This window comes from Scatophagus argus, chromosome 1, assembly GCF_020382885.2.
Source record: "Scatophagus argus isolate fScaArg1 chromosome 1, fScaArg1.pri, whole genome shotgun sequence".
In the NCBI taxonomy this organism is placed as follows: domain Eukaryota; kingdom Metazoa; phylum Chordata; class Actinopteri; family Scatophagidae; genus Scatophagus; species Scatophagus argus.
This window is the reverse complement of record NC_058493.1, coordinates 6,909,390-7,036,840: the sequence shown is the minus strand read 5'-3', so window position 1 is coordinate 7,036,840 and position 127,451 is coordinate 6,909,390. Positions and strand designations below refer to the sequence as shown.

The following is a 127,451-nucleotide window of genomic DNA, read 5'->3' as shown; positions in this document are numbered from 1 at the left end:
TCTCTCTCTCACACACACACACAGAGACGCGTGCCTGCGTGCACACACACACACACAGAAACAGACTGAGAAACAGATGCATACAATAGCAATGGCAGCTATGATGTGGGTGTTAGTGTTCAGAGGACACTCATGTCTTTAATCTACTGTTATAACACACACACACACACACAGATTTCCCCATCTCCCCACATGTGCAGCCATGCCAGCATCATGCATCCTTTTCTCCTTGTTACATAACTCCCCTCCCCCAAACGCACAGTGAGAAGTTATGATGGAAGTTATGACCCCCAAGTCTGTAACACGCTCCTCACTCCTGTTTCTCCTGCAGACACACGCACATATACTCATACATGCAGGTTTTGAAGCAATGACGTCTGCCAGCACAGAGTCACATGCAGTTGAGTCATGGCAGAGCTTGGCTTGTTTTTACATTCAAATAAACACATTCTTGGTGTGTTTACACAACTCCCACAATTTGACCTCAGTGATTTTCAAAATTTTTTAGGCCCTTATGGTAAAGATGTGCTGCATGCAGCCTCTGCTGCCCTCACTGTCTGCCACACTGACCCAGCTCCTGCTAAAATATCCTCACTGACCATGTATGTATCTTTGTTTGCCTTTGCGTGTAGCCTCTCTGTCTGTCCATTCACTGGGAGCGTGTTAGCTCGGATATTTACTTGGTCCCAATGGACACAACCAGTCTGACAACAGCTGAACCACTGCAAACATGAGGCCTTGTGGAGTCAGGACAGATCAGAACAGGGGCGCTCTCTTTTACTATAAATAGCTGTCCGACATTGGTTTCCACTCATGCAAATGATGTTTTATGGGCTTATTAACAGTAGAGCATGCAAATTGTGCATCATAATTCTCATCATAATTCATAACTTGTTATGATCTGAAGCATGTACACTTGCGGTCTCATGTTGATGACTTCCTCAGAAAGAACTAATTTAATGCCCATCACCCCCCTATGAAACAGATTTTTTTTTGATTATTCTAGATCTGATTTATGACATCAATTTTTGCTTTTTGTATGCTTAATTTTTGACAGACCTTGTTGTCCCTCCTGTCAGCAGACAACATCCTGACATATGCTTTAATTAAGAGAGTATCCCTCCCTCCCTCCCTCTCTCGGTGTGCCTCTCTCAAAAACACACACAGCTGACTTCCTCACAGAGCTGTGGCTCAGGACAAACTCCTCTAAACTCACCATGCCTGATGACCTCGTCTGATCTCAACCCTCACACATCACTGCCTCTGAATCCCAGTTATCCTTAGAGGCCTCATATCTGTAAACACTAAATATATACACACAGTGATTTAGTGAGAGGCTGTGTTGTTGCCCATGTGAGGAGTGAGTATGAGTCAGTGTGTGTGTCTGTGTGCACGTGCAGTGGGGTGAGTGGAGGTGGGGCTAAATCGTCCTCATCCTGTCACTTCTTCTGTTCCTCTGTTTGCTCAGGGTCTGGGACGACTTTCGGAGCTGCAACTAACGACTATTTATATTAGAGTTTATTTTCATGATTGGGTGATTAATCATTTAGTCTATAAATGTAAATAAAATGCGAAAAAATTCTTTTTACAAATTGAGTCCAAAATATCTTCAAATAACCTCTTTTGTCCAACAAACAGTGAAAAACCGAAAGACGCATCATTTACTACCATAAATGACCAAAAAGCTGTGAATCGTTACATTTAAGAAGCTGGAACTAACAAATGTTTGACATTTGTGCATGAAAAATAGATTTAACAATTAGATGTTTAACAAAATAGTTGATGACTAATTTTGTTTTGATCAACTGTAGCTGTAACAGATAAACAACAGACTACAGACACAGAACAAGTTATAAACCAGCTAACACATGGATCAGCTTCTTCTTCACCTCATGTTATTAGAATTTAGTAAAGAAAAAAACAGTTACCTCTAGTGATATTTAGCCATGCAGACACTGTAGTCTTGCTTTTATTCACACTTAATTTGTTGTGCTCAAAACGTCAAACAAAATTACAGTTAAAAAAATGTCAAGTAAGTCATAGAGAGAGTCAAGGAGTAAATATTTCCCGAAACAGTGTCAGTGTTACTCTGGATGATCCACACACCTCAAGGTCAACAGTTGTTGTAGGGATTATTTTTCAGTAGGTTCAGTAGTTTTGGGCAGGTATTGATTTTAAAGTGCATATTGAATGACACACAGCAAACCTTGGGTTGCAGAAATGTGACCGTGAAGAGCTTTGTATGGTTTAAATAAGATGTTGCTTTTGAATTTCTAAAGATTGTTTCGGTGCTGTGAACGCCACAAAGTAAAATCAGTTCACCTCAATTGTACTGGGATGGATGCAGAAATCTTGGCAACAATATCCCAAAATCAGAACAAATGAAACCTTAAGTATAAAGACTGCAAGCACAATAATGGTTACCTCTTGGAGGTACCTAAAAAGTATGCTTTTTTGTTATTTGAATGACACAACCCTTTAAAATGTAATTACACTGAGTACTACTCTCCTCTAACATTCGAACAAGGTTTACCTGCAGCCACTCGCCCAGCACAGCACAAGGAGTGGTTACGTAAGATTCTGTGTATTGGTAAATGTCTCTGCCCAACATCACGCGGCCTCTACCCAACCCAAATGACATGAGGCCAGCACTGATGAAACCCACGGAAACTGGCTCATATGCTCTACTGAATCAAGTCCTCACCCCAAAGGCAAACTCATCATCTTCATCTCTGCTGGAGCACTAACATCCTCCTCCCTCTTCTTCAGTGTCAGACCTTTGCACACCAAATTCAATTAACTCTGGCTCAATCAGAGCGTTTCTGCACGCATCACGGCTGAAGGCGAAGGTGAGGTGAGCTCCCAAAGTAGGCCGTTGACGTCTGAGAAGTCAGGGCCGGATGCTGGAGCCATCAAACTTCCGGAGGTTGGACAGGATGTGGGATTTATGTGACAGGCTGCCTGAAGACATTAGCATTCCTGGGTGTCATGGACCTCGCCAAGGCGATGGAATCCTTGTCACATGACATAGGTGGTTGTACATAGGCTGCATAGATGTTTCCCTCCCAGCCAGGAGAGAATGTCTGTCACAGCTTGTCCCCGCTAACCATGCGACCGGTTCAAGACAACACAGATCAAGACACCTGACAAACACATTGCAGGAAACGCAGCTGTTACATAAACATCAGAACAAGGCAAAAAAACAAAACAAAACAAACAGAAAAAACTATGTTTAAAAACTATGCTAAGCTGCATAAATAATCAAAATGAATTTCATATAATCTAGAGCAGTGAATCTCAAAAACCCTCAATCGAAACGAAAGCAGATCATGTACAGCACATTATTAAAATTACATGAGTGGTTCCCAACCACTTGGCTTGTGACTCCTCACAAAAAGAGGTCTGGTTCTTTCAGGTGTCTCCAAGTCTGTTTATACCAGATATTAAAGTCAGTCCTGAGAGATCTGATCACAAGGGGACAAATCTAACTACAGGCCTAAAATGTACTGCCGTCAGACGTCTGTGTCCTCAGTATATTTTAAGTCAGTTATGGTGGCCTGGGCCATTTTTGTCCACATTTGTCCACGAATGTGTTCTGGGTGACACCGAAGGACCCAACCGTCTACTCAGCTGACATCTTTTGTAAGTATACATGAATCACACACACACACAAGTCTGATTTCTGTTTGGCTCACTGCAAAACAAACTACACGTTTGGGCGGTTTTACCTGCCAAGAAAAGCGGTAGACTTTCATGAACGCACTGTTTGTTTCAGCTGATGTCACTTTAACTTGTATCTGCAAAATCTTCAGCAGGAAAGTGGAATTTTGGGTTGTTGAGTTGACAGAAACTTACCAGCCTATCTGCTCCCTTTCTGAAGTACATCTTACCAACCAATCATTTAGTAGCTACTTGAACACAGCATTTATAACAAATTTATTAAGTAAGACAACATTTTATTTATGGTAAATACATCAAAATATACAAAGAGACTAAGCAGTAACCTTCTACTGCCTCTGTGTCACCTGTGGAGAAAGTCCCCAGCTACTACTAAATTGTTCAAATTTGTGAGCTGTGTCAGAGGAAGATTATACAAAACTGTTAGTAATAGTTTGAGTTAAATGTTACAGAAAATGTTACTTTGTTCTTTGCATGAAAAAGATTGTGTCCATTTAATAGTGCCCACTTAATATTTCCATATTAAGTGGGCAAGTGAGATCCAGTCACAAGTGATCATGTGAGACGCATGTGGTAACGCATTATAATACCAAGTGTGAACTAACATACTCAGTGTTATCCACTTGTAATTGGAGCTCCCAGGACACATGTTCCAACACGGTTTGAACAGGCTCTGTGAGTTCTATGAGCAGTTCCATGGTGTCCTATAAAGTCACTTGTCAAGGAACATAAATAATAAACACTGTCCTGCCTTGACTATGAGATGACCAATAAAAGTGACCAAGGTCAAGGTAAATGGTACTGTAGATTTGTGTTGATTGAGATGCTCACTCAGGCTGATTCACTCTGAACATAAGTAAACTGCAACCTTGAAATTTCTCCAGTGGCCACTCCAGAGCCCTTTGTGTGCCATATATATCCTTATATCTTTTCCCAAGTTTTCGTTGTAGCCATGGCTAATCATTTCTTCTAGCCAGTGCAGAGTTAAAATAGCCATGTGAGTCACGCACAACATTTCTGCCCACGTCTGTGTGTGGGGGCTGATGAGTAATCCAGCTTGGACTGAGGCAGGAGGCGAGCCTTTGAAGCCAAGTCTCAGGAGAGTGGGGAAATATTGAAGCACAGACCAAGCTAAACATACTGCTAATGCAAATCTAATGCTAGTGAAGGAACAGACAAATGAGTCAGTCAACTCAGTCAAACTCACCTGCATGACTTGATCTCATTCAGGGTTTCACACCTCAATGAAATTTTGTCTCAATGTCCCTAAGAAATTATATAATAATAGGATAGTTGTTCATTAACGTACTCAGCTGAGCAAGAATAAATTCTTGACTCACTATTGTAGCAAGAATAATCTGCATCAGAGTGGCGGCAAGAACAAGGCAGCAATGATGTATAACTGGCCTCAGGCCACATGAACAACAAAAGTTGAACATGACTGCTACGTAAAGTGTATCGGAGGACTGAGATCACCACCATCAGCTGAACCAGGGGTCAGATGGCAGCCTGGTGTGGACAGACCCACCTGCAGCTCAACACAGGGAAAACTAAAGAGCTGTGGATGGACTTCAGGAAGATGAGTACCCCCTGTCTGCAGGACAATGCTGCAGATGTTTTACCACTCAGTGGTCTCCAGTGTCATCTTCTATGTTGTGGTGTGATGGGGCAGCAGGGTGAAGGCAGCTGATGCCAACAGGCTCGATAAACTCATCAGGAGAGCTGGCTCTGTCCTGGGAGTGGAACTGCAGTCTCTGGCAGAGGTGTCTGAGCAGAGGATGCTGAGGAAACTGCTCAACATCCTCAACAACAAGTCACACCCCCTGCATGCCACACTGGAATCCTACCGCAGCACCTTCAGTCATAGACAGAGACCACTGAGGTGCTCCACAGAATGCTACAGGAAGTCCTCCCTCCCTGTGGCTATCAAACTCTTCAACTCATCCCCTTTCTCCACATAGGACAAAAACAATTTATCCTGCACTACAAATAACGCTTTAAGATCGTATCCGCACCTTATCCGTTGCTATTCTGCACCTTATCTGCCGTTATCTCTCTATACTACAGCTAAAAAAATGACAGAAAATGGCTGTAAACAAACCAGGGCCAATGCTGAGGACTCTGACCAAAATATTAACTAAATAACTGGCAGATTAGTTGAAAATAATCATTGGATGAGGTTCTAAAAAAATGAAGATATTACAAGTGGTTTATGTAAAACATAAAAGCATTGAGTAAAGACTTTTACAAGGCAATATAAAATAGTCCAACACATAGAATAAAAATGACAGTGAAGCAATGTAATGCAAGATATGAATAAATAGTCACTGGCTTAGCTTAATAAAATGCAGAGGTAAACAGAAATGTTTAAATCCTTGATTTAAAAGAACAGAGAGTTGGAGCACATCTCTGATACTGTTCCAGAAATGTGCTGCACTAAAACTGAATGCCAGTTTGCAATTACATTTCTTCTAGCCAGCACATACATCCATTATTATTATGGTAAGATATTTAGTTGTCTTCTATAATCGGAGCTAGTGGGAGCCTGTAGCTGTTGAACACAGAGGCCTATGACAGGGGCTGTGGGGAATTTGTGCCAATTTTGTACATCCAGGTGTTTAATTACCATGTAATAATCACTGTCCTTCAAAGAGGATACAAACCAGTTCCTGTGCAAGAAAGTCCAACCCAGTTTTCCAATCTGTCTAGTAACATGTTGTGGTCGACAGGGTTGAGTGAAGCTGAGATTTAATAATACCAAAACTGACACTTTCTGCTGTTTGTGATTTAGTGGATGTCATTAAAGACTTTTTACTGTGATGCAGTCAGAATCCTGACTGGAAAAAATCTAAACAATTTCTTAAAGCCAAGAGGATGTTATGCTGTTGAAAAAAAAAAAAAAAGAGCAGTTCAGCGAAGTTATCAAAATAGCTATCAAAAGTCACTCATATGACTGCATTGGTCGAGTCAATAAAAACTGGTGCAGTGTTATCTAGTTAACTTCCAGTTTAAAACAAGAATTATCTAGATGAATTCATTCAAATTAACATCTTTTGGCTGCCAAATAATAAATGAAGCTAAGTTTAGTGTGTTGAAAGTATTCTTTGCCATTTCACGGTTTTCTTTGACAGAACTGAGAACAGGGTGAGTGATGAGGAACTGAACATCAAATCTGATGCACTTGCAGAGCTAGTTATGCAGAACATGCAGCCCAGGGAAAGAGCATGCTTGTGAGGGTCACTGCATGAGGCAGTAGATCCATTCCCAAATAGGAAAAAGAATAGCCATGTTTCTTTTAATTTTGTAATTATAGAATTAAAATTAAATTCTATTCTAAATTCTAGTCAGGATATTTTAGCTCCACTTTTGTGCAGTTGGGGGAAATGGAGCGATATTGTCCATCTTTATATATGCCAATGGTTCAAATCCTTTTCTGGCTGTAATGTGAAGGACAGCTGAAGTCTGTGTTTATGCCCACCTCTGGATAAGTTGGCTGAGCTGGGTCCATCAATTTTGTCCTTTGTGGGAGTACTAACTTGCACTTCTATTACTCAAATTATCCCAGCAGGTTGAAATCTCTTTCACAGCACAGGACGTCACTGGTTTCATTTCAGTCAGTCTTCAGTCTTTGAAAAGCTATGGTGAATGTTCTTGCCTCAAGTGCAGTAATCTTTCTGGCAAAAATAACAGCAAGCAAGAAGCGTGTCTGCAATTAGCAAGGACGTAATAGTAATAGCACACTACTTCATGTCTGTTTTTTCTTGAAAATAGTCAGGAAGTGAACAGAAGATTCTCAAAATGCTGTACAATAATTACAGTAGGTAACCATAATCATTGTATTTCACAAAGCAATGAGAACAGCCATAATCATGCAATTATACAACATCCACCACACACACACACACACACACACACAAAAGACAGTGGTGGTAGCATGCTGTGATGATCAACAACAACATGATTTTAAATAGCTGCTTTTTAACTATTGCATTATCACAGTTTCCACACAAAGAACCCTCTAATAAAGATGTATACGGCTCATCATGCAGCACACGAACACATCAACCATTGTAAGTCACTGAAGCAGTGATCCATTAAATTGTCAACACAAAAGGACAATGTGAAAGGGTCACGCATTGCCCTGAGTTTAGTTCACGTAAGGCCTAGAGAACACAACAGCAGCATCCTTGTTACCAGAAGCTTTGGTACACTCTTGTACAAAAAGCTGCTGTATAATGCCTTCTGTTTGGTGAACATGTGTGCTTGCTAACAGCTTGCTTTGCTGCGGCTATGTGATTATACATGTCTGTTCACATGTGAGTTGCCATGATGCATCGACTTAATTAATGTGAATGTTGTGCTTGGAGCAGCCTGGAGTCATTCCTGCCCACGGTAGAGAGGCTGTTACATCACTCACACAGCAGAAAACACAGGAACACACACAAAGCTACGTGGAGACATTTTCCTGCCTGTGTATGTGGAATAATGGTCTCCGTATAATATCAAAGACAAATCCCTGTTCATTTGTTGTAGTTGGTGAGTCATTCGTGCCTCTTTTTCTTTTTCTTTTCTCCTTCAGGACAGCTTCAGTGAGGTAAGCTGTGGCGTGGAGCTGCAGCTGCTGAGCCACACACTGACTTCTGGCTGCATTCATTAGCTCCTGTGTTTCTAAGAGGGTCTGGCTAACAGCTCCGTGCAGGCTTTCAGCTCTCATCTGTGTCTCTCCTCCCCCTGCCCTCTGTGCCAGGCTGCAGGAGTAAAGCTAAGACGGTGTGTGGTCCCCCCGTCCACCCCCACCCTACACCCCCTACACCCCCAGTGGGGGCACAGGGGCACTGGGTGGGGAAAGGGAGGGGGTCTCCGGGTACTCACAGAGCCAGCCTCTGCCCGCTTCTTTAATGTTTGGAACAAATTTATCCTCACACACAAAGATAAATCAGTCTGGGTTCCATATTTCACAAGTTTTATTTGCTGTCTGAATAATTTATAATAATCATAATACAAGACTTTGTTTCAGTCTTTAAAATAATCCAGACCAGGCCAGGGGTGGGGTGGGGGGCAAATGCAGTCTTTCAGCTACAAACATTAGCTACCCACAAATTCCAAGAATGTAGCTGTGAACATACAGTTGTGACAAGCCTGTGACTACATGCTTTTATTTGCAGTCTCCAAGGCATTTCGTGAACCTTAACATTACTCATGGTTGGCTGCATTTCCTCATGTGTCACAACAGTTTATAGTCTGTCGTCCGCGGATGCTCGCCAAGTCGCCGAAACAAAGCCTGGGTCAACTGTGAGGGTGGAAACCCCAAAAGACAGCACAGTAATTTTCATTTCTGAGATGGGAAATGTTCAGACATCCTCTCCTCTTCAGTTTATCATTACATCTCTACAACTGTCATACAATGCATGTCACTATAGGCAGGGTTAGTTTTTGTGGCTACAGTGAATTCTTGCATGTTGGCTTTTATGAGATAAATGTGATTATATTCAGTATGAATTCTTACTTCTGTTTCTGAATGCTAACAAACCTGCAGGTATTCACTTGTTTCTTGTAGTTCCTGTATGTTCATACTGGGGCTGGTATGGCAAGGTAGCATAAACTTTAGCTCTCTGCTTTAAAGTGGTACACAAGGATGTCATTTGCTCAGGCAGCCTGCCACCCAGCCCCTGCTTGTCTATAAAAAGCAATAACAAACTCCTACTGCTGAATGATAGCAAGCATGACGAGTCTTCAGTGTCAGACTGTTGCTCTGACTCATACAGCGAGGATTTATCAAGCCTCACATCATCTGCCAGATCTGTCAGGAGAGAAGATTCTTTCAAGCTGAACCAACAAACTGCACACGAGCATCTCCAAATGGCAGCAAGACATCTCCAAAAACTATTTGAACTTCAAAGCCCAGAAATCCTGTAAGGTGACGACAGTAAACTGTAGTCAGCCTGTCCATGTTTACCAATCAAATCAGTGTGGATCTCTAGCTGAGAACACATTAAAAAAACAGGAAAAAGATGTAATGTTGGTAGGTCTGTGGATGGGGCCCCGTGGATCTGACTTTTGCTTTGTTGCTGGCTTTTACTTTATCACTTCCTGTGGGTAGAGAATATTTTATATATTTTTTTAAATCAGCATTATTACTTCGCATAATAATGGATGGAAGACCTGTGATTATTTCACCATTACTATCCAGCTATAAAAGATCAAGTTATTTTACCACAGAGGTTAGCTAGGTTTTATCCCTTGTGCAATAATATACTACAATAACCACAACATATAAGCTTAGCCATGTAAAATGCATTAAATGCACTTGTTACATTTCTTCATAGCATTTCAGTGCGTCACAACACTAGCATGGTTAAGCAAAGGACAACTGATATGACCTTGCTACTTTTGTGCAGAGAACTGAGTTGCAGCCTACCTCAGGCTAAGCCCCCTTACACTGGCCACCAGTGGTGTTGACCTACTGAGAGAGGTTACCATGTGGGCCACAAATCTATGTATACTAATAGGTTAATTGTTAGTGGGATCAGGCACTATACAAACCCTGTTACACAAGTCCAGTAGTCACTCTCCTGTTAGCTCTGGTTTGGTCTCCACCAACCATCCATCCATCCATCTATCCATTTTCTGTCAGGGTTGAGGGGTGGCTGGAGCCTATCCCAGCCGACTACGGGCGAGAGGTGGAGTACACCCTGGCCTGGTCGCCAGTCAATCGCAGGGCCTCTCCACCAACCTTTGAGCAATATCTGGATGTTTAGCAGCTATGCTCCACTATCACCAGGTAGTAAGTCTGAGTTTATCAATGTTTTTTCACTGAAACTGCTTCCTGTTTCTGTTGCAAATCAATGAGAGATCGGACAGATAAACAAAACATTAAAGTTGTGGCTGATTTTTGCGCTCTTCTCTATTTCAGCTTTATTTGAAATTTTGTGGTTTAGTGATAAGGTCTTTCCAGGTGTAGTTGAAATGTTCCTCTCTTATCTTGCCTTTGCATTGCATTTTTAAGACAGTCAGGAGGATAATAGATAGGAAAGTTACTACGTGGAGTGAAGTGTTATTATAGTTGTGGCTCCCAGGGGCCACCATCAACCCCTCCTTACTGGAATGTTTGTTGGCACAGTGTCCCCCCACCCCCAACCCCAATGGCAACCAGCAGGCTGGGGGCCTGGGGCAGGGGGAGGTGAAATGTCAGACACAAAATGCAAATTCATGCTGACAAGCAGTGCAGAAAACATGTTCTCTACGACTCAGGGAACCTTGATATTTCACAAAGTCAAATGAACATGTCAGCCAACACTGCAGGGCAACTATTGGGTTATTTAAAGAGGAGATTCAGAAAACAGGCCGGTGTTACATCATAGGCAGCAGGGACTGTTTACGTGCAGCTCAGCGGAGAGGGCTAGCCTTTGTTGTGGTTGTTATCCTCCTTCTCCAGTCCCCCTCTGTCTGTGAGCCATCACCGACTCTCAGAGCGAAACACAGTGAGGTTGAGCCAATAGGAGAGACCCATACTGGTTCACATTAGTCCATCATTACATCACTGCTGTGCTCTCATCCGCCAGATCAACTGTCAGAACGAGTCTTCGTGTGTTGTCCATCTCCGGCGTTGAGCGGATCACAGCTTGAGCACGGGACACCTTCAAGACTTGAGAAGCAGATTAAGCCTCAAACATTGTTAATTCAGCTTGCCGTTGTTGCTGAATGCTCATGGAAATGGACGTCAGAGTTCTCAGAGGATGCTCATAATCTACAGGTAACCTTGCTGTAACCTTGCCTTCCCGTGTTTCCTCCATGACCATGAAAATAAGTATGGCTCAGTGAAAACCAATGTCTGTCAGTCACTTCGCCAGATTGGTCTTCAGTGAAATATCTTAATAACTATTGGATGAATTACCACAACATTTTTTACAGACATTCATGGTCCCCAGGGAATAAATATAGGTGAATCTTGTGAGCTGCAGCAGGTTGACACTGTTGTATGAGTGAAATGTGTCAATAACTATAGAATAGATTGCCAAGAAATTTGCTGGCAGTCATATTCAAGGTCAAAAGAGAATAAAATGTATGCCAACTGCAGCATACCCAATACTACAATACAACACCTACAAGCTTAGTTGATTTTATCATGTTGATGTTAGCATTTCGCTTAAAGCACTGCTACATTGAAGTACAACTGTACAGAAGTGAATCATGGCTGTTGAATCCTAGTCTTACATACTCTTCCAACATAAGGTATCATCATGACTACAGGGTCTTGTTTTGCTACATACTAACCACTTTGTCATGTTAAAGAGGAATTCTGTTTTTAAACTTGGGCTCTGTGTTTCCATACTTTGGTGTGTAAATGATTCAGTGTGTGAGTCAGTGAAGTGATCACTTCCTAGTGAGATGGGGCACAAAATCCAGTATAATAATCATTATAACTTTCATCCAAAGCTAATATGAGAGTTTAGCAGTCTGAGATAGACAAATCAAGTGGGCATCCTCTGAAGTCAGCCTTTTTGTTATTATTCCTCCACTGCAGCTCAGCAAGGAAACGTGATCCATGAACGTATGCTTTTTGTTCTAAAAAGATGGTAATTTTGTAAGATCTCCACTTACTCTCTCCCATTTATTACAAAGAATTGGGTACTAAGGATCTCTTCATGGCTTAAACGAAGCAGAGAAATGATTACACAGCCGGTTAAGGCAGATCCTCCTACCTAGAGCCGGGGTCTGCCTTGAGGTTTTTGCCTTCTAAAAGGCAGTTATTCTTGCTTGCTCATGAGGGTTTTGCTGGGTCTCTCTGTACCAGAAATCTAATTAAAGAGTTTGGTCTAGACCTGCTCTAATTGTAAAGTGTCATGACACAACTTTTGTTGTGATTTGGCACTATATAAATAAATTGAATTGAACTGAACTAAGATTGAATTACAACCACCAAAAGTGTTGCATTGTACATAAGGATATGAGGACTGTTTTAAAATAGACTGGAAAAATGTCGAAATTTCCTGTAAGGGGGTTTAAATCAGCATGCTATACTGCTGTACAGGATGTCCTGATGACACACTCTTATTCTGTGACGTCTGAGGTTGTGCTCCCTTTTATCTTTAAGTCTACGGTTCAGTGCTGCTCTGATGAGCAGCTCTGTTTATAAGGTCAAGGCTCCTGCAGTCAGACATGAAAAATACAATGAGCTGTAACTGAGGATCACTCGCAACTTCCAAATGTGATGTTAAGATGTCAACATTTTTGTGGCACATTAGTGTAAATAGAGCATGCAGTATAATAAACTCCATATGTTGTATATGGCCAACAGGATAGTGATTCAGACTGCTAAAACACTGCTTGACTGTCGTGACACAGCACAAGGGTCTGAATTCAATGCCACACACAAGAACAAAAAAAAAAAAAGTGGCACCCATGTCTGAAAGGCTAACATCCCTGTCTGTGCGATCGTCCTGAAATAGAAGCTAATTGCAAGAGGAAACAGTGTATTTTTAAGCTCTTCAGCAAAGCGGCGAGCTCAGACAGAATAAGGCATGTGATGTGACCAAGCAATGTGTCCATGCAAAAAGATCTCTGACACTCAGCCCGTGTGCACATTTGACACAGCCAGCCGCAAGTTGGCCTGATAATGTCAATATCGCTTCCTTCATCTCCTGTCAGCTTGACGCCCGCTCCTTGTCACTGAAACGGGCTGGAAATGGAGAGCTCCCACACTCACTCAATCACAGTATTGGAGCTGCATAAACAAATCCTCAGTGTCAGTAATTCACCAGACTTTTTCTCTGGATCTGCCTCTCTGATCTCCTGCATCACCCACCTGTCTTTAAAGGATTAGTTCAACATTCTGGGCAAAATACTTACTCGCTTCTTGCAGAGTTGAGTGCCTGCAGTGGTGGAATGTAATTAAGTACATATGCTCAAGTATTGTACAGTAATTTCTTTCTATGCAACTTATACTCCACTGCATCTCAGAGGCAAATGAATGTGAACACCATGCATCTCCAAACACTGTGACTTTAAGTTTGAATGTTTCTGATAAATTGAAGAATTAAGTGTTCTTTTATGGGTTAGGAATAATTCATTAAAAAAAAAAACCAAAACCTCTTGAACTCTTACAAGTGGCTGGAAAATGCATCTTCGCAAAGCAGGGCTGTTTTTCTGATCTTAAAGACGTGATACGTGGTTCTCACAGGACAGCCGCACTATAAACATGATTGGACTGGATGCTTGGAGAGATGACATTTGACTGGTTCAGGTTCTAGAAGAAGCATTTGATTGAAAACTACTACATTAAAATGTTTTTATTCAGTAACACACTCGTAATTGGTGAGGAAACATGCAGTGATTTAATGTATTCATATATTGGTGTTAAAAGCTCAAGAAAGTGTCATTACTCTGCATGTCCTGAGGTGTCCTTGATCAATTTTTGCAACCTCCAGCTGCTACAGTAGAACTGACTGTTTGACTGGTTAGTTATGTTATGAAGACAGAAGTGATCCATCTGTCCAATAAAAAGCTGGGTTATGCTGCACAAACTGCACTTCTTGGGATGGTTAATGCTGAGTGATCAGTGCCATGTATATATTCCTGGTGAGTCATGTGGCTTCAAGAAATCTGCCATCATGTAATCCACTGCACACAAAGCCCGAGCTGTCCAGAAGTTAGTTAAAAAAAACAAAAAACAACAACCTCACCCTCATTCTGTCACACATGTGAACCTGTCAGGTCCAGTTTGACATGCAGGAGAACAATGCGCACGCCAACTCCACAAAAACATGTGTGGCTCTTAGCGTCTCTATCAGAGCCGCACAAAAAAAAAAACTGTGCTGGCGTAATCAGATTAATTCAGGAGCTAATTTGTTGCTGTAGAGTGTGCCTGGCTGCAGTCTGCAGCACAGATCCATAACTTATCAAAAGCTGATTAACACATCCCTCCTCCTGCTTGTGCCTGCTAAGAACGTGGAGCTGCGTGGTTGTCAGAATTACTTAAGTGTGAATGAGATACCAAGAAGCCCAGATGGGAGAGCGGAGCGCTGCATTAACTCTCACTCCTGTCATCGTAAGCTCTCATCACAGTGATACCTCATGTTGGGCTTTGCATTTTATATTGTCATCATGTTTCATTAAATTAAAATGGTTTACTGTGCTAGGAATGTAAAAATGAAGGTCAATGTCCTTGAAGAAAGCAATGAATGTCACTAAAAGATGCTGCTCTGACCTTTGACCCCTCCAGTGGAATGAGCATACCCCCAAATCTAATATCTGATATTTTAAGCTCCCTCAGGAACTCGGATGATTTCATACCTCCTGGTGGTGACTTCTGGCAGTCATGGGGCATCCAAAATTGTTCCCTCCCGATCTGCTAATGAGCTGCACTTTTCTGCCAGTGAGCCGAGCAGACAAACCGAGGGGGGGGGGCTTCTGCAGCAGGCCCATCTCGTGCGGCTGTAACAGGACGTAAATTGGAGATGGCATGATAGGTCCTGACAGCAGCACAGTCTTGGCCATGAGCACAAACTGCCTTGCTTACGTAACCAGCCCACTGTTACCGCCCAATCACTGTCATTAAAATTCATAAGGAATCACATGAAATTATGTCCCAAACAACTGTTTTCTGCAGCAGAAGATGATTCAGAGTTTGGTCAAAGTCACAAAGGTGAGATCTGAATTAAGTGCGAAGACTAAGTGCTAGATGATTGCTGCTCTCATCCCGTTAAGTCACTGCACTGGGGGTAAGTGAGCGCTCTCTAAAGAGTAGAGCAGCAGAATGAACCCAGCGTTTTCGTTAACTGATGGAAACTGCTCAGCTGACAGAACAGCAGCACTGCTTCACACCTGGGAGGCTCCGCTGACACATCACCACCTGTTCATAGCACTTCTGCTATTAAAAGAGGATCACAGGAGGATTATTTATAACTGAAGATCTGTGAGGAGACTGGGCTTTGAGACAGACACAAAACACACTTCTTTCATCACTGCAGTCATTTTGTCTTCTGATCCTAGCAGCGGCTGCTAATGCAGAACAAGAACTATTTTCTCTTTTCCAATTATTTGATGTGATGTGAAGAGGCAGGGAGGCTAAAAACCAGTCAGCATTTGACAAACACAACAGCAAAACCTGTTGATAAAATAGCTGTTGACAGTAGAAAAAAAAAAAACAAAAAAACCAATCACCTGTAAGCCACCTCATGCAGTCTGAGAGGTGGTTAAAGACAACAGCAGCTGAAAACCTGATTGTTTTCTCTCCATCTCTGCTGACTAATGACTAGCAAGCGTGTTGTAGTTTGGACTGTTGGCTTATGGTCTGCATTTTGAAACTGGGATGGGACTCACCACTTTTTCCTCTAACTATTACTGGCCAAGTTCCTTCAAGCAAGGCAGTTAAATGATGCCATATTTTTCAAAATGTCTTAAAAGACAGAGAGCCATGCTGCAACTCGTTTCTATTGTGAGGACATTAAGAGACTGGAGACAAAATCTACAGTCTACATGTCATTGTCCTCAAGTTGACTCAGCTGTTCTCTGTCGAACATAAACAGTGTGTGTTCGGGTCTCAACTTCACACATAAGCACACACACGCTTTGAGAGAAAGGTGCTTGTATGACACTCTTTACCCTCTTTAAAACACCCACACGCACACACACACCGACATAATGATGCAGGTGTTCCCACTCTGTTCAGATGGAATGATTTATTCATAATCATGATAGCATAATAAAACAATGAACATTGAAAGCACGGACAGTTTAACCCAAGGCCTCTCACACACAGCATGCACCACCCCGACCCCAGCGTTCACAGACACTGAACATTCCTAAAGCCACGAGACCCCCTGGCTTCTGAAAGTCCTCCTTTTGTTAATTCTCCGCCCCAGTCAGTTTTCTCCTTGTTCTTTTTTTTTTTTTTTTTTTTTAAATCCTTTAAATATATTTTGATATAAAAACAAGCCCACATATGATGAATCAACCATGTTTGTGAACTGCTTCATCCCCCTTCTCCTCCTGTTATTGTCCTGCACCACCTAACACCACTCCTCCGGGCTGTACTGGTTGGAGGACATGATACCGGCCCCCAAATCCTCTCCTCTTCCTGTTCATGCTCTCTTAATGGATACTTGAAAAAATAAAAAATAAAATAAAAAACCCCAGAATGATGGGGTGATGATGGAAGTGGGGGAGACAGCACTAAAAAAAACCCAAAACAAAATGGTTTGATAACCTCCCTGAAAAAAAAGAAAGCAATAAAAAAGATTTCTTAAAAAAGTAATTAAAAAAATCAAACCACAACAGTTCAATTGAAAGACGTGCTGGAGGGAAGTCTGGAGTTCTGTAGACTGGAGGCACTTTGGCACAGAGCGAAGGCCCCACACCCGACACCACGCCAAGGGGAGAGAGGGAGGGATAGAAGGAAGGATGGAATGACAGAGAGCTGGGCTGAATTCATGCAGAGCTACATGGTGAACCAGGAATGATGGAGAGAGAAGAAAGAGCACCTGACAAACGTGGAGGAAAAGGCCAGCCTCCCCTCCAGTTAATGCCATGTTTAGGAGAGGAGGAGGGGAGGAAAATAAACAAGAAAGAAAAGGGATCTTCAAGGTGGAAGAGGAAGAGAAACTTGGACCAAGAGAAAAGAGACAGACAGCGGGTGAGCAGCGGCAGGTTCAGAAGGAGGAAAGAGCAGTGGCCCATCAAGAGAAGAGGAGACTGTCTGGCAAAAGCTATACAACACAAACAGGAAAACAGTCCTTGTATGGAAGCAGAGGGTGGCTGGTGGACGTCTTGAGGTCGGGGGAGGGGGCACAGTGTGGCAGTCCCACAGGACAACAGGCAGGCTGGGTAGGCAGGAGGAAGGTGCCGCGGTTCCTCCTCTTCCTCCTCCTCCCACTTTGCAGCTGTGCTGGGCTGTGTGTCGGCCCTCCCCCTCCCCCTCCCCCGTGAGCCTCCTCTTCACAGGTAGAGCTCCTTGGCTCTGATATGCTGCAGCTTCTCCCTCAGCATGCGGAAGGAGGGCCGCATCGTGGAGTCCAGGGTCCAGCACTGCTTCATCAGGTCGTACACTACAGGCGGGCAGCCGTCTGGGGCATCCATCTTGTATCCCTTCTCTACCCGGGGCACCACCTCTTTCAGCGGCTGAGAGACAAAGACAGCATTGACATAAGCTGTCTACAAGGACATGTCGGTTGATATTCAGCTGATGCAGCTGTCACTCAGTTGCACCACAACATCACAGGCAAAGAATATTCTTCACAATAACAAATAACTAAATATAAAACAAGTGGTGAAGCATGCAGAAATAATTAAATTGAATTTACAGTAGAAATTGGGTCACACTTTCATCACCTGCTCCAGCAGTTTGATGGCATAAATCTAATTACTTTGAGGTTGAGGCATTTAATTCATCCTGTATGAAAAGTAAATAAAAAAATAACAGTCCCAGCAATGAAGCCTGCCATCTGCTGGTACACCTCAGACCTTGGTGAGCCACAGAAATCTGGCATTCAGGTACTTACAATTCTAGGGTAAGGCACACGCCCAAAGGAGTAGATCTCCCAAAGTAGGATTCCGTAACTCCAGACGTCCGACTTGGTGGAAAACCTCTGTAGGCCAAGGAAAAAAAAATTCAGAGAGCAGAGATCAGCAGATCAGGTATTTTGTTTATCCATCAAATGGGTTTTGGTTTGTGTGCGTGCTTTAAGATAAGATAATCCTTTATTGATCCCCAAAGAGGAAATTCAAGTGCATTTAGTGCTACTTGCTACTTACTGCCACTAGTTCACAAGAGGAAACATGATAAGAATGATGATGACAACAACACTGTTGATACTTCATTCTTGCCTGAGAGACCCAAACATAAACAGTTCCTCTCAATCATCATTTATGACCCTTTAGAAGTCAGTGTCTGTGTCTGCAGAGATCATGCTCTCTTACTGCACATTTGACTGGTGTGTTCGCAAAGAGCAGGCCATTAAATACCTCACTGGATGCCGTTACACTGCTGTCATCAATTACAGCACAAAGTCCAGTCCTCCTGTACTAGTTAATAAAAAGCAGCCAGAAGCAAAGCATTAAACAAAAGGCTGTCTCAGTTTTTCTAGGGTCTTATCACATTAAGAGATTTTGTTGATTCTGATATTTTTTTTGTCCTTAGAATTTTCTCTATGGTGTGAATGAAATTCCTGAATAGTCTAGGTCTGTCATAGGAGAACAGAGTCACCCATACGATTTTAAGCACACTGTTCCTCTAGTTAAAGGGGTTGAAGCAGGTGCTACCTGTTCACCTGACATCTTCTCTCACCTTCTCCCTTAGCGCTTCGGGGGAGGTCCATTTGACGGGCAGCTTGGCAGTGTCCTGTATGGAGGAGGCCTCCTTGGTGAGGCCAAAGTCGCTGACCTTGGCGATGTTGTCATCAGACACCAGCACATTGCGAGCTGCCAGGTCTCTGTGGACAAAGTTGTTGGCCTCCAGATACTCCATGGCTTCACACACATCACTGGGTGACACAGCGAGACAGAGATGACGAGTGAGTGACATCTTTATGGCTGCTGTCAGGACTTTTATTGTGCACTCTTGCCGGGACACATCAAATGATGAGTGTAGTGAAAATATAATTAATGCACAAAGATCGTGAAAATGGAAGATAAAAAAACCAAAAAAAAACAACAACAACAGGGTGAATCAGAAAATACTACAGAATGCTCAGCTCTTCCTTTATTTGCTTTGAGTTCCTTGTAGTCAAAATCTAATTTCTTGCCCAACAATATCATTCCATGTAGCATGGTTTACACCGAATGAATCATGAAATACTTCCTTGTGGATGCATGTATATTTATGCGCAGTGATCTGATTGTTCACACTCTGTTGTGCTGGGTTACAGCATCAACTAAATGACTTTTAATTTAAAAACAAATAAAGGCACTTGACTTGCAGATAAAGCAGCCATTAAAATAAAGGCAAACAACCTCTGGGATGGATGCTTGTGTAAATAAACAGTTCCTTTATGTTCACAATCAAATACATGACTCTAGTCTTTTGAAATTCTATTCAAATCCTGACAGCTGAAGAGCAGCAGTTTAGCTTTAGACCCTGAGTTGTGCTGATATAACATTTGTCTTTTCTACAAAATGAATAAGCACTTGAAGAGAGCTGAAGAGGACTCACAGTGAGAACTTGAGTAAGCAGTCTCCGCCGAGCACGGTTCGTCCTCGAGAGCGCAGGTAGTCCACTAAGCTGCCCTGTAACACAGTTCAGATTATTAACACGACATATGGAGGACATGGAGCGTTTAGCACTTATTGAGGGGGCTACAAACAGGACTGAGTAACAATTTTATCATCTAAATCATGTATTTTCTTATTGTATATTGTTATGACATATTGAATCTTATTAAACATTTATAGAAGGTGATTATTCATACTAGCTTCCTTTGCAGTGATTTCTACCCAACGCTCCATATCTTACATGAAAAAGAATAGTTGCACATTTTAGGGAGATTGATTCTGCTCTCATGTGTCTAAAGAAAATATGAAGCTAGTGTGAGCATATGTTATGCTGTCTGATGTGAAGCGCCGGACTATTTCTTCTTTCTAGAGTAGTTCCTGGGCAATCATCTTGGTCCGAGCCAAGAAACAGTCCGGTAAATAATCCCCTTTAACACAGATTTTAGTCTTAAAATGTATTTCCAATAGTGTTTGTACTAGTTTTTAAAACATGTTTAGGCTTGCAGAAAAGGTTCAATAGCGGGACAATAGGAAACATGGGACAGACCTTAGCCATGTATTCTGTGACGATGTAGAGACTGCCCCTCTCTTCAACAATTACCCCTAGCAACTGCACCAAGTTGTTGTGCCTCAGTTGCCTGTACAAAAAAAACCAGAGAAGAAGAGCAAATCAAGCGTGAGTGTGCAGGAAAACATTAAGATGTCTCCATTGTGTCCACAAGAACTTTTTTCTTCGAAGAAAAACTTTTTGATGAAAAGAGAACGATGTGTAGACACAGAGACATCAACATATTTCATAGGTAGTGTGAACGTCAGACGAATAGCTGGAGGATCTCACGTCATGACAGAGGCCTCGGCGATGAAAGCCTGCGCTGTGGCATCATTCTTGATACACTTAACCGCCACCTTGGTCCCTCTGTAGTCTCCTACCATCACATCTAAAAAGGTCACAGACAAGATTTTAGTACAATATCCGTGACGACCTTGGGCTCTGTTATTATGGCTCTGATGTATGAAATTAAATGATGCAGAGATCCCTGTGAATTCACTTCCTCACCTCCAAACTCCCCTTTGCCAATGGTCTGCAGGAGTTTCAGCTCCTTTCTGTTCAAGGCCCAGCCGCCTGCCAAGACAGCACACATAACACTTAGCAGACTTCACAGGCAGCAATAATCATCCTTTAAGTCTAATAACACAACCGTAAATCACCCAGTGAGAGCATGCATCATGAAAAGGTGCCCCTCCCTTGGTATTTATTGTGTTTATCACAGCAACACATTCTGAAACATTTGCAAGGAAAACCTTTACATCACAGAACCAGAACTATCGACTATTCAGAAAATGTGTTATTCATGAGGGATTTTTACATATGTCTTCTGATCCGAATAAGGGGTCTACTTTCTGAACGACGTCTCTCTCATCTGGGAGGAAAGGTGCTGATTTATTTGACCATTTAGCTTTTCACAGTTTTCCGGTGTAAGAATTAGCCGGGTCAGATGGGGACGTGCAGAGAGGCAGAGGTGGAGGAAGACTCCAGATTGACCTTGAGAACTGGTGAGGCTCAGTACCTCCCCAGACACACAAAGATTAATTACTCTTTGTTGATTAATGCTATTAGGACTAGGATGATAGCAGTTTCTTGGAGGAGACGCAGGCCTTGACTGTACACTGCGAATGCACCACAAACTTTGTGCTTGTGAGGTTTACGTGACAGCCACACAAGCACAGTAATGACCCTGTGTGCACTGGTAGCAGTGTCCCTGCAGAGCAGTGTAATGAGCTCGGTGTGTTCTTACTCCTGGAAAACTCGTCTTGTGCTGCCACTGTTCCCTCCATCAACTTGGGTTTAATCAGCCTGGTGCAAAGACCATCCGCATCTTTGGTGTAATGCTGGGAAGAAAGAGAGAGAGGCAGAGAGAGAGAAAATTCAATGTTGAATGTATTTTCAACACTTACAACACAGGAAAAACACAACATGTTTAAGTGTCGGAAATAACATTAAAAATCCAGCCCGTCATGTTCGCAAAGGCTTTAATTTATAAAAACTTTACATTTTGAATCTAATGTTTAGAAGTGTGCATCATATACTGTAAAAGTTCCTTCTCACTCTGCCATCATAGAGTTAGTTGAATCATCAGGGTCTGATGTTCATAAATTAAATGCGAAGGTCAAGTATGTATATGAGCTTTTGATATGCAAAACAAAAGTGAGGCTGAGGCTTCCAGCAATGCTGTACAGATGATCATAAATGATGAAGGTAGCTATGAAAAGAAGATCCAAGCTGGTGTGTGGTGTGTGTGTGTGTGTGTGTGGGGGAAATCTGTCTCACTGATATGAAGGGGATATCAGTGGTGTTTGCCTTCCCCAAAGAGACACAGCATGAGAGAACTTATCAACACACATTAGTGTTAAAGAAGAGAGTGGTTGTCTCTCGGGAGAAGCTCGGGCCTCAATCCCATCCGAGATCTATCTATCTCTATATATAAGATCTATCTCTATATATAGAGAGATAGATAGATAAATATATATTAATTAGACAGTATAAGAAGCAGCTGCTTCACAAAGAGCAAAACCAATGTTACACAACTGCAGGCTGACAAAGTGAGCACACAGTGTAGGATACAGAGACAACCACCAGGGGGCAGCATGGTGAAGGAGGGATGAGCACAACATTGCTCAGCACTGACACTGGCATATGACAAATAACAACTTCACCACCCTCTATACATACAGGTATAATACACAACTGCACATACATACATTCAGCTATATAATTTGTTATTATATGTGTAGTATTTCCTATGTCTTCTGGGAAAGTGTAAACAACTCTGAATGTTGCATTAGTACATTGCAGTTGCTTGTAATGCGTTAAACAATGACTTAAGAAGAAGAATAATCAGCTTTATTGACAGTATATATAGTTTTACATACACACACTGAATTTGTCTTGTGCATTTGACTCATCCTTAGTTGAACACACACATCCAACACCCAGCAAATTACATGCAGTGGGCAGCATCAAGCACCCGGGGAGCATATTGGGGGGTTAAGTGCCTTGCTCAAGGGCACATCAGTCTGCTAACGGAGGGGGGGAGCATTGTTTGCATTAATCACTCCACCACACCCAAATTTTTCCTGCCCGTCCGGTGGGGAAATCGAACCAGTGACCCTCCGATCACAAGCCGCTTCTCCAACCCCTAGGCCACGGCTGCCCCCTTCAATTCTGTCTTTCAATGCATAAAAATGTGTTTGCCGTACACAACAGTACTAGATAAAGCAAGATCTTGCCAATGCATACATATCAAAGAAGGGTGTGGTCCCAGGGTAAAAATACAAAAAAACGATAGCAGAAAATACTTTGAGCGCACTGTTACACCCTTGCAATTACCAGCAGTCGTTTCACTTCACCACTATCACTGGATACAACGTGACCGAGAAACACAAAATCACTGTGGATGGAGTGACTGGCAGAAAGGAGGGCTGTGGTCTGTCAGCAAGTACAGACCATTTGCATAAATATACACTGTGTGTGTGCACATGCAGGTCTATGTGAAGCCTACTGTGACAGGCCAGTAAGAGCAGGACAACAGTGGGAAAGCTGAAAAAAAACACATAAGAATGCAAGTAATCCTCTCATAGGTTACCAGAGAGATAAAGAGAAGACACAGGCATACAGGCAGAGGAGGGGATAAAGATATGGGGGGGGGGGTAAGAGGCTGAGATGGATAACAAAGAGAGGAGGAAAAAAAGCAACATGCAAGGTATACACAATTGGACACAAAGAGAGAACGAGAAGGAGGCAGAGAGGTGGAGAAAGGAAGTGGAGGCAGAACCAAGCCCGGAGGGTGTGTGTGTGTGTGTGTGTGTGTGTGTGTGTGTGTGTGTATGAGTGAGAGAGTGAGAGAGTGAGAGTGAGAGAGAGAGGATGGCTGATAACAAAAATGCACGTCAATGGTCTCTGTGCCAGCTGGCACATTCTTGTCATCCACTTCCAAGGCCCCCCAACGCCCCGAGATGAGGTCCAATTAAAAGTGTGATAGACACCAATCCAGCTCGTCTCTTTATCTGAGAGCATGAGAGGCCTCTCTCCCTCTCTCTCCCCACTGCCATCACGTCTGCTGTCTTCCCCTCTCCACAATGTGTCCTTCCTCTGAACCGGTGTTCAGATAACAGACAGGGAGTGAAAGGATCAGACAGCTTTTTGAAGAATGTGAACATGTACTTAAGTATGTTTTTGAGGCGAACTCCATGGAGACACTGACTGTGTTACATAATCATACTGCTGCATGATTACAGTACAACTACGTTTCACTGTACTAATTGTGAAATACTGGCATAAAAATGGAGGATGGATTCCAAATTTCATGCATGACATCATGAATATATACAGAAAAATGAAACAAGGACACACAGACTTACAGGTCCAGTTTGTAACAGACATGTCATTTTTTTCAGTCAACTAACAACTAATAACAAATAAATGCTTGCCGACTGTTTTCACATGAAGATTGAATTTCCCAGAGTGCAATGTGACGACTTTAAATTGCATGTTTGATCCACTCAACAGTCCATAGTAGGGACAGAACGATTATTGGCCAAGGATGATTATCAGGTCCAATATTTTAAATTTTTTGCAATTATGAGTATTTTAATTTTGTCAGATGGTTTCTACAATAAATTTAAAAATGTGCTACTCCGGCTCTGACGCAGCATGTTCTGTGTTTAGGCACCACTCTGTGGTCTCAGTCAACATCCGGATTGGTGACTGGCACTATCAAGTCATTTACATTTACATGATTGTACAGGTACAACAGTAGAACTAGCTCAAATAATCATAATGAAGAAAAAAGTATAATACTTCACTACAAAATGTAGTGAAGTAGAAGTATACAGGTAAAGTACAAGTACCTCAAAAGTATACTTAGGTACAGTACTGATGAGACTAACTTCTTAATTTTTACCACAAAAAGCATATCCAAGCATGAGTTATTGGTTTGTTTGATTTCTAATAAGTGTTATCTGACCTGAAAAGAAACATATCTGTCGATCCCTAATCCCTGCTTGAGAAACTATCACAATAGCTGCAGATGTTTTCTTGGCAGATTGACTTCGTAATAAATGAACTAACTTTTCCAGCTATACAGTCATGAAACCACAGCAGCAGTTTTTGGACAGGAAGCATTACTAGCAGCATGGAAATGTTACTCTACAACTTACTGACTTTGAGTCGAGAGGAAGTTATCTTCTGAAACAACATAAAAGAGGGTGACTGACAGAGTGTCAGTTCAGAAGGTTTCATTTTCTTACAAACTACTGTCTTTATGGGCCTCATGTGGTTGAACACTTTCAGTTCTCATTATTATTTGACAATCAGTGGCCAATTATCCTTCTCATCTGTCACAATAAAGTTCAAAATCCAAAGGTATAATGCAAAGAAAACATAGGAGCTTAAACAGTCCTGTCCCTCACCTCAACCAGCTGCATGAGGTTCTCAAAGTACTCCTCCTCATCAATGGTGAGCTTGCCATTGTGGTAGATGATGCGGTAGTGCTCCACCTTGCCGTCGCAGCTGACACACAGGGTGTAGTCGCCAGGGTAGTTGGTGCTCTCCCTCACCAGGAACAAGCCTGTCTCTGGAGGGTAGAGAAGCCTCTCGGCCTGCTCCCGAGTTATCTTCCCATGAAACCAGCTACAAGGAGCAAAGACAGGCAGATGTGTAGGATAAGAGAAGGAAGAAGCGAGGAAAAAGGAGGAAAAGAATGGACAGATCGCGTGAAAAAACACACACAGATGAGCGAATACTCTGATACATTTAGTGAAATTTGATACATGCCACTTCTTGCTTTTGTGGGAACTCTTCATCTGCTCTGTGTCAGTAACAGTAACAGCATTAGATAGGTCTACACCCATCCCAACAGATCCCACAGATTTTCATTTTCACTACACTAATTTTGCTCATTTGCAACTTCAACCACACAGAAAGATCCACTTCCAGGTATCACAGCCCACAGCTCTACGGAATGGGAAGTGAAAAAGAGGAGGGTGCCGGTAACTGGAAGCCAACAGCAGCACTTTCAGTCTGCATTCAGCACATGCAGTGCAGGAGTGGGACTGTATCGACTGCAGGAATCACTGAGAATGTACCTGAACTCAAACAACAGGAAACATGGCGTGCGCTTGCTCGCTCGCTCACACACACACACACACACACACACACTGCCTGAGGCAAAGTCGGAAAGTGACACACAGGGGCTGCAATAACAGGAAAGTGCAAAAACTGCTCAGACGGCGTGGTGGGTGGGACAGAACCAAATCACTGAATCCTGACTGAGGTCAGGGAGATGGACTCAGTATGGAGTGAAAAAAAAAAAAGTAAATTTAGGATTCTACAAAGCCATAAAGCTGGTCAGAGAGCTGCTCTGAGAACAAATAAAGCTCTTACTTCTCTCTTCAGAAGCTAGCTGTATGACCTAGCTTCACCCACACCATATGGCCTGGTGGATACATCTATAGGTTACTAATAGATGGATTAGACAACTGCATTACAGTGAGTGCGTTTACATGCACATTAGTATCCTGGTTTTGAGCCCTGTCCTGGTATTAATCATACTGGGAATATGGTGTGTAAATGGAACACAGAGAAACCTGGTTATTCATACCAGTTTACATGAACAGTAGAACAACATCAACAGCTTCAGAATATAATATAACTCCTGGGCTCATACAGACCACCATTTTGTAACCCATTGATTTATGTCACTCCTTGTGTGAAAGGACTTATTAGCTGCATGCAGTAGCGGCCCACAGGGTTGCTCTATCCGCCTTGGTCAGTGAACGAGTGGTAATCAAGGGCCATAATTGATTTAGCCCGTTTTCCTGTGACTGCCTCAGTCACACACTCCTCCTCCTCCTCTTCATACTGGGCCTCCTCAGACAGCAGAGCCCCTTGTGGCAAAGCAGCTTAATACGGGTGGAGTTGATTAGATCAGTGTAGGCAGCTTCTTCGATGGACAGCAGCTCCTTAACTCCCCACTAATCCGAGAGCAGGCGTCAAGCATGGATAGCCATGCGACACACACCAGCTGTTTTGTCTATAGCAGTTAACAGCAGTTTTCATACATTACATCATAATGAAATAAAAAAAAGCACAAATGTGCGGTAAACAACTTGGTAGGAACAACAGGAAAGAAAAAACAGGGCAGCAGGACTGAACGTCCAAGCTTTCTCTCGGGGTGCTGTTGTTATTTGTGCCAGATGTCTGCCACATGGGGGCAGCAGAGAGACAAAGCCGTTAGATGCCAGTGAGGGAGGCGAGGATTTTATCTACTGCTGAGTATCAATGGGACAGGGTGAACAAGGGGACGGAAGACCACAGCTGAACCCTTACGTAAGATTGGAGGGAGAGGTCTTCTCAGAGACATCTGTTAGTGATTCACAAGGAAGGAAAAAAAAAATATTTAAAAAAAAAAAATCAACAAGTCCCTGTGGGTTACAGCTAATGGCTCCGGGAAAAATGATTGATGATTTGAGTGTTTCAAAAAAACAAAAAACAAAAAACAAAAAAAAAAAAACAACCTCTTAACTTTGCAGTGATCTCAGAGGCAGAAGTCCAGTCGTTCCCTTAAGTGTAATCAAAGTATAGTTTCTTTGTCCCTCTTAAAAAATATTTTTTTTATGAGAAAAACATTGTGATGAGAATTTGGTAAGAGGAAAATTCAAGTTAAAGGTAATCAGAGCTTCAGTAAAGTAGGAGCTACCATTGGAGTTTAGTAATTCATGCTGTTGTTGTGCACTGGCAAGGCCAACATAGTTGCACATGGCCATTTTATAGTCACCATTGGGCCTTTGCAGACCACACACACACAACATACCAGAGCTGGATGACCCTATGACCATGTTAAAAATGGTGTGGACAGAGCGTTTGAGTGGTGGCAAAAGGAGAGGTTAGGGTTTCAGCAGCAGGTGATGAAGTGAGACAAGAAGGGTCAGAAGTCCATTTAAATGTTTCCTGCTGATGCCACAGTGACACAACATCAACTCTGTAAGCAATGCTGAACTCCTGTGCGAATGAACGCTTAAAGTGTGGACCTTGGGCTGGTCTCTGTATCTAGAGAGGGTAAACTCCCTCTAGGGTATATGGGCTTCCTCCTGGGATTATAAATTAAGGGTGGATCAGTTTAGCAGCACGAGACAACTCCCAATATTGTCACTCCAAATGTGTCTTTCAGAAAAACGAAAAGAACAACTCAAAACTCAAAACAACAACACATAAAAGCACAAGGGACTGACAACAATGATAAACTTAAATAATCATTTTTAAAAACTGGGTCTGACTTTATGAGAACTGCTTGATTCATTTCGATGCAGTTACAGGGGAACATTTTTCACAACGCATCATTTCCCCCAGCAGAGTGGTGATCCTCTTCTTATAACCCTGCATTTCCTCAGATCATGCTGAAATTAAAAACTTCCTACTAATCTGTAAAGTTAAAATACTTGTTTACTATTACTTGAGAAATACACAGAAAAACTTTGGTTTTCAGGTGACAACATATCATTGCTATGTGATGATACTGTAGCAGCATGTGTGCTCTTGACTTTCCCGTCTCCTTCATTTGCATATCCCTCTCGTTAATGTCTTCCTCATTTTGAAATAGCTACTGTTTCAAAGAGACTGATTTAAATGCAGTGCGCTGCCAGTCCTGGTCTCGGTGGCAGGCAGACACGATACAAAACAAAAGATTGTAGGAGATGAAATTTCCATCTTTTGATGCTTCACCTGACTTTTGAAGTCAACATTACATTTTCCCTTGCTTGTACAGAAGTGAATGGGATTTCAACCACTTGTTCACTTAAAAAACAGTGCATATACAGCAACAAAAACAGAAAAAGACACATAATGAGTTAAAATGTACTACATTTTGACATTATGTTTCATCATTTTTCTGCAATGTAGACAAAAGAATTCGATACTGTTATCATTCTACAATTATTTACACGTTTAAACTCCTCTTTTTTAAGTTACAAATTACTAGACAAATTCTTGAGTTTACGTGTATGTCTGTGCATCTAAATAAATATATGAGACATTCATGTCCCGTATCCTTCATCCATTACCCCTGTGGCACTTACGGCATAAGACTGAGTTTCCCTCCTGACTTGACTCCTTCCCTTTTCTGGACATAGTTAGCTGGGATGGTGCCTTCTCTGCCCACTGTGTTTCTTGCTCTGTACCAGTTTGGATCCTGAAACAGTGACAACACAATGTTAATACTGGTGATAACAACTGAGGTGTGCTACCAAGGCATTCTGTAGCTGAGGAGCTTTCCTGCCCGTCTCTAAACACACTGAGGTAGCTGCAGAGGTGAAGAACTGGGGGGTTAGAAACCTACAGTACTCTACACAGAGTGGAGAGTAGGATGCAGGCAGTGAGGGCTTGTGTATATATGAAGCACCGACAGGAGAGTACGTCTAGTTATAAAGGAAACCCACTGACTGGGCCAAAAAGTGTGTTTGATGGACTTAAGTTCACTGATATCTCAACTAATATGAATTATCATGTAGCACTTTGTGTTGTGTCTTGCTGACATACAGCATGTTTTGGCAAATGCGTGGTTGCCATGACTGTGAGCAACAAGCATACCTATATATCAGTGTAATAAGATATTGGCATTAGGGAATAAAGTCACAAGTGTTCTTGCTTGTTGAAACAGTTCAATTGTATCAAACTGCTGCATTGGCTATTTCAAGCTAGAAGAAGCGGAATCATTAATATAAGTTGGCGTTTGGGATGTACACAGAAATGCTGAACATGAGGAATAGTGGAGACAATTTTAGCTGTGCTGGTGTTGAGGTGGGTTATGGGAGAGCAGTGCAGTATTGAGCCTCCAGAAGATGTCATGGCCTTAATTCCTTTAGATTAAATGAGCTGAGAATGATACTGTTTGCGTGCAGTCCTGTAGATTCAAGCTGACAGTATTGCATCTTGTGTGGTCACCTTTGAGTTTCCAGTGAATGTCTGTGTACTTGGTTCAATACTGCAATTTTAAAATTCCACCATAAAATGCGTGATCAGAACAAAACATATAAAATGCAATCATATATACCTCATGAAGAAGTAAATTAAAAAAAGCTTTTCAACAGTCAATTCCTACCTCATTACCTGAACAATAATCATTTAGCCACACTGGACTTGTATGGTACAATGGGCAACATTTCCAAAATATTTCAAGCCACCTGCCTACTTACCCTGGTGACTCCGATAATGGTCAGCACATCTCCTTTACAGAAAGGCAGGTCCTGTTCATTGGCAGTCTGGAAGTTGTACTTGGCTATACACTCTGTGCCAGTCGACCATGGTGCCTACATAGCAGAGGACAGACAGGAAGCAATTTTAGTTACAGTGATGTAACTCTGCTGTGTATGAGGAGCTGAACTGACAGTATATGCGACAGACAAGCTACAACGGGGAAATTAATTGTACAATAACCTGTATTTCACAATGATGTAACCTGATGTTCCTATGGACTTTTTGTGATTTTCACAGATATGCCACCAGAATTTATAATTAATTATATTGTATATATTCATTATATTAAATTTATTAATTGATAAAGAAGACATAATGACATAATTTAACACGGACCCTGACATGTTACAGTGGTAATGTCCCATTATTATCAATACAAACTTCAGTCAGCATTTCCAAAAAATATGTCATGAATATCTCAATTAAAGTAAGTGCACACAGTGGTGTGCCATTAGATCTTTGGCAATAATCTATTTCTGAGCATGTGCATGTTTAAACTGCACACTTCAATGTCAGTGAATAACATTTGCTACGTCTAGACTGAATTACTGCAATTCCCTATATCATGCTGCCCCAATAAGCACTGCTGCTGCGTGTTCACTGACCAAAAATTAGTATAAGAGATATTACTTCTCCCATACTGGTTTCTTTGCACTGGCTCCCTATATAAAACATATAAAAATTTGTCTCACCTACAAAGCTCTTAATGCCCAGGTACCATCCTATCTTAAAGAGCTCACAGTAGCCTGTTATCCTACGCTCCTGGGATGAAGGGTTACTTGTGGTTTTTACAGTCTCCAAAAGTGGAAAGGGAGCCAGAACCTTGAGTTATCAAGCTCCTCCCCTACTGAACCATCTTCCAGTCTCAGATCGAGAGGCAGACACCCTCTCCACGTTTCAGAGCAGGCTTAAAACTTTCCTTTTTGATAAAGCTTATTGTTAGGGCTGGCCTGGGCTACTACTACTACTAACTTTTGTTGTAATTTGAGGCTATATAAATAAAACTGCAAAACAGTTGTCAAGCTGGACAGCAAACTGCGAAACCACCGAAATACAAATGCTTTCATTTTATGCCCTTTTAGACTGATTATTTTAACCCCCAAAAGTATTGTCAAAGAACCTATGTAATACCTAAAAAATGCAGATATTGCATTCTGCTTTAGCATCATCTTGTCCATTATAACTAGCTTGTTTTAAGGAAATAGATTTGTCCGTCTGTTATCAGTATTTAGACTGAAATCAATATTATAAAGTAATAACAACTAATACATTTAAATATATAATTTAAAGGTTAAGCTTTACCACATTAATTACATGAATTAAACTAGACCCAGAGGATGAGATGGGAGCTACAGAGATCTGCTAAGCTAGTTCTTCCCAGTCGCCACCATGACTGAATTTCACTGCTGCCTTATTTACTTACAGTGAATAACAAAGGGACTTACAGAGTATCACAGTACAACAGCTAACTTAGTTCTAGCTTTTGTTTAGGCTAACCATGGTCATCCCAGCCAGCTAACTAGTGTTCTTGTTACTGCAGTAGGTTAAGTGTTATTTAATGACAAAGTGAAGGCTTACAGAAGTGGTTAACAACCAAGTGAAATGTATTGGGCTGCAGTGTTGGAACTCATCCCCTCTATTGACATGTCCAAGGTAATTGAGTGCCCTCTGTCCAGTGCCTGCTGGGACAGCTTTCAGCCTTTATATGAACCATTAAAAGATATGAATAAATGATATGAATAAATGACACATATTTCACAATGCTATGCACACAGGTGGAACAACAATCTAAACACCTGTGTGGATGTGCATCTTTTAAAAACTAAATAATACTTACTTTCTCTGACACGTTAAATGAAGTCATTATACCACAGTTGCTGCTTCAGAATTTGCTTTACTGAATATTTATTTAAAGGCGAGTTGTACTCTTTCTCAAACACACTGAATATTATAAAAGTGGCAGCTACATGAAATAAAAATGTAAATGTCCACAAGAATAAGGATTCTTAGTGCATTCAGTTTGCATTGTTAGATCAGTACAATTCTGTGATCAAAAATGTTCCACAATAGAGTGAATGAGATGAAATGAGAAAGCCAGAGTACAAAGCAGCAGGTGTGAGTGAGCAGATAAAGTCCTTGTACAAGCTGCTTTATTCCTGACAACACAAAGTACCACTGAATGTGTCTGATGCAGCCTCAGCCAATGCTACATAATGAGTTTGGACTACTAGCAACAACTGTGAAGGAGGGAAATGTTGATACAGAGAAAAACATGCTTCTGCACTGTTATTCATTTCATTAAGCAAGAATCAAACTAGATCCATAAAGCATTTATGTGAGTTATCTAACATGATTATCGATTGAAGCATCAACATGAATTATTAATTGCAACTTAGATTCACTGTCATAAACAAAATCAAACCTTTAGAAAACTAGTAAGAATGAAACCATAAGAAAATTCAGTGCATAACCTCACACGTATGCAGGAAAATATCTCTGTTTAACATGATTAGACTTCCACAAGATTTTAACAGATTCAGTGTATTTTGTAGGGAAAAACCTTGGTCTTTTAATATTCTGAAAAAAGGTGATGTTTTTTAAAAATTTCAGCTGAGTGTTAGTGAAGCACTGAGGTGTGACAGATGGATGCAACATGGATCAATAAAAATTTGTAAAGGCAGAGGATGCAGGAGCGAAAGTAATTCTCCTCTGAAGCTAGCACTTGAAAAGCATTAGTTGAAGCACTGAGACATCCAGGTGATGTGAAAATAAAACTGAGTCAGACACTTGTGTCTGCACCAGCTTTGTGTAATACATTCCTGTAGATATGGGTTTATTTGTGTCTTGAAGGGATTCTCCTTCTTGTTAACGTAGGCTCACATTTGTGTATGTGTGTGAATGTTACTTAAATTTTATTCAGTGAAACCGACACATATTACAGGCTGGACAGTATGACTAAACGGTTGTATCATGGTTTATTTTGAATAAGGATTTCTAACAATATATATCAGGGTGCAACTTTTTGTTTAATTAGTGTCCTCAGTTTCCAAAATCTTATACCAGTGTTGTTAAAAGAAAAGGTGATGTAACACAGCCGTAAACGTGGCCCTGTCACAACGTTTTTGAAACGTGTTGCAGGCATCAAATTCAGAATGAGTCGTAAATTGAAAGCTCCAAATTTGGAAACACACCACAGCACAGTGTGGTGTGTACTGTGAGAGGGTAGTGATTAAAAACTGTTATGAAGTGTGCGTGTATGCATAATGCAGTGTGTGCTCTACTTACGTGCATCCCAGACATGATGAAGGGAATTGGGCAGCAGGTGTCCTCAGGAAGGTAACGGTCACTGTTCAGCTAGTACCATCAGAGCTGTTATAAGACAAAACAAGGCATCATTATCATTAATCTGTTTACTTTAGAGGCTAAATGGATGTATTATGTATATGGAATAGTGTCTGTTTACGTTTTATTCTACTACATTTATTTGAAAACTTCTGTTAGTAGTTAATTTGAAGATTTAGTTTAATAATAAAAAATAGCAAGAGGGTAATCCTCATTGTTGAGCCCTGCATACATTATTTCACTCCTACATACACTTCTTCTACAGTAAGGATGGCTGGTGTAACTGGTAGAAGAAAAATGTGTAGAATCACGTACCATGACACAGATTTGACTAAGCCTGTGGTTTCAATGTTTTTAATAAATGATTAAATCACATAAGTGAACCATGTCCATCAGTGGAACTTACAGCATGTTGACAACCGTGATGTTGTGCCTCCTTTTTATGCTAAGCCAAAGACACATTTGCGAGCTGAAAAAAACTGGCAGCAAATAACTTAATCATGCCTTAGCTGTGCATAAGTGAATACATAGTGCTCACACAGACTGTTGAAGGAGCTGTTCAGTTAATAAGGATAAAAATGGATTCATAGTTTGCATGCCATTTTTATTCCTTCAAAAAAATGATTAGCTGCCGATAAAAGACAGCTGAAAGATACACCACTAGCTGAAAGGAGACTTTCTAACTCTTTGATTATTCATGTTTTTCCACTAATACTGTACTGATTGGATGCAAAACAGCTCTCTGGTATTAGTCAAGTCTGCCTTTTAAAGGCATCCTTGATACAGTGGCAGAGAGAGAGAGAGGAAAGAGGGAGAAAAAACATGAACTGTAAGTGATGAGAGAATGTAAATCTATGCAGTCAGCTTCTAAAAAGAGTTCATGTGTGTGGTTGGGTGTCTTTGCCTAAAAGAGTAAGGGTGTCAAAGTGTGTGGGTGGGTGAGCCCAGCTTTTTTTTTTTTTCCCCCACTGTGATCTTTCATTGCAAATGACAATAGTAAATGAGCAGCAGCATAGTACAGTAAATATGACAACAGTTTGAAGGAGTAACAGTAAATGAATAGGAACTCATACAGTAACCTCCATTCACAGCATCTCACTTCCGACCAGCCCTGAGAACAGGAAGTTGACACGGGGAGGGAGAGGGAGGAAGTAGCTGATGCATATTTTCCAGTGCTTCATATGAGGGAGGGAGTTGCTGTAGCTGGAGTCTAATGTGAGCATGGGTACTCTGGTCACTGCCTCCCTTTAGACTTCTACAGCCACTCTTGACACAGAGTCATGTCAGAGTAGAGATCAACAAAGTCAGTCTGTTCAGTCTGTTTCATGGAAAGTTACATTTTGTCAAGTGAGCATAAGACAGTTCTTTTCCACTTACAAAGTAACTTTGTGCGCCGTGTAATTTTAGAGCCATGAAAATGATGCATCTCCTTCAGAAGGCCTGGCTATTGGCAAGCATGCACCCTGAGAGCATCTATGGCCAAGCTTCACGGCACTGCCATATCCTGTGTTGAAACAGGAAACAGCCTAATTGTAGACCATTGCAGATCTGTATGCAAACTGACAGAGCCAAATATATCCAAGGCCAGGCTGCTCTGCTGCACCCAGAGGGCACCCGCTTCTTTCTCTGCCATTCTTTACGTCCAGAGCAGCGCAGCTCACCAACCCACAGCCACACTAGTAAGCCAAAAGAGGAGAGACAAGTGAGTGCTATTCTTATCTCCCTCCAGTGCTGTGGAATGCCTTGGAGCTATTGAAGAGCTTCAGCATCACACTGCTTACATTGCTCTCTTTAAAACAGTCAAGTGGTGCTCAGTAAAGACCAAGTGAAAAGAGTTCTTCTTGAATTACATATTCTATAGCACACTGTAGAGCAGCGCCACCTTGTGCACTTCTTTGGTGCCAAAAATGTAGTTCACCCATTCCGAAAATGAGTGCACCATATGATGAGAGAGAAGGTGAGAACAATACTCATCCACCAGGTATTATTCCACCATAGAGACAAGGCTGGATATCAGTATACTTGTAAGATATCACCTGAAGTAATACAGTACCTCCAACCCAATGATATCTGCATTTGATTCATTTTGCACCCAAATCTCGAAAAAAAATCATTGTTTGTTTGCTTTTGTTAGTAGTCAATCACTGCAAGCGTTCTTCAAGTTTATGAAACGTGTGGTCAGCAGAAACTACGACCCATATAGTCTACAATGAAGTCAAGGATGATGTCTTCGATGAAGTTGGCATTTCATTGTACCAAGAAATATCAATTTAAGTTGGAATTACTTAATAGTTTCTAGTATTGGTATTGTAATTGTAATTTCTGATTTCCTGTGTAGAGAGCAACATCAACCATCTGTGTAAAAAACTCAAGACGAACAGTCAAAAAACCCCAAAAGGCTACGTGTGTTTGTGTGTGTTGCTACGGTTACTCGTCAGAAGACAAAACACGAGCCATGAAGTCCAGTTTGAAGGCTTCTCAGATTCCAAGATGCTGCAGTTTACAGAACTTTAAATTAACTCTGGAAAGTTGCTACAGTGGTGATTTACTCCTGTCTTTTATGCTTGCCATATTAATAGTAAATTGGGCTTGCATCAGTTGGGCTGGCTTAGACTGGATACAAACCACTTCCAGCTGATGCCCTGAATAGCAGCAATAGTTGTGCTAGAATCAAGTGTTTTGCCAGACTGCCTTGTGTTTATTTGCAGAAACAGAGCGCTGTATTTTTTGATGCAGAGCTGCTGCATGGCCTAATAATGTGCACTCCAACATGTTCAAAGACTAGCTGCATGTTTGACACCGACACACAAATACTTAAAATAAATATTGTAAGTCTATCGCTTTTCATAGGTTAAGGTCACACATCAAAGCATACATTTAGTATTCAAGTTCATTGCTGCTGTCAGACGTGCCAAACACAAGTGAAAATCACTTCCTTCTCCACTCCCCCTCCTCCTAATTTTCTCCTTCTGTGCAACAGGAGTTGATGGTGACAGTGTCATGGCAACACACTGGGAAGTGCTATATCAAAGGCTGCTGTTACATCACTCAGAGAGCAGCATCTGCCTTTCCCTTTGCGGTGCAAGATGACAGTAATGCCACTACCGATTGTGTGTTAGGCGCCATTTTCATTATACTGCTACAGTAGTATTGCGCTCCACTTAAACTGTCTGCACGTGCTGCAACCTACTGCTCCGAACTGCTTTGACAGAGGAACGTGATAAAACGAAGGTGGAATCCTGTTGCTTGTATCTGATTTATGTCCACGTATGACAATTTCGCCACATTATTATTTCACTGCACTGTTCCTCGAAGACATATTCATTCTAGGCATATTAATTATACTTGGAGAATAAAGCAATTACTGTGTTACAGCAACATCCAGAATCCTGAAGCTATGCTGCCATAGTTGCTAAGAGCAGTCAAACATCCTATGGTAAACTCTTATCTCTGCTCCATGGCATGCAGTCTTTGTTTAAAAAGAAAAGCCTTCTAAAATAGGTGTCTGGAAAAAGAAATCCTCTCTGTCAAGACAGTCAGCAGTGTCTGTTCCACCTCACTTATCAGGGGGAAAATGGAGGGGAGAGGAGGATGCTCAATGTTGCTGCTGCTTCATTAAGCTGAATGACATTTTAAAAACTGAGGGTTTAAATTAGAGATGATCAATCAATCACTTTGAAACTGACAATTCTATTTCCTTTGAAAGGTATGCTAGGTTGATTCATTCGGATTTCTGTCATATCCCATTCATTTGCAGCAGTGTTTCATCATACTGTCTTATTATGCAATTTTCTGTTGCAATTTAGACATCACTGTACTTTTTTTTTTCTAAGTAGACTATAGACATTCAAGCTGTTCTGTGACTGTATAAGAGACTGATTTGATCCTGTGACAGTACAGACAATGATGACAGATTAATAGCACATTCCTCCTAATCATAATCGTTATCACTGCCATTAAACTAAGCTCATCTAGATGTAAAAGCTTAATCACCACCTTAAATAGCACAAATCGGTCCCCAGGTTCCTTGTCAATAACGCAGATTCGTGCCTTGATGGAGTTAAGAGCCTCCATATTGTTGTGCTCTACTCTATCACATTGTACCGGTCACTGCTGATTGTTGCTCCGTCAGCTTTAGCTGGATAAGTAAATGCTTGAACAGAAATCAGAGACGGGTGGTGTTTAACTGAGACTGCTGTTGTCATTTTTTTTAAACTACCATGGCAAAGCCTTGGGTTATGTAAACAGAAGTCTGGTCCAAGCAGGTTGAAGACCATTCACAGATTACAGTCCTACCAGACCGTCTACCAGTGGTTACAAAAGTCTGCTTTCACCCAACAATTGAGCTTGGCCCAGATATACAATGCTCTTTAAATCAGGATGCCACCAATTATTCTGAGGGAAATTCAATTTGCTGAGTCAGCATTAAACAACAGCTCCCATCACACTCAACAAGGGACAGAGTTTTATACATAACCAGTAAACAACATTCCCATCAAATTCCAAGTATGGTTAGTCAAGTAACCCCACACAAAAGCTCTGTATGCTGCATAAAAAACATTTGTGATAAGGCCTCTGTGTGCTGGTTTTAACTTCTGCCACTCTAAATTATTAGCTTTTCATACATTCATAACACAGCAGAATGAAATAGATATTTAGGTTTTTGCCAAAAATTTGTTTGCCCTCTTCCACTGGCATGCATGTATACAGAGATCACAGAACAAGCAGTGGATAGTAAAATTGCAAACTGAAACGGCCATTAACTGTCTATCTACACATGACTGGTATATGTTCTTTGTGGTTATTGCATTTCATTTTGTATCATTTTCCATCTACTGTTTATCTTCACAGCTTTAAATGAGATCGAATTAGCTGCAAGTAAACAAAGACAAACATCTGCTTAAGTTCAGAGCTGTCTGTGAGTGATTGCCTTCCTGTATGATCTGACTACTTAGCTACAGCTGTACAAAGGCCAAAACAACCAGTTATACTTCCCTCTGTTCCGCAATTAATAAACAGTACTGTTTTATCTACAGTATTGTATATGTACATTTGGTAGACTGTCTAAACACAACATAATCCTGATAATGTCTCATCTTTTTCAAGGCAGTATCACAATTGTGGAGGAGCTATAGCTACCGAACCCTTGGTACAAAGTTTGCATGGTAGAGCATACTGACAGCAAATGAAATGTGAGAAAAATATGGAAATGTGACCTACTGGGTATGCAAATATACAGCATAAACTCACAAAATACGCTCAGTGCTCAAGGCGCTGCAGAGAGGACAGTATGGAACTGTCAACAACAAATGACTCGTGGCTACATCACATTTCCCTCATATGTAAAAGTACCTGACAGCAGGCCCATTTGCAACAGCAGAAGAAGAGCATGAGGTGTTCTGGTAGTGTCTGTGACACTCGGGGAACAAATGCTGGTTGGGAAATATTCGAATACAGACGTGTGTATAAAAGTGAGGTCACCATGTTTGATATTCAAGAGAATTTGCATTTTACCTCTGTCACATTTACATTACAAAGATTCAGCTGAGGATGACAGGCACTTGCAATTAGTGAACATGTAAGTGAACCGGTGTCTAGTTTTGACAGAAAAGATGCATTGTTACTTTTAAATTACAGGATAAACCCTTCATCTACCTGACTATTGACTCTACTGTTAGCTTTGACTTTCAGTAACAGTATTAAGTTGTGTGTAAAAAACATAGAAATTCAAAAGGTCACTGTAAGTGCAAACCAATGATAAGTTCAAGTCTAACAAAAAGGAACACACAGAAACCACAGACAACCTTTGAAAGCTTTGTGCTAACCAGACTGTCTTCATTAAATCACAGCATACTGCAAGACCAACAGGCTGACAGCTGAATAGAAGAGGCAGATCTGAACTCATATAAGGTTGAGTATCAGAAAAAATAGTGGGAAGTTTTAATAAAAACAACAACCTTTTGATTTCGTAGCCCAGCAACACACTGAGACAGACTTGTCCACCAAATTCATCAGCTCTTTCCAGCTGTAGTCTACAGGGAAAGTAGACTGCATTCCAGACTGAGGATTGTGAGAAGAACCAGTAGGTGGGGTTTCAGTTAGTACAAATGCAGAGATACTGTCGTGCTAAGCTTCATGCCTTTCCATCTTGGTGAGCCATCTCCCACCACAGCAGGCAGTCCCTCCTGGGCCTCCACCTGCTCCTCTCTACATCAAAGGAGATATGGTGGTGAATGCTAATGATTTCAAATTCCTAGGCACATACATCTCCCAGGACCTCACATGGCCTGTTAACACCACCTCTCTTGTGAAAAAGCCACAGCAGCAGCTACATTTGCTGAGGTCAGAGACTGAACTTGTCCCAGCAGCTCTGTTGTCCTTTTGCAGATGTTCTGTTCAAAGTATCCTCTCTCATGGCATCTTTTTGTGGTTTACTTGCTGTATTGTGGCTGACAAAAAAAAGCATTACAGAGAGTTGATTGCAACACAGCAAAACACTTGGCAGACTGCTCTATAGCATTATCTTTAAGTTTTTTCTGTCAATGATCATGATTCAATAAACTGCCTTAGCCAACAAGAGACACAGTATAGGTTTGTTGCTAAGCTTTTAAGAGCAGCTCACAGCTCTGCAACTTAAAAATATGTCCATCAGAACACACTTGCTGGAGCAGTGATCAAAATCACTGTTGACAACAATCCTCGAGCACTTGCTGTGCCATTGATCTAGTTAGCGTGAACAATTTGCCACAAAATCACACCGCTGATCCTTTTCAAACCAACAAATATCATAAATCAGTTACTAAATATGGACTTCAAAATGCTCAAGATACTTTGACTACGGAGTGATTCTTGTTCCTGAAAGAGATGAGAGAGATCATAACAGGGAGGGAGCTAAAGTTGACTAAGTATTCTGGCACAAACAGGTGCATGGAAGGGACAGTGAAATCTCAAGTAGAGCAGAGATTCTGGAGAGAGCTGCAAGGGGTGGTAAATAATAAAGGAGAAGATCGTGCAGCAAAAGGAAGTTAAGAGAGACTGTGTGCCTGCCACTGCCATCTGTCTCATGAAACATTTCTGGCCATCTTCACCTTTTTTTTTAAAATGTGGTGCTGTTCCACTGTGTCAAAGAGACTCGTTTTCTGTTCTTCCACTCTTTGGCTCAGCAGCAACAGAAAGACAGATGCAGATGCAGTGAGAGTTGAGGTGGTTTTGTGGCCAACATTTTACTTGCTGCCCAACACAAACATGGACTCCTAGCATCAGCTAACAGCTGCACTATGAGGATTAGATGTAAGTGCCTTGCTCGAGGGCATCTTACTGTTAATCGTTGAGAGAGGATAGGAATGCAAGATTAATGACATTGCCCAGACACAGATTTACAAGACTGCTTAGAGGTTTGAACTAACAACTAGGGAAAGATAAAATATACAGTACACTGTATAAACAATATGAGTATGCCCTAAGATATGAAAAATGAATATACTGTGATATTCATATACCCTTACCGTCTATGCTCAAATTCAAATTCAAATTATACCACAATAAAAATGTATGATTAAATTATTTATTTTAGGCCATACCGTTGAGCCCCACTAACAATCCTTTCGTAACTAAATCACTTTACTAGTTTTACCGAATAAAACATTCCTTTGTCCTGCTCACATTAACCGTATTTGTTTGCCTGACTTTGTTTCACCATTTGTCATCAACTTCCAGATGTGACCAGGAGCAATATCAAAAAAGAGCAACGAGGCGACCAACTGAACTGAGCAAAAGAGGGGGGGGGGGTCACATCCTTTCTCTGCAGTAGAGCAAAGGAGTCATGTGCATGTCTAATCCACAGCCGTCGTCCCTTAGTTTTATCTGACAGAATGAAAACTAGAGCATGACAGAGAAACCCCTCCTACCAAAGACAGACAGACAGGTGGGGAGACAGGCAGCCCTCCTGCCTGCCTCTCTGACGTAACAAGTGACATGCTCGGGCTCGCCACTGATGGCAGATTACAAAAGCAGGGAGGCAGGAAGTGGAAGAAAGAAAGGAAGCGGGAGAGAGAGCCCCCACCCCCCCTCAAGCTCTGGGAGGCTGCTTGACTGGAGAAAGCAGAGGGGAGGAAGGGTAGTGGTGACGGCTTATTGTTTGAGCTCTGTGCGCTGTGGTTCCAGTCTTAGCGTACAATCCAGGCCTGGCTATTTATATCCTCTCAATATCCATGCAGGCAGAGGGAGGCTGCAGTCGTTTTCATCATTGCATACATTATGGAGGCGCTGCATTAAAGAGCATGCCTGCTGTGAGTGAGCACTGCTTGTACTATTTTTCTTTTGGACAATGTTGGGTGGTGTATCCAGAAGTTTCTGTTGTTTAGTGTAGTGTTTATAGAAGCACGTGCGTATAAGTAGGACAAATCTTCCCAAAAATATAAGGCTCGCAAACAGAATGAACAAAGTCTACATTTTCAGCAGTGTTTGTGCTTCCATATAAATTATGAGGCAGATCAGCAATTTGGGCTTGCATTTCCACTATGGTGGGGGAGTCACGAGTCACAGAAGACACTATTCAACTATTTTCACAGTCTGTAGAGTACTCATGACCAATAAAATGAATTTCATGTGTAACTAGTGTAACATTGCCTTAAAATTCAAATTAATTCAAAGTTGTTTCAGAATAAATTCCACTACCCACCACACAGGTAACAAAAGAATATGTCACAGGACTCATTCTCGGATATACCAGACTGTGGCTACACAGTTAAAACCTGGCTTGATAACTTTTGCTAAATCCATTGTTGGTTCAAGGCTCTTTAGGTGCAATATTGATGATAAGATAGATAGAATATTGCAAGTCTTATCCTTTCACATGTATACATACACAGGCAATCAATGTTAAATTCATTAGCTTATAGCTCTATAAGACATTTTATGTAAAAAATAACTTTAATAAAATGACAGAACTCATCACATACATTGCGAACATATGCATACGAAGGTATGCATATGTTGAAATGCAGAGTGGAACAGGAGAACAGAAGGATAGAACGACTGAGAATTACTCTGGCTTGAGTGCCAAATGATATGTGGAAGCAGGGAGGAAGCTCCCAAAGTGGTGATGAGAGGCTTGGGAGGAGGAGAGGATGCAGTCAGGCTGAGAGCCAGCGGGTTGTGAGATTCTGTGAAGCAAGCAAGCAAGCAAACACGCACACACACACACACACGCACACACACACACACACACACACACACACACACACACACACACACACACACCTGAATTTAATGAACTCTCATTGACATCATACACAAAACCACACAAAATGCCCCTCATCCCCTCACCTAATATATGCACACATATGCACCTGCATTCTTCAACCACGGCCTAATGTATGCTGTCTCACAGACATGTGCACACACATACAGAAGTGGCTTCAAACATCCCAGGGGCTAAGATAGAATGAGTGAGGAGAAAGGGGGGCGAAGCTGCTTGCTGCTGCTTTCACTGCTTCTCGCCTTTCTTTGATGGCAACACATGACAAGTCCTCCATTCAGACCAGAGGAAGAGACGAAGAGGCAAAAAACAGGAATGGAGATACAAAGAATGTCATTAGCAGCAGCCACAGCAGGGTGCTGGTACAATATGGCAGCAGCATTAGTGGTGACTGGAGCTCCAAATCTCTTAAATAAAAGAAGCATTCACTGGCAGCAGCACTGACACCATGGAGAAAAATCACACTCTGTGAACTAAAAAGAAGGGAGGGAGGGAGGAAAGAGGCACATAGGGAGAAAATTGGGAACTGAGAGGCAGACGTTATGGCAAAATCCAAATTGTAAAGGACACTGTTCTATTTGGTTCAAAACAGAGATTATACAGATTACCTGAACGGGGAGTAATCTCAGACTGAGAAAGAAACTGACTGTATTTGACTGTGTGCAAACACATGGGCAGACAGTGGTCCAGATCTGGTGCCCTGCTAAACTGTGCAACCATTAATATAAATGAATTTGACAAGAGCAGGCATTGCATGAATTAACTGACGAATCGGTTCTGGCAGGAAACATGATGAAATAAAATAAAGTTGCCCTAAAATAATCAAAACTCAAGAAGGAGTATTCAAATTTTGAGTTCACAGCTAGGGGTGTCACATTTTTTGATGGTAGCCTAACGTTGTAACATTGAGGGACAGTCAGGAGTATGTGCAAGAATGTTAAACCTCACTGAGGTTTAACATTCTAATGACATAGCTGGTTGAAAATGTAGGAATTAATTTGCTCATAACTTTCATTAACATCCAGCAGATAGCTTGCTCGGACCAAAAAGCTATACTAACATGGCTGGGGAGTGGGGCCACAGCTGACACAACCATTCAGATGCACAGACACACTTAGCATTACTGCTCAAAATTAAGTAAATTTAAATGAAGTAAAATGAAGTAATTAGCAAAAACAAACAAAAAAAGGTACTGATACCGCATACTACACCGAGCCACTCTCAATCACTGCAGGGAAAATTCCTTCACTCTTCACAGTGAGAGCAAATAGGAGACAGCAAGGTTGCAGTTAATGATCATTTTCAATATCAATTAATTGACTTATCATTTAGTCTATAAAATGTTGAGTCATTACAAATTTTCATCAAAATTTCACACAGCCCAAAGTGACATCTTTAATTGTTTTCTTTTGTCCAAACAACAGTACAAAGCTCAATGATTCTTCATTTACTATCATAAATGACAAAGCAAAAAACAAACGGAAAGCAAAGGAAACTAAGATGACACAGGGAAAACAATGCTCAGAGATGGAGCAGACAGAGATCAGCAGGGCAAGGGCATAGCAAAAGAGGAGTTGGAATAATGTAGAGGAGTGGAGAGATACAGGTGATGGAGGATGGAGGATAGAGGCCAACGTGAAAGCCTTGATGACTTTTTTTAGTTTCTAGGCATAACACATAGACCCTAGGCAAAGGACAGTCCTATGCCTAGGGTCCTTAACATTAACAGCAGTCATGTGTCAGTTTCAGTGCCAACCATGAATAATAGAGGCTCCACCCAGCTATGCCAGCAGTATGAATTATTAATTCAGACTTGCATTAGCGCACAGTGTGGTGCACTCTACACTGTGGGGTTCAGGCACATTTGCCTGCACAGACTGAACCACATGCCTGCGCGCGTGCACACACAGGAAGTGAAAATGTGTGCATGTGCATAGACATTTCATACGCACACATTTTTGCATGCATATTCACAAACTGACAGGAAGCGTTGGTACTCTCTGAAGCATCTAGCAGGTTCTTCCTTAGAAAACGCCTCAGGTACAGATAGGCTTTTCTCTTTGGGCAACAACAAATAGGGTTTATTTAAAAGAAACATTGTCTTTACTTCAAAGTCTTATTTGTCACTGATTTGTGGAATTATGGTCATTCAATCATCACTAAAGAGGATCCCTGTGCCCACTACGTCTACAGCCAAAAATGTCAATGCAATGACACAAAAAAGTTTTTGGTGCCCCAAATTTTTGAGAGATAAAATAGATAAGACAACTGCCCTCGCAATATCTCGCAAAATAACCAGTTAATAATCATTACCATTTCAGCCACAATAGTACAACCCTCGAGAAATGTTAACTAGGTCATTAGTTTCTTTTCATAGCCCAAGTTAAAAAATGTAGCCTAATTAGCTGAAGGAGGAACTGCAGACAGACATAAATCAGTGCAATCCCAGTTTCATGGTAAGTTATTGTACATACACTTGTATAAGTGAAGGTCTGAGAGATATGTGTCTGTCTGTTTCTTAAATCATACCAAAATACAACAACTATTCACATGCAAGCACAATCATGTGCACACCGACAACTCTTACTCTTATCATTGGCTTTGCATCTGCAACAAGGAGTATCTCACCTAGAAGACAGCTTCCCCTACACTCCACACTCTCTTGATCAAAGCAGAAAACAACTCTGCTTCCCCACACACAAAACCAGCCAACACAGCCTGCCAACCAGTCTCTAGAGTCAGCCAGGAAAACAAAACACAACATCAGCTGAAACAGGAAAAAAAAACTGAAACACAGTGGAAAGCCCACACTGAACCAAGTAAAACTGAACAAAGACTAAAAGCAAAAACATACAGCTGTGTTAAAGTATTTGAATGTGTGTGTGTCCTACAGAGTGTGTTGTGTAGGATGAAAATTTGTAGAAGAGGACACTGGGTTGTAAGGTGAAGGACACACATAAAGAGGTATCACAGTGGAGAATTTCTCCTAATGCAGAGCCAATGTTTGCAGAGGCAGCAACTGCAAATCTTGCCTGCTGAGACCAGAGCTCAGCCTCAGTAAATTCACAAAAGCCTCACACACACTGCGTGCACACTCTCACAGCCCAGGCACAGGCAACACAGTCTTACAGAGACATCTGTGCAAATATAGCTGAGCAGTATGACCTTCAATCTGCATCACAGAAATACATATATCACAATAATTTTGTGCATCCTAATTTAGATTGATTTTATTTTTCTATTTATTCTCTTCTGCTAATGGCTGTACGGTTACCTGGAGGGTAAACAACATCAAAGACCACCTCAGGGTCCTGGAGTAGCACTGAGACTGACCTCACACCAGTGAGGCTTTTCAATACACATGTGCTGGCTTGTCTTGACTCGGTTTGACTCGGCTCAGCATGGCAGGATTTTGCATTTCCATCACAACCAAAAAGAAAAAAAGCCAATCTTCTCTGGTTCCAGCTTCTCAAATTATAAATCTTTCTATCATCTTTTAACTTCTATGATCATAAACTGAACACTTAAGGTCTCTGAGCTGTTGGTCAGACAAAGCAGGGCTTTTAAGGATATCAGTTTGCTATTTGAGAAAGAGTGATATATATTTGTCAAACTAAATGATTAATACAGAAACTAGCCAACAGGTTAATTGATAATGAAAATAATTATCAGTTATTGTCCTCACTATTTTCATTATTGATCACTGGACTAATTCTTGATCAATTTATTTCTTACCTGATGCTTTTTGCAGTTTCCAGGTGACATCTTCCACTGGCTTGTTTCTCTCATTAAAAGCTTAAAAGCCAAATTAGATTCAATTTACAGTCATACAAACAGTAAAACACACTGGAGAAAATGGACCAAGCAACTGTTATTTTGGCAAAATTAAGGACTTAAACTATTAGTTATCAAAGTTTTTGTTGATTTCCTATTCATCCTCTCATGGACTGTTGTAATATTTTGCATCTAGTGTTTTATAGTTTTATGTTTTATAACAGCAGCAAGGAGCAGCACCAGACACACTATCAAAGCATGAGAAAACACCCTGACTGTGCAGTGCATTTTACAGTTTAACAATACAGCAGACACAGACCATTAAAATATAATAGAATAAGACTTCAGCCATGTGCTGGACTGATCAACAACACACCATTCAAGGCATTTTATGACCACATGGTTATAACTGACTGTCCAGGAACATTGCTTTGCACAAGAAAATAAATAGAATAGTACTTGCTAAGTGCGTCCTATGCCAGTAACAATAGTCAATCTCTAGTTGCCTTTCTGAGCTGAATACAGAAGGCCAATTGGAAACAAACATTAACTTCTGACCAACCTAACATTTATCCAAACCTTGCCCCTTACTTGACACAATCAAATTAACTCTGAAACAAGTCTCAAAATATGCAGGGAGGGGTCCGCCTATCCTAAATGGCTGCTACATTCTTATGCTCCCAGGAGGCTCAAGATGGAGCTTTGCAGAAACTTGAGATGGGTGGCTTTATTTTCCTCTGATGCTGACCCCACCATGGTCTACTCATGGGGCTTGGACATCAGCAAGAACAGCAGATGATGTGAACATGTGCATGTGAGATAGAGTGAGACAGAGACAGATAAGAGTGACATATTATAATATATGTATATATATCTGAATGGGTGTAAGTAATTGAACATGTGTGCACGTTAGTGAGAGTGGTAAGAAAATGTGACTGAGATTTACTGTGTGAATCTAAATGTGACTGAATGAGTGAAGGATAACAAGCTAAAGTCATTGGGTTAACAATGTCAGCATTTCCTCAAATTATTGGACTCCAGGTCAAAAAAACTGAAACACATGTGATGACTGATAATACATAAAAAAACGAGCAGAGCTGAGATTTTACACAGCAAATACCATGTAATTAGTGTTGTTATAATAATAATCATAATAATAATAATCACCACAGAATACCGATATTTCTGTATTATATTAAGGTGTTAATACAGCCTGAGTGAAGATGGGTTAGAGGTGAACACAGGCTATATATTTGGGTTATATTGAGTTATCAATATCAAATTTATTACAGCAAACAAAACCTCGACAGGTTTCATACAATCTCACCAGATACTAACCCATCCAGGTGCTCTGAGCAACGAGTAAGAATTACTATATCCGCGAAGAGGACACAAACCCTCACTGGCTTCCCACAGGTGAGCAATACTGAATGTACTGTATTTATTGCAAATCCAGCTATTTGTATTTCTAATACTGATATGCCACAACATGGAACAATATTGCCCAGTCCCTACAGATGTAGATATAACATTAAGATAGAGTAGGGCTAGCTAGAAGGATTAACCCTTGTGCTGGTAACGGCAAATGAAGAAATAAATAAGCAGTCATTTTAGCTGCAACAACATTTCAGAATGGTAAGTCAACAAGAAGATATGGACTATTTCCACGGTACCAAATGATGACATTCTTGTGCTCCTAGGATTTCTGCATATGATAACATGGTTTAAGATAAGACCTGAAGAGTTATCCATCTGCTCAGCTCTAAATCCATCATTCCGTCTCTATTTATGAAGCCATGTATCAATCTGCCCACCTCTCAGTAAGCCATGGGGCTCATCAGCTGGTGTATCAGAAAAATGCCCAGATATAAGGCCACAGTAAACAATGAACATCTCGACGGTGCACGGATCTTCTGGTTTAATCTCTTAATAAAAAATATCTGGGAAAATCCTTTTAATAAAGAAATAACTTGAAAGGAATTCTACACACAAAAAGATCAAATGAAATCTTCCTTTAATAGAAAACCCTGTATTAAAGTAGACCTAATTCAGTTCACTTTACTTTTCAGCGGTCGGTGACATCATTAAAGTGGCATTTACTGTATCTTTGAAGTGCATCGGATGACTCAATTGCACAAAAACTATTCTGGAGTGCATCGAATGGCAGATAAAAGAGGAAGCACTGGAGACTCCCTGCTGAGACAGGATTCATTGTTGTTATCATCAGTGATTCGTCCTGTATTCTTTTTAAGGCATTCAAAATAATGGCTGCAGATTTTAATATCTTTATAAATGAAGAAAAAACACCATCTGTTTTGTTCTGACTGCACTACTTCCTCTTTAACTTGACGTACTGGCCTAAATATGAAGGACCTCAGTGAACCAGGATGCAGGTGCTGTTGTGTGCAGGCAGGCAGAGTGATCACACAGTGGTGGTAAGCAGAGGAAGCCTCACATGCTACTGATATACTAGCACAGGTGTTTGGTACCGTCAACTTGCTGCTTGGCTTGGGAGGTCATGTCCAGAGTTCAGAGGCCAGTTTGATCATCTTCATCTATGTGCCTGATGTGACAGAGCACCGTTCTATTGCAAGTTTAGGACAAAATGGTCAACATCATGAGACCTATGCAGTCTATTATATAGTCTGACATAGTACTTGCAAAAATTAACATTAGTAGCAGCTTTGCTCACACTGGCCTCAACCGAGAGACACTTAGAAAGTGACAGATTGCTTCAGAATAAACTGCAAGTAAAATGAACATGAACTGACAAATCTCAATTATCTCAAGGTACAGAACATAGTGTCATCATATCTCCCATATGTTTAGTAATTACGTATTTCAATTTAAGCCTTCTGCTATAACTTTTAATTGAACAATGTTTTGCACACTGGTTAGTTGAAGGCCATAAATCTGAAATATGAAAAGAAAATAACTAGTCCAACCTCATGCCAAAGCTGAAGCTGGTTACTAGCATTTTTTTAAACAACATTGATCAACCACTCCACCACACCAAAATTTTTGCTGCCAGTCTGGGGTGAAATTGAACCAGCAACCTTACAGTCACAAGCCACTTCTCAAACCTCTAAGCCACGATTGCCCCCAAACACCATGTTTAAGTGAATCTGACAACTTATTTTTATGTTGATGGCATTAGTTATTTTATCAAGCTGGACACCTGAGCAAACATCCAGACTGTGCATTACATTTTACAGATAGATTTCAGGTTATTAAAAACGTACTAGAATTCACCAACAGCACAACATTCAATGAATATAGTTATTTGATCACAGACTTGTCTACGCAGATTGGTCTTGGAATGCTGCTTTACATGAGAACATAAACAGAATCATACTTTAACGCTGCATTAAAATCATAGTGACAACATAAACTGCAGCAGTTGCTGCGCTATGCTGATAGCGTTAGTCACATTAGCATTAGTCAGTTTTACAGAAGCACAAGTCTGTTCCTCCAGAATTCCATCCTGTGGATCCTGTGGATGGAATTCTGTTTTGGATACCCACAATACTGGAACAAAAGATATAACATTAAAAATTCACATCAATGCCCTGTTGCTTTATTTTTTCTAAATAGATCAATCATATTGTAGTTTTGCAAACTGTGCAGAACCCACACCTAGAAAATTCAACAAGTACCAGGGAGATCGGACAGAGATCTTTTTTTTATTTTATCTTACTAATTAAACCCAATATTATCATTTTAATTCGTAAAGAAATGTATACTGAGAATTTGACAGAGTAAGGCACACAAGTCCCACCAGTTTTATTTATATAGCCAGATCAGAAAGAAAGAAAAATCGGAATATTTACAAATAGTATGGATCTAGGTGGACACTGAGCAGCATTGGATGATGCCACAAACACAGGAAAAGTGTCCCGCAGTGCATATACTTCCCTTTGTTGTGCACATTTATACAGGAGGTGGTTGCTGGGTTCAAAGCAACATCCTATTGTTCCACGATTAGCTGGCTGACCAAGTCTATATCATATCCATTTCCAACCAACAGAGTGACACAGGATGTAACCGCATCTGTCAATCAGAAATGGCCTGCGTTATCATATCTTGTCTGATGACTCCCTTCCCCGTCATCTAGTGAGGGGTGAGGAGGGACCCACAGGCCATATCATAACTGGTGATAATTTTGGTTGATTTATGACTTAGAGCTGAGAAATTCTTCACCATGCCGTTTCTAAATAATCACCTCGGGAACAAAATCATTTTGTGGATAATAAAGCATTGGAGGTGCAGGCTACAGGAAGCAGTGGGGGTTGTCAGGGTTGTCATCTGACTGATGAGGCTCCATATATGATAACATTATCTCTTAAATGTAACAAGTAAGAAGACGGGGGGAACAACAACTTTCATTTCTGGTCATACTGATGGTTACTGACAGTCACATACTGCACACACACATAGCACTGCAACGTTTGCAATGTATTTAGAATGAAAACATTTGCACAAATATAGTACACAAACTTTTAATGTCACCACAATTTCATAGATAATGCAACAATTAGACATGAATTTATCTGAAATGAAATATTCTAGAAATCTTAAAATGTTGGATTATCTTTCCCAGTGGCAAAACCCTCGAGGCCATAGCAGTGCTGAGAGACTAGACATGTCAGGCCAGTGGCTCTACTCAATGCCTGGATTTCATAGCTGGCCAGCAGGCATGACGGCAGGAGCCTCCCAGCCTTCTGACTGATCAGCCGCTGCCCAGATGGTGGGGCCTCGCTGAGTTTGCAAGCAAGATGGCAGCCACAATGCCACTATTCTACTGGGCAGCATGATCAAAAGGAAGGAGAGAATGGAAGGAGGGTTGCTTCTATCACAGCTCAGCAAGTGCACACATCAGTGGGAGACACATTTAAAACCAATGATGATTGCATTTTCTCAGGCACGTTTTAAGCAGCAGGGCCAGGTTTGAATATGACCATCAGTGAATTTTATCATCAATTTATGGTGATAGCTTGAGGTGGTGTTATGGTGCTGGAAATCCTGTTTCATAAACCAAATGTGTTTCTGAAATAACTTACTTAACGCACTTCACAATGCAACACTCACATCAGTGTACGGGACTAAAAGATTACAGAGGCTAAGATTTCTAGAAAGACAATTTAATAGGTTCGAGCTGCCTAACAAACAATTAGTATCTTGATAATGAATTAACAACTTAGCCATTTTTCAGGAAAAAGCAAATTTAAGCAAATTTAAGAGATTGGGATGATGAAAGACAGTCATGTCTGGTAATCACAAAAAGTGTCATAACTGCTATATGACTCATCTACTCTGTCTCATTGGGGAGCTTAGGAACGTTCGCTCAGGGGACAGGCTTTGCTTGACGAACAAGCACAAAGTTTATTTGATTGCTTTGCCAGTCGAATGCTGAATTGTTCTGCTGGTGAAATGCTGGACTGTATGAAGATTTATAGGCAACTGTTATGGATTCTTGAATGTAATACAATAAAGAACATTAACAGTGAACAGTAAGCATTCCATCAAAGGCAAGAAACAGAAGTCAGACTCTATGGTGTCAGTTATCAGCCTGTCTGTGCAGCAAATTACATAACGACATAATTTACACTGACATGTCACGTCTTCCTATTAAAATGTTGCCTTATAAAAAACGAGCACCTGGTACAACACCTGTTAACTGTTATGTCTGAGCCATATAACATATTTTTTGGACAAAGTTTAACCTTATAAATTTAAAATTGTACACAATTTTGAACATTTTCTCAAGTGTTTTCCTGCTTTTAGACTAGTCGACTAGTCTAAATTTACACAAACTGTTTAAACATCAGGAACATTAGTCATTAGGAGCATCTCTAGTCACTACTTGGGTTTAAAAAGAGGAAACACTGCAGGTGTAGTGCAGAGTTCCTGTCAGTTTCACTTTTTTTCACACTTCCCACATAAGTGGACCATAACGCCGCTCGCCTCTTTGTATTTTGCAAGGTCTCCAAAGCACCTGCACAACACAGGCCTACACCGATCAGACACAGTAAATATAGCAGGCTGATGAAATGAAAACAGCCATCAAGTAAATGCTACTGAATGCATTTATGCAAAGTGATACAGCCTACTGTGCGGGGTATATCTTGCAGAATCTGTGTAGTCATGTTGCTCATGAGTGTCAGTATACTGTTAAGCACTGCACCAAAGTCACTATGATAAGTCCCATTTTTTGTTATTGCACTGGCTAATTAAAAAGACAGTGGAAATTGAAGAGAAGAAGCTGGAGGCGAAGAACAAACTAAACAGGGTCATTGTGTTGAGGTCAGCATGGCTTTGGACAGGCTTCAAATGTGCAATGAGATGGTTAGTGTACAGACAGAGGAGCCATTACTTCCCTGCTGAGCACATAAGCCAGGCTTGGAGCTTATCGTAAGACAGTAACACAGCTCAGCTCCTTGCAGCTTTAAGGATCGACCAGATAGCAATTTTTCCCCATTCCTCATAAGTCAACGCTAAAAAGCGCAGAGCCAACAAGTAGCTAGGCCTGAGGACATGTCCCATCACCTCTTATCCTCATCAAGTGAAATCTTGATGAGACTACTCTGATCTAGCCATCAGTCAGTGAGATGGAGAGGAAGCTATTGACAAAGAGGAGCTTAATCTGTGAGTCTTCTGCTGCCTTACTAGATAGATAAAGTCACAGATGGAGAGCTGTACAGTTTCAATACTGAGACAAGGGCTGAGTCACACTGTGCTGTTCTACACTGCGTATCTTATCGATATAACATAACATAACATTTTGTGCTTCAAAATAAAAATACATTAATTACAACTACTCTCAGCACAGACTCTTGAGACACAGTGTTCAACATCCTAGCATACCAGCATCAGGTTAGTCCTGACAGATGCACCATATGGATTCCTAACATGCTACAGTCTGGTTCAGCAGATTCCTCTGGGGATAATGAATGCCAAGCCCTCACACCCCCACTTGTTCCAACCCATCTTGGTAACAGATTTCCCTGACAGAAAACCCAAAGGTGTCATGCTGTTTCATCAGCAGTCCGCACTCACTGTAATCAGCACAACGGTGATGACATGTGGCTCCAAAATGTATTTAATGTAATTATTAGGGACAGATTGCTTATTGGAGCCAATATTCAGCATGTTTCCTCAACTGCCGTAGCAATCAGTTATTAAAATGGGCAACAAGATCTGGGGGAATGATAGTTTAGATTTTGATCATCAACACGCCAGATAACAAGCTGCAGAGATAATGAGATAATATAATAATAAGATTTGGTCCCTGGAAACAACCCAGGAGTAAGATTTAAAGTGATTAGGCATGTTACAAAGCAGAGCAGTCAGGCAGTCTTCACCTAAACTACATGGGAACACTATGTAAAGTAACAATAGGCTACAGACACAACATCATTTTTCAGTCAAGCCACAGCATGCAAAGGTATGTACATTTCAACATTTCAGTCACACAGTTCCCTTGAATGACGGAGAAAGGAACCAACAAATGAGGCAAAAGCTGCAGGGACAGCAGGGCTACATGTTGGTGTGATTCATGAAATACCAATCACATACCAATGTCAACAATACCACAGTTTATTTTTAAAGTGTTTTAATGAGGAACCTGTGGATTTGCAAGTGTCTGCTCAAATGTCCTTGATCAAGCCACTATAGCCATACCAGCTCCAGGATGGTGTTCTGTAGCTTAAACTAACCTCTGACCTCCCAGTGGAGGGGTGCAAGAGAAAAACTATTTCCCTGTGGGATAAACAGTATCATCATAGCAGTGTTTATATTCCCCCAATTATCTGCTGTCGCTGTAGCACTTATCCTTATTCACAATTATTTACAATGACATGTAGCCCCCTAAATCCGAGGCAAATGCTGAACAATGGCATAATGGAAGAGATATTATAATATAATTATATCAGCGGAAAGATACGGATCAGTGTTTCTCTATTGTAGGGGCTGAACCTCATCTCCACCCCGGGAAGATGGCTAATATTACTGGGTCCATTATCGGACAGAATCACGCTTTCTAAAATACACACCAATACCAGAAGGCCAGGCTGCAGTACTAGCACAAGTTTAATGTAGATATGAAAATTGTGTCAACGATAAACTAACTGTCCCTCTGCAGTCAGCCCCCGCGATGTTATATACAAATCCAAAACGATGCATCCGCCTGGAACACAATGCTGCATAGACTGCTTTAAGGGCTCCTAACTTCATCTCTGGGCTTCCTTACAGTACTGGACCACCGCATGTCAACAAATACTGGACGAGAATATAGTATAGAGACAGATGGAAAGGTCAAGACCACAAAGCTTTAGCCGCGACCAAGGAGTCCGACTACGGAGAAACGGGAGAGGAAGGTGTGTGACGCGGAGGGTTTGGGCACAGCCAGAAAATCGCCCCAAACAAGAACATAATTGTGAGCAACACAGACCAATAACCAATAATAGTTGCCTTGATTTATTTGCGTTTTCTGCTCTGATTTCAAACCTAATAAGTACATTTGAGGAAAAGACTGCAATGGCAACATCTGATAAGACAAGACCTAGCACATACCGTGTCCGATAATGGATCTCGTGACGTTACGTTGAACGTTAAATAGCAGCTAAAGCTAACACTCCCAAACAGGTTTAACGTTAGCTGTGGATAGTCAAAACGTCTGTTATAACAACAACGCTTAAAAGGCGTTCATGACTATAAAGTAATCCCAAGACAAAAACGGACTATACAGCCCAACAATGGCATTCTCCTGTGGGCTATCCTGAAGCTTCCCAAGCTAAAACGTTGCAGCAGTAGCAGTAACACAAGGAGACAAAACAGTGACTGCGCTGTGGGCAACTTACCAAAAAGATACCACTGTAGTGTAGACCAGATGTTGCTGCAAATTAGCGATGAAGGCCCATTAGGATGACTCCTGCGAAAGGGGGGCATCCACGTTTAGCGGCGTTACGATTAAACAATCCCAAACGTGGCTTCGCTTTGACGGTTGTCCGTACTCTGTCTGCATATGTGTGTATGTTTGCTTGTGTGTGAGTGTGGCGAAGCTCTGCGAGGCCTGCTGCTGGAGGAAATGGTCTCCGCTCAGTCAACAGAACACGCATGCGCAAAGAAATAGCACCGCAACAAGGCGAGCGGTATGTGAGCACAACCATGTGGCCAACAGGTGGGAGTGTCAACTGATGACAGACTTGTTACTCTGAGCTGTCTGCCTCTCTGCTTTGTTTATGACCAGGTAAAACAATGGTATGCAGCAGTACAGGATGGATAGATGTCGACGTGTAGTGGTGCATCCTCGTGCTGTATCCAGAGCATGTGGTATGCCTAATTCAGTTCGATACCTTTTCAACCTGGCAACACAGGCGTTTTTGATCGACGTGTCCCTGAGAATAGCTGACGTGAAGAAATAGCATAGTAGCAGTAACATTAGCTTCTGTTACAAAACGCAAATTTATGTTAACAACCCAAATTTATAATACACAGACTCGTGCATTTAAAGTAAGCCCCACCAGAAGCCTCACTGTATGTCACTTGATTTGTGGTTTTGATTTGATTAATTGAATATTTGTTTGGGAATATACATTGCATTATTGCCTGTCAAAATTCACATGCTGAATATTCCATCTATATGTTAATATATTTAACCACTTACTATAAACCACAATATCAGTAATTATGAACAAGGTAAAACAGTTTTGGCTCCCTGATTGGTTTTTGTAAACCGTACATACAGTACTTTTTACTGCAGGAATATAACAGGTGTAACTTCTCAGTGAGCTAGTTTGTAAGTAAATATGCATAAACCCATGGCCCTGAACGTGAAACACCTAGATGAACTGCAGTGATAATATAGTTTATTACACCAATGATTATCTGGCTATAGTAGTTAAAGTATCTGTTACACCAAACCAAAATTAAAATTAGAAAAACAAAATCAGTTTACTGTGTAGCTGTGTGTGAATTAGAGTTTACATAGAAGAGCACAGTATCTCCAAAAAGAGAAGAAAAACAAAAGAGTAAATAATGAAATTAATGATGGATAAATTCCATTTAGCTGCTTCAGTCTCAGGCTCCTGCTATTGTGCATGCTGGCTTATTATCACAGCCTGCTGGGACACTTGAAAAGAATCATTAAAATTATTAGCAACATCTGTGCTTTTCCTGCTATGACAGTGTTTTCTGAGAAAGGAAAGCACTATTAAATGTATATGTACAATTAGTACTAATAAAAGTGTCACTACTAGAAAGACTACTACAAGTAGCCTCATAATAATACTATGAAAAACCACAGACAAGTATCACAAGTAAAGTAACTCACTATGCAGACTGTCTCTGTTCAGTGTTATACTATTGGGTAATTGTGTCTGTTGCAGTTGGTCGAGGTGGAGCTAATTCTACCTCAGGGTATTTGAGTCCACAGTAACATTATAGATTATTTATAGTATCTTACAAATGTACTGTATATTTTCATTTTAAATCTTAATAACCAAAGTAGTATCAGTCACATAAATACATAAAAGTGAGAGTAAAAAGTACAATATTCAATCATTCCCTCTTAAATGTAGTGGAGTTAATGTATATAATAGCATTAAATGGAACTAATAAGTGTACTTGTACTTAAATGTAGTAACTGCGGTGTTCGAGGTGTATTTTCTCAAAGACCATGACCCAGATCTTACACTGTTTAGGCAGTGTTTGCACAATTTTATTTTATTTCATTTGCATATAGAGGAACAACCATTGTTACCCCATCATCTGAATTTAATTAGAAAATCCATGCTGATATTTATCAGTGAGATATTTTGCTGTTTCAATTGCTTTTCCTGGAGTTTTACATGTATACTTAAAGAGACATTTCAAAACAAGTTTCCAGAGGCTGTCTAAGAGTTGACTAAACTCCTGAAAATTGAGATACAAATCCATCAGCAATAAATTCACCTTTTTTGGTATTGCGTGTAAACGTACTTAAGTATCAAGTTAATATAAAGGATCAAAAATACAAGTAAATTATACATATATTTACACAGAGGTAAATACTGTATATTAGGGGTTGACTAATTATGATCCTGGCCAATCATTGTATCTGACATTTGTCAGGTTTTTTTTACACAATTGCCAATAAAATCTGAAACTGTAGGGATGCATGATAACAAAAGCTACCGTTTCTTGCATAATGTTTCTATATTGTGGTTAATATCCAGATCTCTTATTTAGCTTTGTAAAAGCAACAGGTTAAGGTTCATACACTTTGCACCCCTCCAACCGCTTTGCACACCTGCATCCACACAGTTTCTGGTTTAGGTGTGCTCTCAGATCAGGTACAATTCTCAGCTGTCACCTGAATAACTTTCTTGTTCACCACAAATTCCTAAATTCTTTCTTATTATTTTTGGCAAAACAGCCACAACCATTGCTGTAACCAGAACTAATCAGCCCTCCTGTTTTGACCCGCAGGTTTTTACAGCAAGTTTGGTATGATTTGCACTCGGATAGAAAGTTCATGACAAGTTCAAGGACTTAAGAGGTCTTATAAAAACCTGCACAATTTCAAAAGTGCATAGCTGCCAGTCTGAAAATAAGGCTGTTTTCTTTGTTCTTGTAAAGTTGACATTTTGCTGATCTGAGGTTTTAACAGAAGATCACTAGAGAAAGCTGACTGGAAAGATTATTTCACTGAAGGTGGCTGAATCTGAAGTGTCAAAATGGAAAAATGTTTTAATGGTCAGGTTTCACTACACCTACAAGAACTAGGTATAATCCCTTGTGATGAACCTGTTCCAAGATGTTTCTGGTCCCTGGAATGTGTGCTGTCAAATTCCTGTCTAATCTGCAAGACTTCAGAAAATTAATCCTCCAGGGTGGTAGCAGACCCACCACTTATTTTCAGTGTCAGTGGCTATAAAGTCAAAACATCCAACAGTGCAGAAAGAGTGCTATCAAATGTCATGTAAATGCAAATATAAAGTTTTCCGTTCAGTATTCCTGAGACATATTTCAAAAATAAATATAAATACATATATAGATTCACCTTTTAGTGTAACATGCTACAACCAACACAAGACAATGCACAACCATTTGATTAAGTAAACAATAAGAAAAGAATATGGACATATAACAGTGGTGCAGATGAATGGCAGATTTCGACTGGCAGCTTTAGACCCAACTGTGCTCCAGGTCACAGGGCCAGGATCAGACTCCACATGTAATTTAAAGGAGGAAACAGGAACTGTGTCTCTGGTGCTCTGAATGGTCACAGGGTCAGAGGTTACAGATACACTCACAGTGGTCAGCATTTTGTAAACATATTCACATCGTCGCAGAGCCCTTATCAAAACACACCAAAGAACAGGAAAGCTTCCCCTCTCAAAAACAAGACGTGCCGCACGCAACACGTACCAAACTCAGGGAGTTTCCAGCGGGTAAGAGGACAAACCTACAACCATATGCAATCATACGTGTCATGAAGATTGTAACAGAACATGAGTGTCATTGTGTTGTTCTTCAGCCGCATAAACAATGGTTCACACTGTGGAAAAACATAGCATTCCCTCCTAGTGCTCATTTTTAACTTGAGTGCAATGTCAGTGGGCACTCGATTATGCTGAGTGCAGAGGAATAACAAATTTACATCCAAAGGGCGAATGGTAGCGGATTCCAACTTCCTGGAAAACCTGCTTTGGGATGCCAATGTCACAGAGGTAGACCCTGCTCTCCGCCTCAGCTAAAGGTAGGGGAAGGCCCAAAGAGAGGGTCCACTTCGCCTCGACAGTCTGATGCGTCTCGCTGACCGTGGGATCTATAGTCAGAACTGGAGCCCGGTTCTGGTTGGCCCAGTCAGCAGCTGATTTGTACCAAGACTGCTCCTTCAGCAGTCGGTTCTCATGGCAGTCCAGGCAGTTGATGACCAAATCAATGGGGCTCTCTGGCAGGTCTGAGAAAAAGCAGAAAGGAGAGACATGAAATTGATGGACGCATGCAGCTTTTCAAAGTTGAGAGAATATATTTCTGGTGCACATGATTTTCCTAAAAACTGAGCCCAGGAAACAATCTAAAAACAACCTTTTACTATCTGTCTATAAGAATCTTAAATGTGTGGAGTCATAAATGTCTTGTAGGTTCAGAGATAGTAAAACTTGAGTCAGGACTGTTTGAGAAGGTGCTGTTCCACTAGAGGGCAATATTTATCCATACAGATCTGTTGTAACAGGAAAACCTTAACTCATTCTTTAACAGATACTGAGCACTGAATCATGTTTACATTCATCACCATCAGTTTGGACACAGTTCAGCCCACACACCTAGTATCCTGAGTGCACAGTGATTTAATCATGTTGAAACTCTCTCACTGTTCTACCTTTGATGCTGGCCACCTGCTTGCCGCTGGTCCTGCTGTAGAGAGTGACTTCACTGGTGACCGGCTCCTGCATTTTTACAAAGTTGGGCAGAAACAGAATGACCTCCACTTCATGGTTGGCCAAGTGTCTACCACAGCTAATGCCCTGGGCTCCCTGGATGTGTGGCCCACACAGAAGGATCACAGTGGGCTTCTGGTGGACATTTTTTGGGGTGAGTCTGGGGACATTAAAGCAATGACAAAAAGATTACTCCACAAACAAAGACAGCTAATGTAGTATTTATTTGTTAAACAAATAGTATCATATCCACCATGCCACAAGACTGGCTGATATTCAATTCTAACCTGGTCTCAGTCAATCTATCCTCATTCTGCACGAAATGTCAACTTATACTTTGATACAATCACTTTGCTACATATATGTAACAATAACAAGAAGTATCTACAGGTAGGTTACATATTTGTTTCAAAAAGATGGAAAAGAGATACAATGATCCTATAAAATCCTTTTTAGAAAACACTGACAAACATTACTGACCAACAAACAGAACACATGACAAAGCTACTCTTGGTAAATCTGCAATGTTCAAGAAGGCCTTGGTATTGTGGTATGCTTAATGGCCTTACCTTGTTGTGACTGGCAATTTAGTTCACTCCTCCTGTTATTTATTCTTATGTATCTGCTACAATACATGCCATCAACAGCCTTCATATAAAAGCTGCAGTTCGCTAGAAGGTTCTTCATTGTGATTATGGGCACACATGGTGAAGATGGGACTTGACTGAAGCTTTTAAATTATGTCCACTGCTTTGTATATCTGTACACCTTTTGAGCATGCCTGTTGGCTGGGAACAGTGGAACGTCATTGTAGTGTCTGAGATCCTGGTATTACAATACAAAATTAAACTCGATCTGAGCTCACAGTAGCTCCAGTGAGTATTACAGTGCTAAACTGGGATCTGAGAGAATAAACCTGTTTGTTATATGAGCCTCTGCACTGAGGTTCTTTGATGTTAAATAAGACTACACTGATCATAAAGGTGCTGGTAAGCAAAACCAAACACGGTTACTTCAAACTGTCCGGATGTTCTTGACCTGCAGTGTGATTGCTTGCTGAGGTGCTTTCCTAAGAAGACAAACCCTGAGGGTGGGGGTCAAGGTTAACACCATCTAGTTCATGTAGAAACATGGTAGTAAAGATGACTACCATGGAAACCGGAAAACATGACATGAAAACAAAAAGTTTAACAGGGTAGCTCTAATGATTGTACAACAGCTCAGACAGGCATTTTGGGCACATTGTTGCACATTCTTCTTATTATCACACAAATGAGAGTGGCTCGGCACTGTACTCAATATCAGGAGAAGTAGTCATGTATGCCAGGAATTTCTTAACCTGATGCTTTAACATGCTTATCAGATACTGGTAGGCTGGATGATTACACTTGAGCCCACAGTGGTCTTCCTTACCTGTTAGGTCCACCAAGCAGAGTGAGAGCCATCTGACTGGAACAGACACCTATTGTCTCCAGTCTGCGCTCAAGAGACAGGCCCCAGCACTCTGCAGCTGCTAGTAGACGCTTATGAAGCTCATAGGGCACGCTGGGAACCACCAGGCCCGAGTCTACAGAAGGAAAACATGAGATAGACAGCATGTTAATGCTCCTCTGTATGTCAGTTCTGATGTAACAGAACGCTAAGTGTGAGAGGGTATTTCAACTGGATATTTGAAATCCTACAATAAAGATGAAAAAGATTCATATACATATTTTTAGTCTTACATTCGTGCATCCACCAGAGTGGTCTGAAATGCATTACACTTAAATTAGACATGAATTGTGATCTGCCTTCACAAGTACTATGTCAACCTATCTTCATCAGTGCACCTTAAAAAAAACACCAGCTGGAATAGAAGTAAAACCCAGAAACCTGACCTCTAAGATAACAACAAATGTCATTCGAGAGATAAACGTGCTCTCAGGTTGTAGAAGATTAGTAGGTACGTGTAAGTAACAACGATCCTCATGCGAGGAACCCATTCCCCAGGGAAAAGCCCTTCCTCCTCCTCATGACCTGATCTTGTTGCCATCACGGAAGATTCTCCATTTCCTCTGCTGTTTGTCACTGCTGTCTGCAGCAACAAAGGGAAGATTGGCAGCCTTTACAAAACATGACAAACATGAGGCAGCCAGAGTTAGACGCCTATTCCCTGCGGGCCCTGAGTTCACACGCACTACTGCGTGGTTTCTGACCAATCCCCGAACCCTTACCTCTGGGATGGGGCTGCACTGAGCGCGACCCCCCACACTGGCTGCTGTTTTAGTCAAAACATGAAGGAGGTTGGCGTGAGAAAAAAGGGGACAAACATCATATGAATATGAACACCTGTACCTGTATCCCAACAGGTTGTGGTGAGAGATTGGGGAGAGCTAAACATCGAAGAGGCATGGTGGCGAGTCTGGCGAGTGGGATGAACAGTGGATTCCTTAAAATAAACTGCTTACTTATCTGTTAATAGATATTGACCTAAAAGTTTTTCTCGATCCAACACAAGTCCTGACTGATTTTATGGTTACACAGCTGTGCAAAAAATCTGAAACTGCAGCACTTCTCCGTTTTCGCTTCTCAGATAATGGTTGTGGGTATAGACAGTCCGTTCGGCTATCACTATGGCAAACATCTTTGTTAGGAAAGCAGCACTATGACACAAACATGCAACATACACACAGCTTTTTACTTATATCCCTCAACATCTGAATGAAATGGGGAGTAATGAACGTGGCTGAGGAGCGATCTTCTCTCCCTGGTGCAGGATACTTCCTGTTTGCGTAGGGCAGCTCCTGGAGTCAGAACAAGGGTTCAGTATCCCACTCAAGGTCACCTTAATAGTTACCATTCAAAGAAGGAAAATATACTATATACTACAGTGCATAAAACATAGCAAACAAAAGATTTTAGACAGTGATGCGACTTTGCTCTCAACATTTCACTGTTGAAAGGTCTGTTCTATTATAAGTGCATCTCTTCTAAATGACCTAAAGTCAGCCTTCTGTACTGCAGTCCCCTGGTACATACCAACCAGTATATATATGTCGATACAATATATCTACAATAAGGTAGTACTGGTTGATATATCTGCCTGAGACACTGATCAGTCTCTGCAAATTGTTAAGAAATTCATCTTCACTTGCAGGGACCACATTTCCTTTTTAGAGAAATGCTTGAATCTCTTTGCTCTAATGGATCTTGTCACCTAACCTTGTCAGAATTGTTCTCTTCTGAGTATTTTTTTTTCTTTTGATTTACTTTATTAGGGAGCTACAATTTAGCCTTTTATGACTTTAAAACTAAAGTGTGTGGAAACCTTTAAAGAGCCTGCGCTAATCCCCCAGAGTCTTATTGCCTGTGGTACATTAGAAGGGTAATGAAAGTCAAGCTGGGGAAACTGCACGACTCAGGATCCCTTTGATAAATAAAGCTGCTGGGTGGCAGTTAAGTCCTTAATGGCCTCCCACAGATCTCTGGCCCAGTAGCTGAGAACTTGGCGGCCTCATTGGCGTACACAAATTCACACGGACACACACACCTCACCCCATAGCGCACTCATGACGCGCTAAAGTACACTCACATATACACCGCCAAGTTTTCACCCTGACATGTTAACATGGATAGAGTGATACACACATTCAATCACGCAACACACACACACACACACCCTCATACACAAGATAATTACACATAAACAGTCATGTCGTGCCATGACTGAAGTCCTTGCTTATCTTGAGGTTGGACCTGCTCCCCTCCCACTATTATTTTATTGATACCGCACAAAAGCCTGCTAACATGTTTTAGTGGGCAACAGAAATCTGGAACATACCAAATCTCACGTGAGTGATAAGCAGAGTAAAGTCAACTGCCTCTTGTCATGCAAACTCCTGCCTTGAGTGCCAAGCTCAGAGGAAGTGGGAGTTGCACTTGTGTGCACTAATTGCGTTTCAGCCATCCAACCAGGTGAACTTCTAAGGACTCTCTTGCTGAAGTTGCTGCTACCAACACCCCCACCCCCGTGCCATCTCCTCCCCCCTTCACACTCTCACACAAATGCAGTGATTTATGCAGACACACACCCATTTAGAGCATGGGGCAAAAACAAACTCAGCAATCAACTAGCTAAACCGGGTTGTCATGAGTATGCAGCAGTGCTAAAATAAACTGAGGTAGAAGAAATCCTTCAAGCATGACAACAGCACTGACGGGACTGAAAGCTATACACGCTGGGTGGATGTGGGCCATGTGCAACTTGTGGTGGGACAGGGGAGGTTAGACAAGGCTGTGCCATTCCTCTCTGCTTCACCGTGAGAGATGAACTACATTGACCCGCACTCTGAGGGGGAAGCTGAGCCACTGGTTCAACAGTGCACAGACGAGGAACTTAAGTAATCTGATTCTTTTTTAAATTATTTTGGGAATATCTTTTTAATAACAGCTCATTGTATCGTTTGTTTTACACAAATCTCTCAGACCATGTAGAATATTATACTTGAAATGATTCTGTTAGCAAAGTTTGTTGGGAGCATGTTTCAGTTTGTCTGCTAAACCACAGTGAGTACCACTGCTCAGTAAATCAATAAGTGGTACATTATCAATATTCCAAACAAGTTATGATTGCTGTTGGTGGGCACTTTTTGCAAAGTTGCAAACCATGAATTCTTACTGACAGGTGTACAAGGTCAAAAATTCCTTCTGCTTCTTCAAGTGAAAGAACTGAAAAATAATGCATATTGTTCTGAACATCTGGACTCACATTTCAGTCTTCAGATCATTTGTGGATAAAACTTAAATGAAAGAAATTTTAATTTTAGTGGATCAACTGTGTTGAGGATTTTTGGATCCTTTCACAGAGTGTATGATCCCACACACTGGTACGTATAAGACATTTTTGAGACTTTGTACTGAACTTTGTAGTAAGCGAGGTATTCATCAAGTAAAACAGATCATAACATCAAAATTGCAGCTTAGAAGTTGAATTGTATCACATCCCCATGTTTATCACATCTGTCACCCAAACCCCCTTACTTGCTTGCTTTGTCCAAGAACATGCAGTTTCAAGAGAAGATCATAACACACACACACACGCACGGTTCACATCATGTCACTGGGTCAGATGAGTTAAAATATTTTCAGATGACACAAGTTTCCAATTGTGCACCCTGCTTTCTGCAAAGTGATACGACATAAATAAACAAATAATTTTGAAAAAAGAAGGAAACCGGTTGACAGTTGACTTGGTTGTAATTTGTGTTGCGGCCTGGCTTGTCTGCACTGAGGTTTCACAGCACAGCTGGAGTCAATCACTCCACAGGAAAGCAAGACAATAGCTGAACTAAACTTACAGACTGCAATCTTTACAATAAACAATAGTCTATAGAAACAGGTCTGTCAATCCACTGTGCCAGTGTGTTATGGCAACCATAACCTGCAACTTGGCACTTTGTTTTTCTTTCTCTGTTCCTGTATTGTTGATTTATCTGTTTACTGGCAAAGATTCCAGGTCAAGAGCACTGCGGTTTGTTCCTGCTTTAGAGGTGCTGTTTATGTAAGGCTGAACGGCGGCATGCTAATTACAGAGTGCAGAGGTTGGGGATTATGATGACAGCCCTGGGAAGCAGATCTGCCTGCACGGTAAGAAAAGGAGGCTCTTCTTGGCAGCTGTCTTCTGAATGCTAGACAGCTGTTCCTGCTGAGCTGCTCTGTCACCCCAATCAGACACAGACTGGAACAGAAAAACCATCACCTCTACAACTGGCTTGTCACCTACACAGCCTGGCTAATAAGCAGCTAAAATTCCAATCTACCATCATTCTCATTTCACTCATCCTACTTCTGTTTTTTCCCAAACAAGATGATACTGCATGTAGCTGGTATCGGGTTAAGATAAGATAAACTTTGAGGGGAATTTACCAAAACAATGGCATTTTTTGCTACAGTCTATTATCACAACCAACAACATTTCATCAAAGAGATAACTTAGCAGACTATCTGGACTAGCCAATAGAAAAGCTTTTATTGCCAATCACCATGGGACTGATTTCTTCAATATATGCTTGCTTCCCCATCTTATTCCACATCAGTGCTGTAAACTACTTTTCTTGTGGTCATCAAAAGATAGAATGTGATCCCACTAGTTCTAGTGTAACATCTACTCATACATCAAACCTCAGCCCATTCTCCATTGCCACCCAGTCTCCACTTTCTCACTGCTCCGACTGAACCGTTTCTCTCCCAGACGACAATGTCTGTGTTAGCATGCCATCTACTTATCTAATGTCTGTACTAACTAGTTACGTAACAGGTTCCTGGTGTCAGCTGAAGTGTGAGAGAGGACTGGTTCATCATCTCTGTGGGACAACTGCAGAGGGGTGGGAGGGTCAAAAGTCATCTCCATGATAAACATTAACCACAAGAATACGATTCCAGTCCAAATGCCCTAAGGTGACCTTTCTTAACAGAAAGAAACACCTGAGCACATTTCATTTCTACTGCAAGCTTTTCAGTATCGGGCTCAGTGCAAAAATTCTAAATATTTAACCTTCTGGCAAGAGGTGTAACTCTGACTGAAAACAGTTTTATTTGATAAATGGATGGTACTCCTAGGGAAAGGGAACAAGGGATGCACTAGTACCACTTCTGAAGTACAAGTACTTCTGTTGGGGTGCTTGCCAAGACTGAGTACCGATATGAGTGCTCACTATCACTTATCAAAGTAAGCTGATGATGTAAAAGTTAATTGTCGATAAATTCCCATTGATGACGTATGTAAGTGCGCAACACACTCGCAGCCCAAAACATGTGGAATATTGACAACAATGGCGGAAGGCGGAGCAGATACGCTGGGCAGCGAGGAGCTCGTTCCTAAACGCGGCTCCAGCTCCGTTATCTGGAACTGGTTTGGTTTTAAAAAGTCTAAAAAGTCTAATGCGCAGCAGCAATTTACCGCGTGCAAGGTTTGCACACAAATAGTGCATACAAAGGACAGTAACACGACAAACACAAGCACAAACCGGAATACAACGATAGCCAGAAAATGCACAAGGATGCAGAAGCAGCGTCAACTTCATCCAAAGAAACCATCAACTCAGACGACACTTGCTCATTCCACACCGTATGATGATGATCAGAGCAAACAGTGGAAAGAATTAACAGAGGTTATTTTTGCTGTTTGCACTGTTTTTGTACTCCCTGTGTGACAAAAAGTTTTAATACATTTTTAATAAATAATAGATTCTGTTCTCACATTTCAGACTCACTACATTTTTGCAGTACAGGTGTACTACTTGATCTTAACTGATGTAGTTTAGTAGCCTTTATTATTATTTTGGTGATAGATTTATAGTCAAAAGATTAGGCTGAATGAATTAATACCAGAAATTATTGGGATAATATTTTCATCCCATCCTTATCTTGTACACACACACCTTGTTCTTACACAACAGTATTATGACTGGTCTGACCTCGTGCCAATCATAACAGGTTGTTTTTTTAAAAGAAATAAACTTTATATAGTTCTACTGATCCAGGAAGAACACATTGTATTTTGATGTACAGTAGCTACTCCACAAGGGCCAAATGATACACTTAGAAAGTTAAATGAGATGTATCCTATAGAAAACAAAAAACAGCAACAACTGTTACTCAATATTACTCAGTGTTTATCTTATCTTTTTAGATGAGGACTATTTAGATTTTGTTTTGGCTACAGAGACAAAACTGGTTAGTTGGGACAAAATATCACCAGTTATCCCTTAAGGAGGTCACCTATGGCTCTGCTAAACTGCAAAACTAACCTGCAAAGTTTGTCAGCCCCAGTTCTCCATCAGTCATGTTGTGCAGAATTGTGGTCTGAACATGGGGATTTAGGCTGAAAGCCAGTTGCTCTGCAAGGCGATTCAACAACTGTCTTTGAAAATTAGCAGTAAAATATTTACAGTATATTGCTGTCATACTGACTGACAATTCATTGCAAAGAATCTATGCCAAAAACAGAGGCCATAAGTATAATAATGATCCTCATGTACATGTGTGAGTGTGTCTTTGTACGAGCATTCACATGCATTTTCTTCTCACCAGTACAGTACTCTTTGCCCCCATGCTGGGGCACTGTTATCTGTCTGTACACAACGGGCTCCCCCTCCAGAATATTCTCATCATGGCGATAAGACAAGGACTTCTGCTCGCCCGCTGTGCTGTGATGCTGTGCCCGGTTGCTGTGGCTGTTGGTCCCATCAATCTGGGAGAAGACGGCAGCTTTGTCGAACAGAGCCAGGTTTCCCTCAAAGTCAAAGTCCGTGTCCAGGTCCTCATCAGTCTCGTCCCCAAAGCACTCATCGTCCTTTGGCCTCAATGGACCTCCAGCACCTCCATTCTTCACACTATTTTTCTTTGTGGCCTGTGACGCCCCTCTGCTGTTAGATGAACCTGCAGGGCCCGGAGAACACAGAGACCAAAATAAACAGCACTGAAAATAACAATTAGCAGACCCCAATGCTAACTGTCCATACTTTATGAATCACTCGCTATCAAATCATTGGTTTTATCTACTACACCAATAAAATATAAAAGGAAAATATATAGATTCACTTGGACCAAACAATAAATCCAAGAGGACAAACTAATGACGTGGAGAAGGCAATTGGGATTCGTGTCAGTGCAGTTATTTTACTGCAAATTTAATTCATGAGGACACAGTATGACAATAATAATCTAATATACACTGCAGGCAGCTATGTATAGCTTTAAAAACTTACAGTTATGGGTTACTAGCCAGAAGACAGCCATAGTGGGAGGCCTTATTCTGTCTTAGCTTTTATCTCAAGCCCAAAATGTGCAGCTTACCCAGAAATCCTCCCATCTCCCAGTCTAATCACCCATGAAAGGAGCTATGACCTGTCCTACTATACATCATCATGTTGTATAAATGCTGTAATCCACACACAATAAGTTCCTGCACACAGCAGTTTCAAATTCTGACTATATCCTTGAAACTCCCTTTATCTTGTGCAACTCTGACTCGCAACTCTTCTTGTCCTCTCACGGTTAGTTACTATGACCCGCTGAGAACAAAACACCGCTGACACACAAAACATACAATGGTCGACTGAGCGCTGCTCAATAAAGTTTACATACGTGTAAGCACACAAAAAAAACCTAAATGAACAGAGAACAAAAAAAAAAAGAAAAACTGGAAAAACCTGGCCTTCAACCCCAACCATGCTGAGCTCTCACGCTAACCAGGAGACAGAGAGGCACAGTCGCACGCTACTGTCACTGTGACAGCTAAGGTACTTTGGACTCTCTCACGCAAGACACTGGGAGGCTCAGTCATAGTACACTGGCACTGATACAAAGCCGCTCACAAACTTTGAGCTAATTTGAGACTTCTCAATATCACAATAGAATCTTACAAACAAAACTACAGCGATAGATGGATATTTTTTTTTGCCTTCATTCAATGGTGAGTTGGTGCGTCAACATGCAAGAAGTGTTTCCACCACCTCGCCAACAAAATATTAAGTAATATTAATTTCACTAATTTTTCTCAGACAGTGCGCTAAGTGATTTATTAGAGTCCATTATAAGTAGCAGGTAAAACATCACTGAGACTGGTCCAACATGTTGAGGAGAAGAGCGGTGGGTCAGTGTCATACATATGTGAGCAGGGGTATAAACTAGTGTCTTTATTAAGCAATAATAGTTAAGCAGACGATGCCTTTCTTTTTTTTTTTTTTTAAAAAGGAAGTGTTTTGTCATGCTATGAATCAAAAATCTGAATGAACTGGGCAGCATGCCAATGCAAACAGGTTAATGAATAACAAATAGTGAGACAGTAGGGTTGGGCAATATGGTAAAAATATAATCATGGTAATTTTTCCCATATTCATAGATATCGATATCTAACACACTATATAATTTGACAATGCTGCCAGTGTAAAGGGCATCCTGATAATGACTGAAATCTGAAGAAATCAGGGGTTTCATTAGTTAAACTTTCAAATATAATTTCAAATAATGTAAACATTTAACTGTGCAAACAGGCTTTATCTGCCTTAACAAAACAAGTTAACCTCCCTTGAAACCCATTCAAATAACAGTGTGGTCACTGGGATGGTGCCTTTTCAGGTGATTTCAGGAAAAGATTCATAGTGTTTCCTGTCTTGGTTGACACTGAGCAATGGCATATTTTCTCTAGATCGGTTTTTCGTTGCATATAAAAATGTCAACAATGTCATCAGCTGACAGGATAACACATATTCATTTTCAGCACTTTGTCATGAATTATGGCTGTGTGAAACAAACCGGACGTGGATTAAGTCGGGCACTTACTGTGGCCAAAGTGGTTGGACACAATACATTTCTGCAAGTGTGTTTTGCTTGTTCAACTAGTGTTTTTTTCTTTTTCTGAACTTATGGATAAATAACACTGTTGTTGTTGACTTCAATAAAATGTATCCTAAAGTTGTGGGCTCTGCACTGAAGTTAAGCCGCTATCCACTGTGTGTGTGGAGGAGTTCAGCCTCTCCCTCGTGCAAACAGGAAGGGACACAAGCCCCTTTTACGCAGCTCGTTCAAGGCGCAAATGTTGCGCCTTTATTCGGCTTCAAAATTCTGCTTAGATAGTGCAAACATGGAATGGGAGGACATTGTTGTTAAGTGGTGGCATGTACAGGTTTAAAAGAAATCTGAAGCGGGGATTTATTGGAAAAACACTAAGCTGCACACAATTTCACTCCATGTATAGAGACAGCCTTTTGACCATGGGAACAGTTTTTATCAGGCCACACTTTGGAGGTCCTCTTCCAAAATGACCCTTTAATGAGATCTGTTTGGATCTAATGGAATTCAACTTTTGGAGGCCTATGCATCATTCACAAAAGCAGTTTCTAAATTCCCATCCTACTCTCCCAGAAAGATCAATGGCAGATATTCAGGAACCATTTCTGGAATCCGTGATCTTATATAAGCAATGGCCCACCCTGCTTTCCCTTCTTTGTGGCCGGGGGCTTCTTGGGAGCATGGCATTGCGTGTGAAAAGACTAGCCCTGCCCAAGCCACTCAGCACTTTGGCCCCATGCAATTTGGGCATTAGCTCCCTGGCCACCAGCCTGAGAGCTGGAGATTAAAATAAAAACTCAAAAGGTAAACATTGCTTCCACAATTGATATCGCTTTTGCTTTCCGAGCACACTGGGACAACACAGCTTCCTGTCAGGGAGGGGGGTTTCCTGTGCAGAGCAGGAGCAAGGGAGGGAGAGAGAGAGAGGACAGGAGGGCACTGAGGCACAGAGTAGGAGGGGGAATGTTTATTGATCTTAGTCACACACATATTGTAAAGAGGAACTTTGGTACAAGCCTTTAGCACGCTATGGGAACCTTAGGTGGGAGTCATAGCAAGACAGCGTTTGGTCTCATGCTCAGGCTTCTCAATAGGAACTAGTGACACACAGGGAGCAACACCGGGTCAACGAATTATGAGTCTTGCTGACATAAAAAACAAGCAGGCTCCAATTTGAACACATTTGAGTTTCACAGGTGATATTTCTGTGAAAAAAATAAGTGTGAATTCCCATTGTGCAAGCTTCATCTTCTATGCAGAGGAAAAGCACCAAGGCAGAGGTCATTTTTACAACCAGGCTAAGGAATACCACACATTGTCCAATAGCCACTGACCTCTGACTTCTCCATTGTTTGGTGATCCCGAGTGTGAAAGTGAACTGACTTTAACTGATTCCAGAAGACAGCCACAGAACTGTCCAAGCACACTTCCTGCTGACTCGATGTTGATGAGAGGAAATACCATTTTTAACCTTTATTTAATCAGGAACGTTGAGTAACACATTCTTATTTTTGCAAATACACGCACAACTTGGGTCAGGAGAATGCAGACATGCTGCTTTTTTTAATCCGTATGTGTCATAGTGACATCCACTGCTAGTTACTGAGACATGTGACAGCAGTTAGTTTATCGTGTTTTGATGGCATTATCTAGTTTATCAAATCCCATTACAGATATATATGTTGGTGCCATAAAAGTAAAACTGCAGCAAAATGGAATGTTTTATAATTAGCCATTTATAAGATTTCAGAAGTTTCAAAAACTACCTAACAGTGTGCACACATAGCCTAAAAGTCAATCTGAGCATGACTAAAGCTTAGTTCGTTAAAAGATACAGCATATTAACATTCAAATAAGCACACCGTGACAACAGCTAGAGATGACAAATAATATATTCACAAACGACTCTCAGCATTTGCCAAAGAGGCAGTCACCAGATGACCACCAACACCAACACTACAAATGATGGCATCACAAATTACTACTACCGAGTGGACTCAACCCTTCTACTACACCGTCTGAGCTCTAATATAAACAGTAATATCAACTCTAAGTGGTAGACTGTTTTGTCTGGGGTCACTGTGTTGAAGTGCATGACATTGTTAACTGTTCCTGTTACTTTGTCAACCTTTTCTATAGTCAGGCAGGCAGTCACATAAGAGAATTTAACAGTGATCAAACCTCATATTATAGCAATTACATTAAACTGAATTTTTATCCATAAGAAATTCTTTTTAACTAAAGCTAAGCAGTGTTCATATTCAATTGTGGTAAAGAGAAAGGTCAGCTAACATACACTGACCTATGCAGACTGACCGCAGACACTGTGCTGCTCTAGTTATTTTGTCTACCCCCTGTATAAAGAGACATACTGATATGTCCATTTATTTTTCAGGATGGTATGCTTTGTCAACTTAAAGTATATGTGTACAGATATTATATGTATTTCTTATAGTCAATAAATCCAGTGGAGAAACCAAAACCATTAATGAATCAGTCCTCCTATCAAGTGATATTTGGATATCCAAAGCCGAATATATCTGCCCTCCAGTGGAGTCACCACGGTGCTGTGATTTTGATCTTTTTAAAACAGCATAATCATCTGACATATGAAAAATTTGTCTATTGTACAATCAAAAACAATGGGCTGAGTGACTTTTCATTTTCAGCCCATCTAAACTTTCCAGGAATTACAATAAAAGAGATGGGTCATCATGTGTCACACTTCCTTCAGTCAATGAACAATATCTATCTTCTGTTCTTTAACAGAAGAGTCCTGTATGGCCACTGCTGTGGTAAATTCCCGCTATGTTGTTCATGATTCGCAATATCCACTTTGCAACATAAGTATGTAATATGAGAACTAGGAAATGCATCTTCACACTTAACACGCAGAAGCTTCAAATAAACTGGACTTTCCTAACTCATGAAAAACAAAGTCAAACTGTCAATATATTATATTATATATAATATTTAGGAACACTTGTAAAATAAGAAATAAGCTGTCAGTCGTATAACAGCTGACTGTGTGGCATGTCTACATCCATCCATCCATTTTCTATACCGCTTATCCGTCAGGGTCGCGGCGGAGCTGGAGCCTATCCCAGCTGACTACGGGCGAGAGGTGGGGTACACCCTGGACTGGTCGCCAGTCAATCGCAGGGCCAACACACAAAGACAAACAACCACACACTCTCACACTCACACCTAGGGGCAATGTAGAGTAGGCAATTAACCTAATGTGCATGTCTTTGGTATTGTGGGAGGAAGCCGGAGAACCCGGAGAAAACCCACGCAGGCACAGGGAGAACATGCAAACTCCACATAGAAGGGCCCAGACCGGGATTCGAAACTGGAACCCTCTTGCTATGAGGCGACAGTGTTAACCACTGCACCACCATGCTGCCCCGGCGTGTCTACATACTCTGTAAAATGCAGAATGTCATTAATTAAATGCCAAAATAATGAGCTCCAGTAAAAAGTCCCTAAGGAGACAATAAAGAATATATCATTTAGTATTCAACGGAACAACCATCCTTGGGCAGTGTTGTAGCTTGTGTAGCACCTGTAGTCTTAAAGGTCACAGGCTTCGGTACAAAACCTGATTCAATCATCTGCTGCTGATGCTGTTAGCAAGCTTAACTCATACTTGGGGAGCAAAGTCAGCAAGCAAGCCAGTGGTGGTAAGTGAAGTTCCTGCACGAAATGATGTCATATTCCTTAACCAAACACCATTTATTCAACAATTAAGTCATGCTAGTTGAAATTAAAGCGACTAAATTTCCAGGACCAACGTAAGCTGAATTATTTTTTTAACTACTGTTTCTACCAGAGACAATTTACTTTAAGGGTGATTATACCATATGTCACCCATGTACCTACCTCTGTGTAAGATGGTGACTGGAGTTGTGCTGGCATGAGAGCTGCTGCTTGCTGCATGTGGATGATTGGTTCTGCCACCCTGACCACGACGTCCTGGAGGTGTGAAGCTTGGTTCTGTAGCAGCTCCCTGACCAGAGCTGGACTTGTCGACTGTATTCTGGATATCTAGGAACTTCAGCTCCTTGATATCCATGGCACTAAAAGACAAACAAATTACTGACTTTACCTGGAGCTTAAACTTAACTCACTGTTTTAAAGAGATTTAAAGAGATAAGAGGTTTATTTACATACCTCAACCAAGGCCGCTTGGTTCTCTAAATTTAGTTTTAATACGGTTAGAAAATTTGAATCTCATCTAAAATTGGACACAGGTTCAACCTTGACAAAGGAGAATTGGTCAATGCATTTCCTGTTTATGTTCAGGATGAGAAGGTTTGACAGAATCCATCTCCTTTCTTACCTGAAAGTAACCTCAGGAACAGGACATCTGATTCCGTTGTGAAAGGGCTGTCTCAGTGAGATGGTCTGGCTGACGTGATCTACAGATGACACCTCTCCCTGATAAATCCCCAACGTCCACCCACAGTTTATCGACACAACACTACCCAACCACTCTGCGGCCATTCTGTTCACTGTGACCCTATGGTTCAAAAACATAAATGAGAGAAACTGAAAACCAACCTATAGCACTCATCACAATTCCTTTGTGTATATTTCAACCCGTGCTGTAGCTATCACTGAATATAGAACATAGAATGATATTGGAAGTTTTATATGTAATCTATTAAAATTAGACTACTTTCAGGATGAAAAGCTTTCGTTGGGGGGGGGGTACTTTAGAGGACTTGGACTTGCTTATAACCTCAATATTAATAATATCAATATGAATAACCTAATTTAAATTTATACTGTCTTGTCTATATATCGTCTTATTGCTAGAGAGACACCACCAGCCAAACCAAATTCTTTGTGTATTCTGATTCTGATACGGTCCTCTGGTGCAGCCACTCTAATAACGCTATGGTGTGCATGGATTCAATTAATTGGCCCACGCTGCTCACCTACAAATTTAATCTCTGAGCTACATCCATAGGCGCAGAAGAGGCACGGATGGGGTGAAATGACGACTTGAAATTTAACTGGGAAAACTAAGTGACAGCTTGCTGTTATGAGATTCTCAGGCGTACTAAAAGCTGCGACATATAATTAAAAGGTCTATACATTCGACTACACCGAATTTAGAAGAATATTCATGTGTTGCGTGTCAAAGGTAAAGTTGAGTGTTAAAAATTGTGGAGAAAATAAACTCAGAAACAACGTCCATGTCAGGGCAGCGTTCAAAGAAATATATGGAAAATCATAACATTTAGCTATACAGCCAGTAAGCTGCACAAGCTAGCTGTACAGCTCACATTAGCTTTGCGTCTATCCGCCCTGTTTTCTTTTTAATCTAGGCGGGCTGTTGTAGACTTATGACGACTGCTCAGTATTTTGAATCCTCAACCTGAGTATACTCAGCCAAAAGAAAGAGTTACCTTGTCGATAAATCTGTGTCGAGGTGCCAACGACGGCGTCCAACTGTTGTTTGTACCGTTTTCCGGTTTAATCGTAACGTCACTTCCTTTATCCTCCACGTGGGTTTGTTGTGATTTTTTTTCTCTCTAGCAAATGAGAATTTATTAAGCTAACGTGGATTCACTTTTTGCACATCATTGACTGTGTCACCGCTGTATTACTTTATGGGTGACTTCGTTTTCTTTCAAATCAAGGAAACACCAGAACAAGACAATGATTAGCCTGCAACATAGTTTATTTTTGTGGCTGATTAAAAGGATGCTGCGATCACACGCCTTTACATGTTATACAATCATTGTACATTACGGACTGAAATACAAAATTGTATAGCCTTCCAATATATTGCAAAATTCACTGAAACTCTTTTGGTGTCTTGATGTTTCATTCAGATGCACAGCAAAATCACCTCAAATATGTACAAAAGCTAGGAACATAAAAATGATTTTATAAAATACAAAAAACATAATATACAAACAAAATCACATTATGGGATATACATATAGCTTCAGTGTCTTACATCCACATTATAAAGTTATAAAAAATATTTAGCTTACAAGTGTAAGTGGTCTCAAAATGTAATACCTGTTTCAGAGTCCTGTGTCACAAAAGAAAAACATGTAATATTCAGTGGTCCAAATAGCAATGCCTGGCCAGTAAATCATATTGTTTGTCCCAAAATTGAACAATGTAACTCTGAGTATTTAACAACTTCTTAATAGGAGCAGTTTCATGTACTACACATCGCAGGAGAACCAAATGTCTCCTTATACTTCACTGAAAAGCACTGATCATGTGCAATCATGTGTTCAAACAAACCTAGACATCTCAGACAATATGCAGCAAGCTACATTCACTTATTTGCTTCAATGCCATTAGCTCTGTAGATCAAATTTGGCATCCAGTGCCTTACATTCTGAGCAAGATGCTTCTTTCATTGATTCTGAACCTGACTGTGACCCATACAGTGCAAGAGTCAACTCATACCACCTACTGATTAATACGTTGTACGGCCTAAATAGCTTCACATCTCGTTCCTTGCTCGCATTGTGGCTCTCAGGTGGCAGCGTTTGTGCTTCATTGTGAGACCGTATTCTGGGGTCAGATCCAACTGCTCTCCAGGAATTGCAAGGAAGTGCAGCTTCTGGACAAGGATTGCCAAGAAGAGGAAAACTTCATTTCGTGCTATGACCTCGCCAATGCAGCGGCGCTTCCCCATGCCAAAAACCATCATCTTCTCCCCCTCCAGCTTATTGATCTCAGCGCCATCAGCACTCAGGAAACGATCTGGGTTGAAGGAAGATGGATCTTTCCAGAGTTCACTAAAAAATGCACAGAATGAAGAATTAAAATAAATTTTGCAAAAAAATTGTCAATAAAAATGCAGGTCTGTGATCAGTTAGGGGTTTAATCTCCTCATTAAGCAAGGACAAACAGGGTCTGGGAAGTGAATGGGGACTGATACTGACATTCTTCACAACAACCAATGAGGTGCCCTTGAACACAGCATGTCTTAACAGAGTTCTCTCTACTGGTTGTACTAGTGTGAATGTTAAGTTAAGTAATGTTTAGAAAGATAAAGAAATGTAACAAAGAGAACTTACGGGTCATGGTTGATCTGCCACTGGTTGATGAAGACACAGGTGTTTTTAGGAATGAAGTAGCCATTCAGAGATGTGTTTTTTGACGTGCTGAAAAACAAGAACAAAGTATTTGACCACTGTTTATCGAAAGGTTCATATCTCATACATTATTACACTTGCCATAGGTATGTTTTGGTTCTGTAAGTACTTTGCATATTATTAACATTTAATTTTCATAGGCACATGTAGTATTCTATTGTACTTAAAATGGCATGAACCTCACCAGTGAGGGATTGTGAAGGGCAAGAATGAAGAGTGGCGGAAGATCTCAAGGATGAAGGCCTCCAGAAAGGGTAACTTTTGTTTGTCAGAGAGACGAGGTGTGCGATTCACACCCACATTGTCCTCTGGAAATGAAAAGACATCATTGACTATTTGTTCAGGATGATAATGAGGGTTAAAATGTGCAGTGTCATATTTTTACATGATTAAAGAGCCACAATCAACTATTCAACTTTGAGAGCATCACAACGTGCATTCTTGTATTATGCTTTACTGCTAATGCAAACTTTACTTTTCTGTGAGATAACTGCCATATTAAAGTAAGTATGGAATGTAAAAGAGCTTTACTTACTCAATTCTTGAAAAAGTCTTTCCTGTATCTCAGGGTAAGCCACCATGTACATCACTGACCAAGACAGCGCAGTGGAGATAGTGTCAAAACCTGCAAGAGAAACAAAACACCTGTGAGAACATGTTTGTTTTTTTGTTTTTTTCTAATGTACAGTTCTCTTCCAAACAGATCATTCAATATCTAGAAAAATTCAACCTACCAGCTCCAAACAGATCATTGACGATTCCCACAATCTTCTCATCTGACACCTGGACGTTAGAATTCTCATCTAACTTCCTATCCTCACAGTGGTCAATAAGGGAGTCGGTGATGTCACGAATGTTGTCCTGAAAGAAGATGATTGGACAATCTCAATAAATGACTGAAAAGTGGAACAATGTCTAATTTTCAATAAAAATGTAGAAGAAGAATGAGATAAATAGTTTTTTACTAGTTAATGATTAATTGTGTAGAGTACCTTGTCAAAGGTGCCATAGTGCTCGCTGACAATTTTTTGCACAAATGTGTTGAAACGAGCATTGATGCTCACAAACTTCTTCATTGTTGTGCTGGGCAGAAACTGAAGAATAGGGATGAAGTCTGCAGGGTTACCACTGCCCACCACTTGACCAAACTCATCACTGAGGTTCACCAAGCTGAGCAGCTCCTGGTGATCGTGGTCATAGCGTCGGCCAAAACACATGCCACAGATCACATTAGCAACGGAGACAACAATGTGGCGGAAGGGGTCGAAGCTGCCGTCAGTCTTCATGGCAGTGTTGAGCTGGTTGATCAGATACTCTCCTTCTTTGCAGATGTGTTCCTCCAGTATGCAGGAGTATTCTGGGGTTGTTCCCTCCAGGGTGGAGAAGGAGCGCAGGGCACTGTAGGCCAGCTTCCTGCGCGCACGCCAGACACCAACCTGGTCTGTACTGAAGGCCAGACTCTTGCCGTCGTTGATGAACCTGAAGCTGTACAGGTCAGGTCTACTCGCAAACTCATCCCCTTGCTTGATAAGAGCCTGTCGAACTGTTTCACTTCCACTCAACACAACCACGGGACGCATGCCAATTTGGACCTGGAAGACATCGCCATAGCGCTTGCTCATGGCAGTGAGACTCAGGTAAGGTTTGCTGCCTATCTCCAACACATTCCCAATAATAGGCAGAGGCTTTGGTCCGGGCAGCCGACGAAGCCCCTCAGGAATCTCAGCGCGGAACAACTTGAGGATCAGGAAGACCAGACACACTGTTGTCATGGCAATCAAACCCTCAGATACTGACACTGATCCAATTAATGGCAGTATCATTAGCACCATGATGACAGCTCTTTTTTTTTATTGCCTCTGCACAACCTGGAAATTAAATAGGAGGGGCATTAGAGTAGTGAGGGCAAGGAGGAAGAGAAGTGTTGTGCAACATGCTGACTGCATGCACCATAAAGTTTAAAGTAAACGAAGACTGTCTCACGGCATGATAGTTATTAAATTGTCTTTATAGGTTTAAATGTTGCACAAAAATACTTTTTGGAAGTGACAGGCTATGTAACATAGTGTGTTTCATCAAAGTTATTAGCACCATACTAGCATTCATATAAATCCCATGAATAAAAGGCATTAATTTAAAAGAATGTGCATATTTGAAGTTGCAACTGCAAAAACCAAATTCATACGTATTAACATGCTTGCAAATTAATCTCAACTCAGGGTTTTTGCCCCTGACATTGCCTGCTCAGTTAGAAATCAGTTTGTCGTCATGTACATATAAAAATCTTACCTTAGTCGAACGGTAAAATAGAAACAGTACTCTGGTCCCAGACGCACCTTTCAAAAGAGTAAAAATATCGTACAGTCGAGTTTTTTCCGAGATTACTCTCTTGATGTCCCTAAAGCAGAGAATGGGCTCTTGCTTTATAGTGCGCTCCACAGATTCATTGGCTGCTGCTCATGACGTAATTTCTCTCTCTCTCTCTCTCTCTCTCTCTCTCTCTCTCTCTCTCTGTTTGTCATGAATGAAGTTTAGTACAAAGAAAAAGTGTGCGTGCCTGCGTGTGTGTGTGTGTGTGTGTGTCTTTGAGAGAGAGAAAGAGAGGTCGTTTGAAACGTCATATCAGCAAAGAAATTGACTGTATATTTCACATTTGCTGAAACAAGGACTTCACAGTTGCGTTTCATGTTTTATAGCTTCTGGTCAGATAAGACATAATAGCCATCATAGACAAATATACCACTAAAAAGCTAATCTGTGATATTAGTATTCCATTTGATACATGTCACCGACTGTTCTGCAGGTTTTAAAGTTATTCGGTCTTGCACTGCCAATTTCAGCTTACTTTTTTTTTTTTTTTGATATTTGGGCAATAATATCTTTCTATCTATTATGAAACATCGGCGCTTTGATTTGATGTGCCAATGTTGTGTTTGCAGACATCTTATTCATTTCTTTCTTCTGATCAAACAATTAAACCCATTCTGCCGCTTATGTCTCACGTGTTACAAATTACTTTCCTGAACCTATTAAGGGTTGGATCAAAGCTTCATTTATCATCATGTAGATAATTGCAGAGGATTGTTTCATTAAGGCGACAGCAGGTTGATACATCTCACGCACTCCTGTCAAGCACGCAATGTTATTGCTCGTTTAATCTTTTCATCAGATGATGTGTGACTATTCATGGTTCACATCACTATTCATTTTTTCATTCTATTGGTGAATAATTATTTGTGTTTTGCGAGGGAAAAGAAACTAAAACAACCCGATGCGAAATGCAATATTCTATACATCAAGTGACTTTTCTCAAAGACAACGCCATGTCTGCAAGTAACAGTGTCATGCTGATTTCTTCATTTTGGCTTTCTGTCTTCTAAAGTCAATCCTGTTTGCCAACAGTAATAAAGACTTGAGAGAATGGGAGTTTGTGACAGCTGCCACAGCACACACTCTGGCAGGTTTTAGTCCTGATAAAACAGTTAAATGCCGTTACGTGCTTGTACCTGTATCTGGAGTTAAACATTGACCAGTTGCGTGAGAGCACAGTGATCAAACCCTCACCTCCCCTTTGAAGAGGATGCTGGGGAGGGAGGGGACGAGAGGGCAGTCGTGCAGCGCTGCGGTAGTGCAAGGGTAGATGAGTTCAATACCATTCCTCTTTGTCCTCTTCTTTAACCTTTTATACCCACACAGCATTTTTTAACGAGACGTTTAGCCGTCCCAGCTTCACATTCAACGTGAACGTACAGTTTGGGGCTTAAAAAACAATATCTCAAAATGTCTCTCGATATGACTTTAAATTGAGGAATAAGGATTATAATATCACCCATTTTTAAAACACATGTGCACCACTGTGGCATGGGCTTTCAGTGTGCCCGGACTTGTGCAACAGGTGGTAACGCCAGAATTTGTGAAACAGTTTGTGCCGGTGAGCGATGGAGAAAAGCCGTCAGTTTCTGCTGTCGCGGCTATCACATTGTCTAAATATGATCACTGTGAAAGTATGAGTCTCGTGTACTGCATATGATGGAAGTAGGATCATAATCCGACCTGGAGTTGCCTCTCCTTAGGCTGCTTTCATACTCTGCTGTCTCTATTTTAATTTGCCCACGTTCTTACAGCTTCAATCAAACCAGATACTAAACACCCATTTCATGATGAGTCCTCTTTCAAAACCACACTATGGATAAAACTACCTTCGCATAGTCTGTTTTTATCCTCTTGTTTGACCGAATGGTTGCCTTTGTTGTTGTAAGATTCGTTAAGTTTCTTCTCTCAAGATGTGATCTGGGTCATCAAGAAGTTCACTTGGTCTAGTATTTTGTTTTACCTCATCTGACTTTAAATCAAACCATTTCACGTAAGGTTGTGAATCTAGGGTCTAAATTGAGCCTTAAAAAAATGTCGGTTAGTATGGATTCTGATATCTGGATCCGATTACAGCCATGTGACAGCGGATGGATGAACAGTCTGCTATTGGATGTGAAAAAGCACACGACGACCGAAAGATATTTTATTCAGAAAACTCATATTTTGTCATGTAAAATATGACAACCAAGGCTCCTGAAAGCAGCGTGTTCTCCCAAGACGACCACTGCAGTAGTGCAATGCTTCCCAGAAGGACCCCTAAAGCGACACATAGATTTACTCTCACAGGCTCCCACCTGATAAGAATTTAGTTTTTAGAAGTTTTATTACAGAAAGTATACGAAACCTATGACCCAAATAATCACACTTCTGTCACTTTGTTGCATACAGGTGGAATTATAGTTCACAAAAATGAGTCCCTTTCTTGCTGGGGACCCCTGGAAGCCCCTCAAGTACACCACGTTGAAAACCACTGCTTTTTGTTTGAATTTGGAATACCAAATAATCTGGAATAATGCAGAGGTCGCTTATAAATTTGATTTAATCTGTAAAAAACAAACAAACAAAAATAAAAACAGACAAACAAACAAACAAAAAAAGTAACAAGTAGGTGCTATGGGATTTTAATTCTTCTTTGCCTTCCTTGATTTATACATTCATTTTGTATTCCAAATGGCACAAGCATCCACTTATCGCTGGAATTAGACAGAAATTGACAAAAAGGGAAAAAACTGCCTCAAATCTTTAATTGAAAATTATAATTATCATATATTTTATCTAAAATTACAAATACTCCAATATATTCATACAGTCTTTAGGATGCTGTTGTATATGGTGTCTTTTCTTTGAAGATCGAGTTACAACGGCGAGTTCTGTGGAACCTTGGTTTCAAAATGGACTCAAAGATTTTATTTGTTTACTTATTTTACTGCATTGTTGCCTTTTATGGTTAAAAAAGAACGTTGGCACACTGTATGACTGCATTATTAGCCAAGTGCTAAGAAACAGAACAAATAAATCAGGTAACTTGCAGTTGCTGCAAAACTATCTTTTAGCCTACCACACAAAAACACTACGACCCAAAGCTATAGTTATGAAGTCAAAGGAAAGTAGTGGAGTAAAGAAAAAGTCCGGTGGGTAAAAGTTTTGCTTGTTCATTTATTGTGCGTAATCCGCGCGGCTCAGTGCTGTCTTGATCCTCCCGGACTGTGTGTTGACTCTCCGGGGACTCTCGCCGTGCGCTTCGGGACTGCGCCTCTGGTGCTGCAGGTTGCGTGAGAAGCGGAGCTGCCGTCCAGAGGGGAGGGTCTCGGTCTTCTGGACAATCCTAAATCTGCTTGGTCAAGTCACGCGAAGGCAGCAGCCTCTGGAAAAGACACAAGGGTCTTAAACTTGCAGAACAAAGAGCACAGGACGCGAGACTCTCTTTTTTTGCCCGTTTGGGCACGAAGGTACACATATTTGCGCGCTATAGCTTCTGTAAATGCGAGGATCTTGGGGCTTTGGAGTCATGCAATCTGCCACTCAGGCTTCATTCATTGCAGTCATGCAACACGGTTTGGCAGTCACACAGGCGAGAACCCACCAAACGGCAAAACAAGTTACGAAAACTGGACCTTCTAAAACAAGGTGAACTAGTCACCCGTTTCTCTCACGCAGGCTGACAGGAGGCTGAGGTCATCGAAGAGGGTGGAAGGAGTCTTTCGGTAAAATTAAGAATGATTTCATGAGAGAATAACGAAAAAGGAAGCATGATTTTTAGTTGTGGTTTTACTTTTCTGAGCTGACTTATACACATAATCACACATTTCCACTGTAGAACAGCAGCAACAATAACGAGAATGAGAAACCAGAAAAAAAACTGCCTTTAATATAAAATGTTTAATAACAGACAGCTTTAGAGAGTATATAAGTGAATTGGACTGAAAAATCATGTGAACGCGCAGTCTGAAAACACTTGTCACATTACAGCTGTCACAGTAGCCTATGCCACACTGCCTGTGGACTAATAACAGTCAGTCTAGCAATGTCTCCAAATGAACTGGTGTTACTGTACAGAAGGCTGTTAGTAGTGACTCTGAGCTACACTTGAATCATTGTTTCAAGAGATTGGGATCAGGGTTCTTGAGGATGAAAACTGACCCCGATCATAGATGAGAGTGACTGTGATTGTGGACAGTCTGAGGTGAGAGCACTCAGGCTGCAGGAGAAAGTGTCACATCACAACAGGTGAACAGCAACTGTAATGTCACAGTACTGAGCCGAAAGCTGCACTTCACATCATGTGTGTGTATATATATATATACATGTTCACATTTTAGACATTTAGCCACTGGACTTCTCATCGGCTAAGCTTTTTAAACTAGATGTCCAACCTGACAAGCAGTTCCTCTTGTAAGTAACAGGTAAAACAATAGACATATATATTTTTTTAATTTTAAAAGAAAATGATGATGTGAGAGAGATTTAAGGGGAGCAGAAGAGGGGGGATTTGGATGTGAGTCAGCAGGGAGATTCTGTGGTAAGGTACTCTCCTAACTTCTTAAATAGATTAAAGGGATTACAGGCTGCTACGGGAAGTGAGGAGTAATGCTGCTGTATAGCTCCAAAGCTGTGAGTTGGTGACCACAGGTGGGTCACGTCAGGATGCACAGGATGAGCTGGAATGCAGAGCTGGATGCTGGCCTGGAGGTGTGTGGGGTTAGTTTGCCTGTGTCCATTTCACAGAACTGGGAAGGGGGAAAAAAACACAAGAAAAATGTCTTGCCCACAGCCATATACCTCTTAAAGAATTTTTGGACATAAAAGAAGGTGTAATGACTGTGAGGGTTGTTAGTTTCTAGTCACGCAAAGGCTGTCACGCACACACCTTCAGAGCAGGTGTGTACCTCCTTTTCACTGTGTGACTGTCTTTCTTTGCATACCGGCGCTGTCAGGAGCTTGTTTTTACTTTGTGTAGGTATTCACGATTTGGCGTGAGCTGAATGAACGAATGCACCTCCTCTGTACAGGTTTTCACGAAGTTATAAAACCTCTTCAAAACATGCAGATAAAAATGAGAAAGTCATGGTGGCCAAAGTGGCTTTTAGCATTTTGCACAGCAAGTGTAGAGTTTATGCATGTCCAGGTACGTTTAATTTTACTTAAACATATTGGTAGGATACACCTCCTTCAGCACTACTTTTGTAGTAGCATTAAATTGATCATGAGCATGTCACACCCTCCACCCAAAACTTGTTCAAAACCTCAGAACCTGGCTTCAGGCTCTGACCAACAGCTGCCCCGTTGAAATGTTAATCGGCAGCAGAACAATGACTTGACCAGTAGGACGTCAGTGAACAGACTGCTGGCCTTGCGTGTGCCCTATCGGGCAAACCTTAATAGGATTATTTTGGACTGCAGGTCATGACTCCTCACATGAATGTTGCTTATGACCTAATACACACACACACAGCATATTCTATTCACTAATAGAAAAACTAATATGAAGCTAAAATGGTTACGATTGTGTACACATTTTCTTACATCATCTCAAGCTCCTCAAAATTGCATTTGATGTTTTCTAGTACACATGATTATCTTATCATCCGCTGTATGTGATATAGTGCAAACACAATGTATGACTGCTTGCTGCATGCAAGGTGTAAGAGTTCTTGTTTTGTTAGGTTGTGGTTGCAGCTTACAGCATGCCACTCTGAAAACTGAGTAATAAACACACACACTGTGACTGTGATTAAATTTACCTTACAGGTTAATTGCTGTGTGGTGTCAGTTTTCTTTCTCTTGTTCTAAGTGTGTCCCACTTCAGTTTTGACCCACAGTCCAGTCCAGTCAGAAGTTTGTTACAAATCCTGTGAATGCCCCACCACACTGCATCACCTAATTGTTGTTGAATTTTAAACTATTAGCCTATATTGTTTATTTGTGGGTGTGGACATTTATTCCAGTAGTTGTGGGGGCAAAAATCTGTTTACACAGTCACACTGTGAGGACCCGTTTTACTTATGGGGACACAATACAAGTTCCGACAACATAAATCATTAAATATTAGGGTGAAGACTTGCTTTAAGGTTAGGCTGAGGTTAGGGATGGGTTAAGGTAAGGGTTAGGGTTAGACAGGTAATGTTTAGTGTTATGGTTAGGTGGTTAAGCCTCTAGGAAATGAATGGAAGTCTGTGTAAGGTCCCAAAAAGTGATGGAAACACGACTGTGTGTGTGCGCAAAGTGCTTTGGACTGCATTATTCTTGTATGAAAAGTGCAATACAAATAAAGTCTGTTTGTTTGATTGATTGAACTCTCCTTGTAATTGGTCTCGGGATAAATGAGACATGGTGCAACAGGTGACAGAGTCAGATGGATGAGTTCGGGTCAAAACAGAGACAACCAATAGATAACAGGGTCACCATGGGTGGGTCACCACGTACGCACCAAGCTGCTGATATGTCTTTTACACGCAGACATGAACTCAAAAACACGCTGCAGCGCCCTTCTCACATGTGGTGTGTGTGTTTGCTTGGCAGGGAGAGAAAGATGCCGTGTGTGTGTGTGTGTGCGTGGTTCGGGGGTACCGGATCACCTTCCCTTCCTGACCAGGCGTGAATACCAGATTAGTAACTGAGCTAATGGTTTCCCGTGCCCCCCTCCCCTCAACCCTCCTCCGTCCTTATGCAAGCCAGAATTTGCGCTCTGCAGCAATAACAATAGTTGCGTGCGGAAATATCTCGGTCATCCATCTTTCTGTCACCTCTCCCTCTCTAGTGGATCACGAAGGTGTCATAGCTGAGCGTAAATAGGCAATGCGAACCCATAAAGGGAAACCCCTTAAGATGCGTGTCTGAGGAGAGTCATGACCCGTACAGCAAAAACGAAGAAAAGAAGCACGACACCAGCCAGGCACGCTGTGCGTGTGAATATTTGGCTTGACTCCAGCTTAGTGGAGGTTCTTGGAAAAGAGTTTTTCTGATGATAAATATTATACCGGCACAGCTTTAACATACGCTTTCGGATCAAAAAATGGCCAATAACTGCACTAATCAAAGAGAGAACGTTGTGACTGTAATAGAAGATGAAGCATCTGTGAACACACAGAGAAACATATCCACTAAAACCCTGCTCCAAATTCAAAACATCAGTGATCAAATGTTACCGCCTAAAGTCCAGTGTTTAACATCTATTCGCATGGTGCTTCCCTCATTCCCAAACATAAAACACAAATACAGTCAGCTGTTTTGTTTTTTTTCATTTCATCTGCGTACAACCAACAGCAGCAAGAAAACGACAAGTCAGCGTATCTCAGATATAATGACCAAAAAACAGCACTGGCTCGTAGCACTACAGAGTGATTATTATACGTTATTCCAGTTCATCCGTCAGTTATCAGCATTTTCGATTGAATGATTTTTTGACAAAAAGCAAAGGCGATTTCCTTAGTTAATGAGGAGCACTATCTTATAATTAAAACTTCAACACACTTCGAGCCTGTGTGTTATGAAAGCTTTGTGTGCTGACTATAGGTAGCATCACACACCATGCACCTATAGCACTGCAAAGTGAGTAAATTCACTGAATTGAGGTTATGACCTCAATTAACTGTCTGGCGCCATGGTAAAAAAAAAAAAAAGACAGAAAACATTGCCTCCCATCTCCCAATCTCCCATGAGTATATTTAAAGCTCCATAAATCAATATTTTTAGGCTAATACAGAACAAAATAACAAAATCACATATATTTATCACACTGCAGCTCTCCAAAACGTTTTCTTTTAGTCATTATTTTTCTTGTTTGACTTGATGTTTGATTATCAATTCCAGCAACTGCAAACAGCTGTTTTGATGTATTTAATTATTTTTTAAAAAAAGCTCTCACAGCAGAAGTTATGATGAAGTCACTCAGAGAGCAAACTACAGACCCATACATTTTTCTGTGGAGTAAAGTGGAGTTAAAGTATCAGTATGCACTCTGTCCTCAAGTGGTCAAGTATTGTTTAATGCAGTTTTAAATATATGAACTCTGCGCTGTAACGGACACACATACTTTTTCCCTGGAAATATATAAATGTACAGATACATGTAAATATCTAATATTTTATATTTCATACTTTATTTTAGTTTTCATCTTATTTTATATATTTTCATTCTCCTTTTCTTGGTAGGGAAAATTGGGAAAAGGGAAAAGTGCAATGTCTGTACGAAAAATTAATTTCTCCTCGGGGATAAATAAATTCTAAAAGTCCTACATGGAAACTGCCAAGAATTCCGTTTGTAGTGTAGAATTTGATTCCCTTCCGCCGACGATGGGACAGTTGCATTTATATCTTAAATATTGTGTGGTGTCTCTTAATGTGGCCTTGAGGAATATTACCACCATATGCAAAATAATTGGCGTAATATGGTTTGAAATGAACTCACAAGTTTATGTTTTATTATTATCCTGTTGTTTTAACATCTTTGTAATCTTCTTGTAGTGAGCAGTGATTAACTATGTCTACTGACCTCATCAGTTTTTGCTCGCTCTTATCGCATCATTATCAGCCCATTTATCCTCTATAAGATAAATATGAGTGTGTAGTTTTGCTGTAGCATTTGTTCTAGTAGCGAGTCCTTTTTTATGGGGAAATAAGATATGGATAAGCTTGGCACGCAAAACAAGTCATGCATGACAGAAATTAACCTCTTCTGCCCCCTCCACACACACACACACACACACGTACACTCACACACACACACAAGCAAGCACGCACACGTTGCCCCCACCACAACCTTCATTCTCTCTGCGGTAGAAACCAGTGGGCCGTCAACCAGCCTATGTCTACGGGTTAATCCACAGAGACTGATGTCAGCAAAGACATCTCACTCTGATCCATTTTCTGGAGACCATAAGAAATGGTTCAAGGTAGGATTGTTAGAAAACTAACATAAAGTGAAAAATACTCTGGCCAATTGTTATCACCATACAGAGCAGATTTATACATTTAGAAATCATGAATAAACAATGAATAAACAGCTGTTAACATACAATCTAAAAATGCAGTTTTAGTTGAGCCGAGACATATTTCTGTCCACTTGTGGAACCCATATTCCAGGAAATTTTGACATATTTAGTGGAGAAATCACACACTTCATTTTTGTGATTGTCTGCCCAATGTGGTGACAAATGAAAGAAACAAAAACTTGTACACAACAATGTTTACGTCTGTGTTGAAATAAACACACAACTATCAGATTTGAAAGTGAGAAGTAAAATTGTTTACCATTAACAAGTATAATCCCATAATCACATTTTCCCAGAAAAATTCATGACCAAAACTAGCCAGTTTTTCCCCTCTGAGTGATTCCTCCCCAAATAGACGATCTACGGGTTAATCATTGTGCATTGCGTGCAGACTGTGTTTGCTTGGACAGAGCCAAGGGTCGGGAGGTTGTGTACAGAAAGAGCTGAGGGAGGTATCGGTCATCCTTTTCTATCAAAACAATCATGAGTCGTTTTTTTAGACAGCACGCTAAGTTGTGTAAAATAAAAGGAAGAGAAAGAAAAAAAGTTTGCAGTATGCATTTGCAGGCCAATTGTGCGTTTATACCTTATCAGCTGGACCAGTTGGATGTGTCTCATAGAATATATCCCTATAGATGAATGCGGTCTCTTAAAAGAGTAGGTTTCTAGGCTGGCTGGTGGTCTGTCAGTTTGCTGGGGCAATGCATGACATTAGGAAGCAAACTGTGCTTGAAATCACTCTATGGAATATAACGAAAGCATCTCGGTCCACATACAGCAGCTCCTCAGAATGTCAAAATAATTTGTATTGTGAAATCCGAAATGACCCACGCCAGCATTTTCTGATCTGTGTCCCTCATTGTTAAAACACTTAGTGGAGGTTAAAGAACAACTGTGGACACAGGTAAGCAAACAAACATTGACTTTTAGCAAGAAACAGGACACAAAGCTTCAGTCAGTGCATCATACATCCATCTGCCATACTCGCTGTGAGAACATCACTCTGTTTCCTGCATTTCAACTGAACCAAATATCGACTGTTTTAAACTGTCTGAATCAACAAATGCTTTGTCTTGAGAGAACAGTGTCTGCCCTCTAAGTGAGCCTGCTCTGCAGCAAAAACAATGATGACAGACAGAAAACAACAAGGGAAAGGAAATGATCTGACAAATGGACAAAGGGTAAATATTTTGTTGTGCTCACTCCACTACATGGAGCTGGATGAGAATGAAGTATGATGTGACCTCATGAGATGTTAATATCCCAGTTATCTCAAAAACCTGAAAAATCTCTTCTATTGGTTTGGAGAAACCCAAATAATTTAGCTGCACTCCTACAGAAAGCAGGATAGTGTGGCATGTTAGTCCAGGGTTCTGCCACTCTGCTCAGACCTAATTAACAGCAGGTAGTAGGACAAATAAAAAGGGGTGGTGCAATGACAGTCTATAAACCAAAATATACATGAAACCCTGATAACAACAATGTGTTGGATAATGTTGTTCTTGTGGCGAAGTCAAATCTAGCAGAGTGTTAAACACATCAGTATCAAGGGTTATGAACAATAACCTGAATATCAATAAGCAGCAAACAGAGAGATGAATTACCAGGCCTTCTCAACATCATGCCACAAATATAATCATGAACAGTGTAAGACACAAAACTGGTACAATGATGTGCATGTAAAAGAAAGAAAGTGACATATTTTGTCATTGGAGGGAACTCACTCCAACGAAATTCGAAAAGCTAGAGTGGCCCGTATGTAAACATGGCGACCTTCTCCTTGTCTGAGGGAGGCTGCGTTGACGATGTGAGAATCTATTGAATGGCTTTCTCCTAGATCCTCAATCTCTCAAGGGAGTACATCCACTAGTGTTGGAGAAGCCATAACTGAGTTAAGGCTAAGGCTAAACTACGCCATGCAACCACGGCTTCAGGGACAGAAAAATTAGCCTTCAATTTCTGATTGACTTATTGGACTAAGAGATTGACTTTGCACACTCCCTTCTGGTCTCACATGAGTCCACAGGGGGTTGTTTTCCTGGTAGATAATCTTGCCAAATAAAACAGGTCAAACGCTCAAAATGACTCCAAAGACAAACATTGTGGCGACGACACTGATAACACATTTGTCACATTTGCTTTTTGGCTTTCAGGTAACTCAGCATGTAAAGTGTCAGGAGATGGTTCAAATAACAGCACTATATAGACAGTTTAACTAGGAGACACATTTAAAAATACGGAAAAAATATTGCCAATTACGACAACAATTACAGGAAAGTAGAGTTCATTTACACTCTCTCAGTCCACCGTGGTTGCCTTGGTTAAATTTTGTTCAACCTCCACCAAGTTGTAACAACCATACTGACACTTGGGACTCTGCATAAAAATAATGAAAGATGATTGATTTGGACTTTCTTCTCTGTCACCATGCTTTGGTGGGAAGAACAGTGCTCTTAAAGTGAACGAGAGGAAACCATGTGAATGTCAATGATTAGTACCAGCCGCTAGCAGACCAACTGATAATGTATGATAATGGATTCTTTCTAAACCCACCACGCTTCCATGTGGCCCGTGGGTGTACCATCCATCTGCAGTCAGAAAACCAACAAAAGTGAGCTGCAGCGTGCATGATTTGCACTCTGCTTCGTGATTTAGCAAAATCTATTTTATTTGATTCTCCTGGTTCAGGTCTATATGTGTTATGTAACATGTATAACAAAGTGATCACTGCTTTTATTACCTTCGTGGTAAACAATTTCACTTTTCTGTACACTTCAGTCTTTTTCAATAGTTCAACAGTGTGACCCAATTGTTTCCCTAAATTGCTTCAGATTGGTCTCTTTGATGGGTCTCTGTACATTAAAAGTATGGTCTATACCTGCTCCATTTGGACAGTGTCATGAGATAACTTTTGTTGTGATTTGACGCTATATAAAGAAAGAGAACTGAATCAAAACTCAGTTAAGGTACAAGACAATCACTCCAAAGGACTCAATGTGCAATTTCAAGCATTTATTACTGATTAATACACCTTTTCTGTCTTCTGCATTCAAGAAATCTGGATTAGAGGGTTTAGGATCCGAACAGAATGATCGGCAGAGGTGAATAATTCCCTTGCGTGAGGAAGCTCTGGTTATGCAGGTACACGTGTAGTACTGAGGCTATTGTGTGCCAAACTTTATCTTCTTAATCAGTTCTCTTTGCCACCAGTTAATCATTTGCGCATGCCAAGTCTCAGACACATTGGATTCATTACACGCAGTGGGAGAACGGAGGCATGATGACGAAACCCTGGCTGATAGCGCTGACTTAGCCGCTGGACAGTGGTGTAAATTACACAGCCACTGGCCCTACGTTTGTGCTGGCAGGAGCAGATTTAATCATGTGCATTGTCAAGCCCTCCAACATTTGATCCCTCTGTGTGTCAATATGCACTTTCATGCAACAGTGAGTGACAAGGAAGCAGATAAAAAGAAATGTATGAGGCAAACATCTGGCCACTAGGCTTGCACATGTGTGTGTGTGTGTTTGTAGGTGTGCATGCGCAAATGTGAGCTATAGTGGCTGAGAAGGCTAACAGTAACATGCATTTGTGCAATTTAACAGCTAACAGTTTAGTTATTTTTAATTATCATTTATCACTTATGGGGTTTTTCGGCATGGTTACTAAACATCAGGAAAAACAGCACCTTCCATATATATGTATATATTGTGCAATCCGGGCAAATAAAAAGTGAAGAAGTGACTGCTGAGTGCTGTGTGCTGGCATGTGTGATAAGTAAAGGCAGTAATCCAAAAGCTTGTTAGCTTGCAGGCCCTCACAAAGCAGGAGATTAAAGATGGTGATCATGATAGGGGAATGTTAAAGAGGCACGACAGAAACCTCTGAAGGAACTGCCACACCTGGTATGCATATATGTCACAATGATTGTTAGTGTGTGTGCATGCTTGCTGCTGTAGGTATGTGTTGAGATATCGATGTGTGTGTGTGTGTGTCTGTGTGGAAATTACAGAGAGAAGTCTAGTTGTTTGTTATCAGAGGGTGTGACCTGGCTTAAATAAATTTTGATCCCTACAGGGCAGCACTGCTTGTCATCTCTGCAATGTGAGCATCTCGTGAACTCCACAACAAAAATCTGTCTCCTTTTCCACTCCATCGCATTTACAGAAAAACAATGCTTTGCAATTGAATTAACAAAAAACAAGCGCTGACGAGTGATATGGAAATCAAATCTGATTACATAAAAACATAAAAAAAGACTATGAGGAAATAATACTCATGTCATGTCACGTCACATGTGGTGACAGGGCACAGTGCTCACACAGTTTGCCACATCAAATGAGGTTACAAATAGATCTGCCAACAACCCATTACTCTGTCTGTCAGCTAAGAAGTGATTCAGATTTGATCTCAAGCCAGTTCTCAACTTCCAAATGTAATTTATGAGCAATCATAACTGTAGCAGTTCCACAAAAAAATAAAACTGCTTCATACTCTACTGCTTGGCCTCAGGTGACTGCACTGTAGCTTTTTATTGTTCCTTTGATGTCCATGTTCTGTGCACAGTGACTTCTAATATGGCGCAACAGTCTCTGATTTTCTGTTGCTTGACCAGCCTGAGAGACAAGAGGCCACTTAGCTAAGCTAGCTAATGTTACAGCTGAGCCAAAGAGGATAAAATAATGTAAGTCTGTCCAAACTGGGCTAGCACAGCTCCCATCCTGGATGTCTGTACTTTCCTATTGGGGCAGTTTGGCTGGTGCGTATGAATGGTTGATTTAAACCCCATGTCTCCTGTTTTGATGCCATGATGATAAGTGTAATCTCTCATAAGTAATGTATTTCAGCAATAAAGAAAAAAAAACAAAATTGGTACATGGTTCATGGTACACAGTAACCAGTGTGTGCATGCATTGCTAAGATTCATGTATTACCATCACGCACAAAGATAAAGAGGGAAAAAACAAGTATCCCTTTGCCTTAAATTTATGTCTAATGTACCCAGTTTCAGTGTTTTCACCACTTGCTGAATATGAGAACCGAGAGTATCATCAAATACAATTCCTAGATGTTTGAGAGAGATGAGATGCAGACTCAATCTCAGTTTGCTAGAATGCTGTGATAGAACGAGAATTCAGTGGTTTATATTTTGCATTTGAATCATCATGAAACATCATGAGTTTTGTTTTGTCAGCATTCAAAACAAGTTTTATATCCCACAAGTTAGGCTGTACAATATTAAAAAGCAAGTTGTAGCCGACAAAGAGCCAGGTTCAGTGCAGACATGGAGACTATTGATATATAATGAATAACAGAGGACCCACATTTGATCCCTGGGGCACACCCAAACAGGGGTTTGAAGTGATACCTTCTGCCTACACACACTGAGATCTGCCAGGTAGATAATTTTTAAACCACCAGACAGTTTGTTCTGACAGTCCAAGTCTTTTTAATAGTATTTCATGATCCACCGTATCAAATGCCTTAGATAAATATCTAAAGAGGGCTGTATGATGTTGCCTTTTGTCCAGAGATTTTAAAAAATAATTTACTATTTTTAACAGTGTTGTCACTGTTATAGTTTTCTCCCCCTAAAACCAGTGTTAGTAGACAGGAACTCTTTCAGTTATTCACTTACAAAGAGATTCCAGACGGACAATTTGGAGACAATTTACGGTGTCTCTAACAATATTATTATTATTTAATTATTTTCACCTTAGGATTTTATAGTCTTCTGAAATTTCAAGAGATTATTTAGATTGTTTGAAGTTTCTTTTCCAATTGCAACTGTAAAGCATGCATTGTGTCGTTGCCAGTCTGAATCAAGACCTGTTCTCCTGGTTTCATAAATATGAAGTGAACCATGGATTGCTTTGGCCTTTTACTTTATGAGAGGAAAATGCATGTCAACAATTCTAGTGAGACCAGTATAAAATTGCTTCATTTTCAATGTCAGTACTGACAGTTTGAGCATTTATACTGCTGGTTAGGATAAGATTATAGATGATTTTTCAGGAAGTTTCTGGAATAACAGCTTCAGTTGAATGATTGCAAATATGAGTCATAGGCAATATCAAACTGTTTACATTGAAATGCATGATTGATTTTAAATCAGTAGGTGTTACATTTTATAACTGAATCTAAGAATAGAGTGGAATGCAAAATTCCCTGAAAACAGCAGCAGCAGAATGATACACATCCCTGCCTAAATGGTTTAGTGGAGGATTCTTTGTTAGTACTAATGTCTAGTACAAAGTCAGCAAGATATTTTAAAGAAGTGGTAAAACTGTCCTGTAGAGCATTGACAGTGATAAGACAGACCAAGTCCACATGGTCATCAGAGAAGAACAGAGGCAGTGTGTCTACAGCCCAGACACACAAGATCGAGATTGAAGTCTGGTGTTTAACATCCATTACACGGTATTGAAGTACACACTGAACAGAAGGATTCAGATGTGAAGTCAGTTTTGACATTATCCTTGCTTCCTTGTTTTTTTTTTTCCTTCTTATGCACAGAGCTCCACTGCATGCACATAAACAAACTCTCAGACACTCCCAGGCACAGATGAATGAAAACTTTTTGTGAATGACAGCAGCTGCATGACAAAGAGTTCTCACTGTCATTCAAGATCTTTCATAGCGAGGACAAGATGTTTTCTTTGGCAGTAGGAGGCCTCCAACTTGTAGGGCAGGGGAGAAAGCCACATTTATAATTTCTCTTTTTTCAGCCTGTAAGATTGCACATGTTTGCTTTTAGGATTATTGTTTACTTCCACCTTCCAAAACCAGAACCTGGCTAAGCCTGGCATAAATATAAATGTATTGTTTGTTTGTTTGTAGTAGGTGGTTCCAAACACAGAACTTTTTTTCCCAATTTTTCCAAATGTGTCCATTGTCCAGGAGTTGTAAAGCACCATTAGTCGCTAAATTTTTGCATTTTAAAATGAAAATGTAATAGTGTTCAGGCAACACCTGCATGCAATGGGGCACGAATGTGCAAACCATTGTGTTGCATTTAAGGTGAAACAGCTCCAAGCCCTGCTTAAGATTAATATTTAACTGACATCTATTTATGTCAATTGTCTAAACATATAAAGAACTGTTGATAAATGGGGACACTATCCAAATCTATGATTTTACGTACTGCATAGAATTCTAATTGTCTTGCTGAATTACAGTGATCGATTTCCTTCTCTTCTTTCTGGGCTTTGACTGTTTGTAAAAACTTGTCCCTGAATTTTTTAGGATTTTTCTTTTTTTTCTGTACTGTCTATTGCACAATGTCTGCTGTTATAGCAGTGTTTTTTTTCCACTGTGAACTTGTCTGATACATGTTTAGTGTTTGCATGTTTGCTTCCCGGTGTGGAATGTCCTTGTAAGTAACCACAGCACACTTGGTTGAGTAAGTCATGTTTATTTGGATTGATTATGCAACAGCAAAAGTTTAAAGTGTGAACAATTATTTACGAGTATTTTCGGAACTGCTGCAATGATTTTTCAGTTTTGACATCAGAGGCAAATAGTGTGACAGTCCTCAGCATGACATAAAGTATTGAATATTTTGTTCAGACATATTTAAGTGCTGTTTGTCCCAGGCAAGCAACTGTTGAGCTTGGAGCCACTGAGTTAGTTTTAATGAAAAAAAAGAGCTGTGGTCTCACTCTCCTGACTTCTGATGCACATTTATTTTTTACACCCTTCATGAACAACACAAAATGGGAGAGGTGACATCCCTGTCAGGGTGCAGTGCTCATCTTCGATCTGATCCCTGCCAAGAAAGTAAACATGGCTTTACTTTTCAGCATACATGAAATGAATGTTGTGCTTCAGCAACCCTTGTTTAATCCAGTACACTTGACCACTCAGTTCTCTGGGAAATGGCCAAAACTGCCGTGCACCAGGGATTGTTTCCTCTGAATATGTACAGCATAAGTTTGGACAGTCAGTAGAATCTCTTTCACAGGACCATGCCCGGGTGTCCAGTGGGAGCTGAGTATGATTCTCTGATGTGGCCCTTCTAATCTTGCTATTGGCAATGGACTAGGGACAGCAATTTCAGTGTGTTGGTCCACCGCTTTGGTCCAGACAGAAATAATTGGGGGCAGCCGTGGCTTTGGCCTAGAGGTTTGAGAAGCGACTTGTGTCTGGAGGGTTGCCAGTTTGATTCCATCCTGGACTGGCAGGAAAAATTATTTAAGGTTGTGATGGAGTGATTAATTATTTCCCCTAATACAGAGTTTGTTAATACAAATATCCTCACTGACTAGAGGAATCTGTGTGCTATCATCAGTTTAAAATTCTAATTTGTCCAGTACTTTGGTTTACGATCAAAAATCTACAAAGCTACTAACAAGATAAGATAAGATAAGATAATCATTTATTAGTCCCATAACTGGGAAATTGCAGTGTTACAGCAGCAAACAGGATCACCATAGAGGGTGCAAAGCATGCAAAGATAAGGGGAGGAAGAGCATTCAAAAAGAATAAATACACAGGAAACAAGTACCTGCAGCTGTACACAGTACAGAAAAGAAAAAGACTATTCACACTAGAGTCCCTCAAGTTATGATTAGTGGATGGATTGTTTATTGTACAGATTTGTTTCAGGAAGTATGTATGTACTGATCCTAGTAGTAGTGTTACATAAGTAAGGATTATTGCACAATTCTTACAACACATGTATTATTGCAGGTCTGGTGTGACCATTTGTCCCATTATTGCACATGATTTATTGTCCAGTTAACACATTCATCAGCTTAAATGTCCAGTCTATCAGCTGTGCTTGTTGTGGAGTCTGACAGCAGTGGGCAGGAAGGAGCAGCTCTCCTTCACACAGCACGAGTGTAGCAGTCTGTCACTGAAGGAACTGCCCAGAGCTGTCAAAGTGCCCTGCATGGGGTGGGAGGGGGTCTTCAGCATGGATGACAGCTTGGCTATCGTCCTCCTGTCACCCACCTCATCCACTGAGTCCAGGGAGCAGCCCAGGACTGAGGCGGCCCTCCTCACCAGTCTTTCCAGCCTCTTTTTGTGATGCTGCCTGCCCAGCAGGAGATGCTGCCTGCCCAGCAGGCCACACCAGATGGCTGATGCCACCACTGAGTCATAAAAACTCCTGAGAAGTGTACCCTGTATTCCAAAGGCCCTCAGCCTCCTGAGCAGGTAGAGTCTGCTCTGGCCCTTTTTGTGCAGGGCGTCCGTGTTGTCAGCCCAGTCCAGTTTATTGTTGAGGTGAACTTGTAGGAGATGACTCTCTCAATGTCTGTTCCCTGGATGTTCACCGGTGCGGGTGGGGTGTGTTGGCACCTGCTGAAGTCCACCACCAGCTCCTTGATTTTCCCTGCATTGATATGGGGGCGGTTCCCGACAATCGCAGAGTCGTCTGAGAACTTGATATTCTCAGCTTCAGCAGTACTTAGTGTTTGGAGACAATTAGCAAACTTTACAATGCTAATATGCTAATGTAGCTGGTGACAGCTAATGAGTGGGTTAATGTTAGCATTTAGCTCAATGTACTGTTGTACTGCAGCCTCACAGAGGCACTAGCATAGCTGTAGACTCTTGTTTGTCAAAGTAGACCATCACCCTCTTTGTTAGTGCTATTGTTCCATGACATCCATGTGACATTGCAAGTATGTGCCACCCAGCAGTATTTAAAACAGTCAGCCCACGCAGGATTTCTTAAGCAGACTATGGAGGAAATACCATCTTTGGTTGTTGGGACTACTTTGGGAACTGGGACTAATTTGCCTTCAATGAGCAGGTGACAGAGGATGCAACAACAATTCTCCCAGAACAGCTGAGGAATACACTTCCCTCCACCAAGGAATTTGTATAATCTGGTTCTTATTCAGTTTTATTGTTGTTCGTTTTTCCTTGCAAATATCTAAAAGGTGTAAATCACCACATCTTACAAATTTAGTCGCATGATATCAGCAAATGGCTGCTTCTTTCCCAACAAACAATCAGTTTACCTGTAACTTTCACCTTTCATTAAGCTGTATGAATCACCAACAAGGGTATGATTCACAGTTATGCAACAGAAAAATGTGCACACAATGAGGAATGCAACGTGTATTACAGTAACCAAGGGCTGAGAACAAAACATAGACACTATAGAGAGCAGTGGCAGAGATGCTGTTGTTTTATTAATAATCTTTCATTAACAGAAGGCACTGCTCTGTTATTGTCTTAACTATTATCAACAGGATAGACATACATTAGGTATAAAGAATACTGTTTGTGCTGTTTGAATACTGTTTATTGTGTGAATCCATGTGGAAAGTAGATCCACAGTTGAAAACATCTCTTTGGTGTTAAGGCAGCAAAATCATCAACATCTAATAAACTTCCTTTTCATCTACCTGCTTTGGTCTGCTATGACAAGAACTTTATAGATCTAACTGCTGGGGAAATGCCACTGTCCCCTCAGGACGAATCCATCAAAGAGACTTGAAACGCCAGCACATCCTGTTGATGTTGCCCTAAATATATGATGGATTGTATTATAAATCAGAACTCCTTTTAAACTGTCTGACAAACATTTTTATAAGTGGAAACTTTCCTGCATTACTTCCCACCAAGACAAAATATTTTTTACCTGCAACACAGAACTGGTGAGGGGCACACACATTAGTACCACAACACATTTACGCATTATGAATTCATATAAAGAAACTAATGTTTACCCCAACACGTTCAACAGCTGATCATAGGTTGGTCGTATTTTCATCTACACATCAAAACACTGAGGTTTTCATTTTGCGTGACTGAGGTGGAGAAAGTGCTGTTATTTGTTCCACCAGGTGAGCCTGATCTTAATACATACCAGTAAGTGTGTGTGTGTGTGTGTGAACTTCAAAATTAGTCATTTTAGTTAAAAGATTAGCTTATACTTCTCCACTTTTAGAGTTTTCTGTCTAGTTTGGTCTGTTCCTCAATTTGCCTACTAACAGAACAAAGAGGTATTATTTTAGGTATCAAAAAATGTCTTTTTGTTTTATTTGTACATAAATAAGCATGACGGGTCCATAAATAATAAAACCTCATAAAAAACTCACTGACATTTGCAACTGCATTACTAACTAAAAACCTTGTCTTAGAAGAGAAGCTTGGTAATGTTTCTGGATGTGTATAAAAGTTGGTTATGAAAACACACAATAAAACAAAAGCTCAATTGAAAATATCTACAGGTGCAAGCGTTCTTCCTGCACCTGTAAATTCCTATCAAAGACACATATGTTTAGACTGCTGCTGAACCAAATCTAAACATCCATTTAGTATTTTTATTAGCCGGTCATGGGGAAAGCTGAGTCACATATTTGATTTTCTTCCACACTCAACATATTGTGAAATGATTCGTGCCCGACATGTAAGTGGATGCCATTTAGGAACATAGGTGGTGTTCATACTGGGGTGTGCAAAGACATGCTGTTAGTAATGTACTTTCATTATTTGTTTAGACAGAAAGCAATCATTGTGTTTATTTAGATAAAACTGAAGATTGTTATCCGTTTGTTGATTTTAAATATACAATTACCTGTTAAAAGTCAAACAGCATGTCAGCACTGCTGAGAATCATTTTGCTGCAAACAAGCTGTCAAATTTACAATATGTTTTCATCTTTTCATCATCTTTCTTGGACTGAGTTTTATTATAATACTGTGTCAATGAGACAGGCTTGATGAAAATTTGAACAAAATAAACTCATGAAAGGAGTGCCTAGATCAAGCAGATGTCAAGTCCCTGCAAGTTGGTGTTCAACAAACCACTGCCTGGAAGGTTAAAAAAACACTCAGTAATCTATGATACTATTGCATGCTATGAGAAAGCTTTAGCACTATGTAGATTTTTTTTCTTATACGTAAAAGGGAGAAACATAATCATAAAAAGAGTAAATATCAGCAAAATAAAGGCTTCTGCTGTCCGAGTCAGCAGTTCAGTCAGTTTGTGAAAGCCTGCCAGCTGCTGCCAGAGATTCCCCCTCAGGGGGTACCCCAGGTGGATACTTCTGCTAGTGACAGGGCATACATGGAGAAATCGTGGAATAATTAAATAATAAAAAATTAAATGAATGATTTGCTAAAGAAAAATCCACATATTGAGACAGCTATAACAACTAATATTGGTGAGTCAGGGTGTCTTAATTGCAAATAAGAGTGTGTGAAAACTAAAAAAACAAGAGAGCAAAGGAGATGAAATAGTTGAAAAAATAATAATAATTAATAACTGAATCAATTAACTAAATGTTATAGATAAACTGTTGAAATAAAACACTAAAGGTAAATTAGAAGAAGATGAATTGCCTCCTGATTTTGTCACTCTGTGTGGACCAGAAACATTTGACAACTTCAGCTGTATAAAAACATTGTAACATCCATTATTATATCCACTTTTAATTTATTTATAGTTAATGTTTGAATTTTGGAACTAATTCAAATGAACAAAGGGTCATCTGATGGTCCTTTTTAGGCTCGCCTCACAAAAAAGGTTGGGAACCACTGGAGTAAATAACAGCTCAATAAAGAGCACCAGACTCCAGTTTCTATGCCACTGTGCAGCGAGTTCCACACAGATGCTGTCTAAGCTAAACCTTTGTTATGGTGGGAGTCATTTCGTAATGCCACTGGTGTCTGCACATTGGTTGCCAAGCTCTAATTGAATTATCAGCCTGTTTTCCAAAGCAGGCCACTTGGAAATTCCACTATCATAGATACCACTATCACACCAGAAAAATCTCAGTCTGCCTGGGCCAAAAACAACAATTTGTGATGCCGTATGTGTGTGTGTGTGTGTTTGTTCCCATTTCTCTGCACAAGTGTTAGTGGAATGAGTCACTGTGCATATGTTAGCCTCGAAAGTCATCGTGATTCTTATACTGATATTAAATAAACATGAAGGTCAAACATGAACGCTCCAGCTATTTTGCACTCATGAGTGCCACTGGATGATTTAGTGGTGCACTGGCATGCAATCACAGTTACCCAGCTGTGGTTTGGCCCCCAAATATCAAGAAGTCCTCTGTTTCACACAACAGGTAACTGCAAAGTAAACGTAGGAGATTAATTGCCATTGCAAAGTAAAACACTTGACAGGAGATGTTAAAACTTGCATCTGTTTTGAAGAATGTGAAGACCGCAGGAACAAACGTCATTATAGCAATATTATTATTTTGTTAGATCGCAAAACACGCCAGTGTAATATGCTGCTATTATGTGGCTGACAGGAAAATGATTGGCAGAGTCAATTTCCAAGCATTAATCAGTGGTTATCATATGCACATAAACACTGCTGACATTGGGAAATAGGCTAATGGATGTTATGATGACTTGAAGTTGAAGCAATGTAAATGTTTGTGTTACCAAATATTGATGCCTGTATAGTATATTACCCAGACATACAAGTAAACATGGCATCAAAGTCAAGAGGGCTAATGTGGAACAGATAAAGGACCTAGTTCAGGACACTTGCAGCATTAATTCAGTGAAATTCTGATCATACATTGATCCCTCCATCCAAGAGGTCAGCTTAGCGCTGCCCAAAGCTGAAGTCTGTAATGCTAAAGGACTCTTGATAAAGCTAATGCCAAAGGTGCGATAAAACAAACACGGCACTGGATCCTCAGTCATCTTTATTGTTTAAATGTATGAGAGTTTCCAGGTTCCTTTAAAAAAAAACATTCATTTATTCGTTCATTGGCCCATCAGGTCCAACATAATAAGCTCTTAACACTGCATTTATATGTCATCACCTTATTAATTTGATACAGCAAACATGTTAATGAACAGTTGCCCTTTTATACATCTAGCATTGATGTGGACTTTTGTGTCTTGCCAACTGATGAAATTAATCCATTATCTTCACCGACTCCTGTGGGAACTGCTTCACTCAGCAGTTAAATTCCTGTCTGCTGGTTGGTAACAAGCAGGTAGTGTGGAGTTTGGCTTCACCATTATTTTAGCTTTAAACATCTTATCATTGATGAGAGAGGTTACAGTTAACCCAATGGCAAAGTTGTAGCTCATCAAACCACAAAAATGAGCTAATGTATCATCTGTGTTAACATGATCATAGTAGCATTTATATTGCATATGTTTTTTTATTATTGATATAAAATATTCATTAGTGCAGCTGTGAAACTGACATGGGTTCATTATTTTTCTGGCAAATATTTTGAATTAACACACATAAAGGCCTTTCCTAAAAAGTAAAGTCTTCATATAGCATCACCATCTTGATTAGTTAATGGCCTAAGATGGAAGAAGTCAATTTTAGACAATCTGTTGCATTTATTGTTCCCCTCTTACTTTTACACACATAGCTCAGTGGACACAGTTGTGGCCTAGAGGATGGAGAAGCGGCTGAGGGTCACCGGTTCGATTCCCCCACCAGACGGGCAGGAAAAATTTGGGTGTGGTGGAGTGATAAATGCAACAAATGCCCCCCCCCCCCCCCCCCCCCCCCTCCATTAGCCTCCATTGATGTGCTCTTGAGCAAGGCACTTAACCCCCCAATATGCTCCCCGGGCGCTTGATGCAGTCCACTGCTCCTGTGTGTGTTTCACTGCATGTAATTTGCTGGGTGTTGCATGTGTGTGTTCAACTAAGGATGGGCCAAATGCAGAAGACAAATTCAGTGTGTGTATGTAAAAATATATATACTGTCAATAAAGCTGATTCTTCTTCTTCTTCTTCAAATGTGTTCTTTGTAGACCTCCAGAAAGAGATCCACAGCAGAGGTAACAGCAACATCACTGTCAAGATAGATGGTAACCACTGGACTCATTCACGGTGTCAAATCAGGTGAACAGGATGGGTGTTGGATGACTTCAAATCCACATTCCTGGGTGACAACCATCTCTGCTGTGGATTTGTGGGCTGGAGTGTTGTGCCGGTGGAAGAGCGCTCCTCTTGTTGACTTTCCATCCCAATCAAAAGAATTCCCAATCCCACAGAATTTCCCCTCGGGGATAAATAAAGGAATTCTGATTCTGATCATTTTGATTTTCTCCTGTAGCAGTCATGTAATAGTGTGGCCCTTTTCTAGTCCACCAGCAGCACTCCTTTCCCAAAAAAGGAGGCCCTTGCCTGTTACCTTGCCTGTAGACCTCACTAATTTAGCTTTATTCAGAACCAGAGACTCTGGGTTTTTCCACTGTTTTGACTGTTGATCAAAAAGTCTCATCCATGCTGTGGGAGAAATCTTTCAATATCCACCTCAAAAAGGCAAGACCGACCCTTGATGTGTGTTGTGTTGTGCCAAATCCACACCTCATCAGACGGAACTGAGCAAGAAGACATCTTGGTCATTTGGTGTTTGTTGTGGATAAATGCATGTTCCTGAGAGATGCCCAACTCTGTGGTGCTGTGTAATTCAGCAATCATGTTAATGTATCTTGCCACCAGGGTATGGACAGTGACCTGCCTTCCAGGACGAAGGTCATGTACCAGGTTCTCTCTGAATTCAGTAGCCCTCCTCTTTACCATACTGTAGAAGGGTGCACCATCCCATAATGGTGCCATCATGTTCTTGTGAACCCTCTTGAGTGATAAGCCCTTAAGACTGAGGTAGGCCCTGAAAATGTACATATAACGAAAGGAGTGCACAAAGGCTATTTTGTCAGACAGTGCTGATGGGTAATTTTCAATACATCCATGCTGATGTCTGCCATTGAGAATCTGTATGCTTCTAAGTATGTAGAGAAAAAAGTAAAGCAAGTTGTAAAAGCATCGCTGCCAGAGGCCAGGTCAGGAGGTGGAAAAGATCAAGCTGTTGTCCTCACGCAAGGCAACTGTGCAACTAGAGGCAACACTCTTTTTTCCTTGAAAGACAAGAGAGCTATGGACTTGCTCATCCGGTTTTTCACACTCTTGGCTCTGCTGCGTGCATGCAAAAAGCTTGTAAATGGCAGAGGAAGCCAAGGTGTATGAAGACCAAGTGCCTCAGGCCAAGGGAGTTTACACAGCGTGTTGCCATTAATCCGCCCTCTCAGATTTTGAAATCTGATTTTGCCATTACAACACCAATCAAATGCAGCTTTGCTTTGAAGCTAAGTAAAAGTGTTCAGCATCAGAAAATGTGTGAAATGTAGTACTATGCAGTTATGGCTATATGAGTTTTACAAAAAACATTTTGTGTGTCCCAGCTATTTATTTGTTGCCTAAAATGAGCTGTGCATGCACTTCTAATGGATTTGTACTGAAACAAATTCTCAGATATACTACAACCAATTACAGCATGCAGACATCTTTCTCTGAAGAAATGACAGATTAACCATTGTTTTCATATGGCAATGTTGTAATGTCTTGATTGAGGGCAACAGATAATACATACTGATCATGGGATTGGTGGCATACTGCTAATAAGTCCATTACTCATCAGACAAGCTCTGATTCTCAGGCCTCTTTACAGGCCCATTATGAACAGAATGACAGAAGTCGGTCTACAATCGGAAGAGGGTGTGTCCGGGGACAAGGACTGGAAGAGGAACAGGCTTCAGAGAGTAAACTAGGGTGCTTAGCACTCAGCCTCAGGCACGTAACTCAGATTTAAGAATGAGTTAGCGTGTCAAGATAGCGTGTCTCGCAGCAGACCACGCCTGTACCTGTCAGGTGTTCTGTGGCATGCCTGTGTTTCGTGCAGGAGATCGTGTGTGCGTGCATGGCAGCATGTTAGATAGTAAGGCATGTCTATGTGTATGTGTGTGCTCCCTCTATTTGTTGCACGCAACTGCATACCCCAGCAATGATGGACACCTGTGATTTACCCAACACCTTCATTGGCTACGGATCCCTGGAAACATCTAAATATTTATCAGAAATTGCAGCAGCTCAGGTGCCGTGCCAGATAAGTTCCTCACCCTTTTGCTGACACATTAAATCAGGTTATATAAACTGTAAGATTTCTGTCTGTCCTAATTGCAAAGGACACAACAGGACATATTACCATGTAATCAAGTTGATAAAACAACTGCACAGTTTGTAACAAAATTAACCTCCATTTGAAGTTGAGTTTTCATCACCTTATTGATGGTGATTAAAGTGCACAGACTGAATAAGAAGAGTAGAATAAGAGACTGTCAACCTGCAAAAGCAAAACAATGCTATGAAACTGCAGAGCTGAGGGCAGCTTCTGAGTTGGGTGATCGTGGGTTTGTCACTGTTCACAGTAAACATTTGATCCATCGTAAGTTTCATGAAGGTAGCACACCTCTGCTGTTTTCAGGGAGAATAAGACGTATTTTCTTCCATGCAAGTGTGGCGAAAAGAACAACTCAACTCCTTCTCATGAGATGAATGCAATAAACATATGATTTCATAGCACAAATGAAAGGCAGGAAGCTTCCAGAAAGCCCATATATAAATAACACTATTAAAGTGTGATGTCAAGAATTTTAGATTAGGATCAAATGCTTTCTGGGTAAAATGAGGATGGGGAGGGCAAACAGTCTCAATTCCATCCCTTTTGGGGACATTACATACACTGCAACCTGCAATAAACCTTTCAAACTTTTTTCCTTTCTCTTCTTTTCATAATAAAATATACCTGCAGAAATAGGTTTTAAACAAAAAGAAAACAAAACAAAACAATGCATATTCAGTTACAGGGGTGGCCAGTGGCACCACAGGGCACCTTCTGCATTCACCCGTGATCATTTAACCTTCAACATTTAACAAAGCAAATCACATTTTTAAGATTTTTTTGTATAGTTATTTTTAGGGCATTTTGATGCATTTGTTAGATAACCGACAGTGGCATGATGACAGGACGTGAGGGAAGATGAGTTCTGCAAGATGCAAACTGCAGGGCACATTTGCATTTCCAAAAACACATACAGTATATTACACTAACACAGGCCACTCTAACAAGGTTCTTTGCACAAATAAACACACACACTCACACACAGACCCAGGCTGTTTGGGGTGACAGCCCTGTCATGCATGAGGTGTATTTATGAATGGCCACAGTGTAAGGAAATTCCTCCAATACGAGGAAACATATGGCCAAATTTTATCTGTTGTGCCTTTATTCTCATCTAAAGATGTCAGCAAAGAGTTACGCAATAAAGATATGGCAATAAAGATATGATCCTATGAACTGTTTTTTTTTTTAAAAAACTCTAATGTTAAAAACTTATCATGAGGGATGTTGGTAAAATATGTTTTGCCAACTAAATATTTTATAAGCTGACAACTATGAGCAATGTGAGATATTAATGTTTGAATCTAAGATTTTACAGTTTTTATCCCTGTCACTGGTGCCATTATGATGGTGACAAATGTATTGTCACAGGTGGTGTGTGAACTTTTTGCTTCAACCTGCACTCTGTTGTCCTCTCTGCTGTCACCTACAGGCTGAGACGAAAGCTACCAATCGCATGACAAGTGGTGAAGGAAATGAGATAATCTCTTTCACTCTCCTGCCTTTCTCTTACTGACATGCTTCTTAAATTGTTTCATGTTGTTTTTCCTGATCCTGGTTGCCCCGGCAATGACTGTACTGTGAGCAGTGACCGCACGGCAGGGGGCGGAGCTGTTAGGTGAGAAGCCTGTCAAGTGGCACACATAAACACACACATACACATACACACACATTGAAGTGTAAGAATAAAGACTGACATAAAACTACACACACAGCACTCTTCCTCTCTCTCTCTCTCTTGCTCTCACATGCACATACACAAGCACAGCAAAATTTAGTGGGATCAGATGATCAAAGCATCAAGTGCAGCGAAAGGCCAGACAGCGTGAACTCGACCACAACAGATCAAACATGCAGTGAGTTATTTTTCAGCCCTGCCTTTGGTGGGTACAAGCCCAGACAAGCCCCCTCTGACAACCGGTGGTCTATAATTATCCCTCCAGCTGTTTATATCCAGGCATCTGACCTCTCACCTCTGATACTTAGACCTCTCATAATGACACTCAGCCACGCTAGCAGTCAGCGCTGACTGTTAGTGGGGAACATGTGTTTGGCACATAAATGGTAACTTGATTTACTTATTTCTCATAACTTGCATGTTTGGGGAGTCATGAATATTTATGGTTGGTAATTATGTAAGGATGTATTGCTGTGAAAACTGACTGAGACTTTGGTTGTATCACCCGGTTGGCATTCAGAGCAATATAGTGATGAGGCTCTGCTTTCAGGGAATTATCTGTTCCTTAGCACCCTCTGCTGGTGGAGAGACTTCACTTCAGGTAGCAGTAATACTGAGTATTTAGTAGCATGAATACAGGCTAAAAATCTCCCCTGCTCATTTTGGGACTTACATTGATGTCTTGCAGTATCTGGGGACATGTTAGCTGACTGGAAACAGGTTAAACAGCTAGGCTGGCTCTATACAAAAGTGTAATGCAACATGTCTGCTAGCACTTTTTTTCTGTGGCTTAAATGAACAAAATATATTAAATAGCAATCCTTTCCTCCATGGCCAAGAGCTAGATGAGAATAATGATGCCACTGTCGTCTGAAGCTGCTGCCAGAGTTGGTGAGCTTAGCATAAGCATAAAAAACCTCCATACAGGTTCTGTCCAAATGCAAAAAAATCTGCCTGCGAGCACCTCTAAAGCTCACAAATTAACACATAATATCTTATTTGTTTGTTCTGCGCAAAATGATGGTTTCTGTTTCCTGTTATTTTTCTAAGCTTCACTAACCTGTGGCTGCTGGTAGCTTCATATTTAAGGGACAACCATGAGAGTGTATTTTCTCATCTAACTCTCGGCAGGAATCAAATAGTCATATTTCCCACAAGGCTGATCTCTTCCTTAATTGGTTCATTTATGGTACTATCACCCATGAAACAGAACAACAGTGTATTTTTCAGTGTGCTCATTCTGACATGCTCTACCAAAACATGTATTGTTTATTACTTCTTTGAATTTTGATGATCCCTTGAGAAAGGAAAAAAAAGCATTAAAAAGTTAAAATATATGTCGAGGCAAACCTTTATTGAGCAAAGAGCAATGTCTGCGTCTTTATACATTAAACCAGCCTTCTTTCTTCGTGTCTCTTGTTTCTGGACAACTCCCATGTTGACGTATGAGAAATTGTGCAACCTTCATCCTCAAGAAACTGTTCCTTTCCTCCTGTTTCTCTAATTAAAAATAATTTCAGTCAGCTTGCCAGACGAGTTATATTAAAAGAGATTATCTGCTTTTCCCAGTACATAAAACAATTTTACCCTTTAAATTTGAAATTATGATTTTCAACAGCTTTTTAGAGTGACATTTAATACTGTGTGTAATTTATGAGCTGCAGATACCAACAGATTCTACTTATTTAAAATGCCTGATTAGATGTTGTACATATTTGACACCTCTCTCAGATATCTTAGATATTTAGGTGAACATATTGCAGCAGTAAATATTTTTTCCATCATACTTGATTTTGAGTTGTTGTACAATTTACAAAAATGCAGAACTGTTTTTGTTACAGGATTGGGATGGTAATAGTGAATTAGTTTCTCAAGACGCCTCAGAGCTGCAGAGTCCAGTCCTGAGGGCCGGATACTGCAGGCAGGTGCAGAGGGAGGCCTACAGTGCGGGTCCTGGGTCTCCGTACGAACGCCCTGCAGGCAAACTGTCAGTGGCACAGACTCAGGAACAGGAAGAGATGTAGACGATAAAGTTCATCTTTGAAGTGGTTCAGCTCAGACGCACAGCTCAGAGACTAAGACATAAAGGCACATACTGCATCTACGTCCTGCACACACATCCCTCACTCATATCACTGCATATGAAAGGCAGCCAAACAGTGCTTGCAGTGGTTAAAGAGTCTGTGGTCCAGTTTCAGATTTTTTTAAAAATCCATATGTCTCTGTTTTACTGTCTGTGGCAGTGTTAAGAGTGCAATCAGGACTCCTTGCTTAGTTCATCCCAGCTGTGAGGTTAGAAACTATTTACATGTTGGCACTTTGACCAGCAGCATCCTTTATAACAACAGAAACAAATAGTCAAGTTTGGTGTTTGTTTTGCTAGGTTTGAGTAACTGTTACTGTGGGTGTGGTGTCAGAGGTCAGGCACTGTGCATCACATCCCCTTGTCCGGAGCCCCACTCTATAAATTCCATTTCCCCGCTGGAATGAGGAGGATTGTCCAGAGAGATGCCTCGCCGCTCCCCAAACACCTTCTCCTGCAATTCAATTATGTCATTGCGGATGTCAGCCATCATTAGCAGGAGGAAGTCAAAGGAGCCAGGTGGTCCCTGGAGACAGAAGAGAAACTGAGGAGTTTAAGATGCCCTGCAAGTTAGTTTTCACTGGGTTTTCTTTTGGGGAGTGTGAGGCCTTATATACCATGTTCACAGCAAAAGAAAATCTGTTTAATAAAGCAAATACTACACAGCAAAGCTCTTGTATAATTTAGGCTGGCTTTAGGAAACTGCAGTCCCTTAGTGATTACATTAATTACTACATCTACTTCAAAAGTGAAAATAAAATGGTGCTGAAGAATAAATGTTAAATTAAAGTGCAGGAATAACTTTGATTATAGATAAATTTAATACAGAGCTGTTTTTGGCTTCAACAAATTCTTGTTAAGGTGACTGTAAATAGATTTACACATGCAAGTTGTAAAGTACAAATTCACGGTTTTAGAGAAAAATCAGTTTTACACTTTTGACTGCATAATGAGGCCCTGTTTAGCATTTTAAGAACATTTTCATGATTTTCATTCATACAGTAGCTTTAAAAATGTAAATTTATGATGTGTTTTAAATATAAATCAACTTACAGGTGGACCTCTGGGGCCAGGAGCTCCTCTGTCACCCTGCAGATAACAAACAGCAAATTTAACAAATTTCAGCTGCTTTCTTAGAGCTGTACAAACTGCATTTTGACGGATTCAGATTATTTGTTTGTTTTATTCAGTAAAGACTAACTTGTTAAAGGATTCAGAAAACCATTTAGTTGAATATAGGTTAAAACTGGTTTAAGCAGGTTAAAACTGTACTTGTCATTACAGGATTAACGGTGTCTGTCACATACAATATAATCAACACCATCAAGGTATGCTGAAGAGACAAAGAAACCAAAAACAGCAGTAAGGTTAGATTTTCAGAACTGCATGTATATTTTATTTTGCCCGTAATTTGCTGTTTATTATTCGACTTTAATGGTCTTTGTGAGAGTTCACTCAGTGACGGGTGTCTAAAGGCACAGTATAGCTCCACATATACACAGACACAGACACAGACACACATAAAGATAGGAATTCAAAGCAAATGTGAGGAAATAATGTAATAATGACCTTCAGGCCATCTCGTCCTGGAGCTCCTGGGGGTCCCTGTATGAAAGACAGGACACAGGTATGAGAAGGTGTGAGGGGAAAGTCTTGTGTGATGCAGAACAATCTGCACAGTTCAGGTTAACAGATTCATCATTTATGCTGTTCCAAAGGTGGGGCAGCAGGTTTCCTTCACACAGAGCCTGATGCAGCTTTCATGCTACGACAAGTCTGTTTCAAACTACCGATGACAAGAAGCTGATAGATTTAGGATTGCTCATATTAAACAGTGACACAAAACACATTTTTGTATGACTTGGTGACACACTGGACCATTGGAGACATACATGCGACCTAAAAACTAAATTGAAAAACTTTAATGAAGAAAACAGATGTGACATAATCATGGAGCTGTTTTTTCTCTTACCACTGGCCCCCTGCGACCTCTTTTAATGTGCTTCAGGTCAGGCTCTGGACCCATGGGTCCCATGTCTCCCCGTGGACCCCGAGGGCCTGGCGGGCCCCTGTCCCCAGGGTCTCCTCTTTTTCCTGGTTCTCCTGGGTGTCCTGGTGAGGACAGATGGATACAGCAATAAAGAGAATTACTGAACACTGAGTAGTCACGAGTAGCAGTGTGACAAACTGCAACATCAGAACAGGCTCTTCAGTCATTCAGGAAATAATCAGTGTCTCACATTAAGCTCAATGGTGACTCGAGCCTACCTGCAGAACCTTTTTTATCTTCCTTTTCACACTTCTGTGCGTTAATCTTATGTGCATTTTTCTTGTAACACTTTAATTAATGTTGATTAATTTTCTTCCTCTTTATTCTCCTCCATTTTGTTATCCTATCAACTATACAGTCGGTAAGCAACATACATCTCATACATCTCAACAACACACATCTCAAACCATACACTTATATCACATTACCTGGAACCCCAGGAGCTCCAGGAGGACCAGGTAAACCAGGAAGACAAGCACTATCAGGACTTTTTCCTGCCCTCCCCAGAGATGGCTTGTCACTGCTGTTGGCCAGTCCAGGTACCTGCAAACACAAAGAAGAAAGAGAGAAGAGGATGAACCAAGCAAAGTAAGACAGGGTGAGTAATTTCCACATTCTGATGCCACCTTCAGTTTTCTAGATGAGTTAAACTAAATCTAAGCATCTGTTTTCTGTTTTCCAGTCTGCTACATGCTGAACATGTTGGCACAAGGCTGTAGGAAGTTAGTAATCAATTAAGTAATTTAGTAAAAATGGGTTAAAAAACAATAATATAGGATAATAATAAGGGTACAGGTATGTTACCTGGTTGGGTGACTGTGTGTTGCCCAGCTTTAATTTTAGCTGCAGCAGACTGTTTTTCATGTTTATAAAGTCCTGGCAGGTGAACGAGCAGGTACCAGCGCTCATCAACGTGTCAGACTTTCCTGATGAACTCACTGCAACACAAAACATAAATGGATTTTTTTGTTATTTTCAGCATGGGTGGCTACACTGGGAATCAAGTCCCTATGACTGACATTTCTGATGCCACACAGTAGTATCTGAGCAACACAGAGTCAGATCAAAGTCAAACACCCATTTTGCTCCTTGATTTTCACCCAAAGTCTGTAAAGCTCAACTGAAACACATAAACTCACAGTTGTGTACAGGGATGCAGGAGCGCTGGTCTGATGCCAGCATGTAGCCACTCCGACAGTGACACAGGAAGCTGCCCACTGTGTTCACACACTCATGGTCACACATGCTGCTGCTGCCTGGGTGCTCACACTCGTCAATGTCTGTATGCATGCGTGTGTGAGAGAGAAAAATGTTCATGAGTAGACACAAACCCTCTAGTAATGTGATGACCATTACGCCTTTTGAGACTGTGATCAAGAGCTATGTACAATGACCCTGCTATGACTTCTCATCATATAATTTCCTCTACATGTCATTTTACGTTATGTGGGGTGCAGATCTGATGCATTTCTGTACAAAACAGCATGAGGGCGCTGTTTTTCTAGTTAAGAAAATGCTGAAAAAGTCACTTCTGACGGGTTAGTGCTCTTTAAGAATTTGTTTGAGGAACCTCTTTTAAAATGCATGTTGTTTACTGTAAGGAATACTATTACTATACTATTGCTATATGACACTAATGGATGTGATAATATAATTTATTTCACCAGGAGATGAGAAGGGAGTGCACTGACCCAGACAGTAAGGAGATTTGTGGTTGCGGTGTCTTTCTCGGTCAAAGCGATAGCCAGGGTAACACGTGCAGACAACTCGCCCAAAGTTATCGGTGCACTGCTGCTCGCAGGGCGACGCTGCACACACGTCCACGCCTACACACAGCGAGAGGAGGCAGAGAGTACATGGACTGAGCATGTTAAACTTATTCAGGGTCACTGTCTGAAAACCAATCACTTGAAGCGATATTAAACCCTATCACCACCTCCTGCCAAACAAAGTTTCACATCCACAACTGACAACTGACAGTTTCTACTGTCGACCAACAGATCAGCAGGTGTAATAACAGATGTATAATAAAATGAGAACTGCTCTGTGTTCATTTTTGGGGGGATTTCTGTTTAAGTTATCATGATAGTGTGCAAATATAGTGCACTATGCGCTTAATTATAGTTCATTAATAGCCTATTATAGTAACTGAAACCTTAAGAACCATGTCTGAGGACATGCAAGCAGTTCATTTACCTACATTACGTTTGTTTTCAGACTCTGGCTGCTCATGAACAAACAGTGCTCTCTAGTGGTCAGAGTGAGTCACTGTTGTTCTATGGACGCACAGTACAGCATTTGTACAGCAAGTGTTGATGGCATGAACACTAAACCTGTTTGTCACTGCTGTTCACCAGTGTTCCTGATCATGACTGCATGCAACTAAAATGTTGTAGCCATTCACATAAAACTGTCTCTTTTTGGCTCTTTTTAGGCTCTTATGTAGGCTGTTTCTTTATTGGTTCTTATGTTGCTTGATCCAGTGCAGTGCAATTATCTTTAATGACTCCTTAAATGTAATTACTCCAAACTGAGAAAAATCAACTATAATGTGCGCAATATTTGAACCAGGCTGTGTTCTGTGCAGTTCGGTTTAATCAATAAGTTGCTGCAATGGAGCAAATGCATCAACTTTGAATCAGATGTGAGAGATCATGAGACGATATTGTGAGTAGTTTACCTACTTTCTGGTATGCACTGGCCCATCACAAACCTGAATCCATCACAGCATTTCCTCCTGAAAAAAAAAGAAGAGTAACTCATGCCTGTGCAGTTAATATGAAGCTGCAGGTAGCAACTGGTTAGTTTAGCATAAAGAGACAGGAGGGTGTTGTCAGTGCAGAGATTTAGTTTGACGGACTGCCAAATGAAGACACCGTCATCTAAAATTAAAGACTTGCCTCTGTCCACAAGAACCGTTAGGAGGCGCACTAGCTACTGCAGTGTCAGAAAAGATTCAGCACACTGTTGCTCTGACAAATGCACTGCTGTTCACCACACCTGTAGATTAAAGTGTGGACATCACATCCTGTTTCTCACAGTTGGATGACAACAGACCAGTAAGGGGCATGTGTGCAGCTGACAGTAACAACATACAGAACAGACATAGCGAAGCAGCACTGACAAAAAGGCACTGACAATGACCACAAATAGTTAGCCCAGTTTTCTAACATGCATAGACAACTCAGAGATGGTATCCAAAATAATGCCACCAATCCTACTGTTATTTTAGGTCTTCCAATGATAGCGTCACTATCAATCTGCAGCCATCTTTGTCATGCTGATGCTCATCACAGAAAATGTTGTCGCTCCCACTTATGTCATGCATCAGTTCAGTCAAATCATTCTTTTGTAGTTAACCTTCGACCATTTCTGCTTCACAGCCACTTTATATTTATATAGTTACTGTAAGCACTTAAAGGCTTCTTTCAAACATTTCAGCAGTTGCTCCAGGCGCTCCTGGTCTGTTCTCATGCTTTCACTCCACAGTAAAAATGTCCACTGATAAATGTAATTACATGTGGAAGAGTAGCTGCACTTTATTCACTACTTATTTTGGCTTGGCTTGTTTCTCTTTTTGTTCCCTGGCCAGTACTTGAACCTTGACCAAATAAACAACTAAAACTGTCACTGAAACTCGATTTTAATTCCTTTACACTCTCTACTTTTGTGATGTAAACTCCAACAGCTCGATGGATGGAGCATGCAGTACTTTTGAAACACATTGTTGTGCAATGAATATTGGGCAACGATTTCTCCCAAAATTGATTTATGGTGTTTGGCAATGACAGTAGTTAAGCTATCCCACAACAATCCACCACATGTTACAGACATTAAAGTTGGAAAAAAAATGAGAGGAAATGGCTCAGAAATTGAAGCAGCGCAGCCACGCAACAAATATCTCACATACACGCACACGCACAACTCCTTTCCTAAAAACTGCATTCTGTTACTGGATGGGATTTAGCATGCTGCCTCATTCACGTCCCCCAAAAGACAACAAGTTGCTTTTATTCTCCTCCAGCCTCCATGCAGTGTAACCCTAAATCACTCTGAGATCCCCCCCACCTCCTTCTCCTGAATGAAAAATAACCTATAAAACAGCGAGGCCGACCTAAACTGATGAGATCCAGATGAGAGCAGCTTTAATCTGCAGCCTGTGGCTGGGAGTGTTGAGAGGGATGGATCAAGCCAGGCACGGAGCTGAGGTGGGGAAAGGAGAGTTAATGTTGAAATGAACACTGTCACTCATTCAGCCAGTCAATCCATCAGTCAGTCAGAGATCTGAGCTAGGGTAATACATTGCAGATGCAAGTCTCTCCTGGCATGAATGCCACCAAAAAATAAGGCAATCTCAGTGTGATGTGAAAGGAACAATCTCTGTTACATCAGAAACTGTCTGTCTTTGTTCAAGATTAGAACAAGTCATGTAACAGGTCATTTCTGATACCAACAATTCAGGACAAAAAAGCATTGTCTTAAACACTCAAAACCGACACGAACAAAATTCTTACTTGTTAGGGGTATGGGCTTCAGAAACCTGCACTGCTAAGCTGATAATGACTAAAAAAAACTGTTCAACAATCAAAAAACCAGTGATGCACCGACATACACATAATTGGTATTGGTTTTGGCATCATATTGGTTATTAGCCTTAATGTGACAGAGCCACATTAAATTAAATTTCAGTGTTTTTCAAAGCAGTCTCTGGCCTTATGTTATCACATGAAAATGATTCCAGAGAGAGCTAAGAGCGCTTAAGCTGGATAAAGCGTTTTAAGAAACAAATACTGATGTCATGGCAGTCTCAGTTTAAATTTATTGCAGATTGCAGAGTATTTACAGAACATCTTTTGAATGGTGTTAAATTCAATATTTCTCCTAAAGTTCAGAAAGAGACAGCAGAAAGAGGAGATGTGTTTATTCATATGTACAGGTGAGTTAACAAGTCTAAGAGTCTTCAGCCATGCTAGCAGCTCTGAGTCTGTACATCAGCGTGCTAACATGATCATGATCAAGCGTGTGTGGTGTGTTGTGTGTGTGATGCATGTCTGTGAGTACTATTTGAACTTTGGTCTGGGACACATGTACTGCAGGACTGCAGATAAAGCAGCATTATCTCAGAGTCCCCTCTCAGTTCCCTCTCATCTCTGCTGTTTCCTTCCTGGTTTACAGCTTTAGATTTGGCTCTCAGCTCATCTGTGGACCGTGCATGATGTCTGCACATACTTTCAAAGCTACTCAATTTCACACACATACTTAGCCTGATATGTTCAGTGTGTTAGTAATAAAGCTTCATTACTTTTTCACTGATGTGCACTGAGCTAAATATAATAACATTTGCATGCTCACAAAAACAATGTTAAGACACCTACGTTTACCATGTTCACTATTTTGGTTTAGTGAGTTAGACATTACCTTTAACCACACAGAACAGCTTGTGTACAATAAATGTCAACCTGCTGGTGGAACTACTACAAAGTATGTTTATACCGAATTTAAAGAAAATCATTCAGTGGTTTTTTGACCAAAATGGCCAAAAGACATCACCATCCATTGAAAAGTATATTACTATTGAAGATCCAAAGATTCAAGTCAGATCTAGAACTAAGAAATACATCTCTTCAGAAAGGGATCTTCCTAGATGCCCTCAAAACAGGTGGTGTAAAGCCCTTACCAAAGCAATTCAGCCTAGATGGTCTCGCACCAACCAACTATAAAGGCAAAAGATCAACCTTCCACTCATCAGAAAGGTAGATTCAGTTCAGTATGAATTAACTGAAAAGTTGATTGGTCTTTCTGACTGTACTTCAAAACTTACATAAAAGTGAGAAAGTTTAAGTCAGTCCTAAAAATCATACGTCTGAAAAACATGACTGCCTTGGTCCGTTATTGTTTTCATTATCAGAGTTGGAAGAAGTACTCAGATCTTTTACTCAAGTGAAAGTACTATGAAAAAATTGGATATTCTAATACTGTTTTACTTTTTTTCCGTGTCATTGTGTCCTAATAATCAATAAAATTTTATCTTATAATAATATTACATTTTGCATTATTTGTTAATTATATTTTATAAAGGAAAGCTAATTTGCAAAGTAAACAGTAAGTGAAGTTGTCAAATAAATGTAGTAGAGTGAAAAGGGCAATATTTGCCCCTGAATTCTAGAGGAGTAAAAGTATAGAGAAGCAGAAAATGAACATTGTAGAAGTAGTTACCTTCCATCACTGCAGACTAAGCATGCTGCCATGTGATGACATCATGAGAGAGCACAGTGTTTCCATAGTTATGCAGTTATGAGGCAGTGTGTGTGCCAAAATGATGCTGCAGCTACAGACAGCACCTGTGTTTTGACAATAAATAAATGGATGAGCAATAGTCAAAAGTAATAGAGTTAAACGTGAACACTGAAATTCTACTGGTCAGTCCATGAACACAAAGAGAACTGATGTTTAATCTGGGGAAACTAACTCCTCACATTAAATCTGATGTTACAAGTCTTGGTGTTAATTTAAACAGGTTTGGTTACCATAAAGAATTCCTAAGAAAACCTGCTTCTTCAAAACCCTGCAGCTCAGCTACTGACCAGCATCAACAGGACAGAGCACATTAGTCTGGTTTCAGCACAGACTTCCTGTAACATTTAGAATTGATTTTACATACATTGTACACTCAAAGTCCTTAAGGGGCTGAAACCAAGCTACACTGTAACCCCATTGTTCACTATTCGCCTGCGAGAACACTGCAGTCACCTACTGCTGGTTTATTGGAGGCTTCCAACAAAAGCAAAAAGGAATCATAATTACATTGCAATCTTATGGAACACACCACCTCTAGCTATCAGGAAAGTCAGCTTGCTAAATATAATTATATTATAGTTGTAATGTTTTAAAAGAAAGTTTAAAATCTCTTCACTTTTAACTAGTTATGACTTTCCAGATACAGACCTGAAACTCATTTGTGTTTATTCTTGCATTACCGCTACATTAAAATTATGCATACTAGTACATTCTATATGTACTGCGTTTGCTGATTTTAACTTTATTTCAGTTATTATAAACCAGTTGTTCTTTTTTTCTCTGTATTTTATTGTCATGCTCATTTCAGCTTTGTTTACTGTTATTATCAACTGGATTTTTACTCTCCATTTTATTTTTGCATTAATTATAACATTCTATCCCTGTTCTTATGCATCTTTATCATATTCTTACTAGTTTGTATTCATTTTCTAGACAATACAACACAATACACATCCACATACACCGAGCAGCTCTCCGCTGGGTGTTTGTGATGGACAGGACAGGGAGGCTTGGGGCGTCTGGACAAGCAGATGAGGGCAGAGGGGGAGGTGACCCGTGTGTTTTTGTTTTGGAAGTGAAAGTATGCTGGTCAGACAGGCAACAGGGCCGGTCGACATGCTCTGAAACAGGGACCATTACACTCTGACTTACATGTATGTGCAGACATGGGTCTAGTGGGAGTATGAGCGTGTTTCCGTTATCAGAATATGTAATAGAAGTTAGTATTACTTTGGCATGACTTTGAAAAGAAATTGGCAGCAACCTTGATTAAAAAACATCAGTAAGATACCTTTCCAAAACCCAGAGCAATCTAACAATGTGTCTGTGTTCATGTCTGTGAGAATGCATCTGTAGCACGCATATGCATGTGTGTGTGTGTGTGTGTGAGAGAGAGAGAGAGGGTTTGTGTGAGGGCTGGGATACCATCCAGTAATTGGGCACAGCCCTTTAATGTCAGTCAGGGTATATTAGTGAGAGCGATCTGTGACACTAGCAAGCTCCCTCTCCTCCTCTCTCCTTTTCGTGTCCTCTCTGTGCACTCTACTTCACTCGCCCTGCATCCAGTCTGTGATTTGAAACATGTCGATTTATATTCAAGCCATTCTATCAGCCTCTTGTCTCACAGCACACTCCATTGGTTTGCTAGTTGTTGACATAATCTCTGTCTCTCTCTCTTTCTCTTCTCTTCAGACTGACATGTTGTTGGCCTCATGTTGCCCTCTGTTCGTGAAACCTGATGAGGTGTCTGCCTCTTCCATCTTTATTTCATTCAGAGGAATATTTTTCTGTCCTCTCGGGACTTGCAGAAGCCAGGAGGATTACACAAAGCCTTTAACAGCCAATTTTAAACTACAGTACCAAACAGGACTGTATGTCTGCGAGGCTTTGTTTTCACAGTTGCTTACTCAAAGGACTCACAGGTTTCTTAAGGCTGGGCTCAGTACAATAGCTGATTTCACATCTAAAATGCACTAATTCAACCAAAACATTTCATATCTATCTCAGGATCAATATACTTTAGAGGCACTTTCAATTTGAGCATTTGCTGTCTCTGCTTCCACTGTTTTCATCCTTAACAAGTAGTGTTGCTGAGCTTGACAGTAGCAAGGAGAAGCAGGAATGCTGCCGCCATTGTGAACATTCACAGCTGCATCCTGAGTTAATGATGGTTAATTTTTTTTTCTTTTTTTTTTAAACACACCCCACTGTGACCATGAAACCACAGAAACCATAGTGAGGGAAAGGTACAGCAGATGGTTTTACTGTATTAAACACCTCTGTACCAACAGAAAACCATCTTAAGTGCTCATGTTCTTTCCTTTCAAAGTCTTTCAAAGAGGACATCCAGGTTTTATTAGTCTGAACTAAAATGTAGTAAGCTGGAATATTTTTTGCAGGACTTTCGGGTTACAATGTTTTTAATGTGAATGTAACAGTTTTTTTAACAAGTGCAAATCTGTGGCAGTTGAATTCAATTCAAATTTGCTTTGGTCACTGAAAAACTTTTTGTCAAAGCAATGAAAAAAAATTCAAACTGACTGCACAAAAATGAACCCAGTACCGGGGCATTTGTGAAACCAATTGTGTGAAACTTTTTGTCCAGTAGGTGAGCTTATTTTCAGTAAGAGGAGCTGTGCATATCAATACTAAAATATTAACAATAAAGTGACCAATGTAGTACTTTTTCTGTAGTTAAATCTGAAAGCACAGATGCAGGAACGAAGAAGACTGCAAGTTAATTAACATGGATGTAAACAAGATTCAAACTTAAGATAATCTGCATTCCAAACGTTTTATGGGGTTCAAGGATACACTTCATGAGTCTTTACACGTACTTCAAATATAACTTTTATTTATTTACAAGAAAACATCAAAGGGTACCTATAAAAATGTTATTTTTTAATGTACACAAATGTCTAAATTTGCATAAGATTAGTGCGAGTGTTAAAATTCAACCATGTAGGAGGAGTGCCCCCTGGAACTGAAGAATGTTTTGTTTATTCATCTCTTGAAGCCAAAAACCTAATAGATCTCCTTCTACATTAGGTTTTTCGTACATTTCAGTGTGTTCTAAATATGTGCACCTTGTATGCACATGGAGAGTACACCCATAGCGATATTAAGATGCTGTTGGCAGTCCTACATGCTCTGATATTATGGATCAGTCCAGGTAGCATGTAGTACCTTATTTAGGCTGACTTTTGTTTTTGAAGCTATTTGCATGTTTCATGACAGCTTTGCATGAAGAAAATACATGGGTGTTAAAAATGTCTGGAGAGCATTTGCCTCTATTGGCTTTTGCTGATATAATGTCAGCGTGGATATCATTAACTGTGATTGCTGGCTGCTGTTTTTGACAGCTTGTGTACGCAGAGTGTGATAAATTACAATAAACAAAGAACTGGAAATTGACTGGCCATTACATAACTTACCAATCCTTGAAAAAAAAAAACAAAACACCTGACGCAGAGCCTGCCGAACAACAACTGTAACAAGCAAAGGTCAAACAAATCTTGCAGATTTTGAGGGAAGCTGGAGCATGGTACAAGATGTTTGTATGATCAAGTGTCCTCACTATAGCTGATCATGTTTACGTGCGACATTCAGCATTTCTTTACCACTCTACATTGAATATGCATGCATATTTAAAGCATCCGTAATTCCACCCCAGTCCATCCTCCTCTCTGGATTTTGGTACCAAGTTTCTCCCACCAGTCTCTTGTGTTAGTGGTGGCTAATCCAGCAGCTTCCTGCACAGTGAGAGATACAGACAGGCCCATATACAACCACAGTCTGCTGCAGCAACTACTGCCAAGATCAGCACGACGGCACTGGAAAGAACACCGAGACAGGATCCAGAATCAGGCCTGTGTCTGGATCACTTCACGAAGAAGATAATGTACTTTAAGCAAGGGGTCTCCTTTCAGGGGGGTCACTGTTATGATTTCCCACCCAGCTTTGCTGTGATTTATTTGTGCATTCACAGGCAGGAATGTGCTACAAGGACAGGATATTCATTACAGTACCCCAAGAAAACCCCACTATTTCCCAAAGTCCCGACCCCTGACAGGGCAGGGGTCCTGAGAGCAGGGCACAGTATGGATGTTGCTTTCCACAGACAATACTGTCAGTCAGTATGCATTATAAGTCCTACTCACTTTACACAATTATACTCTGTGTTTGTAATGTGAGATATTGTATGTGAACGAGATAATAAGAGGCTTCAGCATCCCTCTCTTCAGATGTCCTTCGAAAAAAAAATCACATCTCCTGTCAATCACTCCAGAGTGCAAATAGGTGGGCTGATCTGTTGGGTGTCAGGGGGGGTAACATAGCAGAGGGAATGCCATGAGTAAGAAATGAGGGTGGAGGACACTGACAGGAGGAGGAGGATGTTAAAAGACAGGGATGAAGGTTGTTGTCAGCTTAAAGTTTCCCTCTTGGGAGTCTGGTGGGAGGAACACAGGAAGTGGAGCTCAGTGGAGGTCAATGGCCTCTTGACATGCCAAGACAGGAGACTGACCATGTGTGTGTCTGTGCGTCTTGTCAATTTGATGGATGCCTCTTACTGACGTGGCTTACACATATTACAATTATAGCATGTTGTATTCATCAACCATGCTGTAATTGATTTATTTTAACCCCCCCAGTCGCAAGCAGTTCAAAAACTTGGCAGGTCATGTTGTATATGATAGTGTGATGATGGATTACGCTGAAACACATTAGCATGATGAGGACTGCCATTTTTACATATGTATGTATATTTTTTGAGATTCAGTATTGTTCATTTGGAATGTTAAGCTAATTTTCTGAATTTCTCTTTTTAATATGTTGCTGAATTTCTACTGTTGCTCTGACTAGTGGTATTTTAAGGGATTTTTATAAGGTGTTCTGTCCATGAGGACAAGGAGAGGGTTGAACTAATTTGTATTTTTCCACCAATTTGTTCTGCAATACAGCCAAGAAAGAATTCCAACTTGCGACTACTTGTCTAAAGATTAAAAATCTTTACATCAAAAATGTCTTATAAACTCCAACTCATGATCTATGAGGTTTTCTCCACAAATTAAAAAAAACAGTTTCTACATAAGCTTCCTCCTGAAGGTGTGAAGGTGTTGCACACAGCTGCATGTACAGCTCTTTGATTGTTAGTGCATAATTGCTTGTGTGTGTGTGTGTGTGTGTGTGTGTGTGTGTGTATTCTTTTGAAACTTGTGTGAGTATACATATGTGAAGGTGTTGGTGTGGTGAGCGTGAGCACCTCTTCTATGTTTATTTGCTCTACCAGCCAACTTCCAGGAGCCTGGCCTCAGGGGAAACATCAGAGCTCTGGCCTAACAGAGAAAGCTTTGACTGGGAGCACAGGAGGTCTGAACTGCTTCCACCAGAATACAGGCTGACCTGCACTCCTCCTCCCCTCTGCTATGCCTCACCTCACTCGCCTCATCTTTCCATCATTTCTCCTGCCCTTTCCCATCCTGACCTCCTCTTTAAAAGACCCTTTAACCTTCTGTCCCTTACTCTTATTTCCCCACTGTCTTTATTAACGATCTTAAGACTATTTTGTGCAAACTGAACAGATACACTTTTATTCCCCAGTGTAAAACAAAGTATTTTTTCTCAAAAGAACATTTTCTAGGGTGTCTTCTAAATGCTACTGTAAACACCAGGCCTGCCCACAAGCAACCCCCGCCCCCCCAAACTAACAGTGATTTGGGCTGCAATTTGTTGATGAATGGATAGCTTTACTTGTTGATGCTAACTGTAGCCAACTGGACACTGAACATGGGCTCCATGAACTGAGACCAGTTTCATGACAGGGTATCCAGTACCGAGGCACTTTAGTAGGTTTCCTGATGAATAGATTGCTTTGGATGACCGACAGATGCCACTCACTCGGTTAGCCACACAGCTAATGTTAGCGATTTATTGGCTGACTCTAAAAACTCATTCTATTATGATATCAACCATGTTCTCTGGGAGCTCCCAGTCAAGACCACTCAGCTAATCGGACACCTAGGTGTATGAAAAGGGGGTGTGGCACACATTCAATGCTAAACACTATTGACTGTTATAAACGTCTGTATCCATGACTAGTCCCTGCCATCCTGACAGTTTTTTTTTCTTTCTTTTTTTTTTACAGAAAGGAAATAAACATGCAGAAACAAATAGCACTAGGTCTTCCCTTTCATGTGAACTTTAAGCTGGTAAAGATATGATATCACTCTCCTGTTTGTACGTTGACTAGGACCTTGAGTCAGGATTCGTCAGCGTTATTAAAAATGTTTGTGTAAGACCATTCCCCTTCTTGCCTTTTTGTTCACTGGTCCTGGTCACAAAACCTCAGACACCACAGACCAGCTTTCATCAACATCTGATGATTGAGGATGACGTACCATCTTGCCTCCTCATTGTGACATGTTGTAAATTGCCCTACATTGCTTCATCATGCTTGAGTTCCCGGGAACTGTGACCAGATTTTACTGAAACATATGCGAATGATACATTTTCACACTTCATGCCAGATTTTCAAATTGGTTCATAAGTACTGTGGTTTAGGACTAGATCTATTTGTAAGTGCTCTGCTGCATTTTGGGAGCAACATGTTTATTGCGGTCTGATTGAAGAAAGGATTTTATGATTGTGGTGAACATGTCTTGATGTGTGTTTCTCTGAGATGACAGAGCCGCTTTCAGCGACAGACAAACATGTGATCTGCTTCGTCCAAATCTACAGAGACAGGTGTCCTATTGCACCTGATGGCAAAAGCAATCAGATAGCATGTGGAGGAGGACATTGGGAGGGATTCACAGACAAGCTTTGTGTCCAGCTGTGCAGACAGATGAGAGCAAATGTTTAAAATGCTGCCAAAAATGAAATGTAAATGAGACTAGTTTCTATCAGCATGATTTAAGCGAATTAAGGCTTAAATAATTAAATATTGCAATATCACTATGTATAATGTGTTTCCAGAATTATTCATAGTATGATATTATGACATGAAATATTGGCATGGCGATAAGTCAAAATCAAGCTGTATGTACAGAATGTATCACCTGAGCATGTGTGAGTGACAGAAAGAGAAGCTGTTGAAAGTAGCACTTATTTTCACTTGGATGTTTGAATAATGCTTTGTTGTTGTTGTTTTTTACATGGAAATGGCAATAAAACACACTTTTGTTGAATAAATTGTGCAGGACAAAGTGACTGATGTGTCTGATACAGGGATGGGGAGGAAAAACAGTGACCAAAGTGGGATGGTTAACAGCAAGATATGGGTGAGTGAGAGCAGATAAGCAGTGAGGTCAGGCTAACGACAGAACCTCATAATGATGTGTCTGCGTGAGTTTTCATGCCAGACAGAAAGCTGTTTTAAAGGAGGTCCTTTAACCAAAAATCCCACTGGAGACTGTAACTGAGGCTCAAAGAAATGCACTGATAAGCCCAAAAAGGTCTTCAAAATCTACTAAATGGCCTTGATACTGAAAAATCCCAGAGGCATTGAGAGATTTACAACTGTTTTCAGTTGGAACTCTCCAGCTGTAATACTTCACACCTTTTTTCTAAACTATACTCCGTTTTCAGATTTTGTTACATGAGACAAAGCTTCATGCATACAGGAACACGCACCCCTCTGGGCCTGTCCACTTCAAGCAATACTGCAACAACAACGCCGTTCCAGTCTGTTATCAATTGGTCAGTGATTTGTTTTGTTGAGGTACTGACACTGTAGCCATAAAAGGGTTGAAAAGAGTTAATCTAGAGCAGACTGTACACAAAAGACAGACAGAGAGAGAGAGAGAAAACATTGGGCTTGTCCAGAGGGCCGTTCAGGTGCACACTAATCAGAAAAAGATGGAAGACGATGACTGGAGTTTTTTGGGAGGTCCGACTCTGGTCTGTAGCTCTACGAAGACAATTATACCTCCATTAAACACAGGAAGTGTAACTCAAAGGCCTTGTAAAGGTTTTCTTGAAGAAAATGAAGACAGAAGACAGCGTTAAGTGCTTCTAAATGTAATGAAAGGGGAAAACACAGAGTGGTATAGCATCGCTGAAAGGATCTTGTGTCAACTCCGAGTGTGAGAAAAATGAACAGGTTACTGTTCCCACAGCTTGGGGTTTGTTGATCACCATCCAAAGTATACAGTAAGAAAATGCCAAAGGTAAAAAAGAGAGTGATAGTTGGAATAGGACGCCCCAGTGGAACTGGTCTGAATGTGTTGCCCTCGTGTGAGAGTCGACTATTTGTTTCCACTTGGCAAGAACAGAGATTCAAGCATTTTAATGTTTTGAACTCATGAGCTTAAGGCAAAAGAAAAAAGAAGAAAAAAAAACTTTATCCACTGTGTTAATGCTGAGGACTGAGCTGAAGACAGAGCTGTCAGTACCTCACCAAAATCCACTCGAGGATAAACAGCACACACTCACAATATGCACATGAAATGTTGTGTTCTCCCAGTACCAACAGACATCTACAAAGTAAGACCCTTTTCCTTGTCTTGCTTATACATTCACTCTTGTGCCCAAATTTACAAGCGTAATTGGTGACCTCATTTATGTGCACCTGCACACACACACACACACACACACACACATACACACACAGAGACGTATCAAATGTAGTGAAATGCAGTCCAGACATCTACAAAGTATAACAACATGCACATGCACATATTCATATTCCATTCACACACATATGTCCAGACGCATGACACAGAGACACTGATGCAGGCATCTGGTCTCTGTTCCCTGTTTCAGACTCAAATCATGTCCTCCCATTCTTCATTTCATGCTGTTTGATGTAACTGCCTTCAGCACCTAATTTCAATGCTTATTATTTGTCCATTTTGTATTGATTTTATCACCAGAAGACAAGCCACTGTTGCTGCTGGTGAAATGTAAAGTGTATGAGCTGTATCATTATTGAGCGATGACAACAAGCACATTTTTTTTTACAACGGAAGAGAAAAATAAAGATGCTCTTCTGAATTTTCAGTTCAAGTGAGAAGCTCTCAAACATCACACAGTAGGATGTTTTTTCAGCTACAGCTGCAAAAAAATAGCTTGTTTTATGGCTTGTAAAATGAGGACCTCTGACTGCAGATCCCCGCAGGCCTTGAACATTCAGCCCTGCAGAGCATGGTATGAGCCACACACCAATCTAGGCCTACACACACAAAAAGATTATGTACACACACACACATACACACACACAGCTGCTACAGACAGAGCCCTCTATCTTCGCCACAAGATACAGATGAATAGCAATTCAATCATGTGATACTTTCTGCCTCTTTCTCTCTGCATCTGTCTTACAGACCATTTCACTGACATAAATATTGGCTAACCAACATGGTAAAGCACTTAAATACAACTGAAGAAAAAATCTAAAAAGTTTGCACCTCAGATTTTTGTCTTTTAAAGTGTGTCAGACATTCTGTGAGCACAAATACAAAATTTTACTAATTTGACAGACAAAATGATCTTTACTGATGTTAGGGCTAAAGTTAACTTGCTGGCTTACTATCACATTACGGCTGCTGGGCCTTGTGGGCAGTTGGACTTTGTTCCTATTTCACTCTGTTTTTTAAAGAGTGT

The 127,451-nt window shown here is 40.7% G+C and overlaps 4 protein-coding genes across 10 annotated transcripts in view; all 4 read right to left on the bottom strand.

Annotated features, from left to right (window-relative positions):
• Nucleotides 1–16,339: 16,339 nt before the first annotated feature.
• On the bottom strand, nucleotides 16,340–55,690 carry LOC124070290 (tyrosine-protein kinase CSK). The gene is made up of 13 exons (XM_046410103.1): nucleotides 55,427–55,690; nucleotides 33,479–33,562; nucleotides 30,133–30,246; nucleotides 29,017–29,129; nucleotides 25,354–25,573; nucleotides 21,681–21,774; nucleotides 20,942–21,007; nucleotides 20,723–20,822; nucleotides 20,432–20,522; nucleotides 19,826–19,899; nucleotides 18,962–19,157; nucleotides 18,177–18,263; nucleotides 16,340–17,796 (listed from the first exon to the last, which is right to left on the bottom strand). The coding sequence occupies exons 2-13, from the start codon at nucleotides 33,491–33,493 to the stop codon at nucleotides 17,614–17,616; spliced, it is 1,353 nt and encodes a 450-aa protein (XP_046266059.1). The 5' UTR covers nucleotides 33,494–33,562; nucleotides 55,427–55,690; the 3' UTR covers nucleotides 16,340–17,613.
• A 1,568-nt stretch (nucleotides 55,691–57,258) lies between these two features.
• Nucleotides 57,259–75,867, bottom strand: LOC124070076 (enhancer of mRNA-decapping protein 3-like). Of its 4 annotated transcripts, XM_046409969.1 has the most exons (8): nucleotides 75,742–75,831; nucleotides 74,667–74,745; nucleotides 74,498–74,584; nucleotides 74,207–74,403; nucleotides 68,060–68,410; nucleotides 61,406–61,559; nucleotides 59,935–60,152; nucleotides 57,259–59,511 (listed from the first exon to the last, which is right to left on the bottom strand). In XM_046409969.1, the coding sequence occupies exons 4-8, from the start codon at nucleotides 74,397–74,399 to the stop codon at nucleotides 59,177–59,179; spliced, it is 1,251 nt and encodes a 416-aa protein (XP_046265925.1). In that variant the 5' UTR covers nucleotides 74,400–74,403; nucleotides 74,498–74,584; nucleotides 74,667–74,745; nucleotides 75,742–75,831; the 3' UTR covers nucleotides 57,259–59,176. The 4 variants fall into 4 exon arrangements, with proteins under 4 accessions (XP_046265925.1, XP_046265748.1, XP_046265835.1 ...); XM_046409792.1 differs by lacking the exon at nucleotides 74,498–74,584 and having other exon boundaries at nucleotides 74,667–74,846; nucleotides 75,742–75,867; XM_046409879.1 differs by lacking the exon at nucleotides 74,498–74,584 and having other exon boundaries at nucleotides 75,742–75,826.
• A 131-nt stretch (nucleotides 75,868–75,998) lies between these two features.
• On the bottom strand, nucleotides 75,999–79,859 carry LOC124070005 (cytochrome P450 1A1). The gene is made up of 7 exons (XM_046409628.1): nucleotides 79,750–79,859; nucleotides 78,453–79,328; nucleotides 78,195–78,321; nucleotides 77,996–78,085; nucleotides 77,645–77,768; nucleotides 77,383–77,469; nucleotides 75,999–77,100 (listed from the first exon to the last, which is right to left on the bottom strand). The coding sequence occupies exons 2-7, from the start codon at nucleotides 79,290–79,292 to the stop codon at nucleotides 76,803–76,805; spliced, it is 1,566 nt and encodes a 521-aa protein (XP_046265584.1). The 5' UTR covers nucleotides 79,293–79,328; nucleotides 79,750–79,859; the 3' UTR covers nucleotides 75,999–76,802.
• A 28,894-nt stretch (nucleotides 79,860–108,753) lies between these two features.
• The window catches only part of LOC124069787 (collagen and calcium-binding EGF domain-containing protein 1-like), a 30,636-nt gene continuing 11,938 nt past the window's right edge, over nucleotides 108,754–127,451 (bottom strand). For all 4 annotated transcript variants that reach the window (XM_046409266.1, XM_046409503.1, XM_046409420.1 and 1 more), the window contains 9 exons: nucleotides 114,236–114,288; nucleotides 113,243–113,377; nucleotides 112,691–112,831; nucleotides 112,356–112,489; nucleotides 111,980–112,094; nucleotides 111,474–111,613; nucleotides 111,071–111,106; nucleotides 110,555–110,590; nucleotides 108,754–110,027 (listed from right to left, as the gene is read on the bottom strand). In XM_046409266.1, the coding sequence (XP_046265222.1) occupies nucleotides 109,839–110,027; nucleotides 110,555–110,590; nucleotides 111,071–111,106; nucleotides 111,474–111,613; nucleotides 111,980–112,094; nucleotides 112,356–112,489; nucleotides 112,691–112,831; nucleotides 113,243–113,377; nucleotides 114,236–114,288 (979 nt within the window). In that variant the 3' untranslated portion in view covers nucleotides 108,754–109,838. The remainder of the gene's footprint in view (nucleotides 110,028–110,554; nucleotides 110,591–111,070; nucleotides 111,107–111,473; nucleotides 111,614–111,979; nucleotides 112,095–112,355; nucleotides 112,490–112,690; nucleotides 112,832–113,242; nucleotides 113,378–114,235; nucleotides 114,289–127,451) is intronic.

What these genes read in the sequence shown, in the direction of transcription:
- LOC124070290 (XM_046410103.1), bottom strand. An exon ending in CCATTATCGGAGTCACCAGG is followed by an intron (nt 29,130 to 30,132) that starts GTAAGTAGGCAG and finishes TCACTGTTTCAG; the next exon opens with GATCCAAACTGGTACAGAGC. An exon ending in CCGAAGCGCTAAGGGAGAAG is followed by an intron (nt 18,264 to 18,961) that starts GTGAGAGAAGAT and finishes CTTGGCCTACAG; the next exon opens with AGGTTTTCCACCAAGTCGGA.
- LOC124070076 (XM_046409742.1), bottom strand. Translation starts at nt 74,863, where the DNA reads ATGTTTTTGAACCATAGGGTCACAGTGAACAGAATGGCCGCAGAGTGG. An exon ending in AGTCACCATCTTACACAGAG is followed by an intron (nt 68,411 to 74,206) that starts GTAGGTACATGG and finishes CGGGCCCTGCAG; the next exon opens with GTTCATCTAACAGCAGAGGG. An exon ending in GCAGGTGGCCAGCATCAAAG is followed by an intron (nt 59,512 to 59,934) that starts GTAGAACAGTGA and finishes GCTTTTTCTCAG; the next exon opens with ACCTGCCAGAGAGCCCCATT.
- LOC124070005 (XM_046409628.1), bottom strand. Translation starts at nt 79,292, where the DNA reads ATGGTGCTAATGATACTGCCATTAATTGGATCAGTGTCAGTATCTGAG. An exon ending in ACTATGGCACCTTTGACAAG is followed by an intron (nt 78,322 to 78,452) that starts GTACTCTACACA and finishes ATCTTCTTTCAG; the next exon opens with GACAACATTCGTGACATCAC. An exon ending in CAATGATCTGTTTGGAGCTG is followed by an intron (nt 78,086 to 78,194) that starts GTAGGTTGAATT and finishes TTTCTCTTGCAG; the next exon opens with GTTTTGACACTATCTCCACT.